The 137163-nt window shown below is 43.8% G+C and overlaps 5 protein-coding genes and 3 pseudogenes across 9 annotated transcripts; 3 read left to right on the top strand and 5 right to left on the bottom strand.

Moving 5' to 3' along the window:
- Positions 1–38067: 38067 nt before the first annotated feature.
- BEX4 (brain expressed X-linked 4) lies at positions 38068–39642 on the top strand. Of its 2 annotated transcripts, XM_054716926.1 has the most exons (3): positions 38069–38213; positions 38611–38688; positions 39050–39642. In XM_054716926.1, exon 3 carries the CDS (start codon positions 39055–39057, stop codon positions 39415–39417), a length of 363 nt encoding a protein of 120 aa, XP_054572901.1. In that variant the 5' UTR covers positions 38069–38213; positions 38611–38688; positions 39050–39054; the 3' UTR covers positions 39418–39642. The 2 variants fall into 2 exon arrangements, with proteins under 2 accessions (XP_054572902.1, XP_054572901.1); XM_054716927.1 differs by lacking the exon at positions 38611–38688 and having other exon boundaries at positions 38068–38213.
- Positions 39643–62896: 23254 nt separating this feature from the next.
- On the bottom strand, positions 62897–65030 carry TCEAL8 (transcription elongation factor A like 8). Of its 2 annotated transcripts, XM_028136052.2 has the most exons (3): positions 64939–65030; positions 64457–64528; positions 62897–63858 (listed from the first exon to the last, which is right to left on the bottom strand). In XM_028136052.2, exon 3 carries the CDS (start codon positions 63814–63816, stop codon positions 63463–63465), a length of 354 nt encoding a protein of 117 aa, XP_027991853.1. In that variant the 5' UTR covers positions 63817–63858; positions 64457–64528; positions 64939–65030; the 3' UTR covers positions 62897–63462. The 2 variants fall into 2 exon arrangements, with proteins under 2 accessions (XP_027991853.1, XP_027991855.1); XM_028136054.2 differs by lacking the exon at positions 64457–64528.
- Positions 65031–68639: 3609 nt separating this feature from the next.
- Positions 68640–69192, bottom strand: LOC114228923 (GMP reductase 1-like; annotated as a pseudogene).
- A 3162-nt stretch (positions 69193–72354) lies between these two features.
- LOC129149305 (UPF0450 protein C17orf58-like) lies at positions 72355–73310 on the bottom strand (annotated as a pseudogene).
- Positions 73311–82980: 9670 nt separating this feature from the next.
- TCEAL5 (transcription elongation factor A like 5) lies at positions 82981–84500 on the bottom strand. The gene is made up of 2 exons (XM_008159197.3): positions 84452–84500; positions 82981–83780 (listed from the first exon to the last, which is right to left on the bottom strand). Exon 2 carries the CDS (start codon positions 83751–83753, stop codon positions 83151–83153), a length of 603 nt encoding a protein of 200 aa, XP_008157419.2. The 5' UTR covers positions 83754–83780; positions 84452–84500; the 3' UTR covers positions 82981–83150.
- Positions 84501–85769: 1269 nt separating this feature from the next.
- LOC129149810 (histone H1.8-like) lies at positions 85770–91707 on the top strand (annotated as a pseudogene).
- Positions 91708–94164: 2457 nt separating this feature from the next.
- On the bottom strand, positions 94165–95768 carry LOC103302185 (protein BEX2-like). Of its 3 annotated transcripts, XM_054721143.1 has the most exons (3): positions 95605–95768; positions 95130–95207; positions 94165–94771 (listed from the first exon to the last, which is right to left on the bottom strand). In XM_054721143.1, the coding sequence occupies exon 3, from the start codon at positions 94764–94766 to the stop codon at positions 94401–94403; it is 366 nt and encodes a 121-aa protein (XP_054577118.1). In that variant the 5' UTR covers positions 94767–94771; positions 95130–95207; positions 95605–95768; the 3' UTR covers positions 94165–94400. The 3 variants fall into 3 exon arrangements, with proteins under 3 accessions (XP_054577118.1, XP_054577019.1, XP_054577068.1); XM_054721044.1 differs by lacking the exon at positions 95130–95207 and having other exon boundaries at positions 95605–95663; XM_054721093.1 differs by lacking the exon at positions 95130–95207 and having other exon boundaries at positions 95614–95653.
- Positions 95769–122438: 26670 nt separating this feature from the next.
- On the top strand, positions 122439–123865 carry LOC103302186 (elongation factor 1-alpha 1-like). The gene is given in 3 exon segments (XM_054720989.1): positions 122439–123349; positions 123352–123782; positions 123785–123865. Coding segments are annotated over 3 exon segments (1371 nt in total). The 5' UTR covers positions 122439–122490.
- The last annotated feature ends 13298 nt before the right edge of the window (positions 123866–137163 follow it).

The following is a 137163-nucleotide window of genomic DNA, read 5'->3' as shown; positions in this document are numbered from 1 at the left end:
CTGTTATTCACAGTGACTGCACCAATCTGCATTCCCACCAACAGTGCACAAAGGCTCTCTTTTGTCTTTGTTGTTTGTTGATATATTGATTCTGACAGGTGTGAGGTGATATTTCACTGTGGTTTTAATTTGTTTTTCTCTGATGATTACTGATGATGAGCACCTTTTCATATTTCTATTGGTCATCTGTATTCCTCATTGGAGAAGCGTATATTCAGGTCCTTTGCCCATTTTTTAATTGGAATGTTTGTTTTTTGGTGTTGAGTTTTATAAGTTCTTTTTTTTCTTTATTGATTAAGGTGTTACATATGTGTCCTTATCCCTCCATTGCCCCCCCCACACACAACCCCCACTCATGCCCTCACCCCCCTGGTGTCTGTGTCCATTGGTTATGCTTATATACGTGCATACAAGTCCTTTGGTTGATCTCTCCTCCTTACCCCCACCCTCCCCTACCTTCCCTCTGAGGTTTGATGGTCTGATCGATGCTTCTCTGTCTCTGGATCTGTTTTTGTTCATCAGTTTACGTTGTTCGTTATATTCCATAAATGAGTGAGATATGTGATATTTACCTTTCTCAGACTGGCTTATTTCACATAGCATAATGCTCTCCAGTTCCATCCACACTGTTGAAAATGGTAAGAATTCCTTCTTTTTTACTGCAGTGTAGTATTCCATTGTGCAGATATACCACAGTTTTTTATTTTTTTTATTTTATTTATTTATTTATTTATTTATTTATTTATTTTTTATCTGTCCAATTTTCCCAACACCATTTATTGAAGAGACTGTCTTGACTCCATTGTATGTTCATGCCTCCTTTGTCAAATATTAATTGAGCATAGTGGTTTGGGTCAATATCTGGATTCTCTATTCTGTTCCATTGATCTATATGTCTGTTCTTGTGCCAGTACCAGGCTGTTTTGAGAACAGTGGCTTTGTAATACACCTTGAAATCTGGTATTGAGATCCCTCCTACTTTATTCTTCTTTCTCAGGATTGCTGTGGCTATTCGGGGTCTTTTTTCATTCCAGATGAATTTTTGGAGAGTTCTTTCAAGGTCTGTGAAATAAACTCAAAATGGATACAGGACTTAAACATAAGACGGGAAACCATAAAAATACTAGAGCAATCCACAGGCAGCAAAATCTCAGACATATGCCAAAAGAAATTCTTCACTGACACTGCCCCTAGGGCAATGGAAGCTAAAGAGAAAATTAACAAATGGGACTACATCAAAATAAAAAGCTTTTTCACAGCAAAAGAAACCATCAACAAAACAACAAGAAGGCCTACTGCATGGGAGAACATATTTGCAAATGGCATCACTGATAAAGGTTTAATCTTCAACATCTACAGGCAGCTTATACAACTTAATAAAAGGAAGATAAATGATCCAATAAAAAAATGGGCAACAGACCTAAACAGAATATTTTCAAAAGAAGACAGAAGGAAGGCCAAGAGACACATGAAAACATGCTCAACGTCACTAATTATCCGAGAGATGCAAATCAAAACAACAATGCGGTACCATCTCACACCTGTCAGAATGGCTGTCATCAACAAATCAACAAACGACAAGTGTTGGCGAGGATGCGGAGAAAAAGGAACCCTCGTGCACTGCTGGTGGGAATGCAGACTAGTGCAGCCACTGTGGAGAACAGTATGGAGTTTCCTCAAAAAACTGAAAATGGGACTCCCATTTGACCCAGTAATCCCACTCCTGGGAATATATCCGAAGAAACTAGAAACACCAATCAGAAAGGATATATGCACCCCTATGTTCATAGCAGCACAATTCACCATAGCTAAGATTTGGAAACAGCCTAGGTGCCCGTCAGCAGATGACTGCATCAGAAAACTATAGTACATCTACACAATGGAATACTATGCTGCCATAAAAAAGAAGGAATTCTCATCATTTGCAGCAACCTGGATGGAATTGGAGAACATTATGCTGAGTGAAATAAGCCAGTCAATGAAAGAAAAATACCACATGATCTCACTCATTTATGGATAATAAAGAACATTATAAACTTGAACAAAAAGATAGATACAGAGACAGTAAAGCATCAAACAGACTGTCAAATTACAGGGGGAAAGTTAGGGAGAGGTGGGGGAGATAAGAGATCAATCAAAGGACTTGTATGCATGCATATAAGCATAACCAACAGATGCAAAACTCTGGGGGGTGAGGGCACATATGGGAGTGGGGTGGGTGTGGCTATGGTAAGATATGTACACACATAATACCCCAATAAAAAAAATTGAAAAAAAAAAAAAAGAAAGCACAAACATCACCCTGGCTTTGTGTTGCTCCGTGTATAAGCCAAGGGCAAAGCTTAGCACCTGTTTCACGAGGTAAAGAAAGTAGGTACATGTTTGTACCATGAGAGTGTTTATTGATCAGAGGAAAGGCAGTTTTAAGAAGAATATTTATTTATTTATTTATTTTTTTCAGTGTTGAAATTCATCTATTTAGTTAAGTCAAGCCTTTCTTCTAAATCCACTTTGAGGTTACAGTGATCTGTTTTTTTTATTTTATTTTTATTTTATTTTATTTTATTTTTCAAATTTCTTTATTGATTAAGGTGTCACATATTTGTCCTCATCTCCCCATTCCCATCCCACACCCCTCCCCATGGATGCCCCAACCCCCTGTTGAACTTAGCCATTGGATAGGCTCGTATGCATGCACACAGGTCCTTTGGTTGATCTCTCCCCCCTCCCCCACCCTCCCCTATCCTCCCTCTGAGGCCCAATAGTCCGATCGATGCCTCCTTGTTTCTGGTTCTGTTCTTGTTCATCAGTCTATGTTGTTCATCATTTCCCCTAGATGAGCGAGATCATGTGTCACTAGAGATATACTTATAAGAACTGAATGTGAGACGAGCAATAATAGTTATGCTGACAGGCAAATGAATCAGTCTGTAGTGAGTTTCTTTCTGGACCAACAGTTCCTTTGAGACCCAATTTCAATGTCCACCAGTTCCTTATGTGTACATGTCAGCACTGACCCCTCAGCTCTGGATGGTGGACAAATGGTGGTAACGGAGGTCCGACTCCCTCTGGTTTGGTTTCGGCCAGACCCAGGGGCACGGCTTCACCCGGACTCAGGGGCACGTGGCCTCACCCAGACCCAGGGGGCTCGTGACCTCACCCGGGCCCAGGACCCAGCCTCAGCTGGATCCAGGGGCACACGGCCTCACCCAGACCCGGGATCTAGCTTCACCCGGACCCAGGGTCGCGTGGCCTCTCCCAGACCCAGGGGTGCATGGCCTCACCCGGGCCCGGGACCCAGCCTCACCCGGATCCAGGGGCACACGGCCTCTCCCAGACCCAGGATCCGGCTTCACCCGGATCCAGAGGAGCGTGGCCTCACCCGGACCCAGGAGCATGTGGCCTCACCCGGATCCAGGGGCACACGGCCTCACCCAGACCCAGGGGCGCGTGACCTCATCCGGGCCCGGGACCCAGCCTCACCCAGATCCAGGGGCACACGGCCTCACCCGGACCTGGGATCCGGCTTCACCCGAACCCAGGGGCGCATGGCCTCTCCCAGACCCAGGGGCGCATGGCCTCACCAGGACCTAGGTGCGCATGGCCTCACCCGAACCCGGGCTCCAGCTTCACCCAGACCCAGGGGCGCATGGCCTCACCCGGGCCCGGGACCCAGCCTCACCCAGATCCAGGGGCACATGGCCTCACCCAGACCCGGGATCCGGCTTCACCCGGAGCCAGAGGAGCGTGGCCTCACCCGGAACCAGGGGCATGTGGCCTCACCCGGATCCAGGGGCACACGGCCTCACCCAGACCCAGGGGCACGTGGCCTCACCCGGACCTAGGTGCGCGAGGCCTCACCCGGATCCAGGGACACATGGCCTCACCCGGACCCAGGGGCACGTGGCCTCTCCCAGACCCAGGGGCGCGTGGCCTCACCCGGACCCGGGACCCAGCCTGACCCGGATCCAGGGACACATGGACTCACCTGGACCCGGGGGCACGTGGCCTCTCCCAGACCCAGGAGCGCGTGGCCTCACCCAGACCTAGGTGCGCGAGGCCTCACCCGGATCCAGGGACACTTGGCCTCACCCGGACCCAGGGGCGCGTACCACTGTTTTTTAATCCAATCATCTGCTGATGGGCACTTAGGCAGTTCCCATATCTTAACTATGGTAAATTGTGCTTCTATGAACATAGGGGTGCATATATCCTTTCTGATTGGTGTTTCTGGTTTCTTGGGATATATTCCTAGAAGTGGGATCACTGGGTCAAATGGGAGTTCCATTTTTAGTTTTTTGAGGAAAATCCTGAAAGAGAATTACAGGCCAATATCCCTCATGAACATAGATGCCAAAATCCTCAACAAAATTCTAGCAAATCGGATCGAGCAGTACATCAGAAAGATCATACACCATGACCAAGTAGGATTTATCCTGGGGATGCAAGGATGGTACAATATCTGCAAATCAATAAACGTGACACATCACATAAACAAATTGAGAGATAAAAATCACATAGTCATATTAATTGATGCAGAAAAAGCATTTGACAAAATCCAACACCCTTTCTTAATAAAAACACTCAACTGGGAAAGCAAAAAGAAAAAAGAATCCAAAAAGGTGAAGATAAGGAGCTCCTCTGTAAGGAGCCTCTGGGACAACTTCACGCATACTAACATCAGAATAATGGGGGTGCCAGAAGAAGAGAGAGAGCAAGATACTGAAAACCCATTTGAAGAAATAATGTCTGAAAACTTCCCCCACCTGGTGAAAGAAATAGACTTACAAGTCCAGGAAGCGCACAGAAACCCAAACGAGAGGAATCCAAAGAGGACCACACCAAGACACATCATAATTAAAATGCCAAGAGCAAAAGACAAAGAGAGAATATTAAAAGCTGCAAGAAAAAAACAGTTAGTTACCTACAAGGGAGCACCCATACGATTGTCAGCTGATTTCCCAACAGAAACTATGCAGGCCACATGGGAATGGCAAGAAATATTCAAAGTGATGAATAGCAAGAACCTACAACCAAGATTACTCTACCCAGCAAAGCTATCATTCAGAATTGAAGGTCAGATAAAGAGCTTCACAGATAAGAAAAAGCTAAAGGAGTTCATCACCACCAAACCAGTATTATATGAAGTGTTGAAAGGTATTCTTTAAGAAGAGGAAGAAGAAGAAAAAGGTAAAGATAAAAATTATGAACAACAAATACATATCTATCAACAAGTGAATCTAAAAATCAAGTGAATTAAAAATCTCATTAACAGGATAAACTGGTGAATATAATAGAATCAGGGGCATAGAAAGGGAGTGGACTGAAAATTCTCAGGGGGAAAGGGGTGTGGGGTGTGCAGGAAGAGACTGGACAAAAATCGTACACCTATGGATGAGGACAGTGGGGGGGAGGTAAGGGCAGAGGGTGGGGTGGGAACCAGGTGGAGGGGAGCTATGGGTGGGTGGGGGGAGAGGAACAATTGTAATAATCTGAACAATAAAGATTTATTGGATTAAAAAATAAAATAAAATAAAGATTTAAACCTACCCCAAAAAATAATAAAATAAAATAAATAAATAAAACCCTCAGCAAAATGGGAATAGAGGGATCATACCTCAACATAATAAAAGCCTTATATGACACACCTACAGCCAATATCATACTCAATGGGCAAAAACTAAAACCATTCCACCTAAGAACAGGAATGAGACAGGGATGCCCACTTTCACCACTCCTGTTTGACATAGTCCTGGAAGTGCTAGCCATAGCAATTAGACAAGAAGAAGAAATAAAAGGTATCCAAATTGGAAAAGGAGAAGTAAAACTGTCCTTATTCACAGATGACATGATACTGTATATGGAAAACCTTAAAGACTCCATAAAAAAACTACTAGATGAATTTGGCAATGTAGCAGGATACAAAATTAATGCCAAGAAATCTATGGCATTTTTATATAACAATATTGAAATTACAGAAGAGAGATTTTAAAAACAACCCATTGAGAACCAAGGTAGTGGCATAGGTAAACACCTATACTTGCTGCCTCTCACAGCCACATCAAAATTACAACTAAAAGGCAGAACAACTACCACCCAGAACCGTGGGAAAGCTGCCTGAGTGAAAGTTCCACAACTAGAGAGGTGAAGAAAGTGCATTGAGACTCGTAAGAGGTGTGGAGGCGTGGAAAGTGCTGGCACCTGATTGTGCTGCTCTTTTAATTGGGAGGGAGATACAAGCTCCCACTTGCTCTGAACTCCAGTTCCGGGTGAGACTCTGGGGGACCCAGACACATACAGGGAGAAACTGGACTGTCTGGCATTAGGACAGGAACGTGAGGGCGGCTTTCTCTCAGAGGTTCTTGCAGCGATCATTGTTCCTGCACAGGGGCGCGGGACACGGAGACCCGGGGACCCCTCTGGTGCAGAACTGACTGGCAGCTTTTGCTGTTTGCTCTGCCCTGGTGATTCCCAGAGACCCCACCCCACCCAATTTACAATCCCACCAAAGCTGTGTGCAGCGGCTTTTGCATATGAATGGCTTGTCCTTTCTCTGCCTAAAACCTGTCAAACTGCAGCTGGGTCAGAGTAACTGTGTGGGAAATTGTTGTGAAGAAGGTTGAGGTATAGAAACACACAGATACCACACACACACACACACACACACACACACACACAGAAACACTGTAAAATAAAGTGTGCTTATATGCTTCTTTTCCCCATAAAAACCTTTATTCATAAAACCGTGAATTTATTTACAAAGCAAAGAATGTAAAAGCATCATATTTATAATCAGTTTATAATTATTCTATATCTCTAATCTTTTATTTTTTAAAATTCCATATTTTAAAACCTACAGAAATAGAACATTTAAAAAATATTCTAAATCTCACCTGTGCTCACACATTGAATTATCAGAGAAACTTTTTAAATTTTCTATTTTTATGCAGCAGTATATAAACATATTTCTAAGTCAGTAAATGTATTTTTGGACTATCATTTTATGACTTGATCTGTAGATTTTCCTGTTAATTAATTTTTATCTCAACAACTTTTTCAGATTACCAATGAATACTTTGCATTGGTTAACAATTATTAAACAATATAGAAATGTAAACGTAGAAACTAAAATTATTCTCTCGCTCCTTATAGACCTCCCTTCTGCTCATCATAATATATAGTATCCGTTAATTTATTTGTGCCTGTTTTTCATAATTTTCCTGTGTCATGCACCCACTTATAATTACACACATATATATATACGTTGATATAGTCTTTTACAGAATGAAATAATATTATATGCTATATTTTATAAGTTCTCTGTTTCACTTAATATGATTCATTTTCATTTTATTTAATTTGTCCATTTGGCATATTTCTAAGTGTTTATTGTGAATTTTTACATACATTCTCCCTGATATCAGTTGACCCATCTCTATTGTTTAAGAGTATTTTTTACATCATTTATATAAACCTTATGTCAAAATATAGGTGGTAAATAATTTCCTCATGCAACTTTTCACATGCAATTTGATTTTTAACTTTTGCTATTAACATGGCATTTTGCGTTATATAGTGATTTTTAAGCTAAGTGTATATCATTTATATACTAGCCTCCTGAAAACTCATAGTAAAAGGCATACTAAGGAAAAAACAAAAATTTTTATTATAATAGGTTCAATGCAATAAGAAGATATTAATACAGAATTCTAAATTTGTATGTCTTATTATGGAGCCAGAACATGCAAAGAAAAAACTGATTGAAGTAAATGGAGAAATGGACAAATCTATGATCAGAGTGGAAAATTTTAACACATCTCACTGATTGACACATAAATGGCAGACAAAAATCCAGCTAGAATGAAAAGATTTTAAAATGTGAATTAAATAAATTAACATAAAACAATGTACAGAACAACCACACAGGGGACATTCCAGAATAGGTCATACATTGGGCCATAAAGCAAGCCTCAATAAACTGCTATGGGGTAATACAATCTACCCTGAATAGCTGATGTAAGATTCAAGGGTACTGGTGGGTTCTCTGCCCCTCCCCAATTCTAGTATGTATCCAAAGAATGTTAATTTATACAAAATCCCCCCAACCGAGGTGACCCTCCCCACTCTCCAAACCCTGGACCTAAGAGACCCACATGAATTAAGTATTTCCCCTTAAGCAGAGAAATAAATTTCACCTCAGCCACATCCAAAGGAGGGGAGCTTTTCCATGTGGAACCAGGATGAGTGTGTCAGGGACCACCTGGTCCATTTCCTCAAGAGCACAGAAAACAGTCAGCCTGAGCCCTTGTCACCCTTTTTCTAAAAGGAGGAGTTCAGCTGGATAAAGTATCTGTGGGTTGGGATACCGGAGGGGACCCAGAACTCCTCTAGCCCTGTGGGAATCTAAGGCCAAGGCCTCATGCTTATCAACTCACCCATACTGTTGCCTGAAGGCAGTGACCTGTCACCAATGTCCTCACGGGTTTCTTGTGAAAAGAATCTGTGAGGTCTGGAGCTGGAGGTTTGAAGATCAAGGTGGGCTGCTGAGGAAGACAAGAGCTGGTCCCAAACAACTTCCTCAGGGCAAGACAAACAAGATGAAATCTTTACAGAAAGTCGCTTTTTTAAAGGCATAGTGAAAACTCTGGGAGCCAGAGGAGTCTAAACGTTCTATAACTACTGCCCCTTGAGTTTCCTACTAGCCTAACATCCAGGTAACTGTTTCGAAGTGAACCACCCTTGCAGAGGAAGCCAACTGGAGTCAAGAGGGCTTGGGACCTAGGTACTTGTATCTAAACACAGGAAATTCTGAAGGCCTGGCTCTGCGTCCGTGGCACTACACTGTGTCCTCTCATTCTGCAAACCCAGAGAACTTTGAGTAACAACTATTGGCCAGGCTCTGTACTTGCTACATTGCACCTGTTCTTTCATGTATTCTTCACAAGGGGACTCTGATATCAGAAGCACCAGCATGTCAAGGCTGCTGAGGGTTACTATGGTGCTCGAGCTTATCTGTAGAAACAGAGACTGGAATTGAGCTCCATGGAATGAGGGTGGCCGCTCCAGGCATAACATTATTAAATTCTTGCTGCAATATGTGGGTTTTTCTTAAGTTAGGGTAATGTAACAAAATGTTCTCAAATAGTTACATGGCTAGAATTCACTCCACCCCATCCCAGAAAGATAATACCCCAAACAAACAAACAAACAAACAAAAACAGACCTGGAAAATAGAAATGAAATCGTAAACAGAGTTTGGTGAGTCACTATAAAGAGTAGAAAAAAATTGTGTCTTCCTTTAAAAAAAAGTATGACTAGAATGTTTTGCAAGGGGAAGGAAAGGAGTGAGGAGACAGCGGTGAGTTGTGGGTAGAGTAGAGGAAGTAGTCCTAGCAACAGCCAGAACTTTCTGGAATTTTCCACTCCTTGTCCATCATCCTTCACCAGATCTCTATGCCCTGAAAGAGTAAGTCCAGCCACTGAGAGAGGTGAAAAAAAATCTGCACATGAGAATGTGAACATTTGGAGTGAGGGAGTATAAAACAGAAATATATACATGCCATGACCTGCACAGTGAGGTTCAGGATCTGAAGGTGGGGCCGACGCACAAATGAAAATGCTAAACAAAAATATGAATTATTAAGGGGTGGGGGTCAGGTGCCAGGTAGAGTCTCTCTCTTGAAGAGACACACTGAGTCCTGGCCTTGTCCACTTTTTACTCAGTTTTAGATACACATCTTGCCCTCAGTAAAGCATGGCAAGCACGTAGCAGACAGACAGTCTCAAAGGTCAGTAAAGACCAGTAAGGTCCAGTAAACATTTACTTGGAGGCTATCAGGTTGGGAAAGTGCTTCGAACCACCACAATCTCAACACGAACAATCAAACAATCTGTGCTTAGTGTAAGCCCTGCTAACACTCAAAGTCCATCAGCCTCCCGTGCTCCTTCGTGCACGTTCATGATAGTCATGATAATGCTGGTATGTGGTGGCTTCCTGCATATACACAATACAGATAAATCAAAAATTGGAATTTTTAAAATTTATATAAAGCAGTCTCATGTATATATTTTTTAAATATATTTTTATTGATTTCAGAGAGGAAGGAAGAGGAAGAGAGAGATAGAAACATCAATGATGACAGAGAATCATTGATTAGCTACCTCCTGCACGCCCCACACTGGGGATCGAGCCCACAACCTGGGCATGTGCCCTAACCGGGAATTGAACTGTGACCTCCTGCTTCATAGGACGATGCTCAACCACTGAGCCACACTGGCCAGGGTTGGCCTCATCTCTAAAAGAGGATAGCACCAAATCTTATTGGTTAAGGATCTGATATCAAGCTATACTACAGGCCATAGTAATCAAAACATCATGGTACTGGCATAAAAACAGACATATAGATTAGTGGAACAGAACAGAGATCCCAGAAACAAACCCACACCTATATGCTCAATTAATATTTGACAAAGGAGGCAAGAACATACAATGGAGTAAATACAGTCTCATCAATAAATGGTGTTGGGAAAATTGGACAGGTACATGCAAAAAAAATGAAAATAGATCACCAACTTACATCATACACAAGAATAAACTCAAAATGGATAAAAATAATTAAATGTAAGAAGTGAAACCATAAAAATCCTAGAAGAACACATAGGCAGTAAAATCTTGGACATATGTCATAGAATTATTTTTTCTTATATATCTCCTTGGGCAAGAGAAGCAAAGGAAAAAATAAACAAATGGGACTACATTAAACTAAAAAGTTTTTGCACAGCAAAGAAAACCATCAACAAAACGAAAAGACAACTTACTGTATGGGAGAACATATATGCCAATGATAAGGAGTTAAAACCCAAAATGTATAGAACTCAACATCAAAGAAACAAACAATTCAATTAAAATAAGGGCAAAAATCCTGAACACTTTTCTAAAGAGGACATACAGATGGCCAATCGACATATGAAAAGATGCTCACCATCACTAGTCATCAGAGAAATGCAAATTAAAACCCCAATGAGGAGAAACCAAGATGGCGAAATAGGTTAAACACCTAACCTACAGCCTGGCACAACAATTTCAAAAATACAACTAAAAGTCAAAACGGACATCATCCAGAACCACAGGAAAGCTGGCTGACTGAAATGCCCACAACTAGAAGGAAAGAGAAAACCACAAGGAAAATCAGAGGAGCCGTAAAAGCCTGAGGTATGGAGACACGGACGGAGACACGAGCACGCGCGCGTGTGGGGAGGACGGAGCCGGAGAGGAAGGGGCGGCTGACGGCCTGGCCGGCGTTCTCTAGCAGGAAGGAGATAAAAGCTCCAGATTGCACTGAACCCCAGTTCCGGGCGAAACCCTGGGAAGCCAGGCTCATGCTGGGGGAATCTGGGCTGTGGGGTGGAAACACAAAGGAGCGGCAAAAGGCAGAGCTCCAGAGGCGCGCACATGAATGCGCGCAGAGGACGGACTGTTGCCTGTGCCGCTGAATTGCCCTGGCGGGGAGGAGACAGGGGCTCCGGACCGTGCTGAACCCCAGTTCCAACTGCACTGAACCCCAGTTCCAGGCAAGACCCTGGGAAACCAGGCTCATACTGGGGGAATCTGGGCTGTAAGGCGGAAATGCAGAGAAGTGGCAAAAGGCAGAGGAACGGAGGCGCGCACGGGAATGCGGGCAGAGGATGGTCTGTTGACTGTGCCGCTGCATTGCCCTAGTGGGAAGGAGACAAAAGCACCAGACTGCGCTGAGCCCCAGTTCCGACTACACTGAAACCCAGTTCCGGGCGAGAATCTGGGAATCCAGATTCATTGGGGGAGAGACTAGACTGCTTGGCAGCGGGCGAAACTCCAGGGCGCTTTTCTCTCAGAGCTGTTTGCAGGGAGTACAGAGGGACACTGAGACACAGGAACCTCATAGGGTGGGGCTGACGGGAAGCCAAGGCTGTAGGCTCCACCCTGAAACTCCGCCCCATCCAAGCTGAGCACAGAGGCTTTTACAATTTTGCAAGTCTAGTTGAATAAGGCTGTCTCCCGGCACAGACACAGCTGATCCTCACGGCCAATTGGACTGGAGGTCAAATCCTCCCAGTGTACCAACAGCAATCAAGGCTTAACAACACCATGACTTTGCACTCAGCCCACAAAGGGGGGTATCAAGAGCAACCACCTAGGGAGATTGGGGAAGCTGAGCTATAGGGAGGCAGCCAAAAGGTGAAGACACCGAAGCAGGTCACGAATAGAAGGGATGAAGGAAAGTAAACTAATGGATGACACAGTGTTCAGAACCACATTTATAAGGTTACTTAAGAATCTTCTGGAGGACCAAGATGGCGGCATAGGGCAGACGCCTGATTGTTGCCTACCACAACAATTTTGAAACTACAACTGGAAAACAGAGCAGACACCATCCAGAACAATGGCCGGAGGAATTGCTGAGAAGGAATTGACCGATGGGTGTTGGGATCGGGAAGACGAGGCCCCGCTGGGTCCTGGATCCAGGTGCGCTTACCCGGCGACTGGTTGCCTCTGCAGACCTGAAAGGGCAAAAATCCTGAACACTTTTCTGTAGAAACTTACTACAGAGTGATTCATTTGCCTGGGTCCTGGATCCAGGTGCGACTGGTTGCCTCTGCAGACCTGAAAGGGCAAAAATCCTGAACACTTTTCTGTAGAAACTTACTACACACTGATTCATTTGCCTGGGTCCTGGATCCAGGTGCGCTTACCCGGCGACTGGTCGCCTCTGCAGACCGCAGCGACCTCGGACCAGCCCGCCGCCGCGCACCGGGCGCACTGGAGCTTCGCTGAGCCCGCCGCCCAGCGAGTTCCACAGCAGCTGCCCTGGAGCTTTGAGAAAATGGCCGAGGGAATTGCTGAGAGGGAAATGACTGACAGGAATTGGGATCAAGAAGACGAAGCCCCTCTGGGTCCCGGGACGGGTGAGGCCATGCACCCCTGGGTCCGGGTGTAGCTGGATCCCAGGTCCAGGTGAGGCCATGCACCCCTGGATCCAGGAGAGGCTGGGTCCCGGGTCCGGGTGAGGCCGCACGCCCCCGGGTCTGGGCGAGTCCGCGCACCCCTGGGTCCGGGTGAAGCTGGATCCTGGGTCTGGGTGAGGCCGTGCGCCCCTGGATCCGGGTGAGGCTGGGTCCCGGGTCCGGGTGAGGCTGCGCGTCTCTGGGTTCGGGCAAGGCCACGCGCCCCTGGGTCCGGGTAAAGCTGGATCCTGGGTCTGGGTGAGGCAGTGCGCCCCTGGATCCAGGTGAGGCTGGGTCCCGGGTCCGAGTGAGGCTGGGCCCTGGGTCCGGGAGAGGCCACATGCCCCTGGGTCCAGGTGAGGCCGCGCACCCCCAGGTCCGGGCGAGGCCGCGCGCCCCCGGGTCTGGGCAAGGCCGCGCGCCCCTGGGTCTGGGTGTAGCTGAATCCCGGGTCTAGGTGAGGCCGTGCACCCCTGGATCTGGGTGAGGCTGGGTCCCGGGTCCGAGTGAGGCCACGCGTCCCCGGGTTTGGGTGAGGCCGCGCGCCCCTGGGTCCGGGTGAAGCTGGATCCCGGGTCTTGGTGAGGCCGTGCGCCCCTGTATCCAGGTGAGGCTGGGTCCTGGGTCTGGGTGAAGCTGGATCCCGGGTCCGGGTGAGGCCGTGCGCCCCTGGATCCGGGTGAGGCTGGGTTCTGGGTCCGGGTGAGGCCGTGCGTCTCCGGGTCCGGGTGAGGCCGTGTGTCTCCGAGTCCGGGCAAGGCCGCGCGCCCCTGGGTCCGGGTGAAGCTGGATCCTGGGTCCGGGTGAGGCAGTGCGCCCCTGGATCCGGGTGAGGCTGGGTCCCGGGTCCGGGTGAGGCCGCGCTCCTGGGTCCGGGTGAGGCCACGCACACCTGAGTCCGGGTGAAGCCGCGCCCCTGGGTCTGGGAGAGACCAAACCAGAGGGAGTCGGACCTGCATTACCACCATTTGTCCACCATCCAGAGCTGAGGGGTCAGTGCCGACATGTACACATAAGGAACTGGTGGACATTGAAATTGGGTCTCAAAAGAACTGTTGGTCCAGAAAGAAACTCACTACAGACTGATTCATTTGCCTGTCAGCATAACTATTATTGCTCGTCTCACATTCGGTTCTTATAAGTATGCTAGAAGCCCGGTGCACGAAATTTGTGCATGGCAGGGGGTTGTCCCTCAGCCCAGCCTGTACCCTCTCCAATATGGGACCCCACCGGGATCGGGCCTAAACGGGCAGTCGGACATCCCTCTCACAATCCAGGACTGCTGGCTCCCAACTGCTTGCCTGCCTGCCTTCCTGATTGCCCCTAACCGCTTCTGCCTGCCAGCCTGATCACCCCCTAACCACTTCGCTGCCATCCTGGTTGATGCTTAACTGCTCCCCTGCCAGCCTGTTTGCCCCCAACTTCCCTCCTCTGCCGGCCTGGTCACCCCTAACTGCCCTCTCCTGCAGGGTTGATCACCTCCAATTGCCCTCCCTTGCAGGCCTGGTCCCTCTCAACTGCCCTCCCTTGCAGGCCTGGTCCCTCACAACTGCCCTCCTTTGCAGGCCTGGTCCCTCCCAACTGCCCTCCCCTGCTGGCCATCTTGTGGCATACATCTTGTGTCCACATGGGGGCAGGATCTTTGACCACATGGGGGCAGCCATCTTGTGTGTTGGAGTGACAGTCAATTTGCATATTATTCTTTTGTGAGATAGGATAGAGGCCTGGTGCACAGGTGGGGGCCAGCTGGTTTGCCCTGAAGGGTGTCCCGGATCAGGGTGGGGTTCCCTTGGGGTGTGGGGCGGCCTGAGCGAGGGGCCTGTGGTGGTTTGCAGGCCGGCCACGCCCCCTGGCAACCCAAGCAGAGGCCCTGGTATCTGGAATTTATTTTCCTTCTACAATCGAAACTTTGTAGCCTGGAGCAGAGCCAAGCCTGCTGCTCCCTCCGGGGCGGCAGCCATTTCTGTGGCAGTTAATTCACCTTCTATAATTGAAACTTTGTAGCCTTAAGCAGAGGCCTGAGCCCGGCCAGGGTGTGTGGAAAGCTTTGCTTCCCCTGTTGCCGCCGGCAACCCTGGCCTGCTCTCTCAAGCTCCATTCTGCCGCCATTTGTTTGAATTTGTTTACCTTCTATAATTGAAACTTTGTAGCTTGAGTGGAGGCTTAGGCCTGCAACGGCTATGGAAAGCTTGGCTTCCTCTGTTACCTAGGAAACCTTGCTCTCTGTGGCTGTAGCCATCTTGGATGGGGGTTAATTTGCATACTCTCCCTGATTGGCTGGTGGGCGTGGCTTGGCTGGTGGGCGTGGTTTATGTAGTGGAATGATGGTTAATTTGCATATTACCATTTTATTAGAGAGGATTTCTAGTAACACATGATCTCACTCATCTAGGGGAAATGATGAACAACATAGACTGATGAACAAGAACAGACCCAGAAACAAGGAGGCATCGATCAGACTGTCGGGCCTCAGAGGGAGGGTAGAGGAGGGTGGGGGTAGGGGGTAGAGATCAACCAAAGGACTTGTGTGCATGCATATAAGCCTAACCAATGGTTAAGGACAACAGGGGGGTGGGGGCATCCATGGGGAAGGGTGGGGGATGGGAATGGGGGGATGAGGACAAATATGTGACACCTTAATCAATAAAGAAATTTTTAAAAAAAGAGGGATTTACAGAAGAGGTTTCTACCTGAGTTCAGTGTTCTAACAGTAAGGCCCCACAACCACTTGGATCTTTAAAGAGCTATTGCAAGTTTAGATCTTTTTCTGAAAGTCCCACCGATCATTGTCTCTTGAGGCACCTGATCTGAGGTAGTTAACTAATCATCTGTTTTCATAGAGGTGGAGTAATACAGTATTTGTTACTATAGACCCCATTGCCTGCCTAGTGCACAATATCTGGCACATAGTAGGTGTCAAATATTTATTGAGAGGTACAATTCTCAGGCAAATTTGATCGTACAAGGCTTTATTATAGCCAATTATAAAAAGACACCTTTGACATGGATAAAATTAAATTTGGACTAGGTATTAAATTCTAGATATTGTTAATTTTATTCGGTATGATAATGGTATTGTGGCTATATTTCTCTGTTATTTTTTTACTAGTAAATCCTTATCTCTTGGTAATACCAAGTATTTACAGGTGAAATGTTATGATGCCTTGGATTTGCTCTAAAATACTTGGGGGTTGAAAGATGGGGGTCCATTACACTAATCTCTACTTTTGTATGTATTTGAAATTTTCCATAATTAAAGTATTTTAAATTATTTATAAAAAAAAGAAGTGTTGTACTTTCAGTAATAAAGAACTGAAAATAAAAAAAACACCAATGAGATAATGAGATATCACCTTATAACTATCAGAATGGCTATCATCAGTATATCAACAAACAAGTATTGTCAAGGTTGTGGAGAAAAGGAAACCCTCATGCACTGTGGGTGGGAATGCAGATTGGTGCAGCCACTATGAAAAACACGGAGATTCCTCAAAAAGTTAAAAATGTAACTGCCTTATAACCCAGCAATTCCACTTCTGGGAATATATCTGAAGAAATCTGAAACACTGATTCAAAAAAATAAATGCACTCCTATGTTCATCACAGCGCTATTTACAAAAGCCAAGATTTGGAAGCTGCCCAAGTGCACATCAGTAGATGAGTAGATAAGAAAAGCTGTGGTACATTTACACAATGGAATACTACTCAGCTGTAAAAAAAGACCAAAATCTTACCTTGTGCTAAGTGAAATAAGCCAATCAGCGAAAGACAAATGCCATATGATTTCACTTACATGTGGAATCTAATGAATAAACAAAATAGAAAGCGATTCAAAGATACATTGAACAGACTGACAGTTGTCAGAGGGGAGGATGGTTGGGGCACTGGGTGAAAAATGTGAAGGGATTAAACAAAAAAGAAAAAATTCATAGGCACAGACAACAGTATAGTGATTACCAGAGGGAAGTAAGAGTGAGGCGGTAGAAGAGGATAAAGAATAGATAAATGGTGATAGAAGAAGACTTGGCTTTGGGTGATGAAGGCACAGTACAATATACAGGTGATATAGAATTGTACACTTGAAACCTATATAATTTTATTAATCAATGTCACCCCAATAAATTAAATAAAAATTAAAAATAAAATAATAGACTTGTAAGAATTCACTTCCCATTCTCTAAAAATGTCCATTTATTTTTATATCTACTGAATTGTTTTTGGTAGACCCGCTGTTTGCCAAAAAGTCCTTTTCATTTATAAATTAACCTATTTCTAAAACATTCACCTATTTCTAAAATATTCACCAGTTTTAATAACAAAAAGGAAAAAGTTCTGTTTAACTTTACTGACCTTTTCTGTGAATGTATGTGTTTTCTAAAGCAGTCTTATTTTAAAAAGTAAGTCTTTTTTTCTGTATGAATTGTTACAAGTTACACATAATATTGAACAACTCCAGTGCAGTCAGCTTATCCTTTTCTAGGCTCCTTAAGCTCTCTTCCAAGATCATTAAAACAGTTTTGAAGAAATAGCATATGAATTTCCTTGTTAGTTTAACTCCTTTCTCCATTTTCAGTTTCAATGTATTTCCAAATGACAGAAAGACATTCTTCTATCTTACAATCATTTTGGAAGCGTGGTTTTATGTCTGGCTGACATTTTAACCCATTCTCTATGGCCAGCAGCAATGGTAGCCATCTTGTAAGGCACATGCTTAAGGACACTATCTTCTTCCATTTCCATACAATCCAAAAGCTCATCGAGAGCTTCTGCTCATTTTGAGGAAACTGAAAAGTGACCAAAACTTTTTTAGTGAAAGTCTCAAAGTTCCAGGTAAGTAAATCACCTATCTTTTTACCTTGTTATTTACAAGTAGTACACCATATTTAACAAGTAAGATCCTTTCATTTTCTTTGGTGTGGACTAAATGCAATTTGACAAATTTTAAGTTTGTACTATCTTCCAAATATGCACATAAATGATCAAAATCTAGTTTGAATTTGGACAAGAAGCACCATCCTTTGTTTTATGTTTTGTGTGGTTACATTAAAACCTTTATAAAATCGCCGAAACCGGTTTGGCTCAGTGGATAGAGCATCGGCCTGCGGACTCAAAGGTCCCGGGTTAGGTTCCGGTCAAGGGCATGTACCTTGGTTGCGGGCACATCCCCAGTAAGGGGGTGTGCAAGAGGCAGCTGATCAATGTTTCTCTCTCATCGATGTTTCTAACTCTCTATCCCTCTCTCTTCCTCTCTGTAAAAAATCAGTAAAATATATTTTTAAAAAAAAACCTTTATAAAATTAAGAAAGACTATTTAAATCTCCATTTTTCAAACATAAGTACCTAAGAGCTAAGGGGATATGTTTTTTTTTTTTTCAGTTTTATTAGCCATGCTTTGAAGCATCACTTTATATGCTGTAGAAAGCATGGTTGTTGATAAGATCTGACAGAATTGGTCTCATACTATCATGGACCTTCACATTTGTTATAAAAATTTCCTCTTTTGTTCATCCATAGGATGTTTTAGTTTCATCTTTCAGATAATGGAATATAATTTTGCTAAGTTTCATACAGCAATCAGAAAAACTACATGGTAATGCAAGTTCATTTGCTTGGTATACCCAAGCTAATTCAACTGCCATTATTTTTAATTGAGTGTGGTGTCTTTTCAGAAAATAGGGGCGGCGGGGGGGGGGGGGGGGGGGGAGGGCGGGTACCAAGATTGATTTAGAAAAAAAGTGTCTGTCTCATCCTATAATTGGAAGATTCAATCTTTATATGAGCTTCCACATCACCTTCTCTATCATTCTTAATTTTAAATTATTTTCTTTATATTGTGCAATATGTTCTGTTTTAGCATTCACTTTCCTAAGTCTATTTTTATATATCCTTCCATTTATCATTAAAATAACACAGTAATTGAGTCTCCTTTTTAAGTGATATCTGGGTCATGCAGCCCTTGGTATTTTAATTGTTCCCATTTTCCTTATCTGAACTTTTAGAAAACAAAGTCACTATATTCACAATTTTAACAAGTAAATAGTACTATCTCAATAAACAGCACCACGGTTAATCTACCAGCAGAGTTAAAGACAGAACGTTATTGTTCATGTTTATAATACACACTTAAGATGCACCACTGGGAGTGATGAAACAATAGATGATCCATTATTGTGAACCACAAAACACAATTTCCAACATCAGCTGTGTAGAAAAACTAGCAACAGGATCTAGAAAAGATGAATCGTCTATCTATGCCTTATACACTTAACACTAAAAACAATGTTGCTTTCATTTCCAATTTTGGGGTCACCTTATGGATTTTGTACCTCAATCTTTTGCACCCATTGCCAAAACCATAACTTTTCACATTCTGGGGAGGGATTTCCCATCATGCAATGTTTCCAGTGCTAAAACCAAGATGTTTTTCAGGAAAACTTCAATGGTCAGTGACCATTATTGCAGCCCAAGTGGGGAGAGGAGGAGAGCCTTCACGCAGGGGGCAGGTTGGCTTGGATTGTTTGAGCACAAGAAATTTGAGGAGGGTGTTTTTATGGTGATGGAGGTACCAGCAGTAGCCTATTTAGGGTATAGATGCCTGAGTCAGGTGAGGAAGTCTTCAGTGGAGGAGAAGGGATGGTGTCTCCAATTATAAATTATCTACATACAGGTGATTGGTGATTGCATAAAGGAATATTGGGCACGTGAGTAAATATATTAAGGAAATTGCGAAACAGGTTTCTTCACTGTTGGGGAAGGGAGTTACAAATATGAAAATGGAGAAAACTGGAATGAACTCAAAAGAGTGTTAGATTGGAATTGGAGTTATGAATGGGAACAAATAATTTCCAAGGTGTTTAAAGAGATTTGGGGGGAAATTTTGATGTAAAAAGGAATGTTTGTGTGTGCACCCTAGCTCTGTTCACAGAGAGAACCTGGGAGCAGCAACACTTCAATAGAAGTGGGGTCACCTAGTGTCTATATCTTGCTTTCTAAATACGTTCTCTCATTAAAAGGAACCAGGGCTCCTTAAAGAAATGTTTAATTCCAAATTTGGGACAAGGAAAGTACAAGATGATTTGAGGATTTATGTGCTAAATAGCAAAGAAGTGCTCAAAGAAGACTGGGAGTATATTCAAAGAACACAGAAAGCAGCTTAAGGAGAAAATTTTAAGCATTAAAATACGTAACACTCGCCTTGTTCAGGGTGGCTCAGTTGGTTGGAGGGTTGTCCAGTACACCAAAAGGTTGCAGGTTTGATTCCTCATCAGGGCACAGATCTAAATTGCAGGTTTAATCCCCGGTCAGGGCACTCTGGAACAGAAAGCAACCAATCAATGTTTCTGTCTCACAACAATATTTCTCTCTCTCTCTCTCTCTCCTCTCTCTCTTCCTCCCTTCCCCTCTTTCTAAAAAAAAAAAATCAATGAACAAGTCCTTGGGGAGTATTAAAAAAGACATAACAATAAAATATAGACAATTCAGTTACACAGGAAAACATGAATCCATGGTATAAATACTGGTATATTAGCAATAATTAAATTAAATATTTATTTAATTATTAATAGATTTAAAGCTTTAATGAGGAATGTATAGTTGCATAGTGTCAAATACTTATTAATTGCAGAGAGAAGTTTTTTTTTTACAGTGGGAAAGACTGGGAGACAACACTTTAATAAATGATCAAAGTAGAATGGCATAAGTAATAGGAAAATCCAAATTACACACTGCTAGGATGCAATGAGGAAAACACAGCATCAATTCTATAACATCCCTACATATAATCATGAGGAAACATCAACAAACCCAAATCAAGGGCAATCTACAAAGTAACTGGTCCACAATCCAAAAAAAATGCCAAGGTCATGAAAGTCAAGGCAAAACTGAGGAACTTTTCTAGACTGTAAAAGACTAAAGAGACATGACAGTTGTACTATACAGGATTCTGTCCTGATCTTTTTTGCTGTGAAGGACATTGTTGGAACAACTGGTGAAATTTGAACAGGATCTGAGGATTATATTTTGTTAAATCTTATTAATGATAATTTCCTGATTTTGATGGTTGTCCTGTGGTTATATAGGATAGCGATTTTCAATGGTGTGTCTCAAGAATTTTTAAAACATGCAATACCTGATTGTTTAGTCAGGGGCACTGGCCTCTTTCCCCTGAGATTGTCAAGTAAAAAAAAAAATGACAACAACCAATATAGCAATAGCCATCCAGTGTGAATGAATAAAAATTATACCTATTTTTGTCAGATCAGTAAAAAAATATACTTTTGGTGTGCCAAAGAATTTTAGTAATTAGTTTAAGTGTGCTATGAAATAAAAAAGGTAGAAAATCACTGATATAGGAGAATGTTCTTTTCTGTAAGACACACACACTAAAGTATTTGGGAGCTACAGGACATCATTTTAGTAACTTACTTGCATATGGTCCAGGAAAGGAGAGGAATTCTTTGTTTTACTCCAGCAACTTTTCTGCAAGTTTGCAATTTTTTTCAACAACAAAAAACAAGGATCATGTATTGTTTTCATTAGAAACAAAATAAATATGGGCTCATATTACAGATAAGAGCTGAAAGGAGCAACTTTGGGTTTTATAACAATGATGCCATTGGTGACCTTGTTGAGAGCAGATTCAGCAGAATGGAAAGAAAATTAAGGGGTCAGCTGAGGAGCTTGGAAAGTGGAGACAGTGAATATAGTACCCCCTTTGAAAATGTTTGTCAAAATGAGAAGAGGGAAGGGAGGATGTAGCTTAAGGGAGTCAAGTTGTAGGGGAGGTTTTTTTTTGTATATTTGGTTGTCTATTTATTGGAAAGAGAAACAGAAAAGCAGTTCATATTAATGATGAAAAGGAAAGCCCAATAAAGAAAATAGAGGGTTCAATGCCTAACAGTTCAGACGAAAAAGAGGAACACTCAGCCTTTAGTTTGTCTGACTCTTCTGCATAGCCAAGACAATGCAAACACTCCACTGAGCCAAACCAGCTAGGGCTGGCAATGCAAACACTCAATTCAATATTTTCAGGGGGCTGGGTGTAGAGGATATTCTTCCACAAAAGGGTCTTGCTATAAAGCTATAGCAAGAAGATGCACCAAACTACTACAAGTAATACATATCTCCAGGGCTATATCAAATTTATATATTTTGGTGTTTGAATTTATCTTACAACCAGGGTTTACTACTTATGTAACTATAAGAAAAATTATATTTAAAAACGGGAGGAAGGAATATGCTCTTAAATTTGTTCACAAAATTGTTGTAGAGAGAGATTTACTTATCTGAAAATATATCCACAACTGCACATGCAGTAGAAGGGGAGGCAGATTAGAAACTACCCATAGCATCATCCCAATCAGACAGGGTATGTCTGTCATGGGGCCCAGAGACCACAAGGATAATAGAAGTGGCAGCACAGGGTCTTGTGCCACATTTTCAGATGTAGGAAAATCCATCTGGTAATTTAAGGAACCCTTGTTTCTTCCTCATCCCTTCCTAATCTGTTCTCAATTGAGAGATTCAAGGTGCAATTCCAGTTCTCATCACCAGAGTGCAAAGAACTCTATTTCCTAATTTTTTTTCCAAGTATACCTTTTTAGGAGAGAAAATCAAAGCAATAGCCATTTTTGTATGTTTAAATAAACGTTATTTTGTAGATCAGTTTTAGGTTTAAGGCAAAACTGAGCAGAAAGTATAGAGTTCTCATATACCCCTTGTTCCTACACAGTGTTCCCCCACTATCAACAGCCTGCCTCAAAATTCTACATTTGTTATAATCAATGAGCCTACGCTGACACATGTTATCACCTGAAGTCCATATTTTACATTACCAAAGCAAAAGAAAAAAAAAACATTTTAAAACTAATTTTACAAAGCAGTTTCTCAAACAGGAAGTATGAAATGAGCCTCCATCTCATATACAATTAGGAAAAGGTTAGAAAGAGTAAAATGAGATCCCATTTGGAAAATCAATCTGAGGTCCTATATGAAACTGTACTTCCCAGTAATTATACCAGCAGTCAAAATGAAGATATAACAGAACTCTGCATGATAATAGATGAATGGTATAGAAGCAGTTTCTCCTAGTAAAACACCATGTTAAAAAATATGTATTGGTCTAAGAATGAGCCACAGGCCACCTTTATTAGAAACAGCTGGTATCTTGGTAAACTGCAACTTTTGAAAACTTACCCCAGACCTACTGAGGCTCAGGAATCTGTATTCTCAATAATTTCCCTGATAGATTCTGATGTTTCCTATAGTTTGAGATCTGCTAAAAAGATAATATCCAAGATTTCTTTAACTATTTTATACACTGTCATCTCTGATTCCAATGTCAATTGGTTTTGCCAGTCAACTTTAAGTATCTGTTTCTGTTTTGGTGTATCTGGTAGGTAACCCAGACATGTAGCACATAGCAATTCAGCTATTAGGGAACAAGACAGGAAAGGGCCTTCCTCTTATGGGGCTTACATTCTCTTTTGGATACACAGAAAATAAAAATAACCAATGTAATTTCAATGGGTTAAGAGTTCCATGAAGAAAATAAAACAAGGAAATGAGATAGAAAATAATGTCTATGGAGAGAGCAGTCAAGGATGTCTAGAGCTACCTAATTTACCTACTTCAAAGACCATCACTTACTTAGACTGACTTAGACTACACCATGCATAATGATCCCTGGAGTTGTGCCATGCTTTATCACTAGAGAAGCCATGCCATGGACATGACTTTTCAGCTAAGACCTTGACAACAAGAAAGAACTGTGTGGGTGTAAAGATCTTTTGATATTAGACCAAGGAACAGTACATTCTGAAGTAGGAGGGAGCATAACTTGTTCCAGAAAAAAACAAAAACCAGTGTGACTAGAGCTTGATGGAAAAAGGATGGTGGTGGTATGGGAGATAAGGTAGAAGGAAGGCTACTGCAGGGTATGTGCAGTACTCAGGCCTGGCTGGCAATCTTAACCACATTTCCAACCAATATAATTTCTCAATATCTGAGACCACTGCATCACAACATCTTCAACACTCTCTCACCTCAATATTCTTAACTGTTCTTTTGGCTTTTTGTTTCTTTGGAAAAGTAGATGTTATCACAGAAGAAGTCGTCTATATGCTCCAACCACCAAACCTAACAACTTATCTGCATCAGCAACTATACTTCCTTTCTCTCCTGTGACAAACCTTCCTAAGGCAGCCCTTCTCTTTGCAATGGGTCACACACTCCAGGACTGTGATTGTGTATTATCCCCCTTCTCCCTTGAGTCGGCAATATTCCTCTCTACTAAATACTAGTAAATGAACATATGCATGAATAAATAAATAGATGAACTCATGAAAGATTTGAGAATTAGGTAAGGGGGTATAAGAGGGAGGTGGCAATGTGATTCTCAGTAGTCTGCCCCCATCATCGGTGTGTTAGAGAGTGATGTTAATCAGGATGGGCAACACATAATGGTTCCTTTTTGGAAGGGATGTGATGTATCATCTTGATTTTTCAGTACCTTTGTACACCTCATAGAGAAGTTAAGAATGCAGCAAGATATTTGGATCACAGACTGAGCTAGAAAGGGAAATGCAGGAATCATATGTGAGTGAACGCAATTGAAGATATAGGTATAGATGAGATAGCTGCCTAAGGAGACAGCATGATGTGAAAGGGAAAGGTAGCCAAAAATGGGCGCCAAAGAACTCCCAACATTTGAACTTCAAGAGTCTTTAGTGAGAGAAACCAAGATGGCGGCATAGGTAAACACCTAAACTGCTGCCTCGCACAACCATTTTAAAACTACAACTGACAGACAAAGTGGACATCATCCAGAACCACGGGAAAGCTGGCTGAGTGGAAATTCTACAGCTAGAAGGAAAGAGAAAAGCACACTGAGACTCAGAGGAGCTGCAGAAGGCAGAGATATGGAGGCACGCGCGTGGAGAGGGCTGGCAACTGAGTACGCGGCTGGCTTTCTCAATTGGGAGGGAGACAAAAGCTCCTGACTGCTCTGGACTCCAGTTCTGGGCGAGACTCTGGGGACCCAGACTCATTTGGGGAGAAACTGGACTGTCTGGCAGCGGGTGAGACTCGAGGGCGGCTTTTTCTCAGAGGTTCTTACAGCAATTACTGCGGCACACTGAGACCAAGGGGCCTCTTAGGGCAGGGCTGACAGGAAGCCATTGCTGTCTGCTCCACCCTGAGACTCCACCCCATCCAAGCTGAGCACAAAGGCTTTTGCAAGTCTTGTCTCATAAGGGTGTCTCCAGCACAGAAGTTCTCCAAGCGTAGACACAACTGATCCTCACAGCCACCTGGTCTGGAGGTCAATTCCTCCCAGTGATACCAACAAAAATCAAGGCTTAACTACAACAAGACTGTGTACACAGCCCACAAAGGGGTGCACCAAGAGTGTCCACCTCAGGTAACTGGGGAGGCTGAGCCACTGGACCCTATAGGATACCTCGCACACAAAGCCACTCTATCAACTCAGGGAAGCAGCCAAAATGCGGAGACAAAAAAAAGAGGTAACAAATGAAAGAAATGGAGGAAAGCAAATTACTGGATATAGAGTTCAAAACCACGGTGATAAGGTTTTTCAATAATTTTCTAGAAAAGGCTGATAAATTTAGCGAGACCCTCGAGGATATGAAAAAGGACCAACTAGAAATTAAGCATACACTGACTGAAATAAAAAATATTATACAGAGACCCAACAGCAGACTAGAGGATCCCAAGAATCAAGTCAAAGATTTGAAATACAAAGAAGCAAAAAACATCCAACTGGAAAAGAAAAAAGAATAAAAAAAAAATGAAGATAGTGTAAGGGATCTCTGCGACAACTTCAAACGTACCAACATCTGAATTATGGGGGTGCCAGAAGAAGAGAGAGAGCAAGATATTGAAAACCATTTGAAGAAATAATGACAGAAAACTTCCCCCACCTGGTGAAAGAAATAGACTTATAAGTCCAAGAAGAGCAGAGAACCCCAAACAAAAGTAATCCAAAGAGGACCACACCAAGACACATCATAATTAAAATGCCAAGAGCAAAAGACAAAGAGAGAATCTTAAAAGCAGCCAGAGAAAAACAGTTAGTTACCTACAAGGGAGCACCCATATGATTGTCAGCTGATTTCCCAACAGAAACTATGCAGGCCAGAAGGGAGTGGCAAGAAATATTCAAAGTGATGAATAGCAAGAACCTACAACCAAGATTACTCTACCCAGCAAAGTTATCATTCAGAATTGAAGGTCAGATAAAGAGCTTCACAGATAAGAAAAAGCTAAAGGAGTTCATCACCACCGAACCAGTATTATATGAAATGCTGAAAGGTATTCTTTAAGAAGAGGAAGAAGAAGAAAAAGGTAAAGATAAAAATTATGAACAACAAATACATATCTATCAACAAGTGAACCTAAAAATCAAGTGAATTAAAAATCTGAGAAACAGAATAAACTGGTGAATATAATAGAATCAGGGGCATAGAAAGGGAGTGGAGTGATAATTCTCAGCGGGAAAGGGGTATGGGGAGGTGCAGGAAGAGACTGAACAAAAAGTGTACACCTATAGATGAGGACAGTGAGGGGGAGGTAAGGGCAGAGGGTGGGGTGGGAATCGGGTGGAGGGGAACTATGGGGGGAAAAAAGAGAAACAAATGTAATAATCTGAACAATAAAGATTTATTAAATTAAAATAAATAAATAAATATCAAGTGAATAAAAAGTCTGATGAACAGAATAAACTGGTGAATATAATAGAATCGGGGCATAGAAAGGGAGTAGACTGACAATTCTCAGGGGAAAGGGGTGTGGGGGTGCGGGAAGAGACTGGACAAAAATCGTACACCTATGGATGAGGACAGTGGGGGGTGGGTAAGGGCAGAGGGTGGGGTGGGGTGGGAACCGGGTGGAGGGGAGCTATGGGGGGAAAAAGTGGAACAATTGTAATAATCTTTTTTTTTTTTATAAAGACAAATATCTAATTTCTTTTTTTTAAATCTTTTTTTTATTTTTTTATTTTTTTACAGAGAGGAAGAGAGAGGGATAGAGAGCTAGAAACATCGATGAGAGAGAAACATCGATCAGCTGCCTCCTGCACACCCCCCACTGGGGATGTGCCCGCAACCAAGGTACATGCCCTTGACCGGAATCGAACCCGGGACCTTTGAGTCCGCAGGCCGATGCTCTATCCACTGAGCCAAACCGGTCTCAGCCAATTGTAATAATCTTAACAATAAAGATTTATTTTTTAAAAAGAGTCTTTAGTGAGTCCATGACAGAGAATTAACAGCCAGCCTATTCGTCTCCTGTTTCAGCTGTGCTCTTTCTTCTATAGGATGCTATACCTGGGATGAATCTCTTCAGGGTAGGCCCAGCCTTTGTGCCTAATAGCCCAAAACAGAATTCTGTGAACTAGCTGTTAATGGGTTCTACCCAATCTGAACAAGTAACCCTCCCACTTCTCTAGACTTATACCTCCTTTTCTAATGGCCTGTTTCCCTGTGCATAAAACCCATGAGGATATAAGTCCCTTAAGTACCTGGGCACTATCATGCTCTTCACTATGTCCTCTGTAGCCCAGGGCAGATGGATTTAGCCTAAATGTCCATTAATTTAGCTCTAGTTGAATACATAGGTATGACAGAGAACATAGACGTGTCAGAGCACCATGCAGTCATCGCAGGGGCAGGCTGGGAGAGGTCAGTGGTGGAGGGGTGGGGGGGGGGCGGGGAGGGAACATATGTAATACTTTCAACAATAAATATTTAAAATAAATAAATAAATAAATAAATAAATAAAAGATGTAATTCTATACACAGTAGTGTGGAATTACATCTTAAATATATTGTTATGTAAAGCACATGAAAAGGGCAGAACAGTACACTTCTAATTCTGTTCCTGTGGAAAATGTACTAATTAGGCAGAGCAGAATTATTCCAGCTCTGGCTGCCAACCATATGAGTGAGCCACTCCGGATATTCTATCCGTTGAGTCTCCAGATTGTTATATCCCCAAACAAAACCACATGGAAGAGAAAAAATTGCTCAGCTAACCCCAGTTAAGCCACAGAATCATGAAAGATATTGATATTTGATATTATTTAAACCACCCCAAATTCTGTTGTGGTTTCTTACATGGCAATAGGTAACTGAAACACCTGAGTTTAATGTGGACACCTTAGACACTGGTCAATAGCCCCAGCTGAGCTCCCTGCTAATAGCCTGCATCTATGCCGGAAGATCTAGCCCATTTAAGTCTTCAGATGCTCAAAGCTCCAGCTGAGATTTAACTGCAACTTCATAAGAGATACCATGGAAAAACACCCAGCTGAGCTCAATAAACCCACAGAACTATAAGAGTTGATGATGAAGACACAATAAAAAAATGTTGTTTTAAGCTACTAATTTTGGGCATTGCTTTATATGCAACAATGAACAACCAGGATTCTATAGAAAGTGAAACAAGTTAGTGTGTAGACTTAAAGGATTTTTATATGCATATAATGAAACACATGTATTTTATATTTATAAATATGTTTAGTGGAATCAAATGATGTATACCAATCTGATTTTCACTTAAAATAAGTCTTGGTTATAAGTTTTGTTTTTTGGTTGTTGTTTTTTTGTTAATCCTCACCCAAGGATATTTTTTCCATTGATTTTTTACAGAGAGTGGAAGAGAGGAGGAAGGGGCAGAGAGAGAGAGAGAGAGAGAGAGAGAGAGAGAGAGAGAGAGAAACATTGATTTGTTGCCTTCCAAATGCTCCCCAACCGGGCTGGGGTTTGAACCTGCAACCCAGGTACATGCCCTTGACTGGGAATCAAACCCTGGACCCTCTGGTGTGGTCTGACACTCTAACCACTAAGCAACAATGTCCAGGGCAGTCTTGGTAATAGTTTATGCCATTAAAAAGACAGCTCCATCATGCTCTGAAATGTATGAAGACTGTTCCATTTAATTTTTAAGTAATCACATGATCCTATATAATAAAAGGCTAATATACAAATTGTCCCCTTGGCTGGGAGTTTGACCGGGAGTACAACCAGAGGGTGGGGCCGGCCCACAACCGCCCAAGGCCCCTATCCCCAGCCGGCCCTGCCCCTGATCAGCCCCACCCACCCCAATCGGAGGCGAGGCTGGCCAGCCAACCTCCCACATCCCCTCTCCCCGGCCAGCTCAGCCCAGTCCTGATCTCGGGCCAGCCGGACCCCACTTGTGCACGAATCCTACACTGGGCCTCTAGTATAAATATAACTGAGTTTGCCTCCTTTTTTATTTACCCCATCCTCTCCCCAGAGGTAACCACGCTCCTAAGTTGGTGTGTCTTTCCACATATGTTTACATACTTTTACTAGATATATATATAAAATTTAAATGTATAAAATATATAATATTAATATATTATATTATATATAGTATAATATAATATATATATATATATTACTTTGGACATGTAAACATTTTGATAATGTTTACATTATCAAATAAATTGTTTTCAACCTGCTTTTCTCATGTAATATTATGTTTAAGATATTCACTCATACTGCTGTGTGAAGATAAGTCATTTCATTTTAACTGTGTATAGTGTTCTGTTGTATAAATGCACCATAATTCTTTATTTCCCTCTTAATTATATTTCTCTATTAATAAATGCATCCATGCTTCTCAGTTCATGGTTTATATTACCATTTCCCACCTTGTCATTCTTGTCCAAGTCACCAATGCTTTTAGCTTCTGACTGACAGACCCACCTCATTGTGTGTATTGTTTTCCAGGGAGGTGATACTCTTTAGTGGTAACATATTTGAATAGTGCTTATAATTTTTACAATCACCTTTAAATATATTACCTCATGCAATCTTTTCAAATACTCTTACATTTAGTTAATTTGGTTAAGCTAGTAAACTGGACTTGAGAGAAGTTAAATGGCTTGTTTGGGCACACAGAGTTGTGGACTCAAGTTTAGGTTGTTTGTTTTATAGGCCATGCCTTGCCTATTAGAGGAGAAGGAGGCATGTTGAAGAATATATAATAACTCCATCCCAATTATCTCTGATAAGGAGAATTGAACTGAGAAGTATCCTTGTGTATTGAACAACATACCGTATTCAGAATCAGAAAACTTGCATTTCAGTCTCTTCTCTGCAATTATGGTTGGAAAATAAAGTTTATGCAAAGTCAATCGGCCATTAATAAAATAAACATTCAGACCCAAAGTTTATGTGGTATATTTCAAGCAATAAAGCTCTGAGTTTAAATATGCAAATTATTCTTTCATTTTTAGAGTTGGTAATTTCTGGATAACTGCAGAGTCTGGTTCATGGAGCAAGAATGTTTGTATAATGTGCTGGTTTCCATGTGTCAGGGAGGTGTTACAACAAAGATGGTTTTTTTAAATGTTATCAGGACAAATTCTTGTCTACAATAATTTATTTTGATAACTTTGGATCTTTTGTCATATGTAGTTATTTTTGTTCACTGTTATTTTTTCCTGATTATTTTTAGAAGACTTGAGGGAGAGAATGTATTCTCTCAGCAGACAGAAAGAGCATGAGGTAAAAGCGGTGGTGGGGGGGGGGGGGAGTTGACTAGTAATCTTTTAAACTTAAGAAAATTTCTTTTGAATAGATATAATTTTTAAGTTGCATTATTTATTATTTTTAGAAGCACTCAAACAGTACCCAAATAGTTACTACTCACAATTGTAACAAGACTTTTTATTACCTTTTGATGTTCATCTATAATTTTCACCTCTCATAAAACTTAAAACATATTTAGAAATATGAAATTTCCACAGCTGTATTTCAGAAAGCAACTTAAAAAATGTTTTTTTTGAACCAAGTCAATTATATCAAATATTTGTGACAATATACCAAACATTATAATTAACCAAGTATTCTATTTAACTTTCTGAGAGAAAGCAAACATAATATTGTATTACTCTTTTAAAGAGGATAATTTTTTAAATAACTGTATGCTGCCATTTCATTTTAGATAATTAAAAAAAAAACATATAGAGAGAAGACATCACCCAAAATGGCAGAATAGGTAACGCAAAGGTTCCATGCCAAAAATTCTCAGAATCAACTTTTGCAGAACTCTGGAATCTAATCCAAAACTTACAATAATGAGGGGAAGACTTGAAGAAAGAAACTAATGCTTTGCATTAAGAGAGTGATATGGTGTTATAAATTGCCAGCTCACCACCCTCAACACCCCAGATCAGCTGGTGATGGTTGCTAGTATCAGAAGGAGCACTATGGACCTTATTCTCAAAGAATTGTGGCTGTGGGCATCATCCAGTTTGGCAGATTTCCCTCAAAGACCAACAAAGGTTTTTCTTTGTTTTGCTGACTCAGAATCTTCCCAGGAGCAGAGTGCCTTTTGCTACAGCAGCCTGAGGCAAAGGTTAACATGCAAGACAAAAAATAACAGAATGAGAAACTTGGGAGGAAGAGGCTGGTTAAAGAGATACATGTGGAAATACAGGCATTTTAAAGTTCACCAATATACTAGTACAGGGGGATTGAGAAGACCACACTTAATGCCCAGAATGGGATGGGATGCATGTGCGTTCAAGACCTGAGGAGACTCAAAGCTCTCATCCCTGGCTGACTTTCAGACTTTGTACAAGTAGGAAGTGAAAACTAATGAAAAATTTGTAAATTGCCTGGCTAAGCATAAAATGAGTTCCCACACAGACCAATATGCAAAGACTGGGAGAGTTTTTCTTCTTTCCTCTCCTTTTTTTTTCTTTCACTGGCTCCAAGTATTTAAAGTAATTGTCAAAACACCAGCTGACCCCACTAAGCTAGGACAACACAGAGTTCAGTGGACACAGATGATAAACAATTCAGACTTTACAAAATAGTTTAGAAAAGTCACTAAACAAACAAACAACCCACAATTGCCAGCAACAACAAATCCTGAGAGGGAATATGATTCCCACATGATAATATTAAAAATATCCAGTTTCAACAATAACAAAAATTATGAGGCATGCAAAGAAAGTATGGCCTATTCACAGGGAAAAGAAATTAATAAAAATTTTCCTTGCCCTGACCGGTTTGGCTCAGTGGATAGAGCGTCGGCCTGCAGACTCAAGGGTCCCAGGTTCGATTCGGTCAAGGACATGTACCTTGGTTGCGGACACATCCCCAGTACGGAGTGTGCAGGAGGCAGCTGACCGATGTTTATCTCTCATCGATGTTTCTAACTCTCTATCCCTCTCCCTTCCTCTCTGTAAAAAATCAATAAAAATATATATATATTTTAAATTTCCTTGTCCTGGCTGGGATGTTCAGTTGGTTGGAGCATCATCCAGTACACCAAAAGGTTGCAGGTTCAATTTCTGGTCAGGACACATTACCTGGGTTGTGGGTTCTGTCCCTGGTTAGGAGCATACAGGTGGCAACCAATTGATGTTTCTCTCTCACATCAATGTTTCTCTCTGTGCCGTGCCAGCACAGCCAAGGGTTTGGCGAGCCTGAGGGAGGGTGGCGAAGGATGTAGAAAAGACAGACAAAGAGAATAAGCTGGTCTAGGTGGATCTTCCTGTGCCTGGCTAAGGCCACAGAGAGAGATCCAGACACAAGCTAAGCCTTTATTTTATAGTTAGAGGTAAACAAGGTAATGGTCACCATAGTTACAATGTTCTTGTGAGTTTCACTTGTTTTGGCAGCACTTGCTGCACCTCCCACAGTCCATTAGCCACCCAGGAAGGATCTAGGGAATGTCATAAGGTCAAGCTTAATTATGCTAAGAGGGCTGTGCCCTCTAAACTGGGACTTGTTTGTGGCTTTGCCAGCAGATCAGTCCCAGGCTTAACCCTATAGCCGCTCCCTACATCTATCTCTCTAAAAATCAATTTTAAAAAAACTTAGCCTCTGGTGAGTATTAGAAAACTAACAAACTGTACTTGAGGAAGCCCAGGCAGTGGACATACTAGTCAAAGACTTTAAATCAACTGTCTTTAATATGCTCAAAGAGTTAAAGGAAATCATAGACAAATAACTAAGATAAACCAGGAGAATTATGTCTTATCAGATAGGGAATATCAATAAACAGGAAGAAATTATAAAACTGTACCAATTACAAACTCTGGAGTTGAAAACTTCAGAAGGTTCAATATCAGATGTAATCAAGCAGAAGAAACAAACAGGCAACTTTCAAATAATTCAATTGAATTTATTAAGTCTTGAGGAGCATAAAGAGAAAGCAAAGAGAGAGGAAGGAGAGGAAAGATTATTTGAAGAAATTATGGACAAACCTTTAAAATTTAAGGAAAGTCACGAATATAAACATCAAAGAAGCTCAACAAATCTTAAGCAGGATACTCGCACCAAGAAACATTATAATCAAATTGTCAAAGCCAAAAGCAAAGAGAGTATCTTGAAAGAAGCATTAGGTATTAGGTCTTACTTGGATCCTGATCCAAACAAACTGTTAAAAAACAAAACAAAACTATGACAGAATTGAAAATTTGAACAAGGATGGGACAGAAAATGATATTAAGGAATTATTAATTTTAGGTATGGAATAGTACTGTGGTTTTACATAAAAAAGAACGTCCTAGTAGATATGAACTTTGAAATCTTATGCACAAAGTGATATTATATATGAGATTTGCTTCAAAAATCATCTCTAAGGGTGGGAAATAGGTAAGGATACCCTATATAATAAAAGGCCAATATGCAAATTGTCCCCAGGGGCAGGAGTTCTACCAACCAGGAGTTAGACTTGTGCTGACCACCAAAAGGTGGCACGGAACATGGCGGGCGTCAGCGACACAGCGCTGACAGCGAGTGGCAGTGGAGGTACTGCTGGCTCCGATGGGCCCTGATGAGAGCAGGACCACAGCGGGATGGTGGAGCAGGTAAGTGGGTGGTGCCAGGCCAAGGTGGGTGTAAACAGGAGCCCCAATCACACTGCCTGTCACCCCACAGATGTCAACCAGCGACGGCGGGGGCCGGGGCTGGTGAGTAGGTGGCACTAGGCCAAGGCAGGTGTGAGCAGTGGCCCCGATCACCTTGCCAGTTGCCCCACAGATTGGCCCTGATCGCCAGCCAGGCCTCGGGACCCTATCTGTGCACGAATTTCATGCACCAGGCCTCTAGTCCTATATAATAAAAGGCTAATATGCAAATTGTCCCCTCAAGAGTTCAACTGACCAGGAGTTCGACTGCTCACTATGACATGCAGACCACCATGGGGTGGCATGGAACCAAGGAAGGCCCCGGCCAGCAGCCGGAAGGCCCCGATCAGCCCTGATCACAGGCCAGGCCTAGGGACCCTACCCGTGCACGAATTTCGTGCACCAGGCCTCTAGAAGACAAAATAGGATTGGCAATGAGTTGTTAACTGTGAACAATGGGTACTGAATGTATTTGCTTTCATTATACAGTGGGCCCTCCATATCTGTGGATTCCACATCCTCACCAAATATCAAGAATAGTAAAAAGAAATTACATTTATGGACACTCCTGAAACCAAGATGGCGGCATAAGGTATACACCTGTACGTGCTGCCTCTCACAACCACACCAAAACTACAACTAAAAGACAAAACGTCTATCACCCAGAACCAAGAGAAAGCCGGCTGAGTAGAAGTTCTACAACTAGAAGGAAAGAGAGAAGAGCATTGAGACCTGGTAGGACATTCACAAGTGCGGAAAAGCAGAGGTACGGAGGTGCGCAAATCGGGCTGGCAGCTGGTGACTGGGTGCGCTGTTTTTTTCAATCTGAAGAGAGACACAAACTCCCTACTGCTCTCAATTCCAGTTTCCGGTGAGACTCTGGGGACCCAGACTCCTACGGGGAGAAGCTGGACTGTCTGGCATAGGGTTTGAAAATGAGGGTGGCTTTCTCCCAGAGGTGCATGCAGGAATCATTGTTTACTGTGTTGGGGCTCAGGACATGGGGACTCAGAAACACGGAGACACAGAGACAGCTGGCTGGCAGCCATCGCTGTTTGCCATGCCCTAGTGATTCCTTGAGACCCCGCCCAGCCCAATTTACAAACCCACCTAAACTGTGCACAGCGGCTTTTGCATATGAATGGCCTGCCCTATCGCAGCTTAACCTAACAAACTGCAGCTCCTGTCAGACAGCTCCAAAACTTCCAAACCCCAAGCAAAGAGGTGAAATCTGTAGATCTCGCTGTAGCTCCTGCTGGGCGGCCTCAGACAGTAGCTGACCTGCACCCCATTGGAGATCCAGGAGCCAGTGTACCTAGTGGTCAGTGTGAGATGATACCAGATTTCAACTCCTCACATCCATAAGTGACACATTCAAGAGGCAGACTCAGTGAGCACCAAAGCCCCACTGAAACAAGTCCTGCCTCATAAGGGTGTCTCCAGCACAGCAGTTCTTCCATTATAAACACAGCAGGTCCTCACAGCCAATTGGCCTGGAGGTCAATTCCTCCCAGTGTACCAACAGCAATCAAGGCTTAACTACAACAAGACTGTGCACTCAGCCCACAAAGGGATGCACCAAGAGTGTCCACCTCAGGTGATTGGGGAGGCTGAACCACTGGGCCCTGTAGGTCACCTACCACAGAAAACCACTCCATCAACACAGGGAAGCAGCCAAAATGCGGAGACAAAGAAACAAGTCATGAATGAAAGAAATGGAGGAAAGCAAAGTACTAGACATAGAGTTCAAAACCACAGTTATAAGGTTACTCAAGAATCTTCTAGAAACCTCTGAGGAACTTAGTGAGACCTTTAAGGATCTTAATGAGAATGCCAAAAAATTGGGAAAGGACCAGACAGAAATTAAGCATACACTGTCTGAAATAAAGAATATTCAGAAATTCAACAGTAGACCAAAGGACCCCAAGAATCAAACCAAAGATTTGAAATATGAGGAAACAAAAAACACCCAACCAGAAAAACAAAAAGAAAAAATAATCCAAAAATATGAAGATAGTGTAAGGAGCCTCTGGGACAACTTCAAGCATACCAACATCCGAATTATGGGGGTGCCAGAAGAAGAGACAGAGCAAGATATTGAAAACCTATTTGAAGAAATAATGACAGAAAACTTTCTCTACCTGGTGAAAGAAATAGACTTACAAGTCCAGGAAGTGCAGAGAACCTCAAACAAAAGGAATCCAAAGAGGACCACATCAAGACACATCATAATTAAAATGCCAAGGGCAAAAGACAAAGAGAGAATCTTGAAAGCCGCAAGAGAAAAACAGTTAGTTACCTACAAGGGAGTACCCATACGACTGTCAGCTGATTTCTCAACTATGCAGGCCAGAAGGGAGTGACAAGAAATATTCAAAGTGATGAATAGAAAGAACCTACAACCAAGATTACTCTACCCAGCAAAGCTATCATTTAGAATTGAAGGTCAGATAAAGAGCTTCACAGACAATAAAAAGCTAAAGGAGTTAATCACCACCAAACCAGGATTATATGAAATGTTGAAGGGTATTCTTTAAGAAGAGGAAGAAGAAGGTAAAGATAAAAATTATGAACAACAAATACATACCTATCAACAAGTGAATCTAAAAATCAAGTTAATAAAAAATCTGATGAACAGAATAAACTGGTGAATATAATAGAATCAGGGGCATAGAAAGGGAGTGGACTGACAATTCTCGGGGGTAAGAGGGTGTGAGGGGTGCGGGAAGAGATTGGACAAAAATCTTACACTTATGGATGAAGACAGTGGGGGCGGGTAAGGGCATGGGGTGGGGGGGGGATCAAGAGGAGGGGAGCTATGGGGGGAAAAGAGGAATATCTGTAATAATCTGAACAATAAAGATTTATTTAAAAAAATTACATTTATGCTGACAAGTACTATGTTGTTAGGCCTATGATGGTTGCATTTGAACATGTACAGACTTTTTTCTTCTTATTTCCTGAACAATACAGCATAAACTATTTACATAGCATTTACATTGCATTACATATTTTAAGTAGTCTATGGATGATTTAAAGTATGTGAGAAGGTGTGCATAGGTTATATGCAAAGACTATGTCATCTATAATAATGAAAGTGTAATATGCTAATTAGACAGGACAGCCAAACAACCTTCCGGATGTCCTTCCAGACGACCTTCCGGACCAAGCCAGGGCTGTGAGGGCCAGGGCAGCCACCGCAGCTGCAAGGGCAGAGCATCTTGCTTGAATTTTGTGCATCAGGCCTCTTGTTTTATATAAGGGACTTGAGCATCCTGGAGTTTTGGTATCCCCTAGGGCCATGGTTGGCAAACTTCGGCTCATGAGCCACATGGGGCTTTTTGGCCTCTTGAGTGTGGCTCTTCCACAAAATACCACGGCCTGGGCGAGTCTATTTTGAAGAAGTGGCGTTAGAAGAAGTTTAAGTTTAAAATATTTGGCTCTCAAAAGTAATTTCAATCGTTGTACTGTTGATATTTGCCAACCACTGCCCTAGGGTCCTGGAACCAATTTCCCATGGATGTCCAGGGAGGACTATAATATTCTATTTTTTAATATGTTTGAAATTTCCCATAAAAAAGTTAATGTGAACTATATAAAGAGAATAAATTTTTAAACAAAAAGGAATGAAGAAAGGTATTAAGAATAATTAGAAAAAAAATCCATGTCCTTGATTCATTTCCTGTCTCCCCATGCATTTTTGTTAAAGAAAACAGTAGGCATTGGTAGCAAGGAGGATCAGAGGTGGGTAGTGCATATTGCTCATCATAGATATTCCTGCATAATTTTTGTGTTTTTTTTAAATATTAAATGAAAATGTGATTCATTTTTAGTACTGAGGTTTTTTGCATCCCCTTAAAAGTTTACAACTGAGTCCTGGCGCGGGGGTCGGAGGGGGGGGAGTCGGGGGGGTGTGTTTATTGAGAGAAGAGGAGGAAAGAGGCAAGTCCCCAGAGAAGCAGTGAGAATGGCCACCAGGCCTAAGTAGATAAGCAGCAAGGACCCGGGAATACACAAAGAAGGGATGGCGACCAGCCAGCGGGCGAGCTGAAGCTGTTAAAGGGACCCCAGGGCGGGCGGGGGCGGGGGCGGGGCCAGGGCTTTCCCCCACCCCGCGGAGCAGGATGGGGCGGGACGGGGGCGGCGCCGCTCTCTGTGACGGGGCCCCACGTGACCGGCCTACTTAGACTCGCGCGCCTCGCTCCAGCGCCAGACCCCGCGGAGGCTCGCACCCTTCTCGGTCGCAGCTCCCGGTGGCCCGAGGGCGCGCGGGCCCGGGAAGCCCCAAGAGGCGGCGGAGGAGGCGGAGCAGGCGGAGCAGGTGAGGGACCCGGAGCGGCGCCCTGGGTGGGGGTGGCGGTGGAGAGCGGACCTGGCGGGGGGAGCCCTCCAAGGGGTCGGGCTGCTCCGGGCGAAGCGCCTCAGAGACCGCAAGCTCCACGCCCCGACGCGGCCCGCGTGTGTCTGCGGGAAATGCTGCGCTTTCCCCGGGGAGCGCTGGCGGCCCAAGGCGACGACCTCGGGAAGCACCTGCCGCTGGGTCCCGCGCCCCGCCCCGCCCCCATCCCTCTCGGTGTGGAGCGCGGCGGTCAGCGCGGGGTGGGGGCGGCTGGTGCGAGAGGCCGGGGCGGGCCGGGGGCGTGGGCGGCGGGCGGACGCCCCGGCTGGGCGGGCGCTGGGCTGCAGCGCCACCCGCTCCCCGCCGCCGGCCCCTGCAGGTCTTCGGGTCCCAGTGCCGCGGCCGCGCTCTCCAGGCGAGAATCGGGAGGAGGAGCCGACCGCAAGGATAGGCCCAGGTGGGTGCGGGGCACAGTGGTCGGGGGGGGGGGGCGGGGAAAGAGTGGAAAGCCCAGAGACCCCAAATCCTTACCCCACCCCCATCCCGTCCTCAGTTTCGTTGCCTGCAGAGGCCTGGGCTTGGATCGCAGGGAAAATGGTGGGTTTGGGGCGAGGGATGGGAGGGGAGTCAGAGGGAGGGGGGAGAGCTGGGGCTGGAGGCCCCCTAGAGGGCGTAGGGAGCCTCTCAGGTGGGGAAAATGCAATTTAAAAAAGTGTTGGAAATTCAGGCCTCTGAATCCTGAAAGGTGCGTAGTAGGGCCTCTGTCCTCGGTGCTGATCAGTCCAATGAAGTAGTCCCTTCTATCTCTTGTCTCCTAGGAGCAATGGCGTCCAAAGAGGAACAAGTGGTTAAAAATCTCAACATGGAAAATGCCCAACAGGAAAATGAAGGAGGGTACCAGGCCCCTGTGCAGAATGAGGAGGAATCACGCAATTTGGGAGGAGGCGAAGCCCAGAAGCCTGGAGGAAATGTCAGGCTGGGGTGGGTTAAGCGACTTGTCCCTAATTTTCGACGGTCCATATCTAACAAGTGTGTTGATCACAATGAAGTGGGAGATAATGTAGAAAAGATCGCAATGCAGCTGATGGAAATCAGGAGAAAGACTAGGGAGCAGCAAATGAGACATGTTATACGCTTCCAAACTCCTGAACCTGATAATCATTATGACTTTTGTCTTATACCTTAAATCCTAAGGTTTTCACTGAGGTTAATAATGCGGCCTCTGCTCCAAAAGCTAGTAGTTTTGTGATTTACTTTTCTGTAAACCTTTTGATGTTTCCTCTTACTAGTTTCTAATTGAATAATGTTTTTGTCTCAGTATAAATCTCTCTGTCCAGCAAGGCAATTTCACCCAGTTTTTGAAAAAATATTCTTTTCATGATGTAAAATTAATAAAGCAGCTTAAAAATCAGTCTTCCTATTCTACCCGGTTTTTTTATTTGTTAATATTACTTTTACTCTCCTAACTATCTGGATTCAGAATCTCAATCGACTTTTACTACTTTTTCTTGTCCCCTACCAATCAGTAAGGAGGGATCCTACTCATAAGACACCAAAACACTTTGTCACTTTCAGTCCTTTCAGGCTGTATGTACATTTGAGTAAGTATTTCAGCTTTATTAACCTTTTGCACTCGGATGTCGAGTGTGACTCGACACGGTTAGCATTAGAATAAAGGAATCGAGAGAAAAGCAAGCGAGTGCAAAGGGTTAAAGTTAAGCCTATGAAATCATGACAATAAACAAAATAGTAAACACTTTCATCATCTCAAAAAGTCTTTGTTCCCATTTGTAATCCATCCCTTCTTCCACTTCCAATCCCTGGAAATCTCTAATCTACTTTCTGTCACTATATTTTGCATTTTATAGTATTTTATATAAATTGAATCATAAATGTTTTGCATTTTATAGTATTTTATATAAATTGAATCAAAATAAGAGAACACACTCTTATTTTTGTCTGGCTTTATTTATTAAATACTAGGGGCCCGGTGTATGAATTCGTGCATGGGTGGGGTCCCTCTGGGTGGCCTGCAGGGATCAGGCCAAAACCCGAAGTCCAACGCCACCTGCAGCTCCTACCTGCTGCTCCCACTCATCCTGGCCCCACTGTGACTGCCGCTGGCTCGCGCCTAAACAGTCCCAATCGGGAGAGGCTCACACTTCCACAGCAGTGCTTGCCAGCCATGAGCCCTGCATCTGGCGCCCTCCCAAGGGGAGTGGCCTGTGGGATCAGGCTGAAACCAGCCCTCTGACATCCCCTGAGGGGTCCTGGATTGTGAGAGGGCACAGACCAGGCTGAGGGATCCCACCAGTGCATGATTGGGCTGGGGAGGGGTCGAGGGAGGGCTCCAGGGCTTGTCGGGCCCATCTCACTCAGTCCCATCAGCTGGACCCCAGCAGCAAGCTAACCTACCAGTTGGAGCATCTGCCCCCTGGTGGTCAGTGCACGTCATAGCGAGGGGTTGAGCAGCCTTAGCATATCATTAGTATATTACACTTTGATTGTTTGGTTGTTCTGTCGTTTGGTCTATTTGCATATTACCCTTTTATTATATAGGATAATGATTTTGCATGTAATAATAGTATATTCCTTTCCATTGCTGAGTAGCATTCCATGGAAGATGTAAGTTTAATTTTTAAGAAACTTACAAACTATTTTTTCCAAGGTGGTTTTATTTTGCATTTCCATCAGTAGAGAATTAGAGTTCCAATTTCCCTCATCCTCACCAATCCTTAGAATGGTCAGGGTATTTTTTCTAATATTTTAAATTTTAACCATCTAAAGGGTGTGTGATGGTATCTGATAGTTTTAATTTCTATTTCTGTGGTGGCTGATGATATTCAGCATCTTTACATGCACTCATTAGCCATTCATATATTTTCTTTTGTGAAACAATGTGTTCAAATATTTTGCTTATTTTTTAGTTTTGTTGCTTATCCTCATTACTGAGTTGCAACAGTTCTTTATGAATTCTACATTTGATTTATTGGATATATAGTTTGCAAATTTTTCTCTCAGTTTTGACTTGCCTTTTCATTTACTTGATGGTTTCAAAGAACAAAAGTTTTAAATTTTTATGAAGTTCATTTAAGCCACTTTTTATTTTATGAGTATGTTCTTTTTAAGAAATATGCTGCCTAAGCCAATGTTATGAATATCTTCTCCTAATAATTTTATATTTTAGGCTTTTCATTTTGTCCTATGAACCATTTCAAGTGAATTTTTGTGTACTGTGTGAAGTCAACTTTGGCGTTTATTTTGTTCTATATTGATATTAATACAGCACAATTTGTTGAAAAGACTTCTTTCTCTATGTATATAGCCTTTGTACCTTTGCCAAAAATCAAGTGCTCATATTATGTGTAGGTCTTTTTCTATACTCTCTATTCTGTTACATTGATCTATATGTCTATCTCTTTATCAGTAAAAAACTGTCTTGATTACTGCAGACTTATTATAAGTCTTGAAATTAGGGAAAGTTCTTTCAACTTTGTTCTCTATAAAAACTGCTTTGGATATTTTAGGTCCTTTGAATTTTCATATAAATTCTAGAATCAGCTGGTTAGCTATTTTTGAAGCCTGTAGGAATTTTTATCAGAAATCTATAGACAAATTTGTTGAGAATAGCTGTATTAATAGTCTTTCAATACATTAATCTGGTATAACCTCCATGTATTCAGATCTTATTAAATTCTCTCAGCAATGTTTTATAGTTGTTATTGTGGGGGTCTTGGACATATTATTTTGGATTTGCTCCTAGGTATGTTATGGGTTTTGTTGCTGCTGTAAATGGAATTTGTAAAATTTAATTTCCCAATTGTTTGTTGCTACTATATAAGAATATAATTGATTTTTCTATATTAATCTTGTAGCCTATGAAATTGCTAAATTCATTTATTTGTTCTAGTGTAACAGAGTGAAAAGCTAGGTCTCTTTAACTCTATCTTATTCCAGCCTGCATTGTTTCCATGGCCTGCAGGGTAATAGCTCATTAGAGGAATCCTGCTTATGGCGTGAGTTTTTTGTGGGAGTTTTAATTTTAATTTTTGTATTTTATTGTGGATAGTATTACAAATGCCCCCCCCAAAATTTTCCCCTCCTCTCAGTCCCAAATTTTCCCCATCCTCCCAGCCCTTGCCCCATTCCAGGCCTTCACCACACTATACTGGTAGTCTTTGTCCATTGGTTATGTATAGACTAGAGGCCCATCCGTGCATCGGTGAGGTTCCTCGGCCTGGTCTGTGGGGATCAGGTCGAAACCGGCTCTCTGACATCCCCCAAGGGGTCCCAGATTGCGAAAGGGCAGTTCTTGGGTGACGCACCCTGGAATCGGGCTCCCTCCTCTCTGGGTCTGGGATGCAGGTGAAGCAGATTCAGGGCCGACAGTGCCCCATCAGCAACCTAACCCATGGCCAATTCCACAAGGAATAAGGCTCCCTCCTCTACTGGTTGGAGTGTCTACCCCACTGGTGGTCATTGCATGTCGTAGCTACCAGGCAAAAGGTTGGATGGTCGCTTAGGCTTTTATATATATACTAGTGGCCCGGTGCACAAAATTCATGCACCTTTAAAGGGGATTAATTGGAGGAAGTATTTTAATATTGCTATTGGCACTTTCTCTATAATAGAAGTGTCAGAGATGAAATAAAATTAGTAAAATGTATATGAAAATCTTCCTCCTGTCAGAGTCTGGGGCATGCTGGGGGACCCAGAGTCAAGTCCCCGCCCACCCGCAGCGCCTCAAAATAGCACGAGACCCAGACGCAGCCGGGCCCACCCTCATTGGGCGAGATCCAGACCCGGCCAGTCCCAACCTTGTCAAGCCCTGCCAGGTGTGGGGAGTGCAGCCTTAGGTCCCCTGTCAAGCCCTGCCAGGTGGGGGGCGCAGCCTCAGGGTTCCCATCAAGCCCCACCTGGTGGGGGACACAGCCTTAGGTCACCTGGCCTGGCGCCAGGCAGGGGGGATGCAGCCTCAGGTCCCTTGGTGCCAGGGTGGGGGATGCAGCCTGAGGTCCCCTGGCCCAGGGCAGGTGGAGCAGCCTAAGGTCCCTGGCCCAGCACCGGGGCAGGGGGCGCACCTTGAGGTCCCCCGTCAAGCCCTGCCGGTTGGGGGGCATGACCTGAGGTCCCCTGTCAAAGCCCACTAGGTGGGGTGTGTGGCCTCAGGTCCCCTGTCAAGCCCCACCAGGCAGGGGGCGCAACCTCAGGTCCGCTGCGCCAGCTCAGCGCCACGCAACCTCAGGTCCCTGCTGATTGCTCATTAATGCTTGTTACGAGAACTCAGCCTCCACCGTGGGTACAGCCATCTTGTGCTACTGAAACTCTGCCTCTGCTGTGGGCGCAGCCATCTTGTGTTACAGAAACCCTGCCTCCTCAGTGGGCGCCACCAGATTTGTGATGGCATGATGGTCAATTTGCATATTCCCTCTTTATATAGATAGACTAGAGGCTCAATGCACAAAGATTCATGAAAGAATGGGCCTTCCTTCCCCTGGCTGCCAGCACTGCCTTCACTCTGGCCAGAGCCACCTTTCCACCTTCCCACACTGCCCAGAGGCCTGGAGCTGCTGGGGCGGTGCGGAACGCCTGCCCCCGGACACTTGGCACCTGTGTATGCAAATTAACCCACCGTCTTTGTTGGGTTAATTTGCATACTAACTCCTGATTGGCTGGTGGGCGTTGTGAAGGTATGGTCAATTTGCATCTTTTTCTTTTATTGATGTAGACTAGAAGCCGGTGCACAAAATTCGTGCATGGGGGAGGGTCCCCTCAGCCCAGCCTGCACCCTCTCCAATCGGGACCCCTTGGGGGATGTCCGACTGCCGGTTTAGGCCCAATCCCGGGGATCGGGACTAAACGGACAGTTGGAAATCCCTCTCACAATCCTGGACTGCTGGCTCCTAACTGCTCACCTGCCTGCCTGCCTGATTGCCCCTATCTGCCCCCCCCTCCCCGACAGCCTGGTCACTTCCAACTGCCCCCCCACCCGGCCTGGTTGTCCCTAACTGTCCCCACCGCCAACCTGGTTGTCCCTGACTGCCTCCCTGCCAGCCTGGTTGCCCCCAACTGACCACCCTGCCATTCTGGTTGTCCCCAACTGCCCCACCACCAACCTGGTCGCTCCCAACTGCTCCCCACCAGGCTGGTCGCCCCCAACTACACCCCCACCAGCCTGGTTGCCCCACGCAGCCTACTGTTCAGTCATTTGGTCATCCCTCACTAACCCCCCTGCCGGCCTGGTGGCCCCTAACTGCCCCCCCCACTGGCCTGGTTGCCCCTAACTGCCCCCCCACCAACCTGGTTGACCCTTACTGACCCCCCTGCCGGCCTGGTCACCCCACACAGCCTGCTGTTCAGTCGTTTGGTCGTCCCTCACTAACCCCCTGTTGGCCTGATCACCCCTAACTGGCCACCCCTGCTGGCCTGGTCACCCTAACTGCCCCCCCGCCAACCTGGTCGCTGCTTACTGCCCTCCTTGCTGGCCTGGTTGCCCCCAACTGCCCCCCACTGGCCTGGTCACCCCTCATTGCACCCTTGCTGGCCTGGTTGCCCCACACAGCCTGCTGTTCGATCATTTGGTCTTCCCTCACTGCCCCCCCCCCGGCCAGCTTGGTCACCCCATACAGCCTGCTGTTCGGTCGTTTGGTCGTCCCTCACTAACCCCCCTGCCAGCCTGGTCGCCCCACGCAGCCTGTTTGGTTGTCCATCTGGTTGTTTCGGTCATGACAGCCCCTGGCTTTTTATATATATGGATATAGATGTATACAAGTTCTTTGGTTAATCTCTTCTCATCTCCCTCCCCCCACACACACACCCTGAGATATGTCATTCTGTTCCATGGCTCCACAACTCTGGACCTATTTTGTTTGTTAGTTTATTATAAGTGAGATCATGTGATATTTGTCTTTCCCTGACTAGCTTATTTCACTTAGCCCAGTGGTTGGCAAGCTCATTAGTCAACAGAGCCAAATATCAAAGTACAACAATTGAAATTTCTTTTGAGAGCCAAATTTTTTAAACTTAAACTTCTTCTAACGCCACTTCTTCAAAATAGACTAGCCCAGGCTGTGGTATTTTGTGGAAGAGCCACACTCAAGGGGCCAAAGAGCCACATGTGGCTTGCGAGCTGCAGTTTGCTGACCATAGACTTATAATACTCTCCAAGTCCATCCATGCTGTCACAAAGGGTAGAAATCCTGCATAGTATTCCACTGTGTAAATGTACCCTGGCTTCTTTATCCACTCATCTACTAATGGACTCTTGGGCTGTTTCTAATCTTAGCTATTGTAAATAATACTGCTGTCCTGGCCAGTTTGGCTCAGTGGATGGAGCCTCAGCCTGTGCACTGAAGGGTCCCAGGTTCAATTCCAGCCAAGGACACATGCCTGGGTTGCAGGCTCAATCCCCAGTAGGGGGCATGCAGGAGGCAGCTGATCAATGATTCTCTCTCATCATTGATGTTTCTATCTCTCTCTCCTTCTCCCTTCCTCTCTGAAATGAATAAAGAAATATATTTAGCCGAAACCGGTTTGGCTCAGTGGATAGAGCGTCGGCCTGCAGACTCAAGGGTCCCAGGTTCGGTTCCAGTCAGGGGCATGTACCTTGGTTGCGGGCGCGTCCCCAGTGGGGGGTGTGTAGGAGGCAGCTGATCAATGTTTCTCTCTCATTGATGTTTCTAACTCTCTGTCCCTCTCTCTTCCTCTCTGTAGAAAATCGATAAAATATATTTTTTTAAAAAGAAAGAAATATATTTAAATAACATTGCTATGAACAGAGGGGTACATATATTCTTTCTGATTGGTGTTTCAGGCTTCTTTGGATATATTCATAGAAGTGGGATTGCTGGATCAAACAGTAGCTCCGTTTTTAATATTTTGAGGAGATTCCCCACTGTTTTCCATAGTGGCTATACCAATCTGCATTCCCACCAGCAGTGTACTAGGGTTTCCTTTTCTCCACATGCTCTACAGCATGTCTTGTTTGTTGATGTATTGATGGTAGGTGTGAAGTTATATCTCACTGTACTTTTAATTTGCATCTCTCTGATGATTAGTGACATTGAGCATTTTTTCATATGTCTATTGGCCATCTGTATGTTCTCCTTGAAGAAGTGCTTGTTCAGGTGCTGTGCCCATTTTTTATTGGGTTATTTGTCTTTTGTTGAGCTGTATGAGTTCTTTATATATATTTTAAATTAAACTGTTATCAGATATGTCACGGGTAAATATGCTCTCCTTTACAGTGAGTTCCCTTTTCATTTTGATGATGGTTTCTTTTGCTGTGCAGAAGCCTTTTGCTAGTAGTTTTATATTGTCCCATTTGTTTATTTTTTCCTATGTTTCTCTTGCCCTAGGAAATGTATTGGTGAAAATTCTGCTACATAAGATGTCTGAGATTTTGCTGCCTATATTCTCTTCTAGGATGTTTATGGTTTCACAACTTACATTTAAGTCTTTTATCCATTTTTAGTTTATTCTTGTGTATGGCTTAAGTTGGTGATCTATTTTCATTTTTTGCATGTACCTGTCCAATTTTCCCAACACCATTTATTAGACTGTCTTTACTCCATTGTATGTTCTTGAATCCTTTGTCAAATATTGACCATAATGATGTGGGTCCATTTCTGGGGTTTCTGTTCTTTTCCATTGATCTATATGCCTATTCTTGTGCCAATACCTTGCTGTTTTGATTACAGTGGCTTTGTAGTATAGTTTGGTACCCGGTATTGTGATCCCTCCTACTTTGTTCTTCTTTCTCAAGATTGCTGCAGCTATTCGGGTCTTTTTTTATTCCATATAAATTTTGGGGGTGTTATAGATCTGTGAAATATGCTGCTAGTATTTCAATAGGAATTGCATTGAATCTACAGATTGTTTTGGGTAATAAGGACATTTTAATTGTGTTAATTCTTCCAGTCCATGAACCCGGTATATGCTTCCACTTGTTTGTATCTCCCTCTATTTATTTTTTCAATGTCCTGTAGTTTTCCAAGTACAGATCTTTTACCTCCTCAGTTAAGTTTATTCCAAGGTGTCTTATTTTTTTGTTGTTGTTGCAATGGTAAATGGAATTTTTTTTTTTTTAGTTTCTTTTTCTTTTATTGATTTTTTACAGAGAGGAAAGGAAGGGAGAGGGATAGAGAGCCAGAAACATCAATGAGAGAGAAACATTGACCAGCTGTCTCCTGCACACCCCCCACCGGGGATGTGCCCACAACCAATGTACACGCCCTTGACCGGAATCGAACCTGGGACCCCCCCAGTCCGCAGACCGACGCTCTATCCACTGAGCCAAACCGGTTTCGGCTAGTTTCTCTTTCTGAGAGATCATTATTGGTGTATAAAAATGCCATTGATTTCTGGATGTTGATTTTGTATCCTGATACTTTGCTGAATTCATTTATTAAACCTAGCAGATTTTTGGTGGAGTCTTTAGTTTTTTCCATTTACAATATCATGTCATCTGCATATAATGACAATTTTACTTCATCCTTTCCAATTTGGATGCTTTAGATGTTTTTCTCCTTGTCTGATCACTGTGGCTAGGACTTCCAGTACCATGTTGAGTAAGAGTGGTAAAAGCAGACATCCCTGTCTTGTTCCTGTTCTTAAGAAAAACACTTTTTTTTGTTTTTGTCCATTGAGTATAATGTTTACTATTGGTTTGTCGTATATGGCCTTTATTATGTTGAGGTACAATCCCTCTATTCCCACTTTACTGAGAGTTTTTTTTATCAAAAATGGGTGCTGGATTTTTGTCAAATGCTATTTCTGCATCTATTGATATGGTCGTGTGATTTTTATCTTTCATTTTGTTTATGTGATATATCACATTTATTGATTTGTGAATATTGTACCAGGCCGGCATCCCTGGAATAAATGCCACTTGGTCATGGTGTATGATCTTTTTAATGTATTGCTGGATCCAATTTGCTAATATTTTGCTGATCATTTAAGCATCTATGTTCATCAGGTATATTGGCCTGTAATTCTCTTTTTTTGTAGTGTCTTTATCTGGTTTTGGAATTAGGGTAATGCTGGCCTCATAAAAAGAGCTTGGAAGTCTTCCTTCCTCTTGGATTTTTTGGAAAATATTGAGGAGGATAGGTATTAGTTCTTCTTTGAATGTTTGGTAAAACTTGCCTATGAAGCCATCTGGTCTAGGACTTTTGTTTGTCCAAAGTTCTTAAATTACTGCTTCAATTTCATCAGTTGTTATCAGCCTATTCAGGTTTTCTTCTTCTGCCTGATTCAGTTTTGGAAGATTGTACTTTTCTAGGAATTTGTCCATTTTGTCTAGGATGTCCAACTTGTTGGTATATAGTTGCTCATAGAATTTTCTCACAATTCTGTGAATTTATAAGGTACAGTTGTTACTTTGCCTCTTTCATTTTTTATTTTATTTACTTGGGTCCTCTCTCTTTGTTTCTTGATAAGTTTGACTAAAAGTTAATCAATCTTGTTTATCTTTTCAAAGAAAAGTTCTCTGTTTCATTGATCTTTTGTATTTTTTTCATTCTGTAAGAAATTTATTTCCCCTCTACTCTTTATTATTTTATTCCTTCTACTTACCTTGGGCTTTTATTGTTCTATTTATAATTCTTTGAATTATAGGGTTAGATTTTTTTATTTAAGCTTTTTCTTGTTTCTTGAGGTAGGCCTGTAATGCTGTGAATTGCCCTCTCAGGACAGCTTTTGCTATGTCCCATAGATTTTAGATGTTCATTTTCATTTGTTCCCAGGAAGTTCTTTATTTCTTCCTTGATCTCATTGGTAATCCATTCATTGTTTAATAACATGGTGTTTAGCCTCCATGTGTTTGAATGTTTTTGAGTTTTTCTATTGTAGTTGATTTTTACTTTCAAGCCATTGTGATCTGAAAAGATGCTTGATATGATTTCAATCTTCTTGAATTTGTTAAGGTTTATTTTGTGTCCTAACATGTGGTCTATTTTTGAGAATGATCCATGTGCTCTTTTTAAAAATATATATTTTATTGATTTTTTTAAAGAGAGGAAGAGAGGGGGATAGAGAGTTAGAAATATTGATGAGAGAGAAACATCGATCAACTGCCTCCTGCACACCTCCTACTGGGGATGTGCCTACAATGAAGGTACATGCCCTTGACCAGAATCAAACCTGGGACCTTTCAGTCCTCAGGCCAATGCTCTATCCACTTAGCCAAACCGTTTAGGGCGATCCATGTGCTCTTGAAAAGAATGTATATTCTGCCACTTTTGGATTAAATATTCTGTAATATCAATTAGATCCACCTGATCTAGTGTGTCATTTAAGGCCACTGCTTCCTTGTTGATTTTTTTTTTTGTCTGGAAGATCTATCCATGATGTCAGTAGGGTGTTAAAGTCCCCTATTATGAATGTATTGTTGTCTATCTCTCCCTTTAAGTCTATCAAGAGTTTTTCTATATATTTACATGCTCCTGTATTGGGTGCATAAATGTTAACAAGGGTTGTATTTTCCTGTTGGGTTGATTGCTTTAGTATTATGTAGTGACCTTGTCTGTCTCTTTTATGGCCTTTGTTTTAAAGTCTATTTTGTTAGATATGACTATTGATACCCTAGCTTTTTTTTAAATTTCCATTTGCATGGAATATTTTTCCCCATCCCTTCACTTTCAGTCTGTGTGAATCTTTTGTTCTAAGGTAGATCTCTTGTACACAGCATATATACAGGCTATGTTTTCTTATCCATTCTTCTATCCTGTGTCTTTTGATTGGAGCATTTACTCCCTTTACATTTAAGGTTATTATTATTATTATTTTTATATTTTATTGATTTTTTACAGAGAGGAAGAGAGAGGGATAGAGAGTTAGAAACATCGATGAGAGAGAAACATCGATCAGCTGCCTCTTGCACACCCCCTACTGGGGATGTGCCCACAACCAAGGTACATGCCCCTGACCGGAATCGAACCTGGGACCCTTGAGTCTGCAAGCCGACGCTCTATCCACTGAGCCAAACTGGTTTCGGCTAAGGTTATTATTAATAGGTACTTATTTGTTGACATTTTTTTCTTTATCCTCTCTCTCTCTCTCTCTCTCTCTCTCTCTCTCTCTCTCTCTCTCTCTCTTCTTCTTCTTCTTCTTCTTCTTCCTTTACAACAGTGCCTTTAGCATTTCTTGCAGTGCTGCTTTGGTGGTAATGTACTTTTGGTATGAGAAGCTCTATTTCACCTATAATCCTATATAATAAAAGCCCAGTGACCAAAATGGCAGAACAACCAGAACGACTAGAGACCAGAACAGCCGTGGCCACTCGCCCTGGCAGACCCCGCCCCCCAGCCGGAACCCCCACCCTGTCGGGGCAGGGCCAGCCTGCAAACCACCCATGGCCCCTTGCCCCAGCCAGCCCCGCCCCCCCAGCAGGGACTGCCACCCTAATCCGGGGCTCTCATCAGGGTAGGCCAGCTGGCCCCCACCTGTGCACCTCTATCCTATATAATAAAAGGGTAATATGCAAATTGACCCTAACAGCAGAACAACCAGAATGACTGCTGGACCAGTCACTATGAGGCACACTGACCACCTCTTGGTCCCTTCCCCCGCCATCAGGCACCAATTACCCGATGGCGAATGGGGAACCAGGGGTGGATGGTGGTGGGGGGGGGCTGGCTGCAGGCAGCTGGGGAAGATAGCCCTGATCGCAGGCCAGGCCTAGGGACTGTACCTGTGCATAAATTTCGTGCACCAGGCCTCTAGTTTTAAATGAGAGCCTTGCTGAATAGAGTAGTCTTCAATTCAGTCCCTTGATTTTCATTACTTTGTATACTTCATGCCAATCCTTTCTGGCCTGCAGTGTTTCTATTGAGAAATCAGCTCACAGTCTAATGGAAGCTCCATTGTAGGTAACTTTCTGTCTCTCTCTTGCAGCCTTTAAGATTCTTTCTTTGCCATTAACATTTGCCATTTTAATTATGATGTGTCTAAATGTCAGTCTCTGGGGATTCATTTTGATTGGAACTCTCTGTGTTTCCTGAACTTCTGTGACTTTTTCCTTCATCAGCTCAGTGAAGTTTTCTGTCATTATTTCTTCAAACAGGTTCTCTAGTCTTTGTGCACATCCTTCTCCTTCTGGCACCTCTATGATGTGGATATTTTTACATTTCATGTTTTTCCAGAGCTCCCTTTAACTATCCTCCTGCTTTTTCCTACTTGCTACTCTGAATGGGTGTTTTTTTCTACCTTGTCTTACAATTCACTGATTCATTCTCCAGCTTCTTCTAATCTACTTTTGATATCTTCCAGGTTATTCTTTATTTCAGGTATGTCATTCTTCATTTCTGATTGGGTCTTATTCATAATTTCTATATCTTTTTTCATGCTGATGTAGTTGTCACCAAGTTCCTTGTAGTTCTCACTAAGTTTTTTGAGCATCCTTATAATCAATACTTTGAAATCTATCTCTGATAAATTACTTACCTGCATTTCATTTAGCTCCTTTTCAGGTGATTCCTCCTTTTCTTTCATTCGAGAGTTGTTTTGTTGTCTCCCCATTTTAGCCGTCTCTTCATGTTTGCTTCTATGTATTAGATTTAACTACTGTGCCCCCCCAGTTTTCATGGGGTAGACTTATGTAGAAAGTGTCTTGTGAAACCTAGTGGTGGACCTCTTTGATCTCCTGAACTGGATACTCTAGGAATGTCTCTTATATGGGCTATTTGGACTCTTCTGTTGTACTTGGGTCTTGATTACTGATGCCCCATTTGAGAGTGGGGTCTTCCCTCAAGATTGCTGAATTTAAGGCTCAACCCCAACCATGTTGTGCCAGCTGTTATACAGGTGCCTGACTTTTGGCAGTGGATCCACAGAGCCTGGCCTGATGTGGAGGTTAAGAGTGAGACTGGGTGCTGGTGGTGAGGTGGGCCCACTGGGTCATTGCAGCATGGCCAGGAATGCTGGGTCATTGCAGCAGGATCCAAGTGTGCTGGGTTGTGGTGATGGGGCCAGGTGTTTGGGGGCACCAGGTTGTGGCAGCAGGGCCAAGGGCGCTGAGTCACAGTGGTGTTGTTGGGCATGTGGGGCTGTGGCTTTGGGGTGCGGGATCACAGCCACTCCCTGCAACCTCTTCCCAAGTAGGATCCTGTAGATCCTCCAAAATGGCATGCTCTCCAATCCCAAGTGGGGAGAAGCACCAGGCCAGTGCCTTAAATTTTTAAAAGAGCAGCTGCTTGCTGGAAGGTGCCTATCCAGAGGAGGTGTGGGAAATTAAAGTCTTATATAACTGGTACTGTTATGGCCATAAAGTATTGGCACTTTCCAGGCTGGAAAGTGTGAAAAGTAATATAAATGGAGCCACATTAAAATAGAATAAAAGCCACCATCCCAGAACTGCCTTGCATGTCTTACTCATCAAACTTTGAGATGTTTAAACTGGACAAAGTAACCTTTGGACTGGGTCTAAAGCAGCATTGTATTCCAAACAACTCTTTGCAAAGCTAACAGGAAATCAGATATTACAACTACCAACTGAAAATAAAGAACATTCTTTAAAACTAGAGGCCTGATGCATGAAATTTGTGCATGGCATGGGGGGGGGGGGTCCCTCAGCCCAACCTGCACCCTCTCCTATCCGGGACCCCTCAGGGGATGTCCGACTGATGGTTTAGGCCCAATCAGACATCCCTCTCATAATCCTGGACCGCTGGCTCCTAATCGCTCACCTGCCTGCCTGCCAGGTCACCCCCAACTGCCCACTCCCTGCTGGCCTGGTTGCTCCTAACTGCATGCCCCACTGGCTTAGTCACCCCTCACTGCCCCCCCTTGCCAGACAAGTCATCCTCAACTGCCCCCCATGCCGGCCTGGTCACCCCCAACTGCACCCCCCACAGGCTTGGTTGCCTAAGTGCCCCCCCAGCCAGCCTGGTAACCTCTTACTGCCCCCCCTCTGCCAGCCTGGTCACCCCCAACTGCCCCCCTGCTGGCCTGATCGCCCCCAATTGCTCCCCGTGCCGGCCTGGTGGCCCCTCATGCCCCCCACCGCCCCACTGGCCTGTTTGCCCCACACAGCCTGCTGTTTAGTCATTTGGTCATCCCTCACTAACCCCCCTGTCAGCTGGTCGCCCCACACAGCCTGCTTGTTCAGTCGTCTGGTAGCCCCTCACTAACGCCCCTGCTGGCCTGGTTGTAGGCAGCCATCTTGTGAGGGCATGAGGGTTAATTTGCATATCACCTCTTTATTATATAGGATTAGCATCATTATGTTAGCTTATTTGTACCTATAGACATTCCTTTCTTAGCTTAACACCCATAGCATTCCTTCCTTCTATTCATGTAATTATTACCCTTTCCTTCTTCATAAATATCCCTTGCCTTGCATCCTAATTGGACTACTATTTGAGTTTCTGCCTGAATATTTGCTTCCAGAATACCTATTCATTTGAATCTCAAATAAATGTTTGTTGCCTCTTACTTTGGTAGTGTGTGTGTTTTTTAGATATTTAAAAACAAAAGGTATTTATAGTTGACTCCTCCTCTTGTTTGGTTCCTTTGTGGGTTCTGTAAGGAGTCACCCCTTGTTCACAAACTCTCACCTGCTGGTCTCTTGAAATGGGTAAATACATACCCCTGGTCTACTCACTTTTGACATCTTCTTTAATATTTAGACTTTCAATAGTATATCTCCGGGTTGTTTCTGATAAAGTTTCCTTGCTCCTCCAAAAGACCATCATATCCTAGATCTATGAAATCCCCAAACTAGTTCTATCTCCTGTTATGTCTATGGAACTGTTCACATATCCTTTGTTTAATTTAACTCCCAAATTCAAGAAGTCAAGTCTCTCTTCAAATTTTCTTCACTCTGATGTCAATGTAAGCCAGTTAGTCTCTTGCCTTTTAGATATCAGAAATGAATTAAATACCTACTAGTACTGTATTACCAAAATCCAGAGGCTCTGATTAGTCCCATTAAGGCCTTTTGCCTTGGGCTTGAGGTGACAGAGAAGAATCCCTATACTTTCTCTGTGGTGGAAGCATCCGTAAAATGCCAAAAGTTCTCATTAGAAATCCACTTCCAATCTCCAACAATCTTCTTCGCCTCTCAGATATCTTCTATAGTTTTGGCATGGGTGGTTTTCTAAGGGGATCCAAGTTAGTACTCATCTAAATCCTTTGCAAGACCCATTTCCATCATCTTGCTCTAGACTTTGGAATTTAGAAGTCATTGGCACATATTGCTATTGAAATGACCTCAACCCAAAATGAAACTGAAATAGGTAATGTTTTATTTCCTAATATAACAATACTAGAGGCCCGGTGCTCGAAATTCATGTGCGCGGCAGGGGGTCAGGGGGGTGTCCCTCAGCCCAGCCTGCACCCTCTCCAATCTGGGACCCCTCGAGGGATGTCTGACTGCCTGTTAAGGCCCAATCACACTGGATCGGGCCTAAACGGGCAGTCAGACATCCCTCTCAGAACCCAGGACTGCTGGCTCCCAACCGCTCGACTGCCTGCCTGCCTGATTGCCCCTAACTGCTTCTCCCTGCCAGCCTGATCACCCCCTAACCACTTCCCTGCCAGCCTGATCCACACCTAACTGCTCCCCTGCCACCTGATCGATGCCTAACTGCTCTCCAGCTGGCCCATTGCCCCTAACTGCCCTCCCCTGCTAGCCCGGTCACCCCTAACTTCCCTCCTTTGCCAGCCTGGTTGCCCCTAACTACTGTCCCCTACCGGCCTGATTGCCCCTAACTGCCCACCCCTGCAGGCCCGGTCCCCCCGAACTGCCCTCCCCTGCAGGCCTGGTCACCCATAACTGCCCTCTATTGACAGCCTGGTTCCCCCGAACTGCCATCTCCTGCAGGCCTGGTTGCCCCCAACTGTCCTCCCCTGTAGGCATGACCCCCCCCAACTTCCCTCCCCTGCAGGCCTGGTCACCCCTAACTGCTCTCCCCTGCAGGCCTGGTTGCCCCCAACTGCCCTCCCCTACAAGCCTGGTAACCCCTAATTGCCCTCCCCTGTATGCCTGGTCCCCCCAAACTGCCCTCCCCTGCAGGCCTCATCGCCCCCAACTGCCCTCTCCTGCAGGCCTGATTGCCCTCAACTGCCCTCCCTTGCAGGCCTGGTCACTCCTAACTGCCCTCCCCTGCAGACCTGGTCACCCATAACTGCCCTCCATTGCCAGCCTGGCTGCCCCTAAATGCCTTCTCCTGAAGGCCTGGTCACCCCCAACTGCCCTCCCCTGCAAGCCTGTTCCCACCCAACTGCCCTCCGCTGCAGGCCTGGTCACCCCTAACTGCCCTCCCCTGCAGGCCTGGTAGCCCCTAACTGCCCTCCCCTGCAGGCCTGGTTGCCCCCAACTGCCCTCCCCTACAAGCCTGGTAACCCCTAATTGCCCTCCCCTGTATGCCTGGTCCCCCCAAACTGCCCTCCCCTGCAGGCCTCATCGCCCCCAACTGCCCTCTCCTGCAGGCCTGATTGCCCTCAACTGCCCTCCCTTGCAGGCCTGGTCACTCCTAACTGCCCTCCCCTGCAGACCTGGTCACCCATAACTGCCCTCCATTGCCAGCCTGGCTGCCCCTAAATGCCTTCTCCTGAAGGCCTGGTCACCCCCAACTGCCCTCCCCTGCAAGCCTGGTCCCACCCAACTGCCCTCCGCTGCAGGCCTGGTCACCCCTAACTGCCCTCCCCTGCAGGCCTGGTAGCCCCTAACTGCCCTCCCCTGCAGGCCTGGTTGCCCCCAACTGCCCTCCCCTGCAGGACTGGTCACCCCTAACTGCCCTCCCCTGCAGGCCTGGTCAGCCCCAACTGCCCTCCACTGCAGGCCTGGTCACTCCTAACTGCCCTCCCCTGCAGGCCTGGTCACCCATAACTGCCCTCTATTGACATCCTGGTTCCCCCGAACTGCCATCTCCTGCAGGCCTGGTTGCCCCCAACTGTCCTCCCCTGTAGGCCTGGTAACCCCTAATTGCCCTTCCCTGTATGCCTGGTCCCCCCAAACTGCCCTCCCCTGCAGGCCTCATCACCCCCAACTGCCCTCTCCTGCTGGCCTGATCGCCACACTCCCCTCCCCTGCCGTCCATCTTGTGGTGGCCATCTTTGACCACATGGGGGCAGCCATCTTGCATGTTGGAGTTATGGTCAATTTGCATATTAGGCTTTTATTATATAGAATACATTTTTAAAAGTTTATCATTCATGTGGTATGCAAGTTATCTATTTGATTTTTCTAAATGCAGTGTCCTCCTACCCCACCACCCCCTAGCCCTGGAATGTTGAGATTTTATTCTAGTTATAGATTTAGAGAAAATGAATGTATCTGCAGGGTGATGGGAAGAGAATGAGGACAATTGATCTACCTTGTAGGGTCCCTTCATGCAGGTTGTTACAGATCTTCAAACAAGACAAGAACACCCTCACCAATACAGGGAAGAGGAGCTAATTTGGCTGGTAAGGAAGACCCAGTAAGAGTCAAAAGCCAGGGCACTGTGAGTTAGATTTCCATATTTCCCCTTCCCTCTTTTGGCTTCCTCATCCCCCTAGATACTTGTACTGCTAATTCCAGCTCTGATCATACGGCACCAGAGACCATGCCAGCTAGACATGACTGCTTCCATCACTGTCACTGATGCACAATACATGGGGTCTCCACCTTTCTTGTGGTCCTTAACAAAGAATGGCCTGTCCCTTACCCCTTTCCAGTGTGTATGTGTGGTGGGTAGAGGGGGATAGTAGCTATATACTCAGGAAGTCAGGTACCAGGATAACAGTCAGGTGCCCACTCTCATTCTGCTTCAGGGATTTCTGTTCATGTTTAAATTCTGCATCTCTAGAAATCTTGGAGGCTTAGAAGAAGCTATTTTCTGATTGGCTCACAAAGTTGGGAGCAGAGATTTTGACTCCTCCTCTGCTTATTCTGCTTACATGTAGTCAGAGGCAACCTTAACATCACCTTAATGGGGTTATTGACAGAGAACATCCTCAACTGGGTATGAAGGTGGTGAACTGTTTGTGATCAAGTGCTATTTTCTGAGCAATTTTACAACATATAAGCTCTATTTACCTTTGAATTTAACTTAAGCACAGCATATTTTGTGTTTTTAATCTGGTAGTATACTCCAATAGTTGTCATACAATAGCATTTAAAAGCTATTTGTGTTCCTTTCCCTCATCTCTTCACTTCCCAAACAAGTCAGTACTGACACCATTAGATGGGGAAAAGCAAGATAGGTGTTTTGGCCAAAGGAGAGAAAAGAGCTATGTTGGCTTGAGCAGGGTGAGAAAGACATCAATCCTGGGAGGGTGGCTCATCATAGAGAATCAACGCCTAAGAATTGTGAGGAGGGCTTCCCAGGTAGGAGACAGCTAAGTCATGGAAACTGGGGTTCTATTTGGTTGAAGAGAGTGCCCACATGGAGACAGTGTGTGGCAGACTACGTCAGGATTTCAGGGTCTGAGCATGGTAGAAATATGTTCATGCATAGGCTGCTAGCAATCTGAAGAGGGCAGCTTTATGGCTTTCAATAGATATATAGATATAGATATAAATAGATATAAACATAGATATATAAGTATACAAATATAGATGTAGAGGAGATCCAAGATGGCAGAGTAAATGGAAGCTGCACTACATTCTCCAATGAACACATCAAAATTACAACTAAATTATAGAACAATCAACCCAGATAACCATCTCAAAATTAGCTGAACTTCTCAGCCAGGACCCACAGAGGTCTGACACTTATACCAGGTTCATTTCAGAAGTAAGGTGGAACAGAAAGCAAATGATGAACTGAAAGAGCCAACAGCCCCTATCTCAGCTAAGAGAAAGGACAAACAGAACTATAATATTTTCACCTTTATTTTTTTTCTGATCATAACAACTCAACATGCTAATTGAAAAAGTTAAAACTAGAAATAAAAAGATAAAGATGATGTTAGAAATTTTTAATGAAAACACCATCTACAAATATTCACTTCAAAGAAGTGGTTTATGCAAGGAGAATAGCCCAGATTGGAATCCAAGTTTATCTGACTCTAATGCCATATATCCTTAACCACTTTGCCTTCCTAAACCTAAGAATTTGAATTTCATCTTCATCTGATTACCCAACCAGTCCTTTAGGATGTCAGAAAAAGTGGTAATGATTCCTCAGATGACAGACCTAAACAACAAGGGTCATAACGGCATTGTTTCCTCCACCATAATGCTTTCAAAAGCACCTTCACACCAATTCACAGCTTGACAGCACTGGTCCCCAAGTCATGAGCTGGACTTGCAGTGCATGGGGGTGTTCACACAGGTAGTGACACCCTTTTCCCCCTGAATTGAAGGACCACATGGTTTTGCAAGCTCCCTTTATCTGGGGTCTCCTGTGCCCCTGGGCCTGGGCTGATGCAGACATCACAAGCACTGCATCAGGCACACACACAGTTAAAGTCACCGCAGAACCATCCAAACAGGCTGGGACACATTCAAGGCCCTTCTTGGAATCTGAGCAAAGTGGATAGGGGAGTGATGAGAGAGGGCTGCTTCAGGCCCAAGTTACATGGTCAAGCCCAGGTCAGACATTTTGCTCAAAAATGATCCCAAGCAATGTTCGCAGTTAGAAATGGGGGCTTTATCTCCTCCCCTACAAAGTTCTCCAAAAGAGAAACAGAGAAGGAGGGAAAGGCAAAGTGCTCTGCCTTCAGATGGGGCCAGCCATCGTCCTCCAGGTTAGGACTAGTATGTCCAGGACTGCCTGGCCATCAGCCTAGGAGGGCCTGGTGCCTGCTGCAGGCTGGAGCAGAGAAGCCAAAGCCAGACAACCTGGAGACGAGTGTGGGTGGGGTGAGTCCTTCTAATCCTCAGAGCACCAGGGCGATGGATTCATCCTGTCTGTCAAACTGCCACAGTGAGCCCCTGGACCCTCATCTCACTCCAGCCAGAATCCAGCCCCACCAGCATCCACCAGGCTGCCATAACCTTGAAGACTGCTCTGGAGACACAAAGATTCCCCAAGATGGCATCCCACAGTGAAAAGGGGGTACAAGGCTGCCTCACTGTTTTGTGAGCTGATCACAAAAAAAGAGAATTTGGATATATTTTACTGACATTAGGGAAAGTTAATCATGGCCAAACATGGTGTACTGACCAAAAAAACCAAAAACATTTTGTGTTACATTCTTTCATTTGGCTTTTTATCTTGTCTCTCTTTGTTAAAGGGAATCTTAAACTTTATGTATAAATGAGTCAATCAATCACTTAATCTTTTCTTTTAAAAGTTCACACTTAAAAAAATAAATGCTGTTATAGAATTCTACTTCCTGAATTTCAATAAATATTCACCAATACTTTCTTCTAATTATTTTATGGTTTGGATTTGTAATAATGGAAAGCATACAGCATAAACCAGTTGTCCTCATGCTTCAGCATGTATTATAACCACTTGGAGGAACTTGTGAACTGTTATTTCTAGTCCACCTTCAGTCAGTGAATAGGGCCCAGAAATCAGTATTTTAAAGATGTTCCCCAGGCAAGTCTGATGCAGATGATTATGCAAGACTTTCATAAAACATTAGGAGTGCAATTCATTCCACTGTTTCTTTCTGGAATTGCTTGTCACAATACTAGAGAGAGAAAAATGATTTGTGTAAGATTATTGAGTCAATAGCAGAATTTGGGCAAACCTACTATTTCCCTGTTAATAATCAATCAAGAAATTAATTAAAAATTAATTAAAGCCCTGGTTGGTGTGGCTCAGTTGGTTGGAACAACATTGCATGCACCAAAGGTTCGCAGGTTTGATTCCCAGTAAGGGCACATACCCAGGTTGCAGGTTTGACCCATGGTCAGGGCACATTCCGGAGGCAGCTGTAACTGATCTGTTTATCTCTCACATTGATGTTTCTCTCTCTCTCTCTCTCTCTCTCTCTCTCTCTCTCTCTCTCTCTCTCCATTCCTTTCTCTCTAGTCTATTGAGTTAAAAAAAACAAAAAACATATCTTGCCTGGCCAGCGTGGCTCAGTGGTTGAGCGTTGACCTATGAACCAGGAGGTCACGATTTGATTCCTGGTCGGGGCACATGCCCTGGCTGCAGGTTTGATCCTGTGTGGGGCATGCAGGAGGCAGCCCATCAGTGATTCTCTCTCATCATTGATGTTTCTGTCTCTCTCTCCCTCTCCCTTCCTCTCTGAAATCAATAAAAACATATTTAAAAAACACACATATCTTCAGATTGGTATTTCTAGTTTCTTGGGATATATTCTTAGAAGTGGGATTACTGGATCAAATGGGAGTTGCATTTTTAGTTTTTTGAGGAAACTCCATACTGTTCTCCACAGTGGCTGCACCAGTCTGCATTCCCACCAGCAGTGCAAGAGGGTTCCCTTTTCTCCTCATCCTCACCAGCACTTGTTGTTTGTTGATTTGTTGATGAAAGCCATTCTGACAGATGTGAGATGGTACCACATTGTCGTTTTGATTTGCATCTCTCGGATGATTAGTGACTTGGAGAATGTTTTCATATGTCTCTTGGCCTTCCTTATGTCCTCTTTGGAAAAGTATCTATTTAGCTCCGTTGCCCATTTTTTTGATTGGGTTGTTTATCTTCCTTTTGTTAAGTTGTATGAGTTCCCTGTAAATACTGGAGATTAAACCCTTATCGTGATAACATTGGCAAATATATTCTCCCATGCAGTGGGCTTTCTTGTTGTTTTGCTGATGGTTTCTTTTGCTGTGCAGAAGCTTTTTATTTTGATGTAGTCCCATTTGTTTATTTTCTCTTTAGTTTCCATTGCCCTCGGAGCTGTATCGGTGAAGAAATTGCTTCAGCATATGTCTGAGATTTTGCTGCCTGTGGATTCCTCTAAGATTTTTATGGTTTCCGCACCACTATGTTCATAGCAGCACAATTTACCATAGCTAAGATTTGGAAACAGCCTAAGTGCCCATCAGCAGATGAGTGGATTAAAAAGCTGTGGTACATCTACACAATGGAATACTACACTGCAGTAAAAAAGGAGTTCTTGTCATTTGCAACAGCATGGATGGAACTGGAGAGCATTATGCTAAGCGAAGTAAGCCAGTCAGAGAAAGATAAATATCACATGATCTCACTCATTTATGGAATATAATGAATAGCATAAACTGATGAACAAAAACAGATCCAGAGACAGAGAAGCATCAATCAGACTGCCAAAACTCAGTGGGAAGGAAGGGAAGGGTAGGGGTAAGGGGGAGAGATCAACCAAAGGATTTGTATGCATGCGTATAAGCCTAACCAATGGACACAGACACCAGGGGAGTGAGGGCATGAGTAATGTGGGGGATAAGGACACATATGTAATACCTTAATCAATAAAGAAAAAAACCACATATCTTCAGGTGAGGCTTAAAAAAGAAATCAATGCCCTAGCCAGTTTGGCTCAGTGGATAGAGTGTCGGCCTGCTGACTGAAGGGTCCCAGGTTCAATTCTGGTCAAGGGTACATGCCTGGGTTGCAGGCTTGATCTCCAGTAGGAGGCGTGCAGGAGGCAGCCGATCAGTGATTCTCATCATTGATGTTTCTGTCTCTCTCTCCCTCTCCTTTTCTCTCTGAAATCAATAAAAAATATATATTTTTAAAAGAGACATAATAACAAATGCAAGAAGAGGATCTTCAGGAGGATCCAAAGTTCAGATTTCCTTGTCTCATACTTTAACAAACAAAAGGTTAAAGTATGAGACAAGGAAATCTGAACTTTGACTGGATCTTTAAAAAAAAAGAAATCAATATTAAAACATAATGTGTCAGTTAACCACATGTGGGAACATCAGGAGAAAAGATGTAATTGTTTGATCTGTAAGGAAAGTATAATTCCTAACATTTTACATAGTAGCCTTTTGACTTCAAGTACATTTATAAAGTTCTTACTGCCTTTGCAAATTTTTTTCACGTTTCAGTTGGGGATGGGATGAGGTAAAGGAGACTTTTCCCTTAGATCTCTTTTCTATATTGCTTGTGCAATTTATGCGAGTCTTCTGAACTAGGAAGGCAGGCCTGCCAGGAGCCTTCAGGATCAGATAATTTCACATAAGACAAAAATCTTAGTCCTTAGATCTAGGGCAGCAACTCTGACTACAGCATTTTTCACTTAACCTTGTACCTGGTCCAACTCCCAAAATGAACTCATTATGTCTGACTCCTATGGAGAAGAGGGGTAGTGGGACTAAAAACCAAAAGGGGCCGTTTTGCTAAGAACTGCAAAACACTGACCCAAGTATTCCTGGGACAATCCCCACCTGTGTTAAGTGTCATTATAAAGGAGACCGAGGCTTCAGAAAACAGAGTGGGAAGTTCAACCCACTGGGGACTCCAGGTAACTCAGTAGGAATTTGGCACTCAGCTCCAGTGCCCCATCAGCAGTGGGGCCAGCAGAGAGCAAAGGACCCAGCAGACTTGGCAGGACCCAAGGGAGGAGACAGGGGTGGAGCTTACCAGCACAGGACTGTCATGGAAACTCCTACCTCCCTGCCTATTGGACTTGTTCTGGATCATGGGTTGAGTCATGCCACCGCCCTCCCTCAAATAATTATGTTCTGTGGTGGGTTGGGGTCCTGCACAGGTGGAAACATGAGCCCACCAAGCACAACTTGGAGTCCCCTCCTTTCTTTCCCACAGCTGCCCTATGAGGCAAATGTTTCCCCCATGAAAAGACCAGGTCTTAAGCAAGTGTCTGTAATAATGGCCAGTTTTATTCCTCTGGCTAAGAGATCCAGAGGTGATTTGAGGTTTACATTTTAATAGTTATTTCAAGAGTTTAGGTGACCCCATTGCCTTTATAAGCTGATTGCAAATTACTTCATTCTTATTAAAAAATTTTAATTGTCTGTGACACAAGTTCATTAAAAAATACATATAAGCAAAAAGAAAACTCACACCACACAGAAATAAGCAGTTAATTTTTTGATGTATGTATGTATGTATGTATGTATACACACATGCACGCACACACAATTTGGGATTTTTAATGTACATATATGAGCTGACACTAAATATGCTTTGCAACTTATGTTACTTTACAATATGAAATGAACATATTTCATGCATTTGTGTGAAACTTCCCAATTGAAAAATAGACCTGGAGAATAGGTCAAAATACAAAATCCAGTAAGATGCTGGTTAACAAGGAAACTATCTAAAACAAAATTCTACCAGATGATTAAAAGCAAAACCAAGGTAAAAGATACATCAGAATATGCTAATAGAAAGCAGGGGCCAGATTTTACTATCAGATAAAAAAAAAGAATTCAAGGCCTAAAGCACACAGGATAAGGTCGTCTGCGTGAATGTCTTTGCTTCCAATGCATCATCACAAACTTGTTTCTTACTCTTCTTATTTCTTCCCTAAGCCTTTCCATCTCATCTACTCCTCTTAGCATTTCTTCAGGGTCCAAATGCCTAACGGGAGTGTCCTCTTTAAATGCCTGGGCAGGCTGAGTCAGCCCGCTTCCCAGGTTTCCTCCTGCTTCCTGGCTTACACCTTCTTCGGAAGGCGGAGGGTTTCCTTCTGCCTCCCGTGGCACATCCTCTGAAGGGAGGTCTGCCTCGGCCTTGGGCATGCTCTGTGGTTTTCCTTCATTTTCTTCACAAGACTTTTGCATGTTGAGTATTTTTCTATTATTTCCTTTTTGAATAAATTAATCCTAGAAAACAAGGAAACAAAACAACGAGATGCCAGGCAAACAGACCAGCAGCCAGAGTATGGATTCCCAGAGCAGAGAGACTGGCCTGTTTTCATTCAGATCCCAAATTGTCAGTTTTCCAACTAGAAGAGGCTAGCTTCTTAGTCTCAGAACTCCCCTGACTCCACCCCTTCCTCCACCTCCCTTCCCTCTCCCTCTCCCTCTAGCTCCATCTTCTCTCCTCCAGCTCCAGCCCACCATTTCCCAGCAGGCCCTGCTACAGGCCCAGAAATGCAGGCTGCGCGGAAGCATTTAACCCCTCCCTCACCACTGGTCTCCAACACTCCCGCCCTTTCGGGCTTTCCAGACCATCCCAACCTCCAGCCTCTCACCTGGGACCCGCTGGTCCAGACTCTGGCCTCCCTTCCCCCTTCCAGGCCTCTCCAACCTTAACCCCTCCCCCGCCTCATTTCCGCTGCAGGCTCTGCAAAGGCCTCCGGGCTTAATCCGGATGGGGAGAGGCTGCTTTGGCGACAGTGAGAGGGGCTTTGGTGTCATCCACACTCCCACCCCCACCCCCACCCCAAGGGATCTGAGGCGATTGCACCTTTACACAGACCTGCAGGGAGCCAGCGGATTTTTCTCCTTCTCCCCTCACTCGATTTGTGTTGCGCTCAAAAGGCCAAAAGTCCTGCAGACCGACAGGAGTGCTTGGTGAGCAAACCAGTACCGGAATCACGGGTCCCCTTCACGATTCTAGGCCTTGTTCCTCTATAGTTTCCCCATACCTTCATCCTCCCTCTCCTTCTCAGGCAACCCCGCCCTCCCTTCCCGGTGCCCACCGGTTCCCTGCAAGCAGGGAGTGGGAGACGCAAGTTATTTCCAAATTGTTTCTGTGTCTCTCTCGAGCGCGACCCTTAATTGGCTACAGTTCTCCCTCTACACACCCACCGCACCCCCCGACCAAACAGCCCAAAAAATCCTGCACAAAAATGGGAGTTTGGAGGAACCGGAGTGTTGAGAAAGCAGTGCCGGCCTTGCTTGGCGTCTCTCACTCCCAGACCCCAAGGTCCCCGAGGCAGCTCCCACCTCTATACTCACCTGAAAGGATCCGGGGCACTTTTCTTGTCCAGCAATAGGGAGCTGCTACAGGGAAACAGGCCCCGGACTGTAAGGACTTCTGCACACGTCGACTCCTGGTCACGTGAGGGTCGCGCGTCATCAATGAGCTGGAGTCCTCAGTTACCCCTCCCTTTAACACCGAAGCCCGCCCCCTGCATTCCCTCCACTTGATGCTGTCCATCTTTTTTCGTGTTTGCCAATGAGACAATAAAACTGGCACTGTCGCGCAGTTTCTATTCGCCTTCCTCGGATTACCAGGGAGGATCAGCCTCTTGGGTTTATTGGACCTTTTCCCCTTCTTCTTCGGGGAATTATCTCTTTCACTCTCCTACAGCCAATTCGCCCACCGCCCCTCCTCCCCCAATACCCTACAGTCCACCATTTCCCCTGTAGTCCTATTTAGCATTAAAATGGGCGAAGGTGGTAAACGAGGTGAGGTGGGCGACTAGAAAAGAATCTAGGAGTGAGGATGTGGGATTTTTTTTTTTTACTAGTTTTCTTGAATAGGTGTGTGTTATGTTTAATGTTTTAAACAATCAGCATATTTTTAAAAGAGGTCCTACCTAAGCAATATTTGACACATTATGGAGGGAGGACGAATTAGTTATATAAATTTTTAACACTAGAAAATAGTTGCAAATGAAATGACAGTTTTCACAACATATTGGTGTGTTAGATAAAATTTTTAACTCTAACTGAAACAACACTTTTAAAATCTCTCCCAGATTAATCTGTGCAAAGAGGCCCAGCTTTCTCTAGTTAATAAGTTTATATAAGTAATTCATGACTTTTTCTCTTTCTGGCTGAACTCAAATTATCAAGTGCTAGATGTCTGACATTTTCATTGGTGAGTGCTGGGTGGTTCCACTTGGATTTGAAATGGAGGCTTCAGACAGACCTTCTAGTTACGTTCCAGTGCCTTGTTAATTAAATGAGTCCATAGAAAAGCCTGCTTTCTGCAGAGCGAGCTTGATTTTGGACCACAAAGAAATATGTTGGAAAAATAACTCATACATTCATGAAACACTCAGAGAGTATCCCACTATTTGGTGTGAGGCTTATTAGTAGGTGAAATTGTTATTTCCCCATTGGCAGTCTTTAGATATTATGGTATCATTCACTTTGTTCCATTAAAACTATAAACATCTATAATTGTTATGATCAGAATGTGGAGGGAACATAATTGCTGTAAAAAAAAAAAAAAGTTAGCCAAAACCGGTTTGGCTCAGTGGATAGAGCGTCGGTCTGCGGACTGGAAGGTCCCGGGTTCGATTCTGGTCAAGGGCATGTACATTGGTTGCGGGCACATCCCCAGGTGGGTCTCTCTCTCATCGATGTTTCTAGCTCTCTATCCCTCTCCCTTCCTCTCTGTGAAAAATCAATAAAATATATTTTTTTAAAAAAAGTTAAAAGAGGACTGATATCCCCACATCCCAGAATTCACTGGTACTTGGAGGTATGTTGATCCCTGGAATGGCAATCTGGCCAGTGAGGTCATCTTCAGAATCTTGGGAAGGAGGCAGAGAGGGGTTTCTTGATTACAATGGTCACAGTGGGGTATGGCAGCCAACAACAGTCTACCACGGGGGAAGGAAGGTTTGGAAAAAATAAATGTTTTTGGCCGAGACTGGTTTGGCTCAGTGGATAGAGCGTCGGCCTGCGGACTCAAGGGTCCCAGGTTCGATTCCGGTCAAGGGCATGTACCTTGGTTGCGGGCACATCCCCAGTAGGGGGTGTGCAAGAGGCATCTGATCGATGTTTCTAGCTCTCTATCCCTCTCTCTTCCTCTCTGTAAAAAATCAATAAAATATATTTTAAAAAATACATAAATAAAAAAATAAATGTTTTTGCTGGCTTAATGTCTTATAATTTATATATAAGCATGAAAAAAGTTATTCCACAGTTGAAGGATACATTTTCTATTATTTGAGGAAGAGTTTTTAATGTAAATATAACCAGTGAATTATAAAGATGTAGTCATTAACTACCATGACAAAATGTTTTTTTTCTTTCAGCTATTACATTTAATAGGGGGCAACCCTGGTCTTTATTTTTTTTTTCAAAAGTACTATCATATTGCAAAGTTGACCCTTTTTTGGGTGTACAGTTCCATGAAGCTTAATAATATATAGGTTTATGTAACCACCACCACAGTGGGTACACAGTTCAATAACCCCCCGCCCCCAATTCCCTTATGCTACCCCTTTGTAGTCATATTTTATCCCTTCCCTGAACTCTGGCAACCACTGACCTATTCCAAATTCCTATAGTTTTGTCTTTTTCAGAATGACATATAAATAAAATCTACCATATGTCACATTTAGAGACAGGCTTCTTTCATTCGGCATAATGCCCTCAAACTCATTTAAGCTGTTTCATGTATCAATAGTTCATTATTTTCTTTTTGGTGAGTAGTACTCTGTTATAAGGGTGTTTCCATTTATATATCCATTTACCCACAGAAGGATATTTGGGTTATCCCCAGTCTTAAGTAACTATGAAAAGCTACTATAAACATTTGTTTACAGGTTTAGGTCCCCTTCTCTGACCTATCTGCCTTCAGGGCCTCCTTCTCCCCTTCCAATTTACCTTGCATGTTACCATCAAATTAAACTTCACTCTTCCTTATTTTCAACTTGTCACTCTTCTGCCCAAAGGATCTAGATGGCAAACCTACCATACACAAAGTAAACCCTATTTACCTCATCCTGAAATTCAGCATTGATCAGAATTAAGCCTCAGAACACAAGTCCTCCACTTCTCTGTCCCATCCAAAAGGAACTCTCATTCACTCAGCCCCAAGTGTGCCTTCTTCTTTCTCTTTGTCCTTGCACATTTTTTTTCCTCCTGACTGCCCTCCTCTTCTTCCTAGATCTTGGTCCTGCTCATTCTTAGGGTTTCAACCTTCATCACCCAGCTTCTGAAGCCACCCCGGCTGGAAGTGATACCTCCCTTCCCTGTTGATGCTGCACATAGTGTCTGTCCACCCCCCTCCCCATATTGCCCTTAGCAAATGTTGCCTTTTATACCTTTCCCCTTTCCTGTGTGTTTTTATGGCAGGTGGCAGGAAGTAGAGAGGGGAGGGTTATCTAACTAGGTAGATAGTCAGATGTGAATTGGGGATGGGGAATGGAGGTTAGGCTCCAGCTTTCATGATGCTTGAGAAGCTCTTGTACTAGTAATTTTAAATTGTGCATTACCCAGAAATCTCAGCATTTCAGAAGGAAATGTTTGCCAATTGGCTCACAGAGGAACCTTCTTCCTGATGGCACAAAAATTGGAGCAGAAGTTTAATTGTTCACTCCTCTGCTTATTCTGCTTACATGTAGTCAGAGTAACCCTAACACCATTTTTATGGAGCTGTTAATAGAGGATATTGACCCTGTCTTCTTAAATGTTCACAAGATATATACAAACCTTCACCTTGATTCTTGTCCAAGAACAATTTCAGTGCATCAATACAACACTCAACTACCTTTGAAATTAAGTTAATTACAGTAGTTTTTAAATACTACGATTGAAGAAAGTAGCAATATAGTGAAGTGAAAACTATTTTTTTAAAGGAATGAAAAAGATGCTCGTGTTAATTTTAACAATGAAGACATGACATGCGTTCTAGAGGCTAGACACTCTGAGCCTCTAACCAGGTGGTGTGAAAGGAGGAAAAAGGAGGCAGCATTTTACCATTCAGGAGCACTATATAAGACTTCGATATCCAGAATATTGTTTTCTATATTCCCTTTAGAAGTCACTTCCACAGTCCTGTGTTCTTAGGAGCTATATTCAGCTACTCCTCCTGCACATTTTTTAAATTACTGTTTCAAACTCATCCGTAGAAGAGCTTGAGGTGGGTATTCCTCTCCCTCACTTCTCTAGCATGCTCTATATGGCTTGAAACATCCCTCCCAGCATGACAAAATATGCTCCAGATCCAAAGGTTTGGCTGCATAGTGTGCACTCAAGCGGCCTCCATCTAAGATGATTTGCCCCTTCAGAGTGCAAGCAGATCTAACACATCCCATCACCTTGCTAAACTGAGGGTAGTCCACTCATGTTCTGATGTGAGTGGTGCACACAGAATCTGGGCTAATTTCTACTTAGATTGTATCTGCTTCAGAAAGTAAACTCTTCTACCATCCCTCCTATCATGCATTCCATGACATTTGGACATTTGGCATGGATAAGTTTCAAACATTCCACAAACTATTCAGATTAGCTATTGGCCACATCCAATCAAATTAACCTGAAGCACAATTTTTTAAAAATATATTTTTATTGATTTCAGAGAGGAAGAGAGAGATAGAAACATCAATGATGAGAGGGAATCATTGATTGGATGCCTCCCAGGCATGTGCCCCTGACCGGAATTGAACCTGGGACCCTTTGATCAGCACGCTGACACTTTATCCTCTGAGCCAAACTGGCCAGGGTTGAAGCACAAATTCTATACTTCACATCCCTTTCAAAGAATTCTGCCCTTCCTGAACTCATAACTAAATACTGCACACATTGTGGATTATTGTAGCAGAGGTATCCAGTTATCCAGGGCATGATGCTTATGAATTGCTGTGAACCTGAAATGCTGTGTCATAACCACTGCCATTTCAAATGTCCCCATACTGTCCATGTTGGCCATTGTAATATGAATCCCTGAATTGGTCTGCTTAGACTTTCAATATGTGACAGTATGCTCAAGATCCACCTCAGCTAGATTCTCAAGATTGCTTTGCTTAAACCTTGAAGTCTGAGCATCTGCTTGGTTGTCCTGGAAGGTGGGAGGTGAGGGGGAACCATACTTCAATAATAGTACAGCTTAGGCCAGATAACTTTTTCCTGTGGCAGAAGCGCAGCTGTTGGGAAGACTGCTATTGCTGCTGGCTGGTGTTTTTTTTTTTTTTTAATTAAATATATAATGGAAAGGAAACCTTCACTAACCTCTTGATTCTGCCTTAGTTGCCTATGCTACATTGTCCTCTAGACCCTGAATTTACCCACCTAACACTTCCGCTCTCTTGGCTCTCTACTGTGTATTCCTCACTTATCTGAAAATGCCTTAAGGACAAAAAACTAATCTAGTTCAGTTTTGTAACCAATCTAATGAAATATCAAGTTGGTGGAAATAATTTAAATTTCCATTAATATGAGAATAATTACCATGGAAATTGTGCTGATACAAAAAAATAATGAAATAATTCACATCAAGTTATGTTTTTGAGTGAAGAAAGTGGCAGAACAGTATTTAGAAAATACCATTCTATGCACATAGACATAATACATATATATGTATGAAACTTGTTTATTAAGTAGTTCCAATTTTCTGGTATAAACGTGGAGTGCTTTTATTTTTTCCAGTAATTGCTGTCAACTGTTTTCTGTAAAATCTTCCCTTTTTCACTGAATAATGAATTCATTTAATAACTACTCAGTTTGTTTCCTTAATTATTCAGTCACTCCCACTCATTGAGAGTTTTATTTTGGGTTCTGGAAGCTCAGTATGGTCTATTTTTAAACTTTGACATAATTTTAGTTCTAAAGAAGTGTTTTAAAAATAGCACAAAAAATTTCCTTTGCCTAATAATTATGGTACATTTATAAAAGCAAAGAAACTTTATTCAGATTTCTTCAGATTTTCCAATAATGTCTTGTTTTTTCTGTTCCAGGATTAAATCCAGGATACTATGTTGCATTTAGTTAACATGTCTCTTTAGTCTATTCTGACAGTTTCCCTGATTTTTCTTTATCACCCTGACCTTGACACTTGAAGAGTGAGGTTATTTTGTAGAATGTTCCTTAATTTGAGTTTGTCTGATGTTTTCTCATAATTAGATTGGGGTTATTGATTTGGGGGAAGAATATCACAGAGGTGAAGTGCCCTTTTTCATCACAATGTCAGCGTTACATGAAATCAACATGACTGATTACTGATGATATTGACTTTGATCATTTGGTTAAGGTGATATCTGCCAGGTTTCTCCACTTGTAGAGTTACTATATTTTCCTTTTCATACCTTAGTTGTTAGAAGCCCATATTAAAGAGGAAGGGAATTAAACTCAACCTCTTGGAGGGAGGAGTATAAAAGAATTTGTGGGTATATGTTTAAAAACAACCACTTATAAATATTATGAGTCATATTATTTGAGACTATCCAAATACTGATAGTTGATGTGAGAGAGATATGTGGACTGGTGGCCTCCTACACGCACCCCTACAGAGGAGGGGTGGGGGTGGGGAGTGAACCTGCAACCCAGGTAACTGCCCTTGACCAGAATTGAACTGACACTCTAACCAGCCAAGGCATGGCATCTATTGTTTTGATGACAAATTATCTGCTATTCTTTTTGGGGTTCTCTTGTAAATTAGGAGTCATTTTTCTCTTGCTTCTTTCAACACTTTCCCTTGTCTTTTGCTTTCAGCATTTTTGCCATGTTGTATTTGTTTGTTGGTCCATTGAACTTCCTGGATAAGTAGATGAACATTTTTCATCAAATTTGGGAAGTTTTCAGAAATTATTTCTTTGAGTATTTTCTGCTCCTTTTTCTCTCTTTCCTGTCCTTTTAATATTTCTATTATGTATTTGTTTGCGCAATTAATAGTGTCCCATATTTCACCCAGACTCTGTTAATTTTTCTTTGTTCTTTTCTTTTTTTTCTGATTTCAAGGCAAGGTTTACTGCTTTACAAACACAAACATGATACTTGGTCTTAATAGAAAAATGACATCAGATACACCCTGAATATGTTTAGCATTGGGATAGCTGACAGTTCAGCACAAAACATAGGTTTTTTAGGAGCAGGGAGGCATGAAAATAAACTATCTTACACTTCGGTACATCAGAAACACTTGTTTTGAGTAATATTTTGCTTGAATTAAGCTCTTTAATATTCTTTAAGTGTAAAACTTCATAACGTGTCTTGGGCTCTGACCCATCTGTTTGATCTATATGTATGACATCATACATGTCTTTGACTAGTGCACTTACTGTTATGTACAGAACTTAAAATGTGATGCTGTAGGTCTAACATTTGGTTTGGTACCTGATATAAACTATTCAAAGTTGTATATAAAATCAAGGAAGTGTTTTTTTGTGAACTATTTCTACTGAGAATGTATTTAAATTAAAATAATTAAAAATAAACAGCATGAAGCAGTGATCTGTTAATGGGACAGGTCAGTAGCTATGTGCATAAACTAGCACTAAGAATAACTTTGCCGCGGAGCTCAGAAGCATACATTTAAGAAGCATCTTGTAAATTAGAGTTGGAACTATGCAACTAGTTCATATAAAGGAGCCATGTGCCCTATTGTAAAGGAAGGTCCCATTACATGAAGATAGACCTTTCCTGTCTTGATCAATTCCAAGTCTCTTATGATCCAGAAATGCTGGGATGGTAAATTCAAATGCATTGGGTGTGAATTGCACCTTGAACTTGCACATCCCCTTTTCGGTTAAACCTTTTCATGTAACTGCTGCTGCTCCGGAGCAGTCCATCTCCTGGTCGGAGGTGCCCTCTTAGGACCTGGAGCAGAGCTGTAGGGAGCTGCTGTCTCTTATGGTAGATGTAGCCCATCACAATATACCTGCTGACAGGATTCAACTCTGGACATGTCTTATTGCAGCTGGAGGAGTCTAGGGCTAAGGTGTGGACTCGGAAGAAAAAGCCGTCCAGAGTGATGTACAGGCGGTTCATCTTGTACAGCCCGTCCCGGTCCACCAGCAGAGTCACCAGCTGGATCCCTGGGCCGACCACGTCCACATCACGCACGATTCCGTTCACTGCGAATTCGCTGGCGCAGTAGGACTCGCGTTAGTCCAGATCAACCCGACAGGCGTGCCCGCAGGACTCGGCGCCCGGCTCTGGGTCGCCCCGCGACGATTCAGGCGCGGCGGCGGCGCGCGGCCGGTTGGGGTGAGCGAGGCCGTCGAGGGCGCACGCAGGCGGGCGCGCGGCGGGGAAGCTCAGGGCTAGGGCGCGCGCACGGACAGGGGAAGTCCTCCAGCGTGAGTTCGCGGCGCGGCGACGCGCGGTTCTCCGCCTGCGGGAGGCGCGGGCTCGGCGGACCGGCGGGCGCGCGCGCGGCCTTCCGGAAGCCAGTCTGGTCCTCGGCGGGCGGCGGGCGGCGGGCGGCGGGCGGCGGGCGGCGGGGGCTTCCGGCGCCGCGGGTCCGACCAGGCGGGAGGAGCGACCTCGGGGACCGGCTGTTCCCGCGGCCCCGGCGGCTTCTCCGCGCTCGGACCGCCGCCGGGATCGGGGTTCCTGTCCTGGGGAGGCGAGGCTTTTCCCTCCGCCACTGGGGCTTCTGGAGATGATCGAATGATCAAGCAGAGGAGCCAGAAAGCTCTAGCTGTCATTTTAGCAGACAGGTTCCCACCTTTGTCCTTTTTTCTCTGTGTTCCTCAGAGTACATAAAATCTATGAATCTTAGCACCCACTAACTCTTTTTCCTTCTAGCGCAAGTCTACTGCTGAGCTACTCTAGGAAATTTTTCTCTTTGTATTCCTCAAAATCTCCACTTGTTTCCTCTCTATTGATTTTTTTTTTCTATTTGTTATGACATTTTCGTCATAATTGCCTTTACTTCTTTAATCACAGTTATTATTATTATTTTTTAAAGTATGTTTCTTTATTGATTTCAGAGAGGAAGGCAGAAGGGAGAGAGAGAGAAACTTTATGAGGAGAGAGAATCATGGACTGGCTGCCTCCTGCACGCCCCCCACTGGGGATCGAACCCGCAACTCAGGCATGTGCCCCTGACCGGGAATCGAACCCGGGACCCTTCAGTCCGCAGGCCGACGCTCTATCCACTGAGCCATGCCGGCCAGGGCAATCACAGTTATTTTAAAAAATATATTTGTTATTGATTTCAGAGAGGAAGGGAGAGAGAAACAGCAATGATGAGAGAGAATCATTGATTGGCTGCCTCCTGCATGCCCCCTACTGGGGATCGGAGCCCCGAAACCTTGCAGGTGCCCTTGACCCGAATAGAACCTGGGACCCTTTAGTCCGCAGGCTGAAGCTCTATCCACTGAGCCAAACCAGCTAGGGCAATCACAGTTATTTTTATTCTTAAAACATATTTATATTGGATACTTTGAAGTTTTTGTTAAATTCAACATCTGGTCACTCACAGGCAGTATCTGTTGCCTGCTTTGCTCCTCATGTATGTGTCAGACTTTCCTGTTTCGCTGCATGTCTTGAATTTTTTTCAGACAATGTATTTTATTAACTGAATACTTGGTCCTCTCCTTCTGTAGCTTATTGTTGATATTGGCTTATTTGTTTAGTGGCTGCCTGGATTACTTTACTGATGTCTACTTCCTCCCTGCTATGTGAATCCTCTTATGTTACTCCTCAGAGGACACAACATTGGGTATACCCACAGTCTCTCTGAGATGACAGTGGTTTTGAAAATCCTCTTTACCGTCTCCTTCTCAGAACACACTTGGCTGTTAAGTTCTACTAATAAGCTGATTGATTGCTCTATTGTTTTTGACAATGCATTGGGACATCAGTTGCTCCACAGATTCATGGAATTAAATTTGGCTCCTTTTCAGAGATAGTTTATGAAGGATAAGGAGGGCAATAAACAGGGCAAATATGGAGGATATGTTCTGGAGAGATACAGGCATTCTCTGATATTCTGATCAGGTGCTCATTTTAGGCAAGCACTGTGAACCTGGGTTTTGGTGGTGTAACCTTTTTGTGTGTTCATGCCTCTTCTCCAGATATAGTGCTGAGCCTAGCACACATGCCTGCCCCTTCCCTTCATAGAGCTTTTTGTTTTTCTGTTTCCTTTCCCTAGCTGCTTTGGGTTTCCACAACTGCCTTCAGGATATGGGCTTTGTTGTCCTTCCTGCAGATTTAATCTTTGCTTACTAGGGAAAATAGGTCTGGCTGAAATTTCAATAGTGACTGCTGACTCCCACTCCTAACTAGCAAGATGGGGCAAATTTTCTCAGATTTTCTTTGATCTTCCTTGGGAACACCTAGTCCAGTTTCTAAAGTAAAGCCTGCAAGAAGAGTGCAAGCCCCTTATGTCTGTGGCCCCAAGGAACTCCAAACTCTCATGCTAGCCCTCACACAGTCTTTAGAAATTCATTAGCAGTTTTTAGCTAAATTTTCTTACTGTCCTATATGTGTTTGGTGGTTTCTATCCCAAATAAACAAATGTTTGGGTACTATTTCTCCCTCCATGAGTCTCTCTCTAGATTCTGGGGTAACTATTTGCCCTGTGGACTTAGTTCTCTGGTGGTTTTAAGAAAATTTGTTGTTTTGCAGTTTGTCCAAAATTTTTCCCACTATAGGTGTGAGTGGCATTCTTTTCAGCTCTCCATTTGGAGCTGAAAGCAAAAATTGTCTTGCTCATTTTACAACTTAAATATAGCATCCTATATAATAAAAGGCTAATGTGCAAATTGACCAAACAGGCAGAACGACCGGTTGCTATGACGCGCACTGACCACCAGGGGGCAGATGCTCAATGCAAGAGCTGCCCTCTGGTGGTCAGAACGCTCCCACAGGGGGAGCGTCACTCAGTCAGAAGCTGAGGAGTGGGCTTAAGCCATCAGTCAGACATCCCCTGAGGGCTCCCGGACTGCGAGAGGGCGCAGGCTCGGCTGAGGGAGCCCCCTCCCTCGAGTGCATGAATTGTGTGCACTGGGCCTCTAGTTTGATATAAATTCCCTGTGGTTCCCATAAGCAATACAAATTCTTTTGTTCTAGTGATTTGCAGTGGACATGAAGTTGGATACTATTCTCAGAAATACTTCTCTTGGCCAGCTTAGTAGTTGAGCATCTACCTATGAACCAGGAGATCACGGTTCAATTCCCAGTCAGGGCATATGCCTGGGTTGCAGATTCGATCCCCAGTGTGGGGTATGCAGGAGGCAGCCAGTCAGTGGTTCTTTCTCATCATTGATGTTTCTATCTCTCCCTTCCTCTCTCTGAAATAAATAAAAAATATTTTTTTTTCAAAAGAAATAATTTTTACCCCAGGAGCATTTCTTGTGTTTGGGAGTATAGTGATGGAGAAGCAAAGTAGATACCTCTTATTATATGGCTGTCTTTAGCAACATTATCTGTTGGAACAACAGGTGATAGGTTCAAGACTTTCACTGTTATTCATAAAGCTTTGTATTTTTTCCAGTACTTTTTCCCTTTGGTATCTGAAGAACTTTGTAGGGATGGAAATAAAACTCCATAGCATAACCATCTGAACATCCACATGCACTGTAAGCATAGCTCATGATTTGGTGGCCAAGGCAGTTAAACTGTCAATTGGCATAAAATTCCTTTTTAAGGAATTAATGGTGGAGGAAGCAATGCCATTGTGAGCCTTCCTCTTTAAGTATGTCATCTGAAGAACCATTACCACTATTCTGACATCCTAAAGGGTTGATTGAGCAAAAGGTGAAAATAAAATTCAAATCCTTGGATTTAGGAAATCAAACTAGTTAAGGATTATCAGTTTAGAGCCAAATAAACCAAGCTTCCAATCTAAGCTTTTTCCCTTACTGGTATGTCACCTTGCACAAATCACATACACTCTTTGAGCATCAGTTCAGTCACCTATATAGAGAGCATAACAACACTTCTTTCAGAATTTCTTGTTAGAATTAAAAGAGATAGAAATATGAAAAAATGGACTGTGAACATCAGTGATTTATATAACTTCTAGACCAAAGTGTAGAAAAATAAGTATGAGATCTCCATGTATTCTTTTTTTCTCCACTGTGGTGGCATCATGATTAGTCTGAATCTCTGGGAAACTAGGGGGAGAAGAACCTCTTCATCCCCAATCCTCACGAAGTTTGAGAAATAAACCTTTGTTGTGTTAAGCCACTGATGTTTGGGGGTTAGTAGCTATCCTAGCATATGCTTAGCCTAACTTGACAAGTGCACCTAAAGGCCCTCAGAGTTAAGCAACAGCATCATTGGAATGCTGGTTGAAATACATATCATATGTGGTAAAACTATATTTGGGGCAGGCAGGAAATAGTGGAGATTATGATGGTAAGAGGTAACCACTCAATTATCATATCAGAAAGTCAATAGATAATGACTAAAGTTAACAAGTCAAGAAATAGCAGTTGCAAGTTATACATCTGATAAAGAACTTGTTTGTGTTGAGAATAAGCAAAATACTCTTACAACTCAACAATAACAAGAAACCAACCCAATTTTAAAATGGGTAAAGGATTTGAATAGACATTTCTCCAATGAAGATGTACAAATGGCTAATATGCACATCAAGAAATGCTCAACATCATTAACCAGTAGGGAAATGTAAATCAAAACCATAATGTGATTCTATTTCATACCCACTAAGATGGCTGTAATAGAAATTACGGGCAATGACAAGTGTTGGTGAGGATATGGAGATATTGGAACCTTTGTACACTACTGATGGGGTTGTCAAATGCCACAGTTGCTTTTGGAAAAACAATTTGGTAGTTTCTCAAAAAGTTAAACATAGCCCTGGTTGGTTTTGTTCAGTGGTTAGAGCGTCAGCCTGCAGACTGAAGGGTTGCAGGTTCCATTCTGGGTAAAGGACATGTACCTTGGCTAAAATTTGAACCTGGGCCCTGGTAGGGGCGTGAGGGGGAGGCAGCCAATCAATTTCTCACATTGATGTTTCTCTCTCTCTCTTCTTCCCTTCCTCCTCCCTTCCTTCCATTCTCTCTAAAAAATCAATGGAAAAATATCCTCTGGTGAGGATTTTTAAAAGTGTTAAAGATAGAGTTATCATATGACTTAGCAATTCCACATATATATATATCTCCAAGAAAATTAAAACATACTCACACACAAAACGTTTTCACTGTTATATGATGCTAGAGGCCTGGTGCATGAAATTTGTGCATGGGTGTGTGTGTGTGTATGTGTGTGTGTATGTGTGTGTCCCTCAGGCCAGCCTCACCCTCTCCAATCTGGGATCTCTCTCACAATCCAGGACTGCTGGTTCCCAACTGCTCGCCTGCCTGACTGCCTGATTGCCCCTAACTGCTTCTGCCTGCCAGCTTGATTACCCCCTAACCACTCCCCTGCCAGCCTGATTGACGCCTAACTGCTCCCCTGCTAGCCCGATAGCCCCTAACTGCCCTCCCTTGCCGGCCTGGTCACCCCTAACAGCCCTCCCCTACCGGACTGGTTGCCCCTAACTGCCCTCCCCTGCTGGCCCGGTCACCCCTAATTGCCCTTCCTTTCCAGCCCAATAGCCCCTAACTGCCCTCCGCTGCAGGCCTGTTTGCCCCTAACTGCCCTTCCCTGCAGGCCTAGTTGCCCCTAACTGTCCTCCCCTGCAGGCCTGGTCGCCCCCAACTGCCCTCCCCTGCCGGCCTGGTTGCCCCTAACTGTCCTCCCCTGAGGCCTGGTCGCCCCCAACTGCCCTCTCCTGCTGGCCCGGTCACCCCTAACTGACCTCCCTTGCCATCCTGGTCACCCCTAACTCGCCTCCCTTGCCAGCCTGGTCACCTCTAACTGTCTTCCCCTGCAGGCCTGGTCACCCCCAACTGCCCTCCCCTGCAGGCATTGTTCCTCCCAACTTCCCTCCCCTGCTGGCCCGATTGCCCCTAAATGCCCTCCCCTGCTGGCCTGGTCACCCTAACTGCCCTCCCCTGCCAGCCTGCTCACCCCTAACTGCCCTCCCTTGCCATCCTGGTCGCCCTTAACTTCCCTCCCTTGCCAGCCTGGTCACCTCTAACTGTCCTCCCCTGTAGGCCTGGTCGCTCCCAACTGCCCTCCCCTGCAGGCCTTGTTCCTCCCAACTGCCCTCCCCTGCCACAGCCCAGTACCCCCAACTGCCCTCCCCTGCCGGCCTGGTCACCCCCAACTGCCCTCCCCTGCCAGCCTGGTTGCCCCTAACTGCCCTCCCCTGCCGGCCTGGTTGCCCCTAACTGCCCTCCCCTGCAGGCCTGGTCGCCCCCAACTACCCTCCCCTGCTAGCCTGGTTGCCCCTAACTGCCCTCCCCTGCCGGCCTGGTCGCCCCCAACGGCCCTCCCCTGCAGGCCTGGTTGCCCCCAACTGTCCTGCCCTGCAGGCCTGGTCCCCCCAACTGCCCTCCCCTGCAGGTCTGGTTGCCCCCAAATGCCCTCTGCTGCAGGCCTGGTTGCCCCCAACTCCCCCCCCTCCCTGTTGGCCTGGTCACCCCTAACTGCCCTCCCTTGCCATCCTGGTCGCCCCTAACTTCCCTCCCTTGCCAGCCTGGTCACCTCTAACTGTCCTCCCCTGCAGGCCTGGTTCCCCCCAACTGCCCACCCCTGCAGGTCTGGTTGCCTCCAAATGCCCTCTGCTGCAGGCCTGGTTGCCCCTAACTGCCCTCCCCTGCCAGCCCGGCACCCCCCAACTGTCCTCCCCTGCTGGCCTGCTCACCCCTAACTGCCCTTACCTGCAGGCCTGGTCGCCCCTAACTGCCCTCCTCTGCAGGCCTGATCCCCCCCAACTGCCCTCCCCTGTAGGCCTGGTCACCCCTAACTGCTCTCCCCTGCTGGCCTGTTTGCCCCCTACTGCCCTCTCCTGCAGGCCTGGTCCCCCCCAACTGCCCTCTCCTGAAGGCCTGGTTGCCCTCAACTGCCCTCCTCTGCTGCCTCAGTCACCCCCAACTGCCCTCCCCTGCAGGCCTGGTCCCCCACAACAGCCCACCCCTGCAGGCATGGTCCCCCCATCTGCCCTCCCCTGCAGGCCTGGTACCCCCCAATTGCCCTCCTGTGCAGGCCTGGTCACCCCCAACTGCCCTCCACTGCAGGCCTGATCACCCACAACTGCCCTCCCCTGCTGGCCATCTTTGGCAGCCATCTTGTGTCCACATTGGGGCGGCCATCTTTGACCACATGGGGGAAGCCATCTTGTGTGCTGGAGTGATGGTCAATTTGCATATTACCTCTTTATTATATAGGATTATTATATAGGACTATATAGAATGTGTGTGTGTGTAATGTAAAGAGAATAAATCCTAAGAGTTCTCAACACACAGAAAAAAATGTTTTCTTTTTCTTTTCACTGTATCTATATGAGGTGATAGATGTGAATTAAACATACTGTGGTAATCATTTCACAGTATATGTAAGTCTAACCATTGTGCTGTGCACCTTAAACTTATATAGTGCTGTATGTTAATTATATCTCAATAAAACTGGAAACAAAATTTTCTTTAACAAAATTTAAAAAATCTTTGCTTCTTCCAACATAAATTAACTAGAATATCAAATATTACACACTTGTGTTTTCTTTAAACCAGACACAAAACAAATAAATTGAATTTATAATACACCTTCATTAGCATGCTCTGAGGTTATCTACATAATAAACGATGGCAGAATCATCATTTTTGTACTTGTAAATTTTATATTTTGACCTAATAGTTTATTTTTAAAAAGCAAATAAAACATCTACATGAATGTTCAGTACTGATACATGCTACAGTATGGATAAACCTTGAAAACATTATGCTAGAAGTCAGATATAAGAAGCCATATATTGTGATTCCTTTCATATGAAATGTCTAGAATAAGCAAATCTCCAGGCCTGCAGGAGAGGGCAGTTGGGGGGGGGGGGAGACCAGGCCTGCAGGAGAGGGCAGTAGGGGGCAACCAGGCCAGCAAGGGAGAGCAGTTAGGGGTGACCAGGCCCACAGGGGAGGGCATTTGTGGCGGGGGGGGGGGATCAGAGACAGAAAATAGATCAGTGTTTGCCAGATGCTGGTGGGGAGTGGGAATGCAGTAGGTGCTAATGGGCATGGGGTTCTTTTTAGGGTGATGAAATGCCCTAAAACTAGATAATTGTGATGGTTTCAGAACTCTGTTAATATACTAAAAAAACCCACAATGAATAGTGTGCCTTAAGTGTGCACAATTTTGAGGGTCAATTTTGTGGTATGTAAATTACACTTTGATGATGAAGCCGTTTAAAAAGGAAATAGCTGCCTAATCATATGATTCAGAAATACAGAGGCAAATATAAGAAGTAATCCAAAACATTATGGTAGTTGTCTCTGGAGAGTGAGAATGTGGAATGGCAAGGCAGACCAGAGTTTTTAATAATAAATTCTTTTGCACTATTTTTTTAAAACATTTTTAAAATATATTTTATTGATTTTTTACAGAGAGGAAGGGAGAGGGATAGAGAGTTAGAAACATCGATGAGAGAGAAACATTGATCAGCTGCCTCCTGCACACCCCCTACTGGGGATGTGCCTGCAACCAAGGTACATGCCCTTGACCGGAATCGAACCTGGAACCCTTGAGTCCGCAGGCCGACGCTCTATCCACTGAGCCAAACCGGTTAGGGCTCTTTTGCACTATTGGATTTTAAATTTTTGTACATGTATCCATTTGGTAAAAAGTAAAATGAGCTAAAAACATAAATAACGTTAAAAGAATAAATCCTAAGAGTTCCCATCACCCATAAAAAATATTTTTTTCTTTTCCTTTTCACTGTATCTGTACACACACAGACATTGTGAGGACAGGTCAAAAGAGATCCTGATGCATTGGATCTGAGGTGGGAGCCAGGATTCTGCATTTTCAAGATAGGAGATTTGGGTGCAGGTAATCTGCTAGTAGCTAGAAAATTTTGAAAAACACTTTTATACCCAATGTTAAAAATCAGTGTATCTTGTAATCAATGTGATCTCCTGCTATGCTCCTTTTGGAGTAGCAAATTTCAGTTACTAAAGAATGAAATTACATGCTTAAGGCTATGTATTCAATCAGGCCAAGAATTGAGACCTTCTCACTCCATAATTAATGTATTGATTTTTAAGCTTACATTATGTATTGTGGCTACCAAAATGAGCAAGAGTTCTTTGCTTTGAAAAGTGCAAGTCTAGTGGGGTAATTATAATGCCTAAAATATATTAATAAAGATTTTACAATGTATTTTTTTCACATTTCATGTCAGGATTAATACAATTATAACATGAGAAGAGGTACCTTCTTCACAGTTCAGTAGAGAATATAGTAAGGATTCAACTCACCAGGGACTCCAGGGAAAACAAAAGGGCTTTGTTACCTTGGGGGGCCCTTAGGAGGGTGCAGGGCCCATGAGAAGAGGCAGAGTGCCCAACAGATATGGTATGTCCCAGGAGAGAGTGGCACCCACCTCTCAGCTGTCTGGACTTATTCTCAGGCAAAATTGAGAACTTCCTCACCCTACTCCAAACATCTGACAGGGTTCTGGCCTTGCTAGTGCAGGGTGAGGTAGGAGCCAGCCCAGCACAGCTCATACACTCAGTATCTCATCTGATTTCCACAGGCCTGAAGGCAATTTTTATTCCCATTTCACAGATGACAACACAATGGATCCATAACTGCCTGGTTGGATCCATAACTCCATCTTCGAGTCCCAGAGATAATGTGACAACAGGAATTCAAAGTGTCTCCACTACCTTCATAAACTCACTGAACAGTTATTTTGATTGCTTGGTATATACACTGAGTGGCTAGATTATTATGATCTCTGAACGCATAATAATCTGGCCACTCAGTGTGTGTGTGTGTGTGTGTGTGTGTATTAGAGGCCCGGTGCATGAATTCGTGCATGGGTGGGGTCCGGCCAGCCTGGCCAGGGGGAGGGGACATGGGCGGTTGGCCGGCCTGCCTGCTGGTTGAACTCCTGGTAGAGGGGACAATTTGCATATTAGCCTTCTCTTATATAGGATATACACTGAGTGGCCAGATTATTATGTGTTCAGAGATCATAATAATCTGGCCACTCAGTGTATTTGTCTACTTTTAAAAAATATTTTATTTTTATTATTTTTTATTTTATGACAAAGTAATATGTTTTTAGGGGGAAATGTGCAAATGAGAAAAAGCATAAGCTCCTCCACTGTCACCACACAGAGAAAATCATTATTCCTCCTTTGGTCTACTGTTCCATAATTTTTCATACACATGGATGTATCATGTAACTTTTTCTCCCAAAAAATTGGCTGATGCTGTATATGCAGTTCTGAAAACTATTTATTATTTTTACAATGTACCATGAACATCTCTTCCATGCACATGGGTGAAAATCCCCTACTAAAACAGAGAGCACTGTGTAGTTGGATCAAAAGGCTGCTGGTAACAAGGGTGATGCCTAATGTGAAGTATCAGCATGAAGTTAAAGCACATCGCCTGGCAAATGCCTGCCAGGGAAAGCAGGGTTGGCAATATTCCCATCAGAGAAATTGATTTAAAGGCCAAAGGCATTAAATATATGGACTGTCTTCAAAGTCTTTGTGGCCTCTACCTCCACCCCTCACTCCCCTGACACCCCGCTGGCCCCTTGGGAAGAATGGATCCTGTACATCTCTTTGCATCCAGTGAAAACTACCTGTTTTCTGTCTTTTCCTTAGCTCTTCCTGAGCCCTTGCTACATCTCCACATTCTCTCATCCTCTCCTCAATGCCCAAATGCCTTTTCTGTAAGTCCTCCTGATAGTCCTTGAGGGAATCATCCGTCCACCTGTCCGTTTTTTGCTTTGCTTTCCGGGGCACATACTCTTCAGCCGGGCGTTTTTCGGCAGCTCGCAGCTGGCTCTCTGGCTTGGCCTGGGGTTCTGGCTTGGCCTGGGGTTCTGGCTTGCCCTCACTGCGAGCTTTTCCCTCACCCTGGGACTTGCTCTGCTTTTCTTGTTTCCCCTCATCATCTGGCTGTCCTTGATCTTGGAGCTTTCCCTCGTGCCCTGGCTTCCCCTCCACTTCTGGCTTTTCCTTCCCGTCTGACTTTCCTTCATCCTCTGTATCTACTTCATCTTCTGGCTTTCCCTCGCTTTCCGGCTTTCCTTCATTTTCCATGTAGAGCTTTTCCATGTTGAGATGTCCCCTCCTTTGCCTGTCCTAGGAGGCAAAGAGGAGACAAAGGAGACTGAGGACTTAGGTGGTGGAATGAAGGTCCTGATACTTGCCTTTATGATGTAGGGTTTCCTCACAGGATCCCAACATTCAGGTGCACTCCCACCCATACTTTTTTTTCCTTTCCTTCCCACTCCACACATGTTTGCATGAGCCAGCCTTACAGAAACTTCCATATGTGCTTCTCCATGTATTTAAGCGGAGTGTGCTGAGAAGTGTGTAAAAACAGATGTGTCCCTAAACTTTGCTCTGGCCTTAGGTGTTCCCATAACAATTTTAACTGGGTAGCTCCCAACTTACAATGACCTGCAAGAATCCTGACTGGTTTCTTTTTTGCCTTGCCTGCAATTGTAAGACTTACAGATCTACAGACGCAACAACAATGACCAGTTCTCAGATTTCAGGGATACTCTAATATTTCCAAGAGGCTTCACAAATGCCACACCACCATCTCTCACTTCCTTGTTCTCCCCCACTATCCTCACCAGCCATAAAGCACCAAGTTCCCTTAGGGTCCTGACAGAGGCCAAAGATTCTGAGACTGCAATAGGAAAACTTGGAAGAGAGGTGACAGGAGATGGCCTCCTCTACTTCTGCTCAGGCTTAAATCACTCCGACTCCCAGGGGTCCTGGAGTAGTTGCCTTTTCCCACTGACCTGCACTGCTCCTGCAGGTCTTTCCTTTTCTTGTGCAACCACAGCCCTGAAGACCTGTAGAGAGACAGAAGACAGATGGTGAATGAGGGATTGCGAAGTGAATGACTGGTAACAGGGACACTGACTGTTTTGGGACTATACTTGTCAAAACTTTCCCAATTCCTGCTACCCTTGCCCTTTTCCCTTGGGCCTCTGATCCCCTTCTACAGTCCCTCCATAACAGCCTCCATTTTTCTACCACTGGGCAATTGCAGATAAAAATTATTTCCGAAGTGTTTCTATATTTCTGAATCCTCCTCCCAAAGTTCTATCTCACTTTTTCTTGCACTAAATTGAGTGAGGTCAGGACAGTGGTGTTCAGAAGGCAGACCATGCTGTGCTCAGGTTTCTGCCTTCCAAGCTCCCTACCCCAGGGTGCCCAAATAGCACAAAGCCCCCCACTTCTCTGAAAATGGTGATGGTAGAGTTAGGGGGCAGGGTAGAAATGTCCCGAGCATTCCTGCCACTCCCCCCTCTTCCACGTACACAGAAAGACGACATTTTCCTACAACGCAAGAGACAAATTATTTCCAAACTCAGTAAAATTTTAGGTCTATGTTGCCTCCTCATAACCCTCCCTAATGCAGAAGCTACTCCTCCGCAACAGGGAGCTGGACTCCACAGACTGAACCTCTATCACCCTCATAGGCAGCACCTGGCCACCTAACCCCCCACCCCACGTGCGCGCGAGCACGCACGCGCACGCGCGCACACACACACACACACACACGCACACACACACACACGCACAAAATTTTTGGCTCCAAAATGGGCGGAAGGTGGGGAAGATATACTGAGGGCACAGTCCTTTTCAGGGGTCCGCCCCACCCCCCATCCGGAGATCTCAGGCTTTGCCCTCCTCCAGCCACCCAGCAGGGATCAGGCACTTCCTTGCCATCCTCTTCAAACAGCAACCCGCCCCCCGCCCCCCCCCCCCACACACACTCCCTCCATCAGATAGCCTGCCTCCTAGGACATCCTAATTGATACCCATTCTCAACCCCTGACCCCTCTCCATCTCCTCCCACCAAGTCCTCCATTTCTTGCACCAAACGATGGGCATCAGGGGAGGGGCAGAGAGAATTGAGTCCTGGACCCTCTCTGGTGTTTGCTCTCTGCCACCTCAGGGGTCAGCAGGCAGCAGTGGATTTATAGCCTTCCCAGAGAAATGCCTCCTTCTCCTCATATTTCTTTCTGCTCTAAGCCTGCACTTATCCAGAAAAATAAGAGATGCTGCCCAGACCTCTCTCACAACATTCACTCAATTTTCTGTACCAAAATGAATGGGGGTGAGAAGGAGGTTGCATCTGTAAAGCAGACCAGATCCTCTAGCATCTAGCCTCTATCGTCACCAATCCTACCCCAAGGTTACCCCCACACACAGACAGACACACACTCTCGTACCGACCTGCAGGGCTATGGGGCAGTTGGCCCCGCTGTCCCTCAGTCTAAAAATCTCTCTTTCTCCATGGAAATAAGGAACGTACCTGGAGAAGAGGGACTTCTGTACACATCGGCTCCTGATCACGTGAGGGAAACGTCACCAGTGGGCTCGGGTCCCTTGTTCCCCTCCCACCAGGAGAAAGTGCGTCAGGAGCCAGCCTTTTCTTCCTTCATTATCCCTCTTCCCCTCCCACTCCTTTCCTTCACTAACCCCCTCCCCTTGCCCCCTGCCCCTTCCGCTTCTTTCCTCTGGCTTGTGACCCTGTCACTCATTTTAGCCTTTCTTAATCCCAGAGGTCAACTGTGGCCCCTTCTCCCTGTGGTATGTGTTCTGTTTCATCAAGGAAGGGCTGCATCTTCTCCTAGGGCTACTGGACATTGGTACACCTCTGAAGAATTTTTCTTTCTCTTCATTGACCTTGGAGCATCTATGCCTGTAATCTATTTCTCCACTCAGCTATGGATGGATGCTCATTCCTCCTGTCCTCTGGACCTTCACATAATAGCTACAGAGTGGATTCTCAGATAAGAAAGCAGCTAGTTAAAATAGAGATTTTATTTTCTTCTAAGATTTTTTAGTTTTATTTAATGTACTACCCTCAGCATGGGTTGCTCTTTTTTAATTTAAAAGATTTTAATTTTTTAAGGAACTCAGATATTGAGGATCAACTTCTGCCATTACAGGATATTTATGTAAAAGGAATGTGATAGAGCTGATACATCCTGGTACCTTTGCTCCTTGCTTAAATAAATTCTTGAAGTGCATGAAAGGAAAATGAGATAATAAACATAATCTTATCCTTTACTCTCCAGTTTCTTTTTTAATGCTTCACAAAGTTTATAATCACTTTGAAATGCCTTGAAGAAGGTAATATCACAGTATCTCTCTTTTTAAAAGTTTTTTTTTTGTGGCATCCTAATTTCTTCTAATTCTTTTTTTTTTGTTGCAAAATGTTTCTTTTATTGTTATTCTATTACAGATGTCCCCCATTTTTCTCCCCTTTGCCCCCCTCCATCCTGCCCCTGCCCCTCCTAGGCCTTAACCACATTATTGTCTGTGTCCATGGACTATGCATACATGCATATATATTCTTTGGTTGTTATCTTCCCGTCATCCCCACTCCTTTCCCCTCTGAGATCTGTCAGTCTGTTCCATGAATCCATGCCTCTGGTCCTGTTTTCCTTGTCAGTTTATTTTGTTCTTAAGATTCCACATATAAGTGAAACCATGTGATAATTGTCTTTCTATGACTGGCTTATTTCATTTAGCATAATAGTCTCTAGGTCCATAGCTTGGGTTACTCTTATAAGAAAAAAATTAAATAAATGTATTTTCATTTGAGGAAGGGGAAAAACCAATAAGATTCCAAAATTCTGAGACCAAGTTAAGTTCATAACATTAAATTTTACTATATAGAAAATTTGATTGGCTACATACAAAATGTTTTTAGTTTTTACAGATAGCTTGTTCTGTTATGTTTTACTAAAAATACATGTATTTAATTTTCCCAAACAAAGGCCAAGTGCTAAGTAGACTTGCTGGAATCTAGTGGTTGACACATATTAGTCTCGAAAATTTGGCTGATGGCTATTTTTATTCAGAGATTACGCTCTGAGCAAAGGCAGCTGATGATCTCTGCCTTGTCAAGAAGGAAGGGATATGCTGTTTCCCAACCCCTTCTCACCTTCCAAAGCCTCTCATCCTTTGTATTCAGGCACTTGACAGTTGCTCATTCCAAAAATATCCATGGAGAGGTGACCAAGATGGTGACCTGAGTAAATGCCTTTGGGTCCTTCCCTCCCTCCCCCAAATTCCCACAGAGGCAATTCAACCCCAGCAGAGATGGGAATGCTGTTCTGACAACTGAAAACCAGAACAGGTCTCTTCTAGACCCCTGCTCTCTACCCTATTCACAGTGCCAAATGGAAGCTTCCTTGACCCTGCCTACCACCTGACTTAGGAGATGCAGTCTGCTGGGTCTCTCAACTCCAGTATCTTCACCTCCAGGGCACCTAGAAGGAACCCAGTCATGCTGTAAAGTTGCTGCCTGTTAGTCCATATTCACCCTGGCACCCTCTTAGCCAGGTTAGGCAAGGAACTCTGACATGCTGACCATACTGATTGACCTAAACCAGGTGTTTGCACCTGAGGAAGTCTGTACCCTATGAACTTGAGAAACCCTGATACATGAGCAGCTTGACATCAAGAATAAGCAGAAGCTAGGAGGTAGAGAAAGGACAGAGAGGAGGAGAAGATGCTACTTGGGAATGAGACAGAAAGTGGAAGACACAAATAGCTGAGCCATGTTAAAGGGAGAGTACTTACTCCTTGGGTTCAGGCATTCTTTTTTTAAAAATTGTGATATATATATCCTATATAATAAAAGCCTAATATGCTAAGTGTCCGGTCATCCAGTTGGCCGTTCAACCAATCAAAGCGTTATATGCTAATGATATGCTAAGGCTGCTCAACTGCTCGCTATAATGTGCACTGACCACCAGGGGGCAGACAGTCGACCGGTCAACCAGTTGCTATGACGTGCACTGACCACCATGGGGAAGATGCTCTGACAAGTAGGTGAACTTGCTGCTGGGATTCAGCCAATCAGAACTGAGTGAGATGGGCTGGACACACCCTGGAGCCCTCCCGTGGTCCCTCCCTGGCTGGCCAACCTCCCCCGTCCCTCTCCAGCCCTGATCGTGCATCAGTGGGGTCCCTCTGACTGGCCTGCACCCTCTCACAATCCAGGACCCCTCGGGAGATGTCAGAGAGCCAGTTTCATCCCAATCCCACAGGCAGAGGGATGCTACTGGTGCATGAATTCATGCACTGGGCCTCTAATATATATATATAAAATCTCCCAGTGCACGAAATTCGTGCACGAGGGGGGGGGTTGTCCCTCAGCCCAGCCTGCACCTCTCCAATCTCGGACCCTTTGGGAGATGTCCGACTGCTGGTTTAGGCCTGATCCCTCTCACAATCTGAGACTGCTGGCTCCTAACCACTCACCTGCATGCCTACCTGATTGCCCCTAACCACTTCTGCCTGCCAGCCTATCGCCCCCAATAGTTCCCCTGTCAGCCTGATCACCCCAAACTGCCCCCCCCTGCCAGCCTGGTTGCCCCTCATGGCCCCCCCTGCTGGCCTGATTGCCCCACGCAGCCTGCTTGTTCAGTCATTTGGTCGTCCCTCACTAACCCCCTGCTGGCTTCGTTGCCCCATGTAGCCTGCTTGTTCAGTCATTTGGTCATCTCTCAGGCCGGCCCTGGGCAGCTGGGCAGCTGCCATCCAAGGCTTGCCTGTGCCTTGGGCTGGCCCTGGGCGGCTGGGGGGCTGAGGGGACTGGGGGACTCCAGAAGCAGGCATGTGGAGCAGCCAGACCTGCCTGGGGGCGGGCCCAGCCGTGCCATGTGCCTGCTGCCCCAGCGGGGCTGAGGGGACGGGGCGCTGCCATCTTGTGGCTGTGGGCGCCGCCATCTTTGAGGGCGTGGCAGTCAATTAGTATAGTCCCTCCTTATTGGCTATGGGTGCTGCCATCTTTGTGAGGGTGCGATGGTCACTTAGCATACTCCCTCTTTATTAGATAGGATAGGCTTTCTTCTATTTTAACCCTTTGCACTCGCTTGCTTTTTTCTCGAGCTGCTACCGATGCTAACCGTGTCAAGTCACACTTGACATCCGAGTGCAAAAGGTTAATATATATATTTAGTGCTATACACTTCCCCTTGAGTACTTCTTTTGCCACATGCCACAAATTATCATATATTGCATTTTCATTTTCACTCAGTTCGAAGTACCTTATAATTTCCCTTTTGACTTCTTTGAGTTATTTATTCATGTGTTATTTGAAGTTAAATTTAAATACTGGGTATATTCCAGAGATCTTTGTTATTAGTTTCTCATTTAAATCCACTGTGCTCAAAAAACATACATTTTATTATTTGAATCCTGTAAACATTATTGAGACTTATTTTATGACCCTGAATATAGACTATCTTGGTAAATGTTCCATATGCATGTGAAACACATATTCACTCTACTGTCGTTGGTAGCAAGTTCTACTATTGTCAACTAGCTAAGTTGGTTCATAATGTTGTTCAAGTCTTATATATACCTGCTGATTTTCTGTCTACTTGTTCTATTTTTTTTAGAAAGGGCATTGAAATCTCTGACTGTAATTGTCGACTTGTCTGTTTCTCCTTCCAGTTCTATCAGTTTTTGTTCCATCTATTTTGAAACACTGTAATATGTGAATGTTTAAGATTGTTATGTCCTCTTGACAAACTCACCACTTAAAATTATGCAATGACTTTCTATGACCATATTATCCCTGATATTATTCTTTGCTCTGATAGTCGCTCAAGCTTTGTTTTGATTTTGGTGTGAAGATTGTCCATCTTTTTCCATTCTTGTAATTATTTGCATCTTTAAATTTAAAATAGGGTTCGTACAGGCAACATGTATTTGTGTCTTCATTTTATATACAATCTGATCATCTCTGCTTTATAACCAAGGTGTTTAGACCATTAACATTAATGTGATTATTGATAATATGTTTGTGTTTAACTCAACCACCTTGTTATTTGTTTCCATTTGTCCCATCTGTTCTTTGTTCTCTTGTTCCTCTAACATTTTTTACTGAGAACACTGAAGATTCCATTTTATCTCTAATGTTGGTTTTATTAGCTACAACCTTTTTCATGGTTGAGGTTTTCAATACATTTTTAACATTTCAGAATCTACCTTCAAGTGATATCAATGTATGGAATAAGAACTTTAAAATTGTGTGCTTTTATTCCCCCTCTCCTGTCCTTTGTATTATTACTGACATGCATTTTACTTCCACATATATTATAGATACTACAATACACAGTAATCTGGGGGTAACCACAAGGCTCACATTATTGTTTCCCCTCTCTCAGGAAACTTCGTCTTCCACTATCTAATGTTCAATAACTGAAAACTGCTTTTCATAAAATTTGTCCAGGTTTTAGCTGTTTTAATTAGGGAGGTAAATCTAATCCATTACTCCATTTTCATTTGAAGAATAAATGTGGCTTAATGTTTTAAATGATGGCCAATCATGAAGGCTTTATTTCACTTCAAACCAAAGAGCATCGCCTATGCTATCTGGCCTTCCTGGAAGAGTCCAGTGTCTGTGTAGAATCCCTGCTCTGCCTCTGACCAGAAAGTTCAAACTGCACTGCTTTCTTTGGTCACAAGGTGGCTCATAAATCTATTTTCTGAATTTTCTTCAGTGGTGAGACCTGTTGAGGCCAAGGAGGAGGCCCCCAAGAAAGGTGGCCAGACCAAGAACAAAGGGGGGGCAAGAGTAGGCAAGGCTAGGAAGCCGCCCCCCCCCCCGCCACCCCCCAACAGCCAGGCAAGGCCACAAAGGCCCTTCTGGTACCAGTGGGCCCCATGGGAAGTCAAAGGTTAAAGGCAGAAGGAACAGTTCAGCAGATGCCAAGGCCTACAGGAAAACCAAAGCTGGTTCTCAGAGTTAAAAACCTATGGTCACCAAGGGTGAGAATGGTGTGGCTTTCCCAGCCAAAAAGAAGACAGGGAACAAGGTCCTTAAAGAGGCCACTACCCAGGGGGCCAGGTAAGGATCGAAAGTCAAAGCTGCTGCTGCTCCTAAAGACAGTGGGTCCAAAACGGTACCTATACCATTGGCCAGAAAGACAGAGGTCCCCAAAGGCCCAAGAAGGCCTGGCATACCAAGGCCTCGTCATTCAAAGGGACCAGTAGGAAGGCAGAAGCCAAGAACTAGAGGCAGGATGGAGAGACTAAGATTCTATTGGAGTTTTTATTCCCCAACAAAGCATCACTCTATTTATTTTACTGTAACCTATTTAACAATAAGGAATTCTTCCCCTAAAAGAAAGAAAGAAAGAAAGAAAGAAAGAAAGAAAGAAAGAAAGAAAGAAAGAAAGAAAGAAAGAACGAACCAAGGGAAGCTGGTTAGCAGAGAGCTCTCTCTCCAGAAACTACAATCTTAAACCCACGCTTCTCTGAGGCTTACAGGGCAACTTGGATCTGCCTACACATGGAAGAAATATACATGTTTTTCTGGGCATATGCATGTCTAACCCCCTATCATAATATCAGTTCACATGTGAGCAAGCTTCCAGTTTCTCTTCATGACAGAACTGCTAAATATCCTGAATTCAATGAAGACAGAATGCTTCTGTTTGCCATGGAAGCTGGTGCAAATACTGGCAATCAAGAGTAAGAAGTATGGTAAGGCATAAGCTTCTCTGGTCACCAGTTTTCTTTTCAACTTTAGTTTTTCTCTTTATAAACTTCTTTCTTGCACGAATGTGCCTGTGTGTCAAGCACCTGAAAGAGGGAGGCTTTGGAATTACTTAAGCATCTGATTCATGGCGTCTAGGTTTTGCTGTGTTACGTGACATTTTCACCTGTCTATTCACTTTTCCCTTTGGTTTCATAAGTGCTATTGTGATGTTATAGTCTAGAGCAGGGGTTGGCAAACTTTTTCTGTTAGGGCGGCCAGATAATAAATATGCAGGCTTTGCAGGCAGGCCATACTATTTCTTTGGCAACTATTCAACTCTGCCACTGTAGTGCAAAACCAGCCACAGACAGATGTAAATTATTAAGTATGGCTGTATTCTATCAAAACTTTATTTATAGCTACCAAACTTTGAATTTCATAGTTTTGTATGTCACAAAATAGTCTTAATTTTTTTAACCATAAAAAATATAAAATTTATTCTTAGCTCATTGGCTCTCCTCCCCCTCCCCCCCCAAAAAAGCAATAGGCCAGATTTGGCTCATGGGCCCTGGCTTGCCAACTTGTTTTATTTATTTAAAAAAATATATTTTTCTTGATTTCAGAGAGGGAGAGGGAGATAGAAACATGAGTGATGAGAATCACTGATAGGCTGCCTCCTGCCTCCTGCACAGCCCTACTGGGGATCGAGCACACAACCCAGGCATGTGTCCTGACTTCCTGGTTCATAGTCAACCACTGAGCCATGCCAGTCAGGCTTGCCAACTTGTTTTAGAATCCTCACTTCTAAGTTTATTTCCACAAAAGACTTATTACATAAAATGTTTTTCACCTATTTAAGCACACTCTAAGGCAACTTATTTCCCAAGTTCTACTGGGACACTTAAACCCAATAGTTCTCTGTTGAACTTCTCATAAAGATCTCTAGATTTGGGTGTCCATTGAATCTCCTGACATCCAACTTAGTATAATTCTTCATATTCATAGGTTTCAGGGGGCTGGTGTGAGGAACTGTCAGATTGAAAGTGAACTCTGTTGCCTCACACATCTTGTATACTCTAATGAACTAGGGAGGTTTCTTAGGAGAGAACTACACCTAAGGAAAGAGAACCAGACAGAAAAGGTCTTTCCATGTTGTTAAACACAGAGGGGATTTCTCCACACTTTTATGGAATAGTGTGAGGATTCAATTCATTGGGAGTTCCAAAGAAATCAGTGTCTTTCTCACCTTGGGGATTCCTGAACATCAATACCCAGTAGACAGACTGGGAATGGGCAAAGCAGCAGAGAAATAGAAGTACCTATTTCTTAGCTCAGGGGACTTGAGTATAGGACACCTGGCTTTAAGAAATTCCCCAAATAGCTGAAGGAACATCTAAAGGGTTGGGTCATGCATATCCCAGTGGAAACAAGAGCTTGCAAAAAGCTCATAAACTTATTGCATTAACAAGAACCCACAGAAGCCCTGGGAAGTGATATTATCTTCATCTTGATAAATACAATAATTTTTAAAGAGATAGGTCTCATTATTATAGATCCAGAGGTAAGCTAAAACAGATTCTGATAGGAATGTTTAGTAAGTGTTCAGATGGCTTTTATCATGTGGTCAAGCTATTCCATTAGGTAATATACACCGAGTGGCCAGATTATTATTATCTCTGAATGCATAATAATCTGGCCACTCAGTGTATATCCTATATAATAAAAGGCTAATATGCAAATTGTCCATCGACCAGGAGTTCGACCAGCAGGCAGGCCGGCCGGCCGGCCAACCACCCATGTCTCCTCCCCCTGGCCAGGCTGGCCAGGACCCCACCCATGCACGAATTCATGCACCGGGCCTCTAAGATATATATATAGATACACACACACACAGAGTGGCCAGATATTATGCATTCAGAGATCATTAATAATCTGGCCACTCAGTGTATGTTTGGTTTTGAAAAAATGAGAAAATATAGATAAGAAAATAAATGCTTTTTAAAACTGCTTTATTAACCACAATATGTAATGAGCATCTTTTCATGCAGTAGATAAAACTCCCCTGCTCACAGAAACTTACAAATTGGGTCAAAACACAACATTCACGTAGAAGCTGGTATTAGGAGACCCACAGGAAACAAGTAACACTAAAGGTTTACAAGAAGGTACATCACAAACAAGTTTAGGAAGCTGTATCTCCCTATCAACTTCAGGGAAAACATCAGGATTCAAGGCATAAGGCAAAACTCATCGTGATGGTCATGGTGAGGGGGGTCAGTGCTAACTGCCCGCAGACTGTGACTTAACTGCTTTCCCCTCAGCTTTTCCATCAGCTGTTTCATCTCCTCCCCAACTCTTTCCCTATTCTCCTGTCTCATCCTTGCCTGTGGCTCTCCAAGCCTCTGACCCCCGTGCCATCTGTACTGCAGGAGGGGCTGCCTAACACGGAACCGTCTACGATTTCCTCTTGGCACACAGTATTCACCAGGCTCTCCTTTATTAGCATCTTCCTCCTTTTCATCCTTTATTTCATTTTCCTGGTTGGCATCTTCCACGTTGAGATTTTTAACCACTTGTTCCTCTTTGGACGCCATTGCTCCTAGGAGACAAGAGATAGAAGGGACTACTTCATTGAACTGATCAGCACCGAGGACAGAGGCCCTACTACGCACCTTTCAGGATTCAGAGGCCTGAATTTCCAACACTTTTTAAAATTGCATTTTTTCCCCACCTGAGAGGCTCCCTACGCCCTCTAGGGGGCCTCCAGCCCCAGCTCTCCCCCCTCCCTCTGACTCCCCTCCCATCCCTCGCCCCAAACCCACCATTTTCCCTGCGATCCAAGCCCAGGCCTCTGTAGGCACCAAAATGGAGGACGGGATGGGGGTGGGGTAAGGATTTGGGGTCTCTGGGCTTTCCACTCTTTCCCCGCCCCCCCCCCCACTGTGCCCCGCACCCACCTGGGCCTATCCTTGCGGTCGGCTCCTCCTCCGGATTCTCGCCTGGAGAGCGCGGCCGCGGCACTGGGACCCGAGGACCTGCAGGGGCCGGCGTGGGGGAGCGGGTGGCGCTGCAGCCCAGCGCCCGCCCAGCCGGGGCGTCCGCCCGCCGCCCACGCCCCCGGCCCGCCCCGGCCTCTCGCACCAGCCGCCCCCACCCCGCGCTGACCGCCGCGCTCCACACCGAGAGGGATGGGGGCGGGGCGGGGCGCGGGACCCAGCGGCAGGTGCTTCCCGAGGTCGTCGCCTTGGGCCGCCAGCGCTCCCCGGGGAAAGCGCAGCATTTCCCGCAGACACACGCGGGCCGCGTCGGGGCGTGGAGCTTGCGGTCTCTGAGGCGCTTCGCCCGGAGCAGCCCGACCCCTTGGAGGGCTCCCCCCGCCAGGTCCGCTCTCCACCGCCACCCCCACCCAGGGCGCCGCTCCGGGTCCCTCACCTGCTCCGCCTGCTCCGCCTGCTCCGCCTCCGCCGCCTCCTCCGCCTCCTCCGCCGCCTCTTGGGGCTTCCCGGGCCCGCGCGCCCTCGGGCCACCGGGAGCTGCGACCGAGAAGGGTGCGAGCCTCCGCGGGGTCTGGCGCTGGAGCGAGGCGCGCGAGTCTAAGTAGGCCGGTCACGTGGGGCCCCGTCACAGAGAGCGGCGCCGCCCCCGTCCCGCCCCATCCTGCTCCGCGGGGTGGGGGAAAGCCCTGGCCCCGCCCCCGCCCCCGCCCGCCCTGGGGTCCCTTTAACAGCTTCAGCTCGCCCGCTGGCTGGTCGCCATCCCTTCTTTGTGTATTCCCGGGCCTTTTTCTGCTGCCAGGGAAGGACAATATCTTTTCCGGGGTCTGTTGTCCATTCTCCATTCTCGTCGCCTCTCTGAGGACTTGCCTTTTTCTTCCTAAACTCCCAGGACACGCCTCCTTCCACCTGCTGTCCTTTCTGCTACCAATGCTCTCCATTTTCCCTCCGCTAAAATGCTTAGAAGAAATGTCAGGAAAAGTCGAAGAGAGTAGATTTTTAAAAATTCTTGCTATCTCTCTGTTCTGCTCTTTTTATATTAAACAAAAAACAGTATACTTTTATAAAAAGGAAAAAATAAAGTTGTTTTATTTGAGTAGTATTAAAGTTAGAAAAAAACCCAAACACCTGTCTCTTCTGCTAAGTCATTTTATAAATATAGACTCTACAGGCAGCTACTCTCTTAGAACTTGGAAAGGACAGGGCAGCTGATCGCTCTTCTGAGGAGCCCCTAGATACATGAGGCCCTTCCATGAGGTGAGCCAATAATAACTGTGTAGTGCAGAGAGCCTTGTTGGATTTTCGGAACTAAAACAACAAGATCTTTAAAAATTGCTGGTTCAAAAAGGAAAAGTATATTTTTATTTGCAAATCTTATAATCATGTATTTAAAAAATCTTTAATGGGTCTAAAATAAGCCTATTATAGAACTAGAAACTTAATTTAGCAGGGGTAGAGTTATAGATACACAAAAGTTCAATTGTATTCCTATATGCTAGTAATGAATAAATGGAAATGGAAATGATGTGTGTTTATAAAATTTATGATGGCTTCCAAAAACGGGAAATACTTGGAAATAAATTTAAGAAAACTTGCACACTGAAAAAAACAAAACCCTGTTGAAAGAAATTAAAGATAAAAATTAATGTTTAAAAAAAAAAACCAAACATGGTCCTAGATCAGGAAATTGAATACTGTTAAGATATCAATTCTCTACAAATTGATCAAAATAAAAATTGCCGCAGGCATCTTTGACAAACTTTACAAACTTACCCCCAAATTTATATGGAAATGTAAAAGACCTAGAATACACAAAATAGTTTTGAAAACTCCCCACAAATCTGGAGAATTGCATTATCTGATTTCCAGACTTAAGATATAGTAATAAAGGCAGTGTAATAATAGAGTACATAGACATTGGCCTTAACAAAATGGAAAAAGTCTGCTCTTTGAAAGACATGGTTAAGAAAATGAAGTGTGGAGAGAAACCAAGATGGCGGCATAGGTAAACACCTAAATTACAGCCTCGCACAACAATTTCAAAAATACAACTAAAAGACAAAACAGACATCATCCAGAACCACAGGAAAGCTGGCTGACTGGAAATTCTACAACTACAAGGAAAGATAAAACCACAAGGAAAATCAGAGGGGCCATAAAAGCCTGAGGTACGGAGACACGGGCGCGCGCGTGTGCGGAGAAGACGGAGCTGGAGAGGAAGGGGCGGCTGACTGCCTGGCCAGCATTCTCCAGCGGGAAGGAGATAAAAGCTCCGGACTGCACTGAACCCCAGTTCCAACAGCACTGAACCCCAGTTCCAGGCGAGACCCTGGGGACCCAGGCTCATATTGGGGGAATCTGGGCTGTAAGGCAGAAACTCAGGGGAGTGGCGAAAGGCAGAGCTCTGGAGGCTTGCACGTGAATGCGCGCAGAGAACGGACTGTTGACTGTGCCGCTGGATTGCCCTAGTGGGAAGGAGACAAAAGCTCTGGACTGCGCTGAACCCCAGCTCCGACTGCACTGAACCCCAGTTCCGGGCGAGAATCTGGGAATCCAGATTCATTGGGGGAGAGACTAGACCAGTGATGGCGAATCTATGACTCACGTGTCAGCACTGACACGCGTAGCCATTTCTGATGACACGCGGCCGCTGAGGCAGCCGCATGCCGAGGATGAAACATTTGCTGCTCCTGAGGATGAAACATTTGCGAAATAATGTTTTTTCCTCAAAGTGACACACTACCCAAGTTATGCTCAGTTTTTTGGTGAAGTTTGACACACCAAGCTCAAAAGGTTGCCCATCACTGGACTAGACTGTCTGGCAGCGGGCGAAACTCCAGGGCGCCTTTCTCTCAGAGGTGCCTGTAGCGAATACTGAGGGACACTGAGCCCCAGGAACCTCATAGGGCGGGGCTGATGGGAAGCCAAGGCTGTAGGCTCCACCCTGAAACTCCTCCCCATCCAAGCAGAGCACAGAAGCTTTTGCAATTTTGCAAGTCTAGTCAAATAAGGCTGTCTCCCGGTGTAGACACAGCTGATCCTCACAGCCAATTGGCCTGGAGGTCAACTCCTCCCACTGATACCAACAACAATCAAGACTTAACTACAACAAGGCTGTACACACAGTCCACAAAGGGGTGCACCAAGAGTGTCCACCTCAGGTAACTGGGGAGGCCGAGCCACTGGGCCACATAGGACAACTAGCACACAAAGCTACCCTACCAACTCAGGGAAACAGTGAAAATGTGGAGACAAAGAAACAGATCACAAACGAAAGAAATGGAGGAAAACAAATGACTGGAGATAGGGTTCAAAACCACGGTTATAAGGTTTTTCAAGAATTTCCTAGAAAAGGCTGATAAATTTAGCGAGACCCTTGAGGATATGAGAGAGACCCTCGAGGATATGGAAAAGGACCAACTAGAAATTAAACATACACTGTCTGAAATAAAAAATATTATACAGACACCCAACAGCAAACTAGAGGAACGCAAGAATCAAGTCAAAGATTTGAAATACAAAGAAGCAAAAATCACTCAACTGGAAAAGCTAAAAGAAAAAAGAATCCAAAAATTTGAAGATAGTGTAAGAAGCCTCTCGAATAGCTTCAAGCGTACCAACATCAGAATTATGGGGGTGCCAGAAGAAGAGAGAGAGCAAGATACTGAAAACCTATTTGAAGAAATAATGACTGAAAACTTCTCCCACCCGGTGAAAGAAATAGACTTACAAGTCCAGGAAGCGCACAGAACCCCAAACAAAAGGAATCCAAAGAGGACCACACCAAGACACATCATAATTAAAATGCCAAGAGCAAAAGACAAAGAGAGAATATTAAAAGCAGCAAGAGAAAAACAGTTAATTACCTACAAGGGAGCACCAATATGATTGTCAGCTGATTTCTCAACAGAAACTACGCAGGCCAGATGGGAGTGACAAGAAATAGTCAAAGTGATGAATAGCAAGAACCTACAACCAAGATTACTCTACCCAGCAAAGTTATCATTCAGATTGGAAGGTCAGATAAAGAGCTTCACAGATAAGAAAAAGCTAAAAGAGTTCATCACCACCAAACCAGTATTATATGAAATGCTGAAAGGTATTTTTTAAGAAGAGGAAGAAGAAGAAAAAGGTAAAGATTATGAACAACAAATACATATCTATCAAGAAGTAAATCTAAAAATCAAGCGAATTAAAAATCTGATGTACAGAATATACTGGTGAAGAATCAGGGGCATAGAAAGGGAGTGGACTGACAACTCTCAGGGGGAAAGGGGTGCAGGAGGTGCGGGAAGAGACTGGACAAAAATCGTACACCTATGGATGAGGACAGTGGGGGGAGGTAAGGGAAGAGGGTGGGATGGGTACCAGGTGGAGGGGAGCTATGGGGGGAAAAAGAGGAACAACTGTAATAATCTGAACAATAAAGGTTTATTAAATTAAAAAAAAATGAAGTGGGAAGCTGGGAGAAAATAGTTATAACACGTGTAACTGACAAAAAGTCTGTGTCCAGGGATATATAAAGAACTCCCACAAAAATTCATCTGGAATAAAAAAAGACCCCAAATAGCTGCAGCAAACCTGAGAAAGAAGAACAAAGTAGGTGGGATCTCAATACCAGGTATCAAGGTGTATTACAAAGCCACTGTTCTCAAAACAGCCTGGTACTGACACAAGAACAGACATATAGATCAATGGAATAGAATAGAGAACCCAGAAATCGACCCAAACCACTATGCTCAAGTAATATTTGACAAAGGAGGCATGAACATACAATGGAGTCAAGACAGTCTCTTCAATAAATGGTGTTGGGGAAATTGGACAGATACATGCAAAAAAAATGAAACTAGATCACCAACTTACACCATACACAAAAATACACTCACAATGGATAAAAGACTTAAACATAAAACGGCAAGCCATAAAAATACTAGAGGTATCCACAGGCAGCAAAATCTCAGACATATGCCGAAGCAATTTATTCACCAATACAGCTCTTAGGGCAATGGAAGCTAAAGAGAAAATAAACAAATGGGACTACATCAAAATAAAAAGTTTCTGCACAGCAAAAGAAACCATCAACAAAACAAAAAGGAAGGCCACTGTATGGGAGAACATATTTGCCAATGTTATAACCGATAACGGTTTAATCTCCAACATTTACAGGGAACTCATACAACATAACAAAAGGAAGATAAACAACCCAATAAAAAAATGGGCAATGGACCTAAATAAATTCCTTTCGAAAGAGGACATACAGAAGGCCAAGAGACATGTGAAATCATGCTCAAAGTCACTAATCATCCGAGAGATGTAAATCAAAACGACAATGTGGTACCATCTCACCGCTGTCAGATTGGCTATCATCTACAAATCAACAAACAACAAGTGCTATGGAGGATGCGGAGAAAAGGGAACCCTTGTGCGCTGCTGGTGGGAATGCAGACTGGTGCAGCCACTGTGGAGAACAGTATGGAGTTTCCTCAAAAAAGTAAAAATGGAACTCCCATTTTACCCAGTAATCCCACTCCTGGGAATATATCCAAAGAAACTAGAAACACCAATCAGAAAGGATATATACACCCCTATGTTCATAGCAGCACAATTCACCATAGCTAAGATTTGGAAACAGCCTAAGTGACCATCAACAGATGAGTGAATTAAAAACTGTGGTACATCTACACAGTGGAATACTAGGATGCAGTAAAAAAGAAGGAATTCTTACCATTTGCAACAGCATGGATGGAACTGGTGAGCATTATGCTAAGTGAAATAAGCCAGACAGAGAAAGATAAATATCACATGATCTCACTCATTTATGGAATTCTAGAGGCCAGGTGCATGAAATTCATGCACAGGGGAGGGGTTGTGTCCCTCAGTCCAGCCTATACCCTCTCCAATCTGGGATCCCTCTCACAATCCAGGACTGCTGGCTCCCAACTGCTCGACTGCCTGCCTGCCTGCCTGTTTAACCCTAACCGCTTCTGCCTGCCAGCCTGATCACCCCCTAACCACTCCCCTGCCAGCTCAATTGCCCCTAACTTCCCTCAGTTGCAGGCCTGGTCACCCCTAACTTCCCTCCCCTGCCGGCCTTGTCACCCCTAACTGTCCTCCCCTGCTAGCCTGGTTGCCACCAACTGCTCTCCCCTGCAGGCCTGGTCACCCCCAACTTCCCTCTCCTGCAGGCCTGGTCCCCCCCAACTGCTCTCCCCTACAGGCCTGGTTCCTCCAATGCCCTCCCCTGCAGGCCTGATTGCCCTCAACTGCCATCCCCTGCAGGCCTGGTCCTCCCCAACTGCCCTCCCCTGCAGTCCTGGTTGCCCCTAACTGCCCTCCCCTGCATGCCCGGTCACCCCTATCTCCCCTCCCCTGCAGGCCTGGTCTCCCCCAACTTCCCTCCACTGCAGGCCTGGTTGCCCCTAACTGCCCTCCCCTGCAGGCCTGGTCCCCCCCAACTGCTCTCCCCTGCAGGCCTGGTCACCCCCAACTTCCCTCTCCTGCAGGCCTGGTACCCCTCAACTGCTCTCCCCTGCAGGTCTGGTTCCTCCAATGCTCTCCCCTGCAGGCCTGATTGCCCTCAACTGCCCTCCCCTGCAGGCCTGGTCCCCCCCAACTGCCCTCCCCTGCAGGCCTGGTTGCCCCTAACTGCCCTCCCCTGCATGCCTGGCCACTCCTATCTGCTCTCCCTTGATTGCCTGGCCCCCCTAACTGCTCTCCCTTGCTGGCCTGGTTGCCCCCAACTGCCCTCCCCTACAGGCCTAGTCCCCCCCAACTGCCCTCCCCTGCAGGCCTGGTCACCCCTAACTGTCTTCCCCTGCAGGCCTGGTCCCCCCCCCACTGCCCTTCCCTGCAGGCCTGGGTCCCCCGCAACTGTCTTCCCCTGCTGGCCTGATCGCCCACAACTGCCCTCCCCTGCTGGCCATCTTGTGGTGGCCATCTTGTGTCCACATGGAGGCGGCCATCTTGTGTGTTGCAGTGATGGTCAATTTGCATATTACCTCTTTATTAGATAGGATAACGAACAACATAAACTGATGAACAAAAACAGATGCAGAGATAGAGAAGCATAGATCAGACCGTCAAACCTCCGAGGGAAGGTAGGGGAGGGTGGGGGTAAGGGGGAGAGATCAACCAAAGGACTTGTATGCATGCATATAAGCTTAACCAATGGACACAGACAACAGGGGGGTGAGGGCATGAGTGGGGGGGTGGGGGGGGCAATGGGGAGGATAAGGACACATATGTAATACCTTAATCAATAAAGAAATTTTTAAAAATAAGAAGAACTCCCAAACTTTAAGATAAGAAGGCAAACAATGCCATAAAAATTATCAAAAGATTTGAACAAACATTTCACAAAAATATGTGTACAAATTGTCAGTGAGCTCATGGGAAAATGTTCAATCTCATTAGTCTCCAAGGAACTGGGGGGAAAAACCCATAATGAAATATCACTATTTGCCCATCCAATTGCTAAAATTAAAAAGTCTGACAAGTCCAAGTACATTTGAGGATATGGGACAACTGGAATTCTCATTCATTGCTGATGAGAAGGTCAACCACTTCCAAAGACTTTTTGGCAGTTTCTTGAAAAGTTACTTATATTTACCATATGTCCCAGAAATTTTACTCTTAGAAATTTTCCCAAACAGATTTTAAAATATGTTTCCTCAAAAAGAAATTGCTATGGAAAGAAATGTTCATAGCAATTTCATTCATGATATCTCCCAAATGGATACAATCTAAATTTTCATTAACAAGTGAATGGATAAACACATTTTGATATAATCATACCATTATGCAATAAAGGGGAACAAACTACTGGTACAAGCAATAACAGATGAATCTAAAAAATATTATACTCAGGGAAAGATATCAGACACAAAAATGTGCTTTCTGCATGATTCCACTTATATGAAGTTCTAAAAGAGGCAAAACTAATTTATCTTGATATAAATTTAATGAAATCAGTGTTTGCCTGGTTTGAAGATTAGGATTTTTCTGACTATAAAGGGACAGAGAACTTTCTCAGCTGAAGGAAATGTTCTATGCCTTGATGGAGTAGTAAGTTCACTGATGAATACATTTGTTGAAATAATTTAATTGTATAGTTAAAAATATGTGTAAATTAGACCCCAATAAAGTTATTTAAAAATAAAATATCTAGGAATAAATCCAAATGCTTGCAAGACCTCTACACTAAAAATTTTGAGAAATATTAAAGAAGACCTAAATAAATGTAGAAATATACCGTGCTCATTGATCAAAAGAGGGAGAGGATGGAGGGAGAAACACCTGCCCTAATGGTTTGGATGTAAGGTCTTAAAGGTCTAAATTAGGATGACAAATTCAGTTGTCACAGTGAAGAAAGATGGAGGCTTGTTGGCTGTAGAAAGGGTGAGAATCAGACAAAAGCTCTGAAATGTCAAGATAGAGTGACAACACAAATTAGTAAGGCACATATTAAGAGCATAGGATCTCACTCAAAGATGACTATAAAATATCAACAAAGACTTGGAAGTCAAATTGTCCCCGATAGACCTGTAGTCACCAAATGATATCATCTGGACAAGGGCAAACTGTTGGTGTCAATATTTTAGTCTCCTGGATATAATTGCCAATTTGCGGAATTAGAAGAAAGAGGATCAGATTGGACATAAGGAGGCAGTGAGCAAAATCCAGACTGTGGTCTACAAGTTAAACAGCCCAAGCTCTTCCACAGATAATTGTAAGAAGAAGAAAGAGATGGAGAAAAAAATCCGTACATTGAGACTTTAAATATATATTTTTTTATTGATATTTTACAGAGAGGAAGAGAGAGGGATAGAGAGCTAGAAACATCGATGAGAGAGAATCATCGATCAGCTGCCTCTTGCACACCCCCCACTGGGGATATGCCCGCAACCAAGGTACATGCCCTTGACCGGAATCGAACCTGGGACCTTTCAGTCCGCAGGCTGACGCTCTATCCACTGAGCCAAACCGGTTTTGGCCGTACATTGAGACTTTAAATAAATATTAAAAAATGTAAAGGGGAAGGCTAAACTATAGTGTCTTGTTATGCACACTTGGAAGATAAAACCATAAAATAATGAAAGGAAATTATTACTACAAAAGTCAGGATAGTAGTTACTTTCAGTGGGAAAGGGTAGGTTTCAATTAAGATGGGCACATAGCCTGGCCAGTGTGTCTCAGTGGATTGAGCATGGTCCCATGCACCAAGGGCTTGATCCATGCACAAGGCAGCGGATTGATCTCTCTCTCTCTCTCTCTCTCTCTCTCTCTCTCTCTCTCTCAATCAATCAATAAAAGCATATTTTTAAAAAGGTGGGGCCCATAAAGGGGCTTCTGGGATGGCTGAAAAAAGTTTTATTTATTGATCTGAGTTATGGTTACAGGAGTGTTCACCTTATACTATTTTATTAACCTATACATTTTAATGTTTCTGGGTTATATTTTGTAATAAAATGCTTTAAAACATACAAGTTTTCTTTTTTTACATGAGTATGACTTAAGAAACCTTTTCAAGAATCTTAACATGATATCAAGGGTAGTGATGGTGAGTGAGTTCTCAGGGTCTCCTAATGACCTCATGATAAACAAGATCAGGATTAAGAATCTTATCATACGGATTAGCTCAGTGATTTTCCCGGTTTCTAGAACTAGTCCTGCATTTCTTTGTCCATGAAATTATTCAAGATTTCATAGTGGTTTTTACTCAATCAGTATGGAATACCCATTTAGGATAAAACTGCTACAAAGCCAAGACAATTAAAGGGTTCCTATATACAGTCTAAAATGGTCTTGTTTTGCAGAAGTGTTAGGCTCACTTTGTGTTGTTCTTGTTTTGATCGCTTTTTTAAAACAATTTTAGAGATATAATTTACATAAAATAAATCTTACATGTATGAAGAGTACATTTCAAATGACTGGTGAATATCAACAAGTGAATACTCCTGCATAATGACTACTGCGTTGAAGATATGGAACATTTCCATTACTCCAGAAAGTCATGCCCCTTTGCAGTCAGTACCCCAACAAACTTCATCCTGGGAAATCAGTAATCTGATTTCTATCACTATAAAGAGGTTTTTACCTATTCAATAATGTTGTATAAATGGAGGCCTGTGTGGAGTATTATTTTGTGCCTGGTTTCATCCATGTTACTGCCTGTATTACCATATTTTCCGGTGTATAAGATGGCTTTTTAACCCAGGAAAACCTTCTCAAAAGTCGGGGGTCGTCTTATACACTGGGTGTCATCTTATAGGGCGGGTATATCCCAAACTCTATATTTTAACTGGAAAAGTTGGGGGTCGTCTTATACTCCCAGTTGTCTTATACACCGGAAAATACGGTAATAGTTTGTTCCTTATAATTGTTCGACTGTACATGTTTAGTTATCTATTGCTGCATAACAAACTACCCCAATACTTAGTGGCTTAAAACAATTTATTGTCTCACAGTTCCCATGGGTCAAGAAATTAGACAAATCTTAGCTAGGTGACTCTCCCACAAAATCTTTCAGAAGGTTCCAATCAAGGTGTTGACCGGGGCTGCATTCTCATTTTAAGGCTCAACTGAGAGACAGTCCATTTTCTAATTCACAATGTATATATATATTAGAGGCCTGATGCATGAAATTCGTGCACTGGGGGGGAGGGGGAGGAGTTCCCTCAGCCCAGCTTGCCGCCTCTCACAGTCCAGGAGCCCTCAGGGGATGTCCTATTGATGGCTTAGGCCCACTCAGGGAGCGGGTCTAAGCCTCAGTCTGGCCTCCCTCTATGGAAGACGACCGGGCTGATCAGGGGAAGGCGCCAACCCCATCACCTCGCTGCTGCTGCCACTGCCACAGCCGCCAAGGTGTTTTCATCAACACGGACTCCAGTTCCTTCACCATGAAAAAATGACAACTTTCCTTAGGTATTTTCAAGATGTGTCTTTCATAGGATATGACATTTCTTTCTTTATTTTTTTTATCCTCACCTGAGGATATGTTTACATTGATTTTTTAGAGAGCGTGGAAGAGAGAGGAAGAGACAGAGAGAAACATCAATGTGAGAGGGACACTGTGATTGGTTGCCTCCTGCATGAGCCCTGACCTGGGCCCTGGCCAGGGAGGAGCCTATAACCTACGTACATGCCCTTGATCAGAATCGAACTCAGACCCTGCAGTCCACAGGCCGAGGCTCTATCCACTGAGCCAAACAGTCTAGGGCAGGATATGACATTTTTAGCCCCTCCAGCAGTGGACCTTCGTTTTTTCCTCCAGGAGTGTGGTGGAAAAACCCTAGATCACTTTCTTGAATTCTGATTACCCAAGTTACCAAGAACACTGCCAGTGGCGTACAGGGAGCTTAGCCAATGAGCGGTCAGAAAAGGTGTTTCCACCGAAACCGGTTTGGCTCAGTGGTAGAGCATCGGCCTATGGACTGAAAGGTCCCAGGTTCAATTCTGGTCAAGGGCATGTACCTTGGTTGCGGGCACATCCCCAGTAGGGGGTGTGCAGGAGGCAGCTGGTCGATGTTTCTTTCTCATCGATGTTTCTAACTCTCTAGACCTCTCCCTTCCTCTCTGTAAAAAATCAATAAAATATATTTTTTTTTTAAAAAAGAAAGAAAAGGTGTTTCCTCTGCAGCTCACGTGCAGAGGCAGGACTGCTGGCATGCCCCTGTCTCTGGGCCTGCTCAAGCCTCCACTGCAGCTTGGGCAGGGCCCTCCAGCTCTGGCAGGGCGCCCCCCAGCTCTGCTGTGGCTTGGGCAGGGCCCCCCAGCTCCGCTCAAGCCTCCACTGCGGGTTGGGCAGGGACCCCTTGGTTCTGCTCTGGGCCTCACCTGCGTGCTCAACCTCCTCCTGTCTGGTTGTGACCCATTAGGGAGTCATGACCTAATTTGCATACTTCCTCTTTATATATATACAAATTCTATACCCTACCATCACTGCCTTGGTCACTGTAGCTATACCATTGTTATATTGTAAATCAGGAGACACCTTAATCAATAAGCCAAATTTATTTGGAGTCCTGTTCATTTCGCTAGTGTTAGCGGGCCCAGAGGAAATCTTGCTTCTCAAATTCTGGGGCCCAATATGGTGGAAGTCTCCCTTATTTATATGTTTTCCAGCTCTTTGTTTTCCAAATTTGGAAAGAGACTTCCGGACCTTCTGAGGAAAAGTCCTGTGTGCTGGGACAGGCCGTGAGTCCATATCTCAAGGCCTGGCCTGGCGCCAGCACTGACAACTCTGTCTGGGGCATAGTTTATGGCCTCTCTGGAATGGGGAGTAGTCTTATTTTTCCCTATTATTTAAGCAAGCAAACGTTTACAGAAGCCAGAATAGTAGGGTTAAATTTTAAACAGCAGCTTTTATCCAAGATGGAGGTTACTGTGCTTCACCATATCATTAAATAATTTGATTCCTTCAGACTTACTTTTCATTTTTATGATTGTTTTAGCTATTCTAAATCTATATAAATTTTGGAGTCATCTTGTCAATTTCTACAGATGCCTGCTTGGATTTTTATTGTCATTGCATTGAATCTGTAAATCACTTAGAAAAGGAAGATTGACATTAACATTACTGAGTCTCCTGATCAATTAACATGATCTAGTACTATAATCATTGAGATTTCTTTTCATGCTCTCAACAGTGTCTTGTCTTTAATGGACATGATTTAGACATATTTTGCTAGCCCTATTGCTAAAACTCTCAGCCGTTGTTAAAAGTATTGATTTTATTTTAATTTGTAATTTTAATTGTTTACTGCTAATATGTAAAAATACAATTATTTTTTGCAGGTTGACCTTATATCAATATGCAAGTTTTTAATTTTGCTGAAATCCAATTGTGCAATTGTTTTTCTTTTATGATCTGTGCTCTGTGTGCTCTAACAACATTGTTAAACTCAATTAGTTCTAGGAGCTCTTTTGTAGATTCTTTGTAATATCCCTTGTAAAAAGTCTTGGTGTCACCCTGGCTGGTGTAGCTCAGTTGGTTGGAGCATTGTCTAGTGCACCAAAGGGTCTCAGGTTCGATTCTTGGTCTGCGCACATACCCAGGTTGTGGGTTTGATCCCTAGTCGAGTTTGTCCTCTCCCTCTCCCTGTCCCTGTCCCTGTCCCTCTTCCTCTCCCTCTCCCTCTCCCTCTCCCTGTCCCTCTCCCTCCTTGCGTGAGGATTAAAAAATGCCATGCTGGCCCTAACTGGTTTGGTTCAGTAGATAGAGCGCCCGCCTGTGGACTAAAGGGTCCCAGGTTTGATTCCGGTCAAAGGCATGTACCTTGGTTGTGGGCACATCCCCAGTAGGGGGTGTGCAGGAGGCAGCTGATCGATGTTTCTAACTCTCTATCCCTCTCCCTTCCTCTCTGTAAAAAATCAATATTAATAAAATAAAAAAGTCATGCTGTTTGTGATTAAAGTGCATGTTAAGTATGAGTGATGAGAGTGAACACCCTGCCCTTATTTCTAATCTTCTCTGTAAGATTATCATAAATTCCCTCTATCACTGTAGAAGTTAGCTGAGATTTTTATTTTAAATCATGAATGAGTATTGACTTTTGTCAGATATTTTTATGCATCTACTGAAATTATGTTTTTTCTCCTTTATTCTGATAATAAGTGAAGTACATTATTTGATTTTTGAATGCTGAACCAACTTTGCATTCCTGGGGTAAACTCCACTTGGTCTTCATCCTTGTTATATATTTATAGACATTATATGTTAGTAATTTGATGAAGATGAGGATCTTGCATTATTCATGAGGGTATTGGTTTATTATTTTTTCTTGTAATATCTATACCAGATTTTGGTGGCAAAGTTATTCTGGATTCTTAAAATGAATTTCAGGGTGTTTTGGGGTCCTCTAATTTCTGAAAGACTGTCAAATGTAGGTATTGTTTTGTAAATGATAGAGTTCACTAGTACCTTTGTGGGAAAAGTTTTTTGTTATGAATTTATTTTATTTTATAGATATAGATCTACTCAAATTTTGTTTCTGCTTTAGTTTGGAAAGTTTTGCTTTATGCAGAATTTGCCCATTTCATTTATGTCATTGACTTTATTGGCATAAAATTGCTCATGATATTTCATCACTATGTATTAATGTTTGTACAATCTGTGGTGATAATATCCCTAGTTCAAACCTTATGTTGGTAATTATTTTTTTCTTGGTTCATTTATTAGAAGTTTAATGATCTTATAATATTTTAAAAAAACAATATTTGCCTTTGTTAATTTTTTCTGCTTTAAAAAAAATTTTTTTAAATTGATTTCAGAGAGGAAGAGAGAGAAACATCAATGATGAGAGAATCATTGATTGGCTGCCTCCTGCACACCCCCTAATGGGGATGGAGCCCGCAACCTGGGCATATGCCCCTGCCCGGAATCAAACCTTGGACCCTTCAGTCGCCTGGCCTACGCTCTATCCACTGAGCCAAATTGGCTAGGGCAATTTTTTTCTGCTTCTTAAAGAAATCAGTTTTATATTTCATTGTTTTCTGCCTTTATTGTTACTATTTCTTTCCTTCTATTTACTTTGGGTACAATATCCTTTTTTCTCTAACTTTTGTAGATAGAAATTTAGATCATTGATTTTAAATCTCTCTTCTTTTCTAATGTAAGTATTTAAAATTACAGATTTTCCTTTAAGCACTGTTTTAACAACATCACCAAATTTGATGTTATCATTGAGTTTAAAATATTCCTAATTTGCCTTGTAATTTCCTTTTTGAGCCATGGATTATTTACAAGTGTTATTTAAAATATTAGTGTTTTTTTCTAGATATTGTATTAACTAATTAATTTTTTGTAGTCAGAGAACATACTCTGGAGCAGGGGTGGGGAATCTTTTTTCTGCCAAGGGCCATTTGGATATTTATAACATTACTAGAGTAAAAAAATTTTTTTATCATGGTTTTTATTTTACATGAAATTCATGCACTTGGGGGGGTGTCCCTCAGTCCAGCCTGCATCCTCTTCAATCTGGGACCCCTTGGGGAATGTCTGACTGCCAGTTTAGGCCCAATCCCACAATCCGGGACTGCTGACTCCCAACTGCTCACCTGCCTGCCAGCCTGATCACCCCCTAACCACTCCCCTGCCAGCCTGATCGATGCTTAACTGCTTCCCTGCCAGCCTGGTCCCCCCTAACTGCCCTCCCCTGCAGGCCTGGTCCGCCCCCACTGCCCTCCCCTGCAGGCCTGGTTGCCCCCAACTGCCCTCCCTTACTGGCTTGATCGCCCACAACTACCCTCCCTTGCCGGCCATCTTTGACCACATGGGGGCGTCCATCTTGTGCGATGTGAGGGTCAATTTGCATATTACCTCTTTATTATATAAGATTCAAGGGCCATACAAAATTATCAACTTAAAAATTAGCCTGCTATATTTGGTCAAACATTTAATTAACTTACCCCTAATGCCTTGGCAAGGCCGCATGTACCCCACCCTTGCCAGCATAGAAAGTGCTCTCTGGTTAAAGGAGGAATAAAGCCTTCATATAAAAATATTAAGTCAACAAAAGTATTTGTTTGTTCTAATTGTTCCTTACCCATGGTAGGCTATACTATTGAGTGAGACATTATTCTGGATATTTTTGTGAGGGTATTTTTGGATGTGATTAACATTTAAAATTGGTGGACTTTGAGTAAAATAGATTGGTCTCTATAATGTGGGTGGGCTTCACCCAATCAGTTGGAGGCCTGAATACAGCAATAGTCTGACCTCCCCCAAGCAAGAGGGAATTCTGCCAGCAGATGGCCTGCAACATTGGCTCTTCCTGGGTCTTCAACCTGCCAATCCACCTTGTAGATTTTGAACTTTCCAGCCTCCATAATTACATAAGTCAATTTCTCAAAATAAATCTATCTATAATCTTCTATTGGTTCTGTTACACTGCAGAACCTGACTAATAGAGGCATTTATTTGTCATTACCCTAGACTAAAAGGCTCTTCTGCCCATTTTTCCTCATCCTCAAAATGGTTCTGGTGACCAGCTTTAAAATATTTGTTTTAAATATCTATATATAATTAAATTTAAAATATTTCATCTAAAGTTGTGTCAGGAATCCCCACACCTTCAGGTACTCATGGGTACTTGCTCAATATGTATTTTTGATGATCATCAAGGAGCTGTTAAGAAGCCCAGATATGGGTCCCACAAGAAATGGCTGATAATTAAGGTAAATGGGCATGGAAGGAAAAAAAGGCAGATAAACTGTTCTATAATCATGGACAAGCATCCAATTTCTCATGTGTAAAATATAGGAAACAATATTTACCTCATAGGCTGGCAAGAGGTCACATGGGATAGGCTACTGTACTACACTACCTTTGGGCAGTATGCTTGGCCTATAACAGGAAATCACCAAAAATAAGGTTCTCGGAAATCTCTAGAGGGCAAATACCTTGTAGTTGGCATTTGTGTTCTCCCCACCTACCCTATCCACCTCCAAACTGACACATATCAGTGGACTTACAATAAATCACTGTAACTACCTCTCATTGTGTTCCAAAGGTATAAGGGCCTATCATTCCTCTAATTCCATTATCCAGGGATAAACATGGTGGACAGTATGGTGTATATATATTTTTATATTTTATATTCTTTTTATTCTTAGCAATGTATCTTGACAATATTTCACTTCAGTATATATTAGATCTATGTGATCTTTTTAAATGGCTACATACTATCCTACCTTATAATAGAGAAACATGCAAATTGACCGCACCTCCGCTATGCCCATAATTGGGCCTGCGAGAGGCTGGGAGCGGGACTCCGGGTGGCCTATCCAGCTGTTGAGGTGGCGCCCAATCCTCTTAGTTCCGGGGGTCTCGGGGCGATGCAACCCTGGGGGAGCTGGCCGGGCCGAGCCAGGCGCTCCCGGGGGTCCCGGGCGGCGATCGCCACCCGGGGAGGGCATGGCCGGGCCGAGCCAGGCGCTCCCGGGGGTCCCGGGCAGCGATCGCCACCCGGGGAGGACCTGGCCGGGCCCAGCCAGGCGGTCCTGGGGGTCCCGGGCAGCGATCGCCACCCGGGGAGGACGTGGCCGGGCCCAGCCAGGCGCTCCGGGGGTCCCGGGCGGCGATCTCCACCCTGGGGGGGCGTGGCCGGGCTGAGCCAGGCGCTCCCGGGGGTCCCGGGTGGTGATCGCCACCAGGAGGGGCGTGGCCGGGCCCAGCCAGGCGCTCCCGGGGGTCCCGGGGAGATCGCCACCCTGGGGGGGGGGCGTGGCAGGACTCTCCCAGCCCCTCCCAGGGTCCCTGGGAACATTGCAGGCATGTGGTTGCTGAGACCCAGACCAGGCCTCTGGTCACAGATTCATAGCTTTGCAGAGACCTAGGGCAGGGATCTGCCTCATCTGCAGAGAGACAGAGGTTCTGCAGTGCCCCCAAGACGTGGGTGGGCCCAGCCAGGGATCAAGGGGCATGGAAGGAGTCCTGGCAGAGGGGCAAGGACCCTCACCCCTGAGGCGGGGGTTGAGGGGTGGAGCCACCTCAGTGAAGGGGTGCTGCACTGCAGGGTACTGGACTGACTGATGTGATTCAGAGAAGCTCCCAGTGCTAATGGGCCTCGCTCAGGCGGCCTTCACACTTCAGAGGCAGTGACTACTGCTCCTGCCTTCACCCAAAAGCAAGCTCGCTACACCCTGCCCCATAGCAGAGCATGCCTAGGCAGTGAGTGGGAAGCCTTCCACCTGCTTCGGAGAAGGGGGGGCAGTAAAGAATGGGGGGAGAGGAAAGAATGTGGAGCATCCGCAATGAAGAGGTGCTTAAGAAAGAGGCTCGGAAGCCTGACTGGAAGGTTTGTTCTGTTTGCTGGGCCGTTGCCCCTTAGGAAGCGCAAAGAGCATGGCTCTGAGGGCTTCCTGTGTGCTCTGAGGGCTTCCTGAGTCAAGTTCCACAGCCAATTGGAATTGGCCTCAGTTTCCTGGTCTGTAAAATGGATGAAGCGTGTCCCAGTGCCTTCACTGAGCTTTGATGGCCAATTGAGATACTACATAAAGAAAATGAGGGAAGAAGTGAGAAAGAAAAGGAAGGACAAAAAACACAAAAGAAAGATTGAAAGGAACCTGTAAACCCATTGTCACTTAAATAGGGAATATAGTCAGTAGTGTTGTAATGATGGTATGATGCCAGGTGGGTACTAGAAATATCGGGGAACACTTTGTAAAGTATATGATTGTCTAACCACTATTCTGTAACTAATATAAAACCTGAAACCAATACAAAATAATGTTGAATGTAAAGAAATGAAAATTGGAGTGAAATTTTTATAAATTTCAAAGTTTAAATAAAAGCTGTAAAGGAAGGAAGGGGAGAATAAAAAGTGTTTTTCATTTTGCCACTTCATTAAAAAGACAGTTGTCTTCTTTATGTGGTGCTTTTATACTTTTCTAAGTCATTATCTCATTTTAATTTCCGGGCAACTTAAAGACAAGTATTCCCTCCACTATTCAAAGAAAGGAAATCTTGGTGTCTGGTCCTAATGATTCAATCATCAAGCCCTTATTGTACAGCAGGGTTAGTAAAATTTTCTGTGCAGGGTCATATCTATACTAATAAAAGCCTTGGGGGTGATCAGGCCAGCAGGGGAGGGTACTTGGGGTCAATCAGGCCCACAGAGGAACAGTTAGGGGTTAATCAGGCCAGCAAGGAAGCAGTTAGGGGGCAATCAGGCAGGTAGGTGAGCGGTTAGGAGCCAGCAGTCCCGGATTGTGAGAAGGATGTCCAACTGCAGGATTAGGCCCGATTCCTAAACCTGCAGTTGGACATCCCCCGAGGGGTCCCATATTAGAGAGGGTGCAAGCTGGGCTGAGGGACACCCTCCCCAGTGCACGAATTTCGTGCACCGGGCCTCTAGTTCTATTATATGAATAACTATGTTTTATGGGAGATGGGTGAACATTTTGTTTTCAAGTTGTTGCTTTTTCTTTTTGAAAATAAGGTGGCTTTTCACCAACAAAGCTCATGTAAAGATCAAGTGCTCAATACATTTTTGCTGAAGGGTAAAAAATTTCAGTGAGAAATCTTACACCATTGTTCTTTAGCATGCTCCTTATTAGTTACTTAGTTAAATCCTGAGATGTGCTAGATTTGCCTGCAGAATCATTGTACCATTTTATATTTCCTAATATAATAGTACTAGAGGCCCAGTGCACAAAATTTGTGCATGGGGAGGGGGGAGGTGTCCCTCAGCCCAGCCTGCACCCTCTCCAATCTGGGACCCTTAGAGGGATGTCCGACTGCCCATGGGATCAGGCCTAAACGGGAAGTCGGACATCCCTCTCACAATCCAGGACTGCTGGCTCCCAACTGCTCGCCTGCCTGTCTTCCTGATTGCCCCTAACCGCTTCTGCCTGCCAGCCTGATCACCCCCTAACCACTCCCTTGCCAGCCTGATCGATGCCTAACTGCTCCCCTGCCAGCCTGTTTGCCCCTAACTGCCCTCCCCTGCAGGCCTGGTCACCCCTAACTGCCCTCCCCTGCAAGCCTGGTCCCCCCAACTGCTCTCCCCTGCAGGCCTGGGTCCCCCCCCAACTGCCCTTCCCTGCAGGCCCAGTCACCCCCAACTTTCCTCCTCTGCCGGCCTGGTCACCCCTAACTGCCCTCCCCTGCAGGCTTGATCACCCCCAACTGCCCTTCCTTGCAGGCCTGGTTCCTCCCAACTGCCCTCCCCTGCTGGCCATCTTGTGGTGGCCATCTTGTGTCCACATGGGGGCAGGATCTTTGACCACATGGGGGCAGCCATCTTGTGTGTTGGAGTGATGGTCAATCTGCATATTACTCTTTTATTAGTTAGGATAGAGGCCTGGTGCATGGGTGGGGACCAGCTGGTTTGCCCTGAAGGGTGTCCTGGATCATGGTGGGGGTTCCCTTGGGGCATGGGGCAGCCTGGGCGAGGGGCCTGTGGTGGTTTGCAGGCTAGCCACGCCCCCCGGCGACCCAAACGGAGGCCCTGGTATCTGGAATTTATTTATCTTGTACAATTGAAACTTTGTAGCCTGGAGTGGAGCCAAGCCTTCTGCTAGCTCTGTGGCGGCAGCCATTTCTGTTGGGATTTGTTTATCTTCTATAATTGAAACTTTGTAGCCTGGAGTGGAGGCCTAGGCCAGCAAGGGCAGATGGAAAGCTTGGCTTCCTCCATTACCTGGGAAACCCAAGCCTCCCTCCTGCTCTCCGTGGCCACAGCCATCTTGGTTGAGTTTATTTGCATATTTGCTCCAGATTGGCTTGTGGGTGTGGCTTGTGGGGGTGGGTTGTGGGTATAGTGGAGGTACAGTCAATTTGCATTACTCTTTTATTAGATAGGATAGGGAACTTCCTATTCACATAAAACTTGAATTTTTATATTCATACATTGTAATTGCTGTATCAGTCCTTACTGATGTGTGTTTTTTTAAAATATATATTTTATTGAGTTTTTACAGAGAGGAAGAGAGAGGGATAGAGAGTTAGAAACATCGATGAGAGAGAAACATCGATCAGCTGCCTCTTGCACACCCCCTACTGGGGATGTGCCCGCAACCAAGGTACCTGCCCTTGACCGGAATCAAACCTGGGACCCTTGAGTCCGCAGGCCGACGCTCTATTCACTGAGCCAAACCGGTTTCGGCCTTACTGATGTTTTTAAAGGGTTTCCCCATTCCATAAGTACACTTAAGTTAACCTCTCTCTTATTATTTACTAGTAGCCCGTTTGCACGAAGATTCGTGCAATAGACCTTCATTCACCTGGCTGCCTGCACCAGTTTTCTGCCAGCACCGGGGACCCAGGCCTTGGCTGTGGCCACTGCCCTCTACCTTCTTTCAGGGTCCGGGCTTGGCCCTGGGCGGTGGCCTTGGGCTCAGCTGCACCCAGCGTCCCTGCGACCCGATTGCAGGAGCAGACCCCCAGGGCTCGGCCGCACCGCACCCCATCCGGGTCCCTGCTCCGATTGGAGCAGGCACCCGGCTGGCGCCCAAGGCCCGGAAAGCCCCGGGCGGCTTTCCGGTCCTTGGGCTCGGCCGCACCGCACCCCAGCCGGGTCCCTGCTCCGATCGGAGCAGGCACCCGGCTGGCGCCCAAGGCCCGGAAAGCCCCGGGCGGCTTTCCGGTCCTTGGGCTCCGCCGCACCGCACCCCAGCCGGGTCCCTGCTCCGATCGGAGCAGGCACCCGGCTGGCGCCCAAGGCCCGGAAAGCCCCGGGCGGCTTTCCGGTCCTTGGGCTCGGCCGCACCGCACCCCAGCCGGGTCCCTGCTCCGATCGGAGCAGGCACCCGGCTGGCGCCCAAGGCCCGGAAAGCCCCGGGCGGCTTTCCGGTCCTTGGGCTCGGCCGCACCGCACCCCAGCCGGGTCCCTGCTCCGATCGGAGCAGGCACCCGGCTGGCGCCCAAGGCCCGGAAAGCCCCGGGCGGCTTTCCGGTCCTTGGGCTCCGCCGCACCGCACCCCAGCCGGGTTCCTGCTCCGATCGCAGCACGCACCCGGCTGGCGCCCAAGGCCCGGAAAGCCCCGGGCGGCTTTCCGGTCCTTGGGCTCGGCCGCACCGCACCCCAGCCGGGTCCCTGCAATCGGAGCAGGCGCCCGGAAAGCCACCGGCCCCAGCGTCCCTGTAAGGGTTTCCTGGTGGGCGTGGTTGATGGGCATGGCTTGGTTGGTGGGCGTGGCTTGGGCGTAGCGAAGGTGCGGTCAATTTGCATATTTGTCTATTATAAGGTAAGATTCCTAGACTTTTGTTGTTGTTTTTACATCTAAATGTTTAACCCATCTGGATCTCTTTACAGGATTAGGAAAACTTATATCATCCTATGTTAATTATCTCAATAGCATTTCTTCCTTTTATCATTAAATTGTGAAATATAACACATCTATGGAAAAGTGCATAGACCATAAGTGAATAATTATAAAATAAATACCCATGTAACATGTAACAAACCGAGGTTAAGAAACAGAAATTTGCAAACTCCTGTTCCCCCTCTGATGATTGTTTTATTAATCACAAAATCCTCTCTTCTCACCAGAGGTAATCACTATCCTAAATTTTACTGTAATTATTTCCTTGCTTCTCTTTATAGTTTTTTACCTGTATCTGCATTCCTAACCATTTACTTTTGCCTATGATTTAACTTTATATAAATTAATCACACTGATTTTACTTATTTGATCTTTCTTACAGCATTCAAATTACGTTAATAAACACCATTCATGTTTTTATGTATAGATCTGGTTCATTCATTCTTATTGCATATATTATATCATTGCATGAATATAACATATAATGCATTTATTCATTTTAATCATTATGGATATCATTTTCCAATTTTTGGCTACTTATAAATAATGCTATCGTTAACAAATTTGTACATCTCTGACAGGTACATATTGGAAGTGGAATTCCTGAGTCATAGGTATCCATATTTTCACCTTTAGTAGATAATGACAAAAGGTTTTCCAAAGTGATTGCATCAATTTACATTCCCACCAGCATATTTTTTTAAAATTTTCAGCCATCATCTACTGTTGGCTTGATCATCACTCTTTTTATTTTCTTTTAATATATTTTTATTGATTTCAGAGAGGAAGGGAGAGGGAGAGAGAAACATCAGTGATGAGAGAGAATCATCAATTGGATGCCTCCTGCACGCCCCCCACCTGGGACCGAGCTCACAACCCAGGCATGCGCCCTTGACCAGAATCAAACCTGCGACCCTTCAGTCCTCAGGCCAAGCTCTATCCACTGAGCCAAACTGGCTAGGGCCCCATCAGCATATTTTTATCTGGATATGAGTTATTTGTGAGTTATATGTGCGGCAAATACCTCTCTCACTGGATGGCTTAATTTTTAAATTTTGTCATAGTATTTTTTTTAAACCTTTTATTATGGAATATTCCAAATATATTCAAAAGTTGTTTGGAAAAATATAATGTAATCTGATGTACTCACCACTAAGCTACAATAATTTCCAACTCATGGTAAATCTGTTTCTATTCCACCCCCTCCTTTCTTACCATATTGTACTTTTAATCTTTTATTTTTTATTTAAGTACTAGAGGCCTGATGCACAAAGATTTGTGCAAGAATTGACCTTCCTTCCCCTGGCTACCAGCACCACCTTCGCTCCAGCTGAAGCCACCTTTCCACCTTCGCTCCGGCCAGAGCCGCCTTCCGTCTCTCACCTTGTCGTATTAATTTGCATATTCCCTCCTTATTGGTTGTGGGTGCCGCCATCTTTGTCACAGTTACGGTCAATTTGCATATTCTGTCTTTATTAGATAGGATAATTGCTATATAATATTATATTAGTTTAAGGTGTATAATATAATGATTTGACATTTACATACCTTACAATGTGATCAACACATTAAGTCTAGTAATCATCTGTCACTGTGCAAACTTATCAAAATATTATTGACTATATACCCCTTCAACCTTTCACTATCTCCACATGCCCCTCCCCTCTGACAACCATCTGTTTGATCTTTGTTTCTATGAGTCTGTTTTTGCTTTATTTTGTTGTTTTTTAGATTATACATGTAAGTGAAACCATATGGTATTTGTCTTTCTCTGTCTGACTTATTTCACTATTATAATTTTTTTTAATTTACTGGCACTGGTTAATAAAATTACATAGGTTTCACAGGTGCAATTCTATAATACATCATCTATATATCCTATTGTGTATTCACCACCCTAAGACAAGTCTCCTTCCATAACCATTTATCCCCCCTTCATCCTCCTCTACCTCTCCAACCACTTTTTCCCTCTGATAATCACCATACTGTTGTCTGTCTAAGAGGGTTTTTTTTCTTAATCCTTTCACCCTTTTCACCAGCCCTGCTACCCCATCCCCTCTGCCACCTGCCAGTCTGTTCTCTCTATCTTAAGTCTCTTTCTATTTTGTTTGTTTATTTTGTTCATTAGATTCCACATATAGGTGAGAACATATGGTATTTGTCTTTCTTTTTTTAATTATTATACTAGAAGCCTGGTGCATGAAATTCATGCACAGGTGCGGTCCCTAGGCCTGGCCAGCAATCAAAGTGTGAGCATCTGGCATGGAAGGGCAGGTCCCAGCTGACCTCTGGGCCCTGGGCAGCACCTGGGCCCCCTGGGCACCTGGCACCTGAGCATGGAGCTTCCCTGGTGCATGAGCCCTGGCATCCCGGGGGTGGTAGCAGAGGGAGTGAGAGTGAGCTCAGTGGACACCCCACATTCTCAATGCACCTCCATCCCGTCACCCCGCCAGGTAGCTGGTGAGTGGCCACAGCCCCCTGCCAGGGAGCCATGGGAGATTGGTTGCCACCACCCACCCCCAGTTCCCTGTCCCAGCCCAGGGCCTGGCCCTAATTGGGCAATCAAGGCCTGCCAGCCACTGGTTGCCATCTGCAGGGTGATCAGCAGGGTGATTGGTCCCCTGCTCGCACCCACATTGACCTGGCCCTGCCTGCTCACCTGCTCCACCATCCTGCCAGGGTCCCACTCTCATAGGGGCCATTGGAGCCTGCAGCACCTCCACTGCTGCCCGATGCCAGCGCCGTGTCGCTGATGCCCGCCATGTTCCACGCTACCCTCTGGTGGTCAGTGCACATCATAGTGAGCCATCGAACTTCTGGTCGAACGACCGCCTGAGGGGATAATTTGCATATTAGGCTTTTATTATATGGGATTTTATCATCCCTATATCCCTCTCCATCTTCCTGAACTCCCTCCCTGGTAATCACCACATAGTTGTCCATGTCCATGAGGGTTTATTTCTGTTTTTAAATTTTAAAAAAAATTTTTTTTATCATGGTTTTTTATTTTACATTGGTTTGAATGAGGATCTAATACCACACACACACATTACCCTTCCTTGATATGTCTCTTAGGTCTCTTAATCCAAAGTTAACCCATTCATCACTTTTAAATATATTTTTTTATTATAGAAAAAACATATATGTACATAACAGAAAATTTACCATTTTAACCATTTTAAGTGTACAGTTCAGTAATATTAGGTATATTCACACTGTTGTGCAACCATCACTACTATCCAACTACAGAACTTTCTTCATCTTCCCAAACTAAAACTCTATATCCATTAACAATAATTCCACATTTCTCCCTTCCCCCAGCCCTTGACAACCACTATTCTACTTTCTGTTTCTATGAATTTGCCTACTCTAGGTATCTCATAGCAGTGAAATCATACAATACTTCTCCTTTCATGCCTGGCTTATTTTGCTTAGCATAATATATTTAAGGTTTATATATGTTGTAGCATGTGTCAGAATTTCATTCCTTTTTAAGACTGAATTATATTCATATACACTTAGTGGCCAGATTATTATGATCTCTGAATGCATAATAATCTGGCCACTCAGTATATATATTAGAGGCCCGGTGCATGAATTCGTGCATGGGTGGGGTCCGGCCAGCCTGGCCAGGGGGAGGGGACATGGGCAGTTGGCCGGCCTGCCTGCTGGTTGAACTCCTGGTTGAGGGGACAATTTGCATATTAGCCTTTTATTGTATAGGATATACACCGAGCGGCCAGATTATTATGCATTCAGAGATCATAATAATCTGGCCACTCAATGTATTTTCTATAGTTTGAATGTACCATACATTACTCAAACCATTCCCCTGTTAATTAACATTCAAATAATTTCTATGTTTTTCCCATTTAAAGAAATTCTGCCTGCAATTAATATGCTTGTACAGATATCAAATTACTGGTATTTTTATTTCTATGAAATAGATTCTGGAAAGTAAGAATTATTAATAAAAAAGTATGTGTTCTCTTACATTTCCTAGCCTCCTTTGCACATATGTTGGGGTTATCAAATGTAATATAAGACACTTCTAATGCTTATAAACAAGGCTGGGTGGTCTCTCCACTCTCCTTTCAGTAACCTTGGAAACCTGTGTACTATCTGGAACACATGACTGTGAGATTAATGCAAGCTAGAAACCTGAATAATCAATGGAGCAGAGCCACACAAAAGAGCCAGTAACTCTCATTGAACTATGACATGAAGGAGTAATAAATTGTTCTAAAGCCACTGAGCAAGCCTCTTTCATCTTAATGTGCTGCTTTAACCACACCTCCAATTTCAATTCTCTGCCAACAATTAAACACAATTTGACGTATATCTATTTAGAAATTATATATTTCTGTTTTGAATTTTAACTAAATATTATATTTATTGTCATATTTTTACTTAACAATATTCCTAAAGATGCTTCAATATAAGAATCTCATTCTTTTTAATAACTGTAGTATTTTTAAAAATATATATTTTTATTGATTTCAGAGAGGAAGTGAGAAGGAGAGTGAGATAGAAACATAAATGATGAGAGAGAATCATTGATAGGCTGCCTCCTATGTGCCCCTTACTGGAGATCAAGCCCGCAACCCGGGCATGTGCCCTTGACCACAATCGAACCCAGGACCCTTCAGTCCGCAGGCCGACACTCTAACCCCTGAGCCAAACCAGCTAGGGCGTGGCTGTAGTCTTTTTTGATACAGGTTGACCACAGTTTATTTGCCCTTTCCCTTGTGATGACTTAGGCTATTTTCAATATTTTGGCTCTTACATACAATGCCACAATAGACATCAATCTATGCTTTCCTGTGCATGTGTGTACCTATATTTCTATGGTAATACAAAACAGTGGAAGTGTTTGCTCATATGGTATGTACATATTTTACTGGTTTGTTTATTTACCACACTATAAGCCATAAACATACCCATCACTTCCAAAGTCCTGATGCATATTGATACAAAAATCCTCAACAACATACTAGAAAACTAAGCCAGCAGCATATTAAAGAAAACTTTACATCATGATGAATTGGAAATTATTCACAAATATGCAAGGAGCGATTCAACATATAAAAATTACATTAATATAAGAAAATGAAAAATACATCATTATTTTAATTGATGCAGAAAAACCATTTGACAAACTCAACAGTCTTTCATGATAAAAAAAAAACAACACACACTAAAAAACTAGGAACATAAGAGAATTGTCTCAACATAATAAAGGGTATTTATGAAAAAGTCAATGCTAAATGATACTCAATATGTGAAAGATGGAAAGCTTTCCACGTAAAATCAGGAACAAGACAAGGATACCTGCTTTCACCACTATTGTACCGAAATTTCTAGTCAGAGAAATTAAGCAAGAAAAAGTAATTAATCAAATCTAGGATCCCCATCAAGTTGGTGCCGCAGGTAAATGCAGTACTACTAGAATCCTCCAACAACCACATCAAAATTAAAATGAAACTACAGCTTTTTCACAATGGGTTTGCCGCCAGAACACAGGTGTCGTGAAAACCACCATGAACTCAAACCCAAGATGGGAAAGGAAAAGACTCACATCAACATCGTCGTCATTGGACACATAGATTCCGGCAAGTCTGCCACTACTGGCCATCTGATCTACAAATGTGGTGGGATCGACAAAAGAACCACAGAGAAATTTGAGAAGGAGGCTGCTGAGATGGGGAAGGGCTCCTTCAAGTATGCCTGGGTCTTGGATAAACAGAAAGCTGAACGGGAGCGAGGTATCACCATTGATATCTCCCTGTGGAAATTCAAGACCAGCAAGTATTATGTGACCATCATTGATGCCCCAGGGCACAGAGACTTCATCAACAACATGATCACAGGCACATCTCAGGCTGACGGTGCTGTCCTGATTGTTGCTGCTGGTGTTGGTGAATCTGAAGCAGGCATCTCCAAGAATGGACAGACCCGTGAGCATGCCCTTCTGGCCTACACGCTGGGTGTGAAACAGCTGATTGTTGGTGTTAACAAAATGGATTCCACTGAGCCACCCTACAGCCAGAAAAGATACGAGGAAATTGTTAAAGAAGTCAGCACGTACATTAAGAAAATTGGCTACAACCCTCACATAGTAGCATTTCTGCCAATTTCTGGTTGGAATGGTGACAACATGCTGGAGCCAAGTGCTAATATGCCTTGGTTCAAGGGATGCAAGGTCACCCGTAAAGATGGCAGTGCCAGTGGAACCACACCGGTTGAAGCTCTGGATTGCATCCTGCCACCAACTCGTCCAACAGACAAGCCCCTGCGTCTGCCCCTCCAGGATGTCTACAAATTTGGTGGTATTGGTACTGTCCCTGTGGGCCGAGTGGAGACTGGAGTTCTCAAGCCCAGCATGGTGATCACCTTTGCTCCAATCATTGTTACAACTAAGTAAAGTCTGTTGAAATGCACCATGAAGCTTTGAGTGAAGCTCTTCCTGGGGACAATGTGGGTTTCAACGTCAAGAACGTGTCTGTCAAAGATGTTCGCCGTGGCAGTGTGGCTGGTGACAGCAACAAGGACCCACCAGTGGAAGCAGCTGGCTTCACAGCTCAGGTGATTATCCTGAACCACCAAGGCCCCGTCAGTGCTGGGTGTGCACCTGTGCTGGCTGGTCACACGGCTCACATTGCTTGCAAATTTGCTGAGCCGAAGGAGAAGATCGATCGTCGTTCTGGGAAAAAGCTGGAAGATGGCCCCAAGTTTTTGAAATCTGGTGATGCCGCCATCGTTGATATGATTCCTGGCAAGCCCACGTGTGGTGAGAGCTTCTCTGACTGCCCTCCTCTGGGCCATTTCGCTGCTCGTGACAAGAGACAGACAGTTGCTGTGGGTGTCATCAAAGCAGTGGACAAGAAGGCAGCTGGAGCTGGCCAAGTCACCAAGCCTGCCCAGAAAGCTAAATTAATATTATTCCCAACTCCTGCCACCCCCAGTCTTGATCAGTGGTGGAAGAACGGTCTCAGAACTGTTTGTCTCAATTGGCCATTTAAGTTTAATAGTAAAAGACTGGTTAATGATTACAATGCATCGTAAAACCTTCAGAAGGAAAGGAGAATGTTTTGTGGACCATTTGGTTCTTTTGTGTGTGTGGAAGTTTTTAAGTTATTAGTTTTTAAAATCAGTACTTTTTAATGGAAACAACATGACTAAAAATCTGTCACAGAATTTTGAGACCCATTAAAATAACAAAGTTTAATGAGAAAAATAAAATAAAATGAAACTACAGAACAACCATCATTCAGAACTGTCTAAAATATAACCAAACAGAAATCCAATAACTAAGAATATAAAAAAGAGCCCAGATGGCATGGCTCAGTGGTTGAGAGTTGACCTATGAACCAAGAGGTCACGGTTCGATTCCCGGTCAGGACACATGCCGGGTTGCAGGCTCTATCCCCAACGTGGGGCAAACAGGAGGCAGCCAATCAATGATTCTCTCTCATCATTGATGTTTCTACCTCTCTCTCCCTCACCCATTCTCTCTGAAATCAATAAAAATATATTTTTAAAAATAATATAAAAATCGAGAGGGATAGCCCTGGCTGGTGTGGCTCAGTTGGTTGGGCATTGTCCCATGAACCAAGAGGCTGCCAGTTTCATTTATGGTCAGGGCACATGCTCAGGTTTCAGGCTTGATTCCCAGGAGGGAGTATGCAGGAGGCAGCCAATTGATGTTTGGCTCTCATATTAATATTTCTCTCTCTCCCTCTCTCTTCCTTCCTCTCTCTCTAAAAGTCAATTAAAATATATATATTTTTTAAATTGAGAGGGATATCTCAGCTGCAGAGTTTCCCTCATTATGAGTGAGAGGTCCCAGCCCCACACCAGGGCCGCAGGCCCCCCCAGTCCAGAGGGGTGCCAGCAAGAGAAATCCCCGTAACCTGGCTATAAAAACCACTGTGTATTGTAGCTGAGTGAGACAGAGAGCTGCTGGATTCCCAGATGGTCCTTTCAAAGGGTCCACACACTTACCTGGACTCCCTCCCTCTGAATTACAGGGCTCAGGCAGTAGCTTGAAAGACACCAAGGACATACAGGGGGAAACGGAATTATCTGGCATTTTGGCAAGAGCTGGGGCGGAGACAGCTTTCACTGAGACAGAAGTGCTGGAAGAGACCATTGTGCCTTTACTGAGCCCTTCCCCCACAGAGCCAGGAGGTGGGCACCATATCTAAGTCTCCATTAACCTGCCTAACACTGTTTACCCCACCCTGGTCATTCCCTGAGATCCTACCCCACCCAACTTATGGGCTCACCCAAGCTACTTCTAGTGGCTTTTCCATACTAATGGCCTGTCTTGGCTCATTCTTCAGACTTTTCTAAAATCTGTCAAACAAGCAGCATATGGCCTGGAAGGGGTGCCCCATACCTCTTGCTAAGTGTCCCCAGGCCTGGCACTAGTGGCAACCAGCCTTGGTTCACAACTTGGCCTCTCCTGGGCATCTCTACACCCAGCACAAGTAGCATTCACTTGTAGATCACTTTGTAGCTCATGCCCTGTGGTCCCAGGCAGGACACAGGTGGCAGCTGACCTTGGCCTGCACCACCAGGAGGCCCCAGAGCCACTTCCACAAGTCACACAATCAAGGAATAGAAAGAGTAGCCATCAGAGCCCAGCTGAAGTAAGTCCTGCTCAATGGGGTGGGCCCCTGCACAGCTGATCCTCCATAGTGGTTGCAGTTAGTTCTTTTTTTTTTTTTTTTTTTTTAAATATATTTTATTGATTTTTTACAGAGAGGAAGAGAGAGAGATAGAGAGTTAGAAACATCGATGAGAGAGAAACATCGATCAGCTGCCTCTTGCACACCCCCTACTGGGGATGTGCCCGCAACCAAGGTACATGCCCTTGACCGGAATCGAACCTGGGACCCTTGAGTCCGCAGGCCAACGCTCTATCCACTGAGCCAAACCGGTTTTGGCGAGTTAGTTCTTAAAGCCAATCAGCCTGGGGGTAAACCCCTCGCATTGACATGCCAATAGCAATCAAAGTTCAAGTACAACAGAAGGGTGTACACAGCACACATGGTGGAGCCCACCTGGAGTGCCTAGCTTAGATTATCAGGGAGGCTGTGCCACTGGACCCCACAGAACACCTACTACAAAAGGCCATTCTACTAAGCCCAGGAGACATAGCAGCTCTACCTAATACATAGAAACAAACACAGGGAGGCTGCCAAAAAGAGGAGACAAAGAAACATCTCCCAAATGAAAGAACAGAACAAAACTCCAGAAAAAGAACTAAACAGAACAGACAGAGGCAAGCAATCTACTAGATGCAATCTACAGAGTTCAAAACACTGGTTATAAGGATGCTCAATGAACTTAGGTGAAGAGTAGATGAACTTAGTGAAAACTTCAACAAAGAGATGAGAAACATAAAAACGGAACTAGAAAACATAATAAAGAACCAGTCAGAATACATGAAATGAAATGAAGAATATATTACAAGGAGATTAAAAATGGCAGCAGAGTAAGTGGATGCTACACAGACATGCTTCGAGGATCAAACTGTAATTACAACTAAAATACAAAAAAATACATCCTGAATAATCAACTGAAGACTAGCTGGAGAGAACCCTGATAACCAAGGTCGGAAAGTGGAGACCGCATAGAGACTATTAGGAAGGGCGGAGGCGCGAAAGGGCTGGCTGGGATCCCACAGACAGCAACTGAAGTTCTGGAGAGATATCTTAGCTGTGGGAGGTTACCACTGAGAACTCTGGGGCCCCCCAGCAGAGAGCACCAGAACTGAGAAAGGTGCTCATATAACATCTGCTTGTGAAAAGCAGGATTGCTGTTTTCCAGGGAGAGACAGCTGGCTGGAAATGCAATCACTGTCTTAAAGGACTAACATACAGAATTTCATGTGCAGCCACTCACCTTGGGCTCCAGCAGAGGGAGGGTGGTGAACTGGAGTTGTGTGAGCAGAATCCAGGGTTGGGTGCTATGACATTGTATTAAGCAACATATTCTTTATATATATATATATAATTTCATTGATTTCAGAGAGGAAGGGAGAGGGAGAAATAGAAACATCAATGATGAGAGAGAATCATGGATCAGCTGCCTCGTATATGCCCCCCCCCCCCACTGGGGATCAAATCGGAAACCTGGGCATGTGCCTTGATGGGGAATCAAATCAGTGACCTCCCAGTTCCTAGGTCGACACTCAAGCACTGAGCCACACCAGTCGGGCAAGCAACAGATTGTTAAAAATAACACCAAAAGCGTGAGGAAAAATGCAATAAAATAAAAGCATATAAACTGTGCTTCATCAAAATTAAAAACTTTTGTGCATCAAAAACACTATTAAGAAAGTGAAAAAACAACCTAGCAAAGGGTCAATATTTATAATTCATATCCTATATAATAAAGAGGTAATATTCAAATTGACCCTCATGCCCTCACAAGATGGCTGCCTACAACCAGGCCAGCAGGGGAGTTAGTGAGGAACGATCAAACGACTGAACAGCAGGCTACATGGGGCGACCAGGCTGGCGGGGGGGGGCAGTTAGGGGCAATCAGGCCAGTGGGGGGGTTCAGTTAGGGGTGACCAGGCCAGCAGGGGGGCAGTTAGGGGCAATCAGGCCAGCAGAGGGGGACAGTTGGGGGCAACCAGGCCAGCAGGAGGGCAGTAAGGGGCGATTAGGCCAGCATGCAGGGGCAGTGAAGGGCGATCAGGCTGGCAGGGGGGGGCAGTTAGGGGCGACCAGGCAGGTGAGCTATTAGGAGCCAGCGGTCCAGGATTGTGAGAGGGATGCCAACAGTCAGATATCCCCTGAGGGGTCCCAGATTGGAGAGGGTGCAGGCTGGGCTGAGGGGACCCCTCCCCATGCACGAATTTCATGCACCAGGCCTCTAGTATCTAATAAGGGTCTACTATCCAAAATAAAGTACTCCTACAACTCAGCAACAAAATGACAAGCAACCCAATTAAAAAATTGGCAAAGAACCTTTCTGCAAAAAAATATGTATATTTGGCCAAAAGAAAGTAATATAAAAATACATTCAACATCATTAGTTATTAGGGAAATGCAAATTAAAACCACAAATTGGGACGATATTCTTGTTGAGTGTCCTTTATATGTGAGAAGTCACTGTTATTGTTGCCTTTGGAATTTTTTCTGTCTTTGTCCTTTAGCAATTTGATTATAAAATGTCTTAAGGTGGATCTCTTTTGTCTATTTTACTTGGAGTTGGTTAAGCTTCTTTGAAGTGTAGATTCACGTTTTTAATCACATTTGTTAAAAGTCTTTGGAAATTATTTCTATTTCATCTTGAGTCAGTTTCAGTAGTTCATGTTTTTTATATAAATGTGTTCATTTAATCTTAGCTATCAACTTTGTTGGCATACAATTGTTCATAATATTCCCTTATAGTTTATTTCTATTTCAGTAAAGTTGATTGTACTATCCCCTCTTTTATTCTTGATTTTAGTACTTTGCATTTTCTCTTTCTTTTCAATCTAGTTAAGGTCTGTCAATTTCATTTATCAAAGAACCAATTTCTGATAATGTTAATTTTCTTTACATTTTTCTCTTCTGTATTTCATTAATTTGTTCTGTAATTCTTATGATATCCTTCTGGTTCCTTTATGTTAGTTTGCTTTTCTTTTTCTACTTTTTAAAAGCACACCTGTCAGAATGGCTATCAACAAAACAGCAAACAACAACTGTTGGCAAGGTTGTGGAGAAAAGGGAACCCTCGTGCACTGATGATGGGAATGCAGACTGGTGCAGCCACTGTGGAAAACAGTATGGAGTTTCCTCAAAAAATTAAAAATGGAACTGCCATTTGACCCAGTGATCCCACTTCTAGGAATATATCCTAAGAAACCAGAAACACTCATCACAAAGAATATATGCACCCCTATTTTCATAGCAGCACAATTTACAATAGCTAAGAACTGGAAACAGCCTAAGTGCCCATCAGAAGATGAGTGGATAAAAAACTGTGGTACATCCACACAATGGAATACTATGCAGCAAAAAAATAAAGAGAGAGAGAGAGAGAGAGAGAGAGAGAGAGAGAGAGAGAGAGAGAGAGAGAGAGAAAGAAAGAAAGAAAGAAAGAAAGAAAGAAAGAAAGAAAGAAAGAAAGAAAGAAAGAGAGAACTCTTACCATTTGCAACAGCATGGGAGGACCTGGAGAGTATTATCCTGAGTGAAATAAGCCAGTCAGAGAAATATAGGTATCACATGATCTCACTCATATGTGGAATCCAATGAACCGAATAAACTGATGATCAAAAATAGACCCAGAGAGATAGAAGCATGAATAGACTGTTAAACCTCAGAGGGAAGACAGAGGAGGGTGGGTGGGAAGAGATTAACCAATGAACTTGTATGCATATATGCATAACCCATAGACACAGACAATGGGGTGGTGAGGGTCTGGGAGGGGGGATGGAAGCAGGTTGGAAGAGGTTAATGGGGGGGGGGGAAAGGAGGACCTATGTAAAACTTTCAATGATAAAGATTTATAAATAAATAAATAAATGCAAATCTGGGAAGTTTTCAGCCATTATTTTCCTTTGAATAATTTTCTACTAATTTTTTTTTCCTTTCCTTCAGATACTTGCATTGCACAAATTTTGGTTTATTTAAAGGTGTGTTGCATTTTCCTGAGTCTCTGATCACATTTCTTCATTCTGTTTTCTCCCTGTCCTTTTTTTTTCTTAAATATATTTTATTTATTTCAGAGAGGAAGGGAGAGTTAGAAACATCAATGATGAGAGAGAATCATTGATAGGCTGTCTCATGTGTGCCCCACACTGGGGATTGAACCCATAACCCGGCATGTGTCCTGACCGGGAATCGAACCGTGATCTCTTGGTTCATAGGTCAACACCCAACCACTGAGCCATGCCATCTGGGCTCTTTTCTATATTCTTAGTTGTTGGATTTCTGTTTGGCTATATTTTAGACAGTTCTGAATGATGGCTGTTCTGTATTTTCATTTTCTTTTTCTTTTTTTTGATTTTTTTTTTATTGAGGTATTATATGTGTACATATCTTACCATTACCCTCCCCCACCCCACACCCATTCATGCCCTCACCCCCCAGAGATTTGCGTCCATTGTTTATGCTTATATGCATGCATACAAGTCCTTCGTTTGATTTCATAACTCCCCCACCTCTCCCTAACTTTCACCCTGTAATTTGAAAGTCTGTTTGATGCTTTACTGTCTCTGTATATATCTTTTTGTTCATCACTTTATAATGTTCTTTACTATCCATAAATGAGTGAGATCATGTGATATTTTTCTTTCATTGACTGGCTTATTTCACTTAGCATTACGTTCTCCAATTCCATCCAGGTTGCTGCAAATGATGAGAATTCCTTCTTTTTTATGGCAGCATAGTATTCCATTGTGTAGATGTACCACAGTTTTCTGATCCAGTCATCCGCTGATGGGCACCTAGGCTGTTTCCAAATCTTAGCTATTGTAAATTGTGCTGCTATGAACATAGTGGTGCATATATCCTTTCTGATTGGTGTTTCTAGTTTCTTCGGATATATTCCCAGGAGTGGGATTACTGGGTCAAATGGGAGTTCCATTTTCAGTTTTTTGAGGAAACTCCATACTGTTCTCCACAGTGGCTGCACCAGTCTGCATTCCCACCAGCAGTGCACGAGGGTTCCTTTTTCTCCGCATCCTCGCCAACACTTGTCGTTTGTTGATTTGTTGATGATAGCCATTCTGACAGGTGTGAGATGGTACCGCATTGTTGTTTTGATTTGCATCTCTCGGATAATAAGTGACTTTGAACATGTTTTCATGTGTCTCTTGGCCTTCCTTCTGTCTTCTTTTGAAAATATTCTATTTAGGTCTGTTGCCCATTTTTTTATTGGATCATTTATCTTCCTTTTATTAAGTTGCATAAGCTGCCTGTAGATGTTGGAGATTAAACCTTTATCAGTGATAGCATTTGCAAATATGTTCTCCCATGCAGTGGGCTTTCTTGTTGTTTTGTTGATTGTTTCTTTTGCTGTAAAAAAGCTTTTTATTTTGATGTAGTCCCATTTGTTAATTTTCTCTTTAGCTTCCATTGCCCTAGGGGCAGTGTCAGTGAAGAAATTCTTTTGGCATATGTCTGAGATTTTGTTGCCTGTGGATTCCTCTAGTATTTTTATGCTTTCCCGTCTTATGTTTAAGTCCTGTATCCATTTTGAGTTTATTTTTGTGTGTGGTGTAAGTTGGTGATCTAGTTTCATTTTTTTGCATGTATCTGTCCAATTTTCCCAACACCATTTATTGAAGAGATTGTCTTGACTCCATTGTATGTTCATGCCTCCTTTGTCAAATATTAATTGAGCATAGTGGTTTGGGTCGATATATGGGCTCTCTATTCTGTTCCATTGATCAATATGTCTGTTCTTGTGCCAGTACCAGGCTGTTTTGATAACAGTGGCTTTGTAATACAGCTTGAAATCTGGTATTGAGATCCCACCTACTTTATTCTTCTTTCTCAGGATTGCTGTGGCTATTCAGGGTCTTTTTTTTATTCCAGATGAATTTTTGGAGAGTTCTTTCTAGGTCTGTGAAATATGCTGTTGGTATTTTGATGGGGAGTGCATTGAATGTATAGATTGCTTTGGGTAGTATGGACATTTTAATGATGTTGATTCTACCAATCCATAAACATGGTATGTTCTTCCATCTGTTTACCTCTTCCTCTATCTCTTTTTTCAGTGTCCTGTAGTTTTCTGCGTATAGGTCTTTTACCTCCTTAGTTAAGTTTATTCCTAGGTATCTTAATTTTTTTGGTGCGATGGTAAATGGGATTGCTTTTTTTAGTCTCTCTTTCTGTAAGTTCATTATTGGTGTATAGAAAAGCCATACATTTCTTGGTGTTAATTTTGTATCCCGCTATATTGCCGAATTCATTTATTAAGTCTATTAGTTTTTTTATGGAATCTTTTGGGTTTTTTATGTACAATATCATGTCATCTGCAAATAAGGACAGCTTCACTTCTTCTTTTCCAATTTGGATGCCTCTTATTTCTTCTTCTTGCCTAATTGCGATAGCTAATACTTCCAGTACTATGTCAAATAGTAGTGGTGAGAGTGGGCATCCCTGTCTTGTTCCTGTTCTTAGGGGAAATGGTTTTAGTTTTTGCCCATTGAGTATGATGTTTGCTGTGGGTTTATCATATATAGCTTTTATTATGTTGAGGTATGCCCCTTCTATTCCCACCTTGTAGAGAGTTTTTATCAAGAAAGGGTGTTGGATTTTGTCAAATGCTTTTTCTGCATCAATTGATATGACTATGTGATTTTTATCTCTCAATTTGTTTATGTGATGTATCACGTTTATTGATTTGCGGATATTGTACCATCCTTGCATTCCTGGGATAAATCCTACTTGGTCATGGTGTATGATCTTTCTGATGTACTGCTGGAGCCAATTTGCTAGAATTTTGTTGAGGATTTTGGCATCTATGTTCATGAGGGATATTGGCCTGTAATTCTCTTTCATTGTGTTGTCATTATCTGGTTTTGGTATTAGGGTGATGCTGGCTTCATAGAAGGAGCCTGGAAGTGTTCCTTCCTCTTGAATTTTTTGGAATAGTCTGAGGAGGATAGGTTTTAGTTCTTCCTTGAAAGTTTGGTAAAACTCTCCTCTGAAGCCGTCTGGCCCCGGGCTTTTGTTTGCCCGAAGCTTTTAGATGACTGCTTCAATTTCTTCCATAGTTACTGGCATGTTGAGCTGTTTAGATTCTTCCTGATTGAGTTTTGGAAGGTTGTATTTTTCTAGGAATATGTCGATTTCCTCCAGGTTGTCCAGTTTGTTGGAGTAGAGTTGTTCGTAGTATTTTGTAACAATCCTTTGTATTTCGTCGGGATCTGTTGTTATTTCACCTCTTTCATTTCTGATTTTGTTTATTTGGGTCCTCTCTCTTTGCTTCTTGGTGAGCCTGGCTAGAGGTCCATCAATCTTGTTTATCCTTTCAAAGAACCAGCTCTTGGTTTTGTTGATCTTTTGTATTGTTTCTTTGGTCTCTATGTCGTTTATCTCCGCTCTGATCTTTATTATTTCTTTCCTTCTGCTTACACTGGGCTTATCTTGTTGCTCTCTCTCTAACTCTTTGAGTTGTTGGGTTAGGTAATTTATTACCATTGTTTCTTGTTTTTTGCAGTAGGCTTGTAGAGCTATGAACTTCCCTCTCAGGACTGCTTTCGCTGTGTCCCATAGATTTTGGATTGTTGTGTTTTCATTGTCGTTTGTTGCCATGATGTTTTTTATTTCTTCCTTGATGTCTTTGGTAACCCAGTCATGGTTTAATAGCATGCTGTTTAGTCTCCAAGTGTTTGATTTCTTTGGGTTGTTTTTATTGTAGTTGATTTCCAGTTTTATGCCACTGTGATCTGAGAAGATACTTGATATGATTTCTATCTTCTTGAATTTGGAGAGACTTTGCCTATGTCCTAACATATGGTCTATCTTTGAAAATGACCCATGTGCACTTGAGAAGAATGTATATTCTGTGGCTTTGGGGTGAAATGTTCTGAAGATGTCAATGAATTCCATCTTTTCTAGTGAGTCATTTAGGATTGATGTTTCTTTGCTGATTTTTTGTTTAGAGGATTTGTCCAATGGTGATAGTGGGGTATTGAAGTCTCCTACTATGATTGTATTGCTGTCAATCTCTCCTTTGATATCTTCCAGGAGTTTTTTAATGTATCTTGGTGCTCCTGTATTGGGTGCATATATGTTTACCAGAGTTATTTCTTCTTGTTGGATTTCTCCCTTTAGTATTATGAAGTGGCCTGCATTATCTCTAGTTATGTCCTTCACTTTGAGATCTAATTTGTCAGATATAAGTATTGCTACCCCAGCTTTTTTTTCATTTCCATTTGCCTGGAAAACCTTTTTCCAGCCCTTTACTCTCAGTCTGTATGCGTCTTTTTTTTTGAGGTGGGTTTCCTGTAGACAGCAGATATATGGGTTTTGTTTTCTTATCCAGTCTGTTACCCTGTGTCTTTTGATTGGGGCATTCAATCCATTTACATTTAAAGTTATTATTGATAGGTACTTATTTGATGCCATTTTTATTCTATACCCCTGTGTTCCTTCTTTGCTTCCTATTTCTTTTTTTTTTTTTTTTTTTTTTTACAGCAGACCCTTTAGCATTTCTTTCATTGCTGGTTTGGTGGTGATAAACTCCCTTAGTCCTTTTTTGTCTGTGAAGCTCCTGATTTCACCTTCAATTTTGATTGATAGCCTTGCTGGGTACAGTATTCTTGGATTTAGACCCTTCCTTTGCATGACTTGGTATATTTCATTCCATTCCCTTCTGGCCTGATGAGTTTCTGTTGAGAAATCAGTTGCTAGTCTGATGGGGGTTCCTTTGTATGTAACTGTCTGTCTCTCTCTGGCCGCTTTTAAGATTCTTACTTTGTCGTTGGTGTTTGCCAACTTAACTATAATGTGCCTTGGCGTCGGTCTTTTGGGGTTCATTTTGCTTGGGACTCTGTGAGATTCTTGGATTTGTGTGGGTTTTTTCTTCCCTATATCAGGGAAGTTTTCTGTTATTATTTCTTCAAACAGGTTTTCTATTCCTTGCTCAGTTTCCTTTCCTTCTGGCACCCCTATTATCCTGATGTTGTTTTGTTTTGTGTTGTCCCGAAGTTCCCTTACGCTCTCCTCAATCTTTCTAATTTTTGTTTCTAGAAGCTGTTGTAATTGGGTATTTTTTTCCATCTTGTCTTCTAGCTCACTTATGCGGTCCTCTGCTTCGTCTAGTCTACTCTTGATGCTTTCTATTGAGTTCTTTACAGCAGCGATGTCATTTTTCATTTCTTCTTGGTTCTTCTTCATTTCTTCTTGGTTCTTACTCATATTGTCCAATTTGTCTTCCATCCTTTTCAGCCACTTTATGACCATTTCTCTGAATTCTTTCTCTGATAGGTTGTTTGCCTCTAAATCGTTTACTTCCTTTTCTGGTGATGCCTGCTTCTCTTTCCTGTGGGGGCTATTTCTTTGTCTCCTCATGGTCTCTCTTCTCCGGATGTCTGGTTATATAGATTTCTCTCTCTGGCGTTGATTTAAAGGTACAAAATACAACACAACCAGGCACAACAGACAAGGCACTGAACAGAATTGTATTCACGATATTAATAACCTCCAATAAAGGTAACCACCAGAGAAAGACAAATTAGGGAATAGGAGTGGAAGAGGGAGAGTAAAAAGAAAGAACAACAACAAAAAAAACAAAGAGTGTGAATCTGAACTTGGGAAAAGAGCAGAAAGAAAGAAAAGAAAAAAAGAGAAAAGAAAAAAAAAGTAAGAGAGACAAGAACGATACTAAGAGAGAAAAGGGGAACAAACTATATATATGGGGAGTAAACTCCACTAGAACAACCACTATTCCCAGCAAATTCCAGCAACACGAGCCTGGAGATTAATACAAACTGCAACAGCAGCTAATATCAAGTGAGGCAAGGGAAAGCAAAAGTAAAAAACAAACAAAAACAAAGCAAACAAAAGAACCAACCAAACCAACAAAAAGAATAATCAAAACAATCTCATAAAAAAGCATAAAAATTCAATCTAATCAACATTCAAGCAAACAACAACAAAAGGCCAGAGAGAAAAATAATTTTTTTAAGGTAGCATAGAGAGAGGTTTGTATGGATTTGGAGCAGGGGGTTGGGAATTAGATATATAAGTAGGGTGAAGTTTTAGCAGAGAGTAAACTGAAAAAGTAGGAAAAATCTAAAGCCAGAAAGGGTTAAGATAAACTGGAGACCAAAAGGGGAAAGGTTAGGAGGAGAGTGATGGCATAATGTTAGCTTTGAGATAGGGTAAAATGATTGTAAGGGAAAGATGCAAATCGAATGTAGGACACTAATCCAAAAATAAAAGAAAGAGAAAATCAAATGACATTAAAAAAAAGTAAAATAATAGTAATAATAATGCTGATTGAAAATAAAAATGTAATAATTAAAAAGGTGAAAATCGAGTGAGAAAAAAGAAAAAAATTTAGTTTCTTAAGTAAAAGATGCAAAAAATGAAAATAAAAAAATGAGAATAAAAATTTAAAAAAATTGAAAAAAGAATTGAAAATTAAAAAATAGGAAGACTAAAATGTGCAGTAGCGGCTGTCATTCACTTCCTCTATTATTCTGTTTGGTACGCCTGTTTCCCAGTCTGGGTGGTATTTCAGTTCAGCTTCATTCCAGGGCTCCTCAGTGTTGGAAGCCAGTCCTGCTTTTTAAGCCAGCTGTGTCTTAATTTCTCATATTTATTTTTGATTACACCAGAGACAATTAGCGTTTCAGCCCCTGGGTGGCGGTGTTTCTGAATTGACTTCCGGGCCTCTCTAGCTTTTTTTTTTTTTCCCCCCTCTATGGCACTCACTACCTGTTTGTGGAGGTGTGCGCCTCAGAGCTGCCTCTCTGATGGTCACACCCAGCTCTGGTCCCCAGGTTCCGAAAAAAACACCTTCCCCCTGCAGTCTTTCAGGGCCCCTCCACCTGGGTCTTTCTATGTATTGGGTTTAGCAATCAGAGTCGGAAAGAGCCCAAGTGTGTGGACAGTGGGTCTGTGCGCCAGACTAAGGATACTGCACTCCTTTGAAAATTCTTAGTCTGACCCTCCTCGTCAGATTAAAATGAGTTGCTTTCAAGAGGTCACTTCTGTTAGCAGCTCAGAGGACCCCCTTCCACATTCACGGATCACAGCAGTTCCAACTGCCTCTGATTTTTCTAGGTACAGACCTCCCGGTTCCTGCCTGTCCTGCGGCTCACGCGCTGCCCTCACCCACCGAGGGGATTAGAAACCACACCTTATTTCAGGCGAAATCTGACCTTTCCGTGGTGCAGTGAAGAGTTCCTTTGAATCCGAATGTTTGCGCCGATAGGGGACCGGTGGTCTGGTGATCGCAGCAGTTCAGTGTTTGCAGTTGTCACAGAAAGTCAGGTTTCCAATAAAATCCTCCTTTCCTTGCAAGATGGCGAGGCGCCTGGTGAGCCCGCAGCTCTGGGAGGGGACCCAGCCCCTGTGGGTGCTGCGCGGTCAGTGGAACACTGCCCAGCACTCCCCCGCCTTCTCCTGGAGTTTAGCTGTCCCTTGGCTTGCCCACATACACTCCCTCTGCGAGCCTCTGCTTCTCCTACACTCTGCCCCAGGAACAGACTCCAAACCCGACTCTATTCCATGGCCATTTTTTTCTTGTATTTTCATTTTCA

The sequence above is a fragment of the Eptesicus fuscus genome, chromosome 1 (genome assembly GCF_027574615.1).
Source record: "Eptesicus fuscus isolate TK198812 chromosome 1, DD_ASM_mEF_20220401, whole genome shotgun sequence".
Taxonomy (NCBI): domain Eukaryota; kingdom Metazoa; phylum Chordata; class Mammalia; order Chiroptera; family Vespertilionidae; genus Eptesicus; species Eptesicus fuscus.
The sequence above is the reverse complement of the archived record's forward strand: the minus strand, read 5'-3'. Positions and strand labels throughout refer to the sequence as shown.

Bases quoted from the DNA above. Each gene is read 5' to 3' on its own strand.
- LOC103302185 (XM_054721143.1), bottom strand. From the start codon at position 94,766: ATGGCGTCCAAAGAGGAACAAGTGGTTAAAAATCTCAACGTGGAAGAT.
- TCEAL5 (XM_008159197.3), bottom strand. From the start codon at position 83,753: ATGGAAAAGCTCTACATGGAAAATGAAGGAAAGCCGGAAAGCGAGGGA.
- BEX4 (XM_054716927.1), top strand. From the start codon at position 39,055: ATGGCGTCCAAAGAGGAACAAGTGGTTAAAAATCTCAACATGGAAAAT.
- TCEAL8 (XM_028136052.2), bottom strand. From the start codon at position 63,816: ATGCAAAAGTCTTGTGAAGAAAATGAAGGAAAACCACAGAGCATGCCC.